The sequence below is a fragment of the Ascidiella aspersa genome, chromosome 5 (assembly GCF_963924565.1).
Source record: "Ascidiella aspersa chromosome 5, kaAscAspe10.2, whole genome shotgun sequence".
NCBI classification, from domain to species: Eukaryota; Metazoa; Chordata; class Ascidiacea; order Phlebobranchia; family Ascidiidae; genus Ascidiella; species Ascidiella aspersa.
The window spans coordinates 1633880-1750461 of NC_139451.1; the positions used below are offsets into that span (position 1 = coordinate 1633880).

Here is a 116582-nt window from a genome sequence, read left to right on the forward strand (position 1 = left end):
TCAAAACTAGATTGTATAATATCGATACTTGTCCGATACTAGATTGTATAATATCGATACTTGTCCGATACCAGATTGTATAATATCGATACTAGATTGTATAATATCGATACTTGTCCGATACTAGATTGTATTATATCGATACTTGTCCGATACCAGATTGTATAATATCGATACTAGATTGTATAATATCGATACTAGATTGTATAATATCGATACCAGATTGTAGAATATCGATACTCGTCCGATACTAGATTGTATTATATCGATACTTGTCCGATACCAGATTGTAGAATATCGATACTCGTCCGATACTAGATTGTATAATATCGATACTTGTCCGATACTAGATTGTATAATATCGATACTTGTCCGATACTAGATTGTATTATATCGATACTTGTCCGATACTAGATTGTATAATATCGATACTTGTCCGATACCAGATTGTATAATATCGATACTAGATTGTATAATATCGATACTTGTCCGATACCAGATTGTAGAATATCGATACTCGTCCGATACTAGATTGTATTATATCGATACTTGTCCGATACCAGATTGTATAATATCGATACTAGATTGTATAATATCGATACTAGATTGTATAATATCGATACCAGATTGTAGAATATCGATACTCGTCCGATACTAGATTGTATTATATCGATACTTGTCCGATACCAGATTGTAGAATATCGATACTCGTCCGATACTAGATTGTATAATATCGATACTTGTCCGATACTAGATTGTATAATATCGATACTTGTCCGATACTAGATTGTATTATATCGATACTTGTCCGATACTAGATTGTATAATATCGATACTTGTCCGATACCAGATTGTATAATATCGATACTAGATTGTATAATATCGATACTTGTCCGATACCAGATTGTATAATATCGATACTTGTCCGATACTAGATTGTATAATATCGATACTTGTCCGATACTAGATTGTATAATATCGATACTTGTCCGATACCAGATTGTATAATATCGATACTAGATTGTATAATATCGATACTTGTCCGATACCAGATTGTAGAATATCGATACTCGTCCGATACTAGATTGTATTATATCGATACTTGTCCGATACCAGATTGTATAATATCGATACTAGATTGTATAATATCGATACTAGATTGTATAATATCGATACCAGATTGTAGAATATCGATACTCGTCCGATACTAGATTGTATTATATCGATACTTGTCCGATACCAGATTGTAGAATATCGATACTCGTCCGATACTAGATTGTATTATATCGATACTTGTCCGATACCAGATTGTAGAATATCGATACTTGTCCGATACTAGATTGTATTATATCGATACTCGTCCGATACTAGATAGTTATCGGTGCCGATCCGATACCAAATTAAGCTAAAAGTTTTAGCAATGTGTTTGTGAATTTACCAAGCAATATTTGCAAAATGGTAGGTTAACAATTAAAGGCAACTAAACTTGAACTTACCAAATTAGGGCAAAATAAACTGAAAAAAAGACTTTGAACGTTTTTATTTCACCTTATTGCTTGTTTGACCATAGTAATGACGTCATTTGGTATCGGGTCGGATCGGCGATATTTATATCGGAATAAAAGAAGTATCTGACACCCCTGGTTAGGTCATGACGTCATAACGTTTTTATGACATCATCACGTTAATCGTGACGTTTCAAACATTGCCACAGTACGCAAAGTAATAGTGACGACACAATAATAACACTACGTCATATAGTTTGACGACGTCATCGCGCTTGGTCACGACATTTCGATGACGTCATATGTGACGTGGTTTTATTGGAAGGAGTCCTCGATTGAAAGAGGAGTTGTGTTTATCTCGGCTTCTCTGGCGAGACCTGAAAAATAAAATTGCGAGAAAAAAAATAAATTTGGCAAGAGTCATTTATTTATTGCAGTGTTTTATGTATATTTTCTTTTATTTGTTTTAATTTTATTAATTTTTTTAATTTTCCTCTTTTTTTCATTGTTTTTTTCATGCTGACAGTTACCTGCAAGAAATCAAATTGCAATGTTTTTGTTGTAGTTTGACTAAATATATAGTTTTCGCTAATTTGATTTCCCTGATGAAGATTTCCTGAATAGGTCATCGAAACGTCGGTGCATTTTAAGAAACATATTTGTCGAATAAACAGTTCAATAATACAAAAAAGAGTCCTTTAGTCGTAAAAAAAATGTAAAACATTATGTTCGCTTCTTTCGTCAAAATTGACTGATTGAAAACTATAAAATTAAAAAAAAAATTGCACTGTTAAAATCAAAATAAACGTTTCTTATAGCATCCTCAAATTCATATTGAACATCTTTTTAAAATTGACTTTACTACTTTCAAACGTAAAAAATTCCGTTTAAATTTTTTTCACATAATTTTTTTGAGGTTCTGGCATCATGTTAACAGATTCTTGAGATGTAAGTTTATTGCCATGATTTGCTGAATAGATTATTGAAAAGTTGACTCATAAAATACGCACAGACGGACAATTTTATAATTGATGCTAGGAAGTGTCCGATAATATCGGATCGGAGCCGATACACGATGCCAATCCTGGCTCACCGGTTTAATCGCAAATGGTCATAAAATACACATTTTGTTGGTTTTGCATCACAAACGGAAAACTTACTTTTATTAAGTGATAGTTTGACGACAACTCAATTTAGTCTGTTTTACTTAGCATTGCCTAACAATGAGGTATTAAAATTTTAAACTTACTTTCATTGGTTTTACCATTCCGGTTAATGAAGTGCAAAAATCCGTATATTTTATTTTGTACCTGTACTATGTTTAGTATTTAATATTTAGTTTAGTATTTAAGTATTAACTATTTTATTTAGTATTTTATTTAGTATTTCATTTAGTATTTTATTTAGTATTTTATTTAGCATTTTATTTAGCATTTTATTTAGTATTTTATTTAGTATTTTATTTAGTATTTTATTTAGCATTTTATTTAGTATTTTATTTAGTATTTTATTTAGTTTTTATTTAGTTTTTATTTAGTATTTTATTTAGTATTTTATTTAGTATTTTGTTTAGTATTTAAATATTTTGCATTCAGTATTTACTTTTTAGTATCTATGTGTTTTATTGGTTTTACTCCGAACAACCAGTTATTGAACTTACTTTTATTAAGTGATTGCTTAACCCTCCACTTCTTGCAGTGGATGGAATGCTTCACTTTCACCAGGAGGCTCCTCCTCACGGTTGGGTCGTTAATGGAAGCTCGTAAACAATCAAAGTGGTCCATTATCTAACACCAGAGGGAAGCAAAGAGAGATTAGCATTAAGCGACAAAGCGCTCTATGAGGAAAAAAACATTTCACAAGCACAACACTAGAATGTAATACCCTTGTCACACTTTTTAAAAACACTTTGTTTTTTTAAAGACTTTAAAACAACCAAAATTGGATAGCTTGTCGTTTTGAGAATAATTAAACACAAAACACTATAAATGACGTCAACACCTAACTTAAGGTGAGCGTGAAATAAATTTAAAGACTATTTAAAGATTTTGGAAAGTCATAAGAATTTTTAAGGATTTTTCAATAAGTAACTCAATTTAGAGACTTTAGAAAATCATAGAGCTTTTCTTTTCAATACGAAATTCAGTGTTTCTCAACCTATGGGCCGCGACCCTAATTGTGTCGCTGTTTGATTTGGTTGGGTCGCAAACTGCAGTAATTCGCATAGGTTAGATTTATTAAGATAAGTCTTCTTGAAAATTTATGAAAACTATAAGATAAACACGAAGACATATGGCTGACAACTATTAAATTCGAACTGTTTTAGGCTTATGCCCCTTCTGTTTTGTTTACCATAAAACGTATACTGACGAAATCGCGTCACCACTGTTGTACAAAGTTTTAGTAATTGGCAAAAAAAAGATGGAGAAATTTTGGCCTAAATCAATTCAAACACATTCAAAAACTTTAGGACATCCCTGTATGATGCGCAGAAAAGGTAAAGCACAACTTTTTAATTTTATACTCACGAGGAAAAGAGCGTCTTCAACTCTTGGGTCGGTCGAGTCGACGATCTTTATCGTGTCGAGGATCATACGGACAACATTCTGGGGTAAAAGTGGGGTTAGCGGGGTTTATAACTTGGTGGCGCATCGGGCAAAAAAACGAGAAAATTTTTTTCGATTTTTGAATTTTTTTAGGTCACAAATTTTTCGGCCACAAAATTGAAAAACACAAATTTGGGGGATAAACCACTAGTTTTTATTGATTTTTTTGTTTGCGTAAAGATGTTCAATCGCACATTATTAAGAAATATATTCAAAGACAAAACTTCTAAGGCTTAAAATTGGATCACCATGTTTAAGATAATACAAAATTAAAACAGTATAAATGCCATGGTTAGCACAAGCACAAATAGTTTTGGTTTATCGTCGCACTTTTCAAACACACTTTTAGTTGCACGTGGATTTCAAAATAAATCAAAGACCTTGCAAAATTTTCGAAAAAACATTTGGCAGTTCAAAGACTTTTTAATATAAGTAATAAGTATTTTTTCATTAGTTTTAGTTAATTTCTATATAAATATTGCTCTAAAGAAGAAAGGTGCCAAATGCAACAACTTTTAGTTAAATTTTATTAAAATTTGGGATAAATTACTTACAATTAAGAAGTTTTTTTAAATTACTTACATTAAGGTTTTTTTTGAGATCAATTACTTACACTTAGGGAAGTTTTAAGATAAATTACTTACATTTAAGGTGTTTTGTTCAACAGATTTCCTCTTTCTTGCTTTTGACTTGTCGAGTAAGTCAAGGGCGCTGCAATTCGTGATTTCAACCGCTTCCTAAAAACAAAAAAATAGTAATTGTAGCAGACTAGCAGTGTTTCGCATACTGTCTTGACGCGAAACCGTTAAGATTATAAATAGGGCACCCTTGCTCGTATTTTTGATAAGTGATCAACTGTAACGTTACAACAAACGAGATTGAAGCAGCGCATAAACTGTGCAACAAGGTTGAAAAAAATCATTTTAATTATTGGCACTTTTATCATGCACAAAAAATTGTACCAAGAAGCTTACCAATAGAGCAAAAATTGAAATCCTAAAAAATTTAACATATCTCCTGGTACCCTTAAGCGTTAACATGGTACATAGAGCGCCGCGGTACCCCGGTTGAGAAATCATTACCTAAAGTAAGACTTAAATCTACACTATCAGTTATATAACTGGTATCTAACTGAAAACGTACCATTAAGTTTGGGTGATTTTTAAGTTATAACTAGAAGGTTTTTTTGAGTTTTTAATAGAAGGTTTGTAAAAGGAGAATTTTTAATGTTGTTTATCTCACGTAGAATAAAAGACTACCCAGGAAAACCACGTTAAAAAGAAAAATACATTAGAAGGATGCTGAGCACAGCAGTGGAGTGTTTGACAGTAGAACGGTATCATGAAACCCAAATGATTTTGTGGAAAACGTATTTGTTTTAAATTTGTTTAGAATAAATTTTTTAAACACTAACTACAAACTTGTCATTAAGTGTGATTTTTAAGTTATTAATTGAAGGTTTTGTTGAGTGATTTTTTTTATTTATTACATTTTATTCCCACTTGATTTTCAAACATATTAAAGTGCTGTATAACCAACCTTTTTGACGTGAGGGTATTTTGTGTAGAGCGACTGGCAATATTCGGTGTCAATCAATCGAAAGTCCGGTGGCAACCTATTCCCGGTGTAATCTGGAACCGGGGAAACCTGACAAAAACAAATGTGGTAACCGGTCAAGTAAAATTATGGAAAAAAAAGAAAAGTAAAACTTTGTTGAAAAAATATACAAAACAATTTAAATTTAATTTGCGTGCAAAATAAAAAGGATTTGAAATACAACTAGTAAGGTAAAATTATGAAAAAAGAGAAAAGTAAAACTTTTTAAGACAAATATACAAAAAAAATTTTTACTTTAATTTGCGTGCAAAATATAGGAAAATTTACAAACAACTGTTCAGTTAAGATTATAAAGAAAAAAGAAAAGTCAAACATTGTAGAAAGAAATACGAAAAAAAAAATTATTTAATTGCATGCAAACTAAAAGCCCTTTACAACACACGATTAATTAAAAAAGTAAAAAAATGTTTTTTAAAATTGTCAGAACTGGGTGAACGTGGTAAAGATGTTGTTTAATCGAAAAAATCTGCTTCGAAACTTGTTACGTCCTCGATCCATATTCGCTGAATTTATTTAAAATTCGATTCAAGTCACTTGTTTTATGGCGATTTTCCAGCATTATATTTTAAATTGTTATTCCGCGTCCGAATGTAAAATTTTTTTAAAACCAATCCCCGGGTTTGTTGTACAATGAGGGTGTTTAAAGAATCTGTCGAGTAAAAGCAGGCGCTAGTACAGTAAAGGTTGGGAAAACATTGGCGTAAAGCGAAAAATATCTGGTTTAAGTTTGAAAAAAAAAAGATTTTTTAAAAAATCATTTTAAAAAAAACAAAAAAAATATTTTTGGAAACATATTCTAGAAAGAAAACCTAGATTCCGCGACTCAAACTCAATGGTCTCGCAACCCACTATTTGCCGACCACGAAAATAATTAATTAACTTCGATATTTTTTTACCTGTGGGGGAGTTTGGATCACAGGGGTATTGGAAGTGACTTGAACCGTTATCGTTTCGTCCTCGTGCGATGAGTAAGCCTTCTTTCTTCGACTGTAACGAAAAAAATGGTTGAATTTACCAATCTTTAAATATTTTTTTGGTTGTACATTTGTTACTCAATATTCTCAGTATTACTCAATTTTCCTTTTTGTGTTTTTGAGCGAAAAAATCAAGATAAAAAATCACAGGGGACGCGACTAATTTAGCGATTGAATGATACACACAAATATGTGTTGTAACAAATGTGCAGGATGCAATAGGCATGGGTGCTATCGTTGTTTCTCGGCTTGCTCCCATCTGAGCCTGTATACCTCAGATGGTAGAGCGACGGTCCCGGTATGGCCGGAGGTCGTGAGTTCGCACCTCACCACATACTAGTTTTACGAACAGGATGCAGCAGGCAACAATGCTATGGTTGTTTCTAGGCTTGCTCCCCTCTGAGCCTGTGTAGCTCAGTTGGTAGAGCAACGGTCCCGGTATGACCGAGGTAGTGAGTTCGAACCTCACTGCAGGCAAGTTGTTTTTCTAGCCTGTCCTGCTTTGTACATAGAGTTACAGATTTGGAAGTGCCATGGCTTTTGGTGAACTAAATCAGCGATTATGATATATTTCTATCTATCTATCTTTACAACGAAATGGCTAAGGTTTTTAATAATTGGAAAACTAAAAAAAATACTTTTTAGTTAAATACACAGAAAACCTAAATCTAAGGTTTGATTTAATGAGACCGAAATTTGACAAAATTTTACAGTTAATGAATTTAAAATGTTTTATGAAATCGTTTATTGAGTTATTTGCTGAAAACTTTGCGTTTCCTTGACTAAAGGTTTTGCGAAAACTACTTTTTGAAATAGACGTAAGTTATCCAGCAAATTACTCCACTTAGACTTAGTTATCCCACATATATTTTGAGTTACATTGGGTTGTTAAGCAAATAATTTGACTTAGACTTAAGTTATCCAGCAAATGACTTAACTTAGAGTTATAATCAGCATTGGACTTCTAAATTATTTATTACTTAACTTTGCATATCTTTATAGTTTTGGAAAAACCAGCTTTTTTAGAAGTTTTCCCTTACCTGCGTTTAACTTCGGGTTGTTCATTCTTTATCGTTGTGTTCTGCTGCGGTCGTTTCCTGACCTCTCCCCCGTGTATTCGCGCTTGTTCTTGTTGTAAGCGTTGAAGTTGCTGGTGCTGTTGACGCAACTGAACCACCTAAAGAAAAATGACTTTCAAATAAGTGCAATGCTGGTGTCAATTTGTTGATCTGCAAGAAATTTTATGGAATGCTAAAGACAAATATCGCGAAAAGTTTGTGGTGGAGTTAGGTTTGGTTTTCCAAGGATTTAGAAAACTAGCAGGAATTATACACTCTTGCAGGTATTTTGCCGTCTACCTTTTTGTGTTGTTTCACAACAAAAATAAACTTTTAACAAGTGCAGGCTTGGTTAAATTTCTTGTTAGCACAATTTAGTAGAAATTGAAAATTCGCAGTCCGGTGGCTTTAGACTGGGGTTGTTTAATTTCACTTTTTTATGGTAATGTTAATATTCACATGTTACGCTTGGTGTTAATTCTGCCTTTATGCTGTCCTATGCTTTAAATTAAAATACTAACTGCGAAATATGGTTCATTATTTTGCGATTTACATGTTTTTTAGCTACTGATTTTTGAAGTTAAATTACATTGTAAAGAATTTAAAAAATAAAAATGCAAAACTTTTTTTGTGTGCTTAAAGTGTCTAGTGTCCCTCGCAAATAAGCAATCGGACCTGCAAATATGTTGCCGTCTACTTTTGAAGTGTTGTTCCACAATAAAAATAAACTTTAAACACAATTTATCGAAATTCGATTGCTTATACTTTAGACTGCGGTTGTTTTATTTCACTTTTGTTGTGGTAATGGTAATTTAGTCTGTGTCAACTTTCCAGTCGGTCCGCCAAATATAGTTTAATTTTATATCTTAATTGCAAATGCAAGCTGTTAAAGGATTTTCCATTAAATTTAGAACTTCGTCAGTTAAACATTTCGCTGCATTGTGACGTAACATAGACTTAATGGCCTACTATGTTCAGTACTGTATCGTACGTCACAATGCGGCAAATGTTGTGCCCAATTGATTAAAAATAGGCTACAACTCGTTTAAGTCTTAAACTTTAAGACCAGTTGTATGTGAAAAACTTCAATAGAACCGCATATAACACGTAATTGCTCATTAAATTGCAGTTTCCATTCTTTGCTTTTGATTTGCATACTTTTGTCGTAATTACATTTTGGGTTGACACGGGTCCGCAAAATTTGTTTTGAAATTTTACCGTTCCGTAAGCTCAAAGGGTTGACAACCACTGCTTTACAGTGAAATACTAACCGCGAAATATGGTTGATTATTTTGCGATTTGCAAGTTTTTGAGCTACTGATTTTTAAAGTTCTATGTTGTGGCTCTCAAGAAAATTACATTTTATAGAATTTAAAAAATATAAATGCAAAAGTTTTTTGTGTTTTCAAAGCATCATGTGTCCTTAATTTTTTCCTTTTGTAATGTTTTGTGCGTTCTGCGTAAAAAGCTTTATTTGGGTATTTTGCATTGGAGAAAATGACATAAAACAATTTTTAGACTGGTGCTTGTTTCAGTTACAATAACTACTAATTTGTATATTCTGCTTTGTTTTTCTTAGTCAATGAAACATATGTACACAAATATTTGTGTTAACAACTGAAATCTAGCCCCTTCTGCTTTTTGACCAACGATTACGGCTTACATATCATTAGTAAACTGAAAACCAATGCAGACTCACTAAACCTGTCGATCAGTGATGCAAGCAGAGCAAGCCAGAAAAACAACTAGCCTGCAGTGAGGTTCGAACTCACGACCTCTGGTCAAGCCGGGACCGTCGCTCTACCAACTGAGCTATGCAGGCTCAGAGAGGAGCGAGTCGAGAAACCACGTTACGGACTCCAGGTTTGGAAGATTCAAAGAAAACTTTTTTCAAGCATTTTTACTTTACGCAGCAAAGCAATACGCTTGGCGCTATCATAAAAATTATTTTTTTTATTTATTTAAGTTGTATTTCAAAAATTAAAAAAATCTGTACATATTTTAACATCTTCTAAAAAAAGACATAACTAGCAAAATTGTAACACATTATACACATATTATCAAATATAGTTGCAAAATACAAAAAAATGTGCAAATTTTAGATCTTACCTCGGCCATTATGGATTCACATTCTATCTTTTCATCCTGTGAAAAACCTTGGCCGACTCTGAAAGTAAACACAATGATTTAAACTTATTGATTGTTTAAAGTGTTATTATGAGTCACGCAATAAATTATTAAATCAGCCATATCACAGCTCACAAAAAATACAACAAACTATTTTGACCATTGAAATAACCATGCTAAAAATGAATAAAGAATTATCCTTTAAAGCAGTGGTTCTCAACCTTTATGTACCGGTGACCCCTTTTTGATGCTTTCAAACGGTCGCGGAAAACCCCTAACATATTTCTGGTGTGATATCTGCGTTTAGTTCTTTTTAGTAAATCAGTATGTCTGTCTAGTGCACCTTGTGTTGAGTAAAGTAACACACAACACCAATTTACTTTGTGACAGGTTTAAGTGATTTCTGCTGCTGCATCGCCAAAGCAAGTCTTAAAATGCGTGGTAGTGTTTTTGACAATGCTAGACGTTATCTTTGAGAATGATAGCATAAATCAAAATGCAGTACATATGAACTGTTGTAATTCCTCTGCCTCCCATTTTACAATCTACTGTGTTACATCACAATGGAAGTGTTCTGTCACACTAAGAATTCGATTTACAACATGTTACAATATGATTTTATCACTTACCAAGATTGTGATTAGCATGTTATCAAGCGTTAGTTATTTCCTAGCGTTAATTGAATTAATAATGGTATATTTATAAGTTTTCTGGACCCCCTGAAAACGTTTTGCGGACCCCCGGTTGAGAACCACTGCTTTAAACTATTCTGTATGAATCCGAAAAGCCCATGGAGAAGTAGGGAGCATTTTAAAAGTTTAAATCTTTAAAATAAATCTTAAAATATGAGCTGAAGATTGTAGTTAGACATAGAATAAATATCAATGCCCATACAGAAGTAGGAAGCATTTTGTAACTGTTTTGAATTTATTTTTAACCTTCTTTATATATCCACAAAAAAGTCTTACCTGTGGGCTGGGATTGACTTGTTGTTCTGAAATTAAAATAAAAAAAAAATAAAATTAAAAAAAGGTATTTTATTTTTGATGTCACTTTTAAAATATAAGTTAAGAAAGCTTAAATATCAAGCTAATAATAAAAGCTTTAATTACCAATTTCAATTTAAAAAAACTTAGTAATTTAGTATTTTTAACGATGATCACCTGGTTTTTGTTGCCATCTTCAAAATCAGTTCTACAAAAGAAAAAAAAAACAGATAAGATTAATCAAAAAATGCCAGAAATAATAATAATTCAAATAATTTACACAAGACCTTACAAGCAAAAAAGATGAAATTTATTGTACAAAACCCTTTTTTTTTTAAATTATTAGGCTAAAATTTGTTTTAGCATTAGGAAGTTTAGTTACCTCCTGTTGTTAACCTACAATTTTTGCTAAAATTACCATTCAAAAAATAATCGCTGCTTTGGATTGCAATTCATGGCTTAAATTTCTATATTATTTAGGTATCGGGTCAGCACTGATATCGCCCTAGTATCGAACGAGTAGCGATGCTAGCACTTGACATTGGGTATAGGCTGTGATTCCATATTATCGGACATGCTAATTTAAATCATTATATAGACAATGTGATAATATTTTTACCGAATATAGAATTTTACACAAAAAGTGATATTATTAAACAGTTTTTGGAACTCACGCATATTCTTGCATCCCATTCATATCTTCGGTCCAGGCGAGCGAGTTCTAGAGATTCAAAAGTAACTTTAAAACACAATACACAGTTTTTTAGTAATATCAATAAAATACTATTTAAAGCCATTATATTCAATAAAATTGACATTTTGTTTTGTTTACAAACGTTTCAACAATACTTCATGCCATCCTAGTATAACAATACTTTTTTATCTTCACTTTAATTTTTACACTAATGATAACGATTTGTAAAAAACAAAACAATATTTTGAATATAATAGCTTTAGTATTTTTATTTAAAGTAACTTTAGTTTGCAATCTTCAGTAATAGAATAATCAAGTGGCACTTTATAAGACATACTGTAAGGATTTCTTTGACCTGATAAAGCAGAGTTGTGCAGAAGCTTGTAAAAAATTCAAAAACGGCCATTTTCAAATATCTTGAGTTAATATGCGACCTTAAAATGACATTATAACAGCATATTGTTAACTTTATTTTTATTGAAACGTCAGTCTTGATTTTGACATTGCTAAAATATACAAATAAAAAATGAACATCTCGTGTTTGTAAAAAAATACTACGTTAAACATACCTCATGTTTTTTGCCGGAGTATGAATCTAAAAAAATATGAAAATTATGTTACTGTGATTTGTAAAATTTAGGACTAATATTTGATGCAAAATCATAATTTATCACAAAATTACTAATATTTCAAATATTTAACATCTCAATAAAAAAATAAACAGAAAAATTTTACCACTAAAACCTTTATCAAATTATCATCGCATAATAATTATCACTATTTGTGTAAAGGTTTTGTGTTGGAATTTATTTAAAGAAAATAAATCTAAAAAAACTTCATTTATTTCACTCTACTTGGAATATGTTCTCATTAAAATGCAAAGGTAAGAATATTTAGGTATAATATCATGATCTATATGGAAAGGTTAGGTAGTCAAAAATAAATTAATACCAAAATAAAATCAATAAAGTTCAATTAACTTCCCTTGAAATATCTTTTTAATGATTTTTAAAAAGAATGACTTACTGTGGCTCATTGATCTTGCATTCTGTAATAAATAATAAAATATTTTTATTTGGCAGTAAGCTTTGCAAGTGATATTTAACATTATTTATTTTAGAAATATGTTTTTCAAGTTACAAGACTTTTTAAATGTGGCAGTAAAAATAATTGGTGGGCAGAATTTTTTAAGTTACACAAAAGTTTTTCAGTTTGGTTTCTTTAAAACATTTAACCGGCAAAATTTTTAAATCACCAGCTAATTTTCAATTAAGTGGTAAAATGCTGTCTAGATATTGTAATTTTTTTTCACTACAGGCTATTTGTTGACATTGTGACAAATACCTTAAAGTAATTATTTACAAAGCAAATGGAAAGAGCTAGTAAAAAAACACAAATTTCATCAAATTTTTACTTTTTTTTTTTTTACCGCTCTAAAAAATTGGATTTTTTAAACATATGTCATTAAATGGTTTTATTTAAAATTTTTTATTTCAAAAAAGCAAATCTCAAATAAACCATTTGTATGCCAACCGGTGTGAACTATCGAAAACCATAGGCATCAACTGTTAGCAATTATCTTTAAATTATTTTCCAACAAAACTTGCAAAAAATTGGTTTAAATAGGACTAGCGGTTTCTCACAGACTTTTTAGTATGCAAATCAATTAAAAGACATTGTGGCAACCCTGTGTGAGATATCGCGTCTAATTTAAGCATTTTAATTAAAATGGAATTAGAATTAAATCATTTTGAGTTTTCTCAAATCAGATTAGAATGATTAGAATGAGAATTACAGAATTCTTAAAAAAGCATTTAATTATTCACAATGAAATTAGTTTAATCTCAGTTGATCTCAAAATAATGTGAATGGTAAATATTTGTGTGTTAATATTGGTGCTGCTTTTTAGCGTAGCATGTATGCTTCTCAGACTGTAAAAATCATATACAGGTTTCAAACAAAGAGTTTTAGTTTAAATTCTTTGTTTTGACTGAGCAACTTTAAATTGTCGTTCTACAAAGAAGCATTTTTGGTAAAATCCAAATTAGATTAGAATTAGAGCGCACAAGCAATCCACACATTAGATGAATATTAGAATTAGTAGCCGCATTGCTCTACATTTATTGAGTTAAAAAACTATAACTTCTAGTTGTCCAAGTCTGCTCCACGGTTTTAACTTATTCTCACACATACCTTGGTGTCTTCTATCATGTGTTGGCTTGCGATGGGTGACACAGATTGCTGACAGAACTCGTTGCACATCGTAACAACCTCGGTAAGCTCAAGGTAAGCTGCCGTCATCCACACCGGCATCACCGTGTGTTGCTCCACACACAACTTGCCAAGATAGAAGTAGTCCAACAGTTTCTAAAAGTTATTCAATTTTAGGTAGAAATTGAGTTATTTTTAGACTATTTTCTTAGCATGTGTTTATAAATTAGTTGGAATAAGAAACCAAAACGCTTTAAACTAGCGATTCCGACATCCAAACGTTAAAGTCATACTTTTCAATGAGGGATAAGAATCTTATTAAACACCTTTGTCATTTTCGCTTTCCTGTAGTTGTAACAAATAGGGCTGTGTCCCTTCAAACCTTGACATTGCTTGGTAATTTGCATGAACCAGTGACCGAGAGGCCTATTGCTGTCATCAGAATTTCTCACACAATTGTGTTGATAAGAACTCGACATTGAGTTTCAATGACGTCTTGTATTTTGAAATACTCAAAGCGACAAAATGCGTACTTTTGACCCTAAGAAATTTTAGGAGGGCGTTACGATTAAAGTCTCAGTACTAATTTGTTCTTTGCTGTAGTTACACAAGTAGGCTATATTTTGTGCAACTGTTTAAAAAATGAAATAGAAATGCTAGGAGACTGTTTTGCCCAACAAAGCCCGTCAAAAAGAGTATTGCACATTTCCTTGATTTGCATTTCATAGCTCAAATTGCTAAAATCCTTCCCAGTGGAATATCTAATGAAAAACAACTACACATCCATGTTTAACCACTGTGCTCTAACTCTTTCTGAAGTTGTTTTTTTGACTACCAATAATATAGTACACCCGTAGCCCTCTATAGACTTACTGAATCAAACGATCAAGTAAGGATTTTAATGCAAGCAATTCCAAGCCGAAAAATAGGTTTGTGAAAGTAGTGCAAGTACAAAAACATTTCTGAGCACAGCTTTAAGGCGCTTCACACTTTCAAGGAAGATATTTAAGACCCAATTTTTGTAACTTACAAAAAAATTGCATATAACAACTACCAGTGTTGTAATGACTTAAATTAATGACTTGACTTAAGTGCACTTAAGTCACTGTTTTTAAATGACTTGACTTAAGTCATTTGGATAAATGACTTGGGTTAAAATAAAATGTTTTAATTAAGCAATTATTTATAAAATTGCGTTATTTAGCCCAATCTTTGCACATAAAAGAATTTGCTTGTTACATGCTGCTTTTATGTTATTTTTGACTTGAGTTGCTCATAATAATCGAAGGAGTTTGCCAGTTTTCATAATTTCAAGTTTTATTTTTTTGACAAGGGCTGGACTTGAAGTTGACTCTAACTATGACTTGGGCAAATCAATGACTTGGACTTGACTTGTTATTTATTCAAAAAGACTTGACTTAGACTTAAGTCATTTCAAAATGACTTGTTTACAACACTGACAACTACTTTTGTATGTATTCGGTTCTACATCCAGTTTACTGAGCTACAAAAGCTCAGTGGGAAGCAAGCCAAGAAACAACCATGACACTGTTGTCTACTACATCATAAATACTTGAATATCTTACCTCAAAACCGACAGGACTAACTCCTTGAATCTCGATCTCAATATCTTGGCTGCTGCTGTTGTGGCCGATTGCATCCTGTAAATAAAAAACACCTTGTTTTTCATAAACACCAAAATTGAATAAGGTAAAAATCATAACAAATATGGTAAACAATTACCAGGGACCCAGGGTTATTGTCTTGCAAGGCGTCTTTGCATGATATAAAACATTTTAGGAAATTTAGAAGTTGAACTTTGAAGAAAAGAGTTTGTCAGAAGTTCATGATTTTTCTTTCAGTTATAGTGACAAACCATGTGAGTTAAACGTGCATTAAAGCAACAAGTCATCATTTTTTAGATTACAACTGTTATATGTTTGTTAAATAATTTTAAGCTGCACATAATTCATAATAAATTACTAATATCAATATTTTGCTCATATCAGCGAGTATTCTGATTCAAAAACTGTTTTTGACAAACTCTTTTGTATTGAAAGGTTTAAATTTCACCTAGATAGGATTTCACAATTTTTTTACTTACTTTATTAAAGAAATAGTGTAAAGTTTTAGAGGTTTTTATTTTGAGTATGACAATACAATACACACATTAAAACTAAGAAAGCATTTTTTATTTTGAAAAAATATATATAATATTGTTTTTTTGTTTGTTACATTATAAAGTTACGTTAACCAAATATGCTTTTTGTTAGATTTTTTATTTAAAAGTTTTTTCGAACTCTTTGTTTAATTTTTTTCTAGACATTTTTATTTACTCATTACTGCAGTTTTCTAGCCACCATATCCATTTTACACTGGCAGTTAAATAAAATATTTTGAACAGAATTCTGTTTATACAGTGATTAATTGTCAAATAAAAGGCTGCATAAACTAGAACACTTAAATGTGTTAATTTATTCAAATAAATATTTTCCTAATATTTCAATTTGTTGAATTTTTTACATTACAAAGTTATATTAACCACAAGGTTTTTTATAAAACTTTTATTTAATATATTTTTATTTCAAAGACATTTTTCGCAACATTCTGTCAACTTACAAGTATTAGAGCGTCGAGTTTTGCGCTGCTCGCCGACAATACGCACTTGTGCGCAAGAAACCTCTTATCAGAGACGCACACGCAAACGTCGCAATGTTTTCCCGACTCGCGCTGTAGGTTCAGGTTGGTTGCCTGGAAAGTTTACAAAAAAAAAAAATATAGTACTTTAAGGCAGGGCTGCAGAGTGAAAGAAGGGAAAGTCTGTTTAGTAAAAGTCTGAAACGGTATTTAATTTTATACGCGGGCCATTAATTTTAAAAGGACACTAAAGTGGTTGACTTCGGCCAACCAGGCTTCATGATTCGGCTCGAGACTAATTTTTCAAGTAACTTTTTAATTAAAACAACTAAACCGTTGCCTACTTTACTGATTTTAGAATATTTCTCTGAATAAGGTAATCAGGTGGTACTATACGACAGCAAAACTTGTATTGAAATCTCGACAATCTTTCACCCTTTGGAAAAGCTACACTTACACAGAAATTTTATTATGTTACTTAATTTTAAGGTTTGTCCTCTTTTGAGTGATGAAAATATGGTAGACCTAAATAACTAACAAGTAGTAACTGAAGACTTGGGGTTTTACACCTTTACAAAACTATAAATAAGCTGCATTTTAGTAGAGTGCATCGCTTAAATAGGGTGGGGCTTATATGAATCAACCATTGGTAATAATTCAACATAAATAATGCTGCGTTTTACTCACAAGTCTTGTCGCATGTTGAGAATCCATTTTTTCCGCAGGCATTTTAAAATATCCTTGTAGTTTGTTAAATTTAACAGTGAAACTGCCGTAGCCGGCCTTTGACTGATCCTAAAACACTAAAGAGATTATATAAGTGACAAAGTCACAATGTACAACTGAATAAACCATAAAAACGAACAAAAATAACTATAAAATTTGCACGACTGTAACTGGATCTGCCCAATTACCATAAGATTTTTTGCTAAAGTTATTTACAGTACTTAAAAAACTAAATGTCGGTAAACGGCTTTAACAATTATAGTATTGTAATTTTGCAATTTTGAAATACGGCGCTGGTCTGCTAATCCTACCATGCAACAAACTTTATTTGGGTTAGCGTTTGGGAAGCACAAGAAATAACAAAAAATAAAAAATACCTGAACCACCCTCAACCAAACACTAACTGACACCCCGACTCAAATAAAATTCGCAGAAGAAGGTACTTCTTAGTTAAATCTAATCCTTAAGCCATTTACCGAAGTTTAATATATGAAAAATGGCTTGATTACTATACTTTTGAATTGAGTTGCCAGGAAATAGGCTCTTTCATATATTTTAACTCAAATCAAGCCTGATTGCATTTTATTCATTTTTTCAGTGTTTTAATGACTAACAAATTACAATGACTTGGTTTAAGTGCACTTAAGTCACAGTTTTTAAATGACTTTAAGTCTTTTGAACAAATTACTTGAATTCGACTAATGAAAATTAATTGCTTTAAGTTAAAATGTTATTATAAAATTGAACAAAGTTTCTGAAATTTTTTAAGTAAATGATTACCTTTTTTGTTTATAATCGGACGAGCTTACCAATTTTAATGTTTTATAATTATTTTAAAATTAGTGATTTGAATTGGAGCTCTAATAACGACTTGACTTGAGAAACTAATCAAATAAACTGGGACTTAGCTTGTCATTTTAACAAAAACTAATACTTGAATAGGACTTAAGTTGTTCTAAAATGACTTGTTTACAACACATATTATGTAATTTAATGTGTTTTACTGCTTATATGCTATCGTTTAGTAATGACTGACTAAAGGTATTTTTTTTTAAATATACTTGACCTCGACTCAGGTTATTTCAAAATGACTTGTTTACAACAAAATCATTAAAAAGCGGCGAACGGCCGTATTACTTAAACCCTAAAAATGTTGCATTTTTACCTGAACAAAACCAGAAGTTTAAAACCTTTGGCTACTATTATCTTTTTCAAGACAACTTAAAAATGTTTCGCGCAAAAAAATAACAAAAGCGAGAGAAGAGAGAAGAGAGGGAACAATGACACACAACTAGAAGTGGGTACTTTGACATCTAAAAATTAATTGCGAATAAAAAAAACGGTTTTCTGAACAAGGATTAGTTGATACCAGGGAGTCGAACTGGAACCAAACCGGAACTTTATGAACCGGTTTTGGGTCAATGTTTAACTGTTTTTTTCAATACGTCACGTAATGATTATGCTCTACATTTCTTGACGCATATTTTTAGATTTAACGCAACTTATATTGTATCCGAACCGGAACTTTATGAACCGGTTTTGAAATAACGATGTTCGAACCGGAGCTGAACCGGAACTTTTAAATTACTCCGAACCGAAACCGGAACTGAACCGGATTCCGAAAAAATCCTGAACCGAACCTGAACAAGAAAAGTCAAACGGTTCGACTCCCTGATTTGAAACGACATAAGTCCCAGTCAATTAATTTCTAAAATAATTTTTTTTTAATTAATGAAATTTACATATCCCAGTTCAAGTAATAATTAGAGTCATCTCCAAGTCAAATAACTGTTATAATAGAAAAGCGATGAACCATTAAAATTGGTAAACTCGCGTGGTTGAAAAAAACAACTGAAGTAAAAAAAACACATGCAGATATCAAATCGCTTCAAGTGCTAAAACTTGAGTTAGATAGTTTAATTTCATAATAAAATGTTAAATGAAAACACTTAATTTCAACTTAAGACATTTAACTCAATGAGTTAAGTCCAAGTCAAGTTTTTTTTTATTTTTTTTCCTTTTCGATGTTCATGGCCAATAACTTTAAATTAAAGTTATTTCCTTCTTAATTTATAGAGTCATGAGGAATATGGAATTCGCTGTGGTCACAAGTGTTAAGTAGAAAAAATAGTGTATTTGCAATTCGTTAAATCTCTTTTTCAAACCTAAACTGAGTTTTTGTCATAGACTAGGCTAGGGCAATTTATTGTTTTTTAAGTTCCTTATACTTTCGAATGTGACGTAACACACCTTGTGCACTTTTAAATCAATTTTCACCTTTATATGTTAAGCTTAAGCAGTCTATTCATTATTTCATATTAATTCCCAAAATACAACATATTCATTTATATATTTTATTGCGAACAAAAATACCGCAATTATGAATTAAAGCTGCAAACAGCGACATCATAACTTATACAACACACAGATTTGAAGCATATTGGTTGGAGATTTAGGCCCTTACAGAAGTAGGGAGCATTCTGTTAACGTTTCAAATAATTTGTCTGTTAATGGATGAAGGTTGTAGTTAAATGCAGTAGAAATATCCAAGCCGATACAGAAGTAGGTGGCATTTTGTGAACGTTTTGAATAAATCTTAAGATAGTGGTTTGAGGTTGTAGTTAACACTAGAATGACTATCAAAGCCCATACAGAAGTAGGTGGCATTTTGTGAATGTTTCGAATAAATCTTAAGATAGTGGTTTGAGGTTGTAGTTAACACTAGAATGACTATCAAAGCCCATACAGAAGTAGGTGGCATTTTGTGAATGTTTCGAATAAATTTTTATCAAGAGAAACTATTCGACAAGTTTGAAACGTTACCTACTTCTATATATGGGCTTTGATATTGCTGATGCATAGCTGATCTCTGTAAATTGCACTTGATCAAACACACGAAAAAAGCCAACATGAATTAGTCTAGAAAAAGGAAACTTTAAATCACTTCCATTATGGATTGCGTGCCATAAGTTTAACATTGATGGCACTTAATTAAAATTAAATTAGCTAATAAGCAAGATATAGTACACAGAGTTTTGAAATAAACACGACTGTAAAAATAGATTTGCGCAAATAGTACTTTCAATTGCATTTGTACGCAGCATTTTGTTAAACAACAACAAAATGATTGGCACATGGTAATTGAGAAAAAGTAGAACTACCCTAACAACGAGGTATACAGAAAACAACAAGGTATTGCAGATAATTAAGTATTAGCAGTATTTTTCGACGTCCGATAATACAGTATCGTGCCCGATACCCGATACTAGGGTGACACCGATCGATACCAAATTGAGGAGCATTTTGGCCATAGTTTGCAATTAATAACCGAAAAACACCAACTTTGAACCAATTTTCTAAATTTACATATTTAAAAGTAGTAATGACATCATTTGGTCGCTTGTTTTTTCCTCAAAATATCGGGTATCGCAACACAATTTAAAGTAACGGACATAGGTTGCTACGATTTTCACAGAAAATAACATTTTTACTCCAAACAAAAAAGAAAAACTTCACCTCAGTAAATTAAGCCCAACATCCGATAAAAATTGAATTGATCGAATGCAGAAAACATATACACTTTGAAGTGCAAACAAGGGCTGTGGAGCCGGAGTTTCTTTATGTAAAGTTCTAGAATAGGGTAATATTACCACAATCCGACGTGCGCAGTACAATTTCGAAACTGAAAAAGGTCGCGCACTGTAAATTGTAACGATGGAATAGCAAATGGTTGAAATATTTTGGAACTATGCATTGTTGGTGGATAAATTAACTGACACCCCTATTAGTAGATTGCTGACAATCCACCTTATTTTAGTCACATAAATGGATGAAATACAGGAGCCGGATTTGGGACTAGGTAAAATCGACTTTTTTCGAACTTGTCGAACCTGGTGTTTTCGATTGACTACGAAGACCTGTTTAAAACACTTTTACATAAAACGTTATTACGCGGATATACTTGGTAAATCATCAGCAATCAGCATAAATCGATTGCAAACGGTTGAGAAATTCTGCTTGACACACATATCGATTTGACCCTCATTTCGCCCAATTTTTAGTTCAACAATTTTGAAATAAGGCTACAACTATTACTTCCTGAAAATAAACTAAAATTCCCATAAATTAGGCATTACAATAGAATTTACAACAAAAGCATGAAGTACAATTGCTTGGTACTTGGAGCGTGTTCTTATGTGCAAAGTAGAGATGCCCAATAATAACAGATCGTAACCCAATTTCGAGTAGTAGTATTGGTAATTGTCGAATACAATGGTAGTAATGTACTTGTTATCAATATAAGTGTTATCACTAGGAAGAATATTTTTGGACTTGTCAAAAAAAGTCAAAATTTACACGTTAGGTCAAAATTTGTAAAGTCAAAATCAAATAAAAATGCACATAAATCGTTACGAAATTTAAAAAAAAACTATAGTTAGTTTTTGAAATTTATCATTCAGTTGTTTTAAAATTTGTCGTTAAATTCTATCAAAAAAATTTAGTTTTGATATATTTTAAAGCCGTTTTAACCGTATTATATCTTTATTAGAGCAATATACGGTATAAAAAACGCGTGATTAACGACGCCTAGGTTATTTAACTCAATGTATTTCTAACAGGTTAAAATTTTGTCAAAATAAATTATTTTCAGGTAAAAATTTGTCAAAATTTTAATTTTTCAGGTCAAAATTTCCTATTTTTAGGTCAAAAAATATTCGCCCTAGTTATCACCAAAGGAAGAAAACTTATAAAGTTTACCTGTATTTAGAGAAGTCTGATACCTGAAAATGTTATTCACCTTTCAATGCAGAAACTGATGGACCACAAATCATAGATAAAATATCTATATTAATTTGGTATCAGATCGGCACCGATATCACCCAAGGCTGGACGAGTATCGATAGTACAGGGGGGTTCTTAAACTTTTTTTACCGCGGACCCCTAAAATTTTCTTTCATCTCGCGTGGACCACTATAGGCAAAAAAAAATGACGTCATAAATTGACGTCACAGTACAAATGGACTTCATAAATTTGCTGATTTTGGTTCAAAATTGTGAAAGTGAAATGGAGTCTAAATACATTCAGTGCAATACCGTTTTATTTTTAATTAAATTGATTTCTTTAATAAATTGATTACTTCTTAAATAAACACTAATATTTCAATTAGACCTTCGTGGACCCCCTAAAACTAGTTCACGGACCTCCAAAGTGTCCATGGACCCCAGTTTAAGAACCCCTGCGATAGTACCAGCCACTGAGCATCGACTCCGATCCAATATTATTGGACATCCCTAATCAGAATTATAGTGCTACCGCAGAAAATCATTAAAGAAACACACAGTTTAAAAAAAGATTAATTATAATAACTAGTTTACAGATTTTAACTTAAATTAAACTAAAAAATCGCGTTACAAATTGGTAAAAAAACACAATTGAAAAAAGGGTATTGTCTTGATAAAAGATGGAATTATTGCTATTTAAAGAAATTTTTTAGACTTCTGTTTTCAAATTTGCAAATTAGTTAAATTATGGTATAAGCATAGAATGTTCAGGCAGCGTAGACATCATCTCCGACATTAATTTGACCACTTTTCACAACTCCCAAGTGGATTCCAAGCAAAGGGGCGTCCTTATAAATACTCCGCAAACTTTCTTCGCTCAATCGGTAACTGAAAAAAATTAAGCAAACTCTTATTTTATTTGTTTTTTAATTTGCAAAAAAGTCAAAGTTTTGTAAAAATTTTAATTTTATTTTTGTAATTTTTTTCAAACAGGTTTTTATGAATTTTAAGGAAAATAATTCTACTAAGCAAAAAACTTTTGACAACTTAATGTAAAAGAAAGTTTCTTGCTTCAAAATGGTAATATTTAGAATGTTTTAATGAAAGTGGATGAAAAAATATGAATCGTTCCTTAAAATTAAGATAAAAATATATTTTGCGTTTTTTCGTACAAAAATACCTCTATTTTTATTTAAACTAAAAATATTTTTTATGTTCATGGTAAAAATTTAAACATAAATTCACCAATTGGTTGTAACTAGAGACAAACAAGTTTTTGTTTTGTCTTTTAAGTTATTTCATATAGAATAATTATCTAATTGTTCCAAAAACAGAAAAAAGAACATTTTGAAATACATAATTTTTTTAGATTAAGAAAATAAACCCTTGTTTTGAAAAAATAATATTTTTTTTAAGGTTTTGTAAAAGAATACAACGAATTGGTAAAATTTTGTTACAATTTGAAAACAACAACATGTAATTGGAACTAAAAAAATTTATAAGGTAAAACTAAAAGTTAAATATTTACGTTTTCAGAGTTTTCAAGGGGTAACCTCTCTTGTCTTTCACACCAGTTTGTGGGTTTACAGTTGTCAGAATACATCTGCAAAACTCAAATAAATAAATGTTGACAATCTAAAATTTTTTATAAAATAATTATTTGTGAAAAAATACATTAAAGAAAATTAAAATAGACTTTGCAAGGATCTGTTGTGTAGCTTGAAAATAAATGATAAAGTCAAAGAGTTAAAGGACATAAAGACCTTTCAATAAACACTTGTATTATCCATTAAAATATGCCTTCATACATTGATACAAATATACTAAAAAGGAAATTAAGTTTAGTACACTATGCATGGATCTGTCAAATGGATGTCAAAGCCAAAAAAGGTCGAGTCGATGTGATCGGGTTTCTAGCTAATTATTGTGACGATACAAGTGCGTATAAAAACGTCTTCATTAAAATGATGTGGATCGACTTTTCCTATTTGGTTTTGACATTCAATTTCAAGCTACAGTAACATATGCCCTAGTTTTATTTTTTGAATTACCACCAATATATATCAGTGGTTCTCTAAGTGATTATGGCACAGTTTTGGTGGGGTATGGATGTTCCTGTAGTAAAAGGGCAAGGTTATATTCCTACACTGTTACTGTTAGTAAATCTTTTTGGGCCTATAAAAAAAAAGTGGATCCAGTTTGATAAAGTTTGTGAAACCACTGTTTTAGAGTAAGAGCCATTGTTTTAAGCAACTACCAATGATGCAACATTTGAACACTGTACTTGTACTTTGCATATTTTAATTTCTTTCATTTCTACTTTACCCCGATAAATCACGGTTGTGCGATAGCTTGTCAAGATTTTAATACAAATTTGCTGTTAAACAGTGCCCACCTGATTTTTACAAAAATATACAATAGTAAATGTAGATTTTCAACCTAATTTTCAAAGGTTACCTGCCACAATATTTCGCAAATTGCATTTCTGTATTTCCGATTTTTAAGTTCTTCCATTCATCCTAAAGAACAATAAGAGGTTTAAAACTAATATATATATATATATATATATATATATATATATATATTTATGGTCCAACCACCAAGGCAACTCACTACTGATAATGTCACATGAATTATCTAGTGCACATGTACTTTTAAATATCTTTAGCAAAATCAGTCAACATATTTAATAGTGATGTTCAATACTTCATTTTATATAGATACCCGACATTTTTGGACAAAATTTTTGTTATCTGATACCAATGACGTCATTACTATGCTTTAAAAGCAAAATAAACAAAATGGACGTTAAAACTAAATTTTTTTCAGGTTATAACGCCATAAATTGCTTAAGCGTTAAGAAGTTTAGTTACCTCCAGTTATTAACCTAATATTTTTATTAAAATTACTTTTCAAAGTAAAATCTATGCGTTAAATTACAAATCATAACTAAAATGTCGATTTAAAAAAAAATAATTTGCTTTAAATAGGACTTTTTCAGACTTTGATCCAAAATTTGCTTTTCCGTTAAGAAGATTAGTTACCTTTATCGAATAATTTCCTATTTTCAAAAAACCTAAACGCAAAAGTGCTGCATTGGATTCCATTGTATTTCTAATTAATGTATCTGATTGGCACCGATACCACCCTATTATCTGACAAGTACCAATACTACCACTTGGCTAAGGATAAGTTTATTTTTACAATTTATTTATAAATTACCTCTTTATAGGAAGAACAGTTCTTGACCACGATAGTCGGGCGAAAGTTTCGAATTATTACTTTTTCGTCAAGTCTTGTGTTCAAATCTTGAACTGAGGCTTCTGAAAGAACGTTGATCGGGGCGCAATCGTGGTAAACCGCCTGAAAATAATGTTTAAAAAAACAAAATATTAAAAAAATATATTCTTTTACATTTGCCTGTTTAATTTTTATACTTTAGTTTTTTACACAAACCATAACAAACTGACGATTTCGTTTAGTAGCTAAATTTTATTTAATTTTTTTTAACACAAACCATACCTTTTTTTTCAACACAAACCAACTAAGGATTTTGTATAAAAGCTAACTTTCATTTAATTCTAAAGAACTAAAAAGAAATAATGTAAAAGGAAAAAAGATTGCTTCCTTATATATGATGTGTTTTGAGAAAAGTTACCAACAGATTCAGTCAGCCTAAACAGGACTCTAATGTAAGTAAGCCAGGCCAAAAAAACTACTAGGCTGTGGTGAGGTTTGAACACACAACCTCGGTCATACAGAACCATCACTCTACCAACTGAGCTACACAGGCTCAGAGGGGAGCAAGTCAAGAAACAACCATAGCACCGTTGGCTAATTGCATCCTGTTTGTAAAACTAGCCTGTGGTGAGATTTGAACTCACGACCTCGGTTATGTCGGGTCTGAGCTCACAATTTTAAAAAATTAAAAAAAAGATTCTAGCTTTGAATCAGTTGAATTTTCAGACTGGTTAATAAAATATTTTTTTTAATTAAACACTGTAAATTTTTATCAAACATATTAATTAAACTTATATATGAATTCTTACTTTGCCGATGTCCAAACATTTTGGAAAAATTTCCTTGTCGTTTTTGCAAATGTCCCTTGGCTTTTGATCACGAGGAAAATTGACCAATCGGTAATCAGCCTCCAGAAACTTCTTCAACCAATCAGCAACTTCATTCCCACAATCGGCACCATCTATATCCTGACCCCAAACTCTAAAAATATTTTCAAATTGCTTTAAAATCAAATATCTATGTTTTAATTTTTTTTTCAGAAAGGTTAAAGTTGAATTGCTAAAATAAAAAAATTTAGTTTTTAAATTTGAATTTAACTTTATTTTTGAAATATGTGAACATTCCCTATAGTTTTGAAAACTTATACCTAACTTTATTTTTTTAACAGAACACTGAAATGTAATGCTTGTCTACCAAATTTAAATATTTTAGCAACTATTTTTATTTTATTGTTATTCTTTTCAGAAAAAGGAAAAGATAAATTCCGTGAAACTAAAATAAAAAATAGAAATCTTAAGGTACATCTCATTTTACTATGAAAAACTATCAGCAAAATTTGAACTATTTAACGCTAAAAATCTAATAGATCTTATCTCTACCTTGTTTTTAATGTTAATAGAAAACTCAAATATTTTCAAATTGATTTTGATTTTAGCTAGTATTTTTGACTTTTAATAAAAATATGTTATTATTTTTTGTTGAAATTAATAATGGTGTATCATTATTTTACAAACCTGCAGCCCAAAGTTTTGAAATTATTTTTAGGAATCGCAACGATGATATCTGGCATTTGTGGTGCCGACAATGTAATCGTTTCTTCAGTAACTTTAGTCGAGATGAGAACTAATCTTGGTTCTTGTCGTGCAGTCAACATTTGCCCGTTTTCAAAAACAACCATAAAGCATCTGAAACAATAACAAAGCATTTCTTCAGCAAAAAGTGCCTTAACACTTGTTGCACGTTGGATTGTGATTTTACAATATTGCACAATTTGCTGTACATTTAAAAGGGTACTTTTGAGTTATGGAATGTTCCAAATGTCCAATTAAACCATGTGGCTTTATAACATACATAAACATGGTCAACCTATTTTTAAAATGTATTTAAAAGCAATATTTTATTTTTAGGTGAATTGGTGAGATTTGTTGTGTGTTCTTTTTTACTTTGCGTTAGGTCAGTTGACTACAGTCATTTCAAATTGTGTCATACCCTTGTTAAAAAACATAACTTTTGGATTGTTAATTTGTGGGACAAATTTTTTGTCTGGAAATTAAATTTTATGCTTAAGCATTACTACTTATGTAAATAATTATCATGCTTGCATTTTATTAGTGCAACATTTTATTAAATACATATATATGAACATTTTTAAATTGAATATATTTCTACCTATCACTTTTGATGTATTGATTTTTCTCTTACAGTTCAAATTTTGTTTAAATATTGCAAAATTTTGGATAAAGCAGGTGGTTTTAAAGATTAGCAAATATCTATCTGTGTTGATAGCTGGGGTACAATTACATCAAATAGTGAATATTCATTAATTTGGTATTAGTTGGGGTTGGGTTTTTTTTTTTTTTTGGGGGGGGGGGGGCATTATTTACATAAAAAATTCCCTAATTCATTTAAATTAGTTTGTTATTTCGGTAAATAGCCTCAGGAGGTGCCAATAGGCTATTTGACCGTATCCCACTCATACGCTTGAACCCTTCAGTAATTATATGTTGATTCGAACTACTCTGGAGTCCGAGTACATAGTCCCTTCCAAGTTTATATTTATCAGGTAAAAATAAATTCAAGCCGCACATCAATTTCTAACAATTATTCTAAAAAATGTATAATTACAAGTAACTATACCTGTCTACAGAATGCTTGGAATTAATGAATCCAACACCATAAGGAGAAACCTGGACAGCATCTACAGAAATTCCTCTCGTCGATTTGATTGGGTACAAAAAGAGTTCTGAAACCGTTGCTACTTTTGTCCATTTCTTGCGTTTCGTGAAATAAAGATATGCTAGAGTGGTTGCCAAGCCCAAACCAATGCTACTTGCAAGCAATATTTGCTTGTTTGAGAAATCCATTTTGTAACAAAATCTGCTTTTATAAAATTTTTTCGACACTGTAAACAAAGTAAAATTAAAAAATGTATAATAGGTGGCTAGGTGCTTCTTTGGCAACATGGTCATTACTAAAAAAATGAAATATACGCAGTAAAAAACGTTGAATCGATTAGTCAGTGTTGTAAACAAGAAGTTTCATTTTACCAAAACGACACAGGTCAAGTCAAATCATTTAAAAGCAGTAACTTAAGTGCAATAGGTTGAATTAAGTCAATTACCACAGCGAATAATTACGCTTAAAAAACATTTTTCAAAATCGCAAATCATTTTGACAATGAACTTCTAAATGTAAAAAAACAAACACGAAATGCCTAATCGGGAAATCCCCTTTTAAGTAATCAGCCAAGTGAAACAGCTACAGCGAAATAAGAAAATTTTCCATGTGGAAAAAATCAAAACAAACTTACTTAATTACGTTGAAAAATGACGTTTTATTTGTATTGCTTAAATAAGTAGACGCAATATACACTTTTTTCTTGAGCTTAATTTTGCTCAAAGGTCAAGTTAATTAACTGCAAATAGGCATTGTTCATTTTTTTGTTGACTTTAGATAAGAAATTTGATTTAGTGGTATATATAAAAAAAACACAGATACTATGTATTTATTGCAATCAAACTTATTGCGAACAAACAATTTCTAAAAGCGGAATGAAGTTTTTTTTTTTTTCTTGTACTGTTATAAATAATATATATTTTGATGTATGAAATAGATTTTAGATCTTAATCCACCTATCTATCATATTTCGGGGTAAACTCTAAAACACCCATTAAGTCATAAGGTTAAATGCTTTAAACAATAAACCAATCTTAGTTAACAATTTAACCAAGTCTAACACATAAAATTTTGTTTCGAGATCAATTATTATAAAATTTTAGTAAGATTACAATTGACTGCTTTTTATAAGTATGTCGGGAACCCCACAAAATGTGAGTTTATTTAATCCTCTTTCCGGGGAAGATGACGGTGTTACAGAAATGGAAAGTGTTTGCATGAATTGCAACGAAAACGTGAGTTTAATTATGTTTGTAGATAAAATTTTGAATGATAAGAACCAAGGCAAGTATAGCAAGTGGGGCAAGTTTTTTCAACTAACCAAAAGAGGAGTCACTAGTCTCCACAATGTCTCCACAATATTTATCAGCTGTGCACCATCCTGACTGCATTCTACAATTTGTGGCCGCCAAAGATTTACGCAAAAAAATTTTTCGGTTGAAATCCTACGCCAAAATAGAGCAATATATATGCCAAACACGACAATTAGGTAAATTCACTTTTGTAAATTCACTAGTTGTTCCACGTCAAAATGTTTATTCCTCGCCAAATGACGTCACTGGGGTGGTTTTTGGCTAGCATTCCACGCCAAATATCTCCAGCTGGGAAGGTAGTGGAATGCAATCGGGTGCACCATTAGGTTGAAAAGTTAGGCCAGTTGGACTCTCAGCCGAAGCCATGCATTTTATTGGAAATTGCCATGAAATGTCACATTTTATTGGAATTTGCCATGAAATGTCAAAAGTCACGATTAAGGTTTCTGGGACTTGTTACCGTCACAGGAAAATTTAGAAATACTTTAATTTAGAGCCACACAATTTTATGCTACATAAAAATCGCAAGGTGTCCAATCTGGTGCATTTAAAAGATCTCATTAACACCTACCATACTTTTAAGGTTCATGGGTAAAGTTTAAATCACTATTATACATATTTAAATGATGTTGTTTAAACATATCGTTTTAAATTACAATTGCTAAACAAATTGCAAGGCCTGACTAACTCCTTAACCAACTTATTTGATTTAAGAATGAATAAATGTTTTACAATCACTGAATATCTAGCCCTCATTTTCTTACAGTATTTAAAGTTTTAGCGTTACTTAGAATTTTGTATTTTACATTTTAGACATTATGGGCAATTTAGAATTGGGAAAAAATAGGAAGTATGGCCATCTAGACTTTTATTAATTTTTTGCAGGGTGTCACCAAACTTCTTTTTATCACCATTCCATTCTACAAAGAAGTCTTAATCAGTTCGTTTTCATGTCCTCATTGCCATCTCCAAAATAGCGAGATTCAGTCTGCAGGAACTATACAAGAAAAAGGAGCCACGTTAACATTAAAAGTTACTCGAAAGGAGGTGACATTTGCTTGATACAAGAATCTGTAATGTAGCTTGAAAGTTAATATCAATGTCAGAGAGTAGATCGACATAATCTTAATAAAGATGTTTCAATACGCACTTGTATTATCATCAGTTAAAAAAATAGTCTTCATAAATTAACTGATACAAATTTACTAAAAAGCATTTTAGTACACTATGCACGGATCTGTAATAAAGCTTGAAAATGAATGCCCAAGCTAATTAGGCCGAGTAAATCAACACAATCTTAATAAAAACGTTTTGATACAGAATTTTATCGTCATAAGTTAATGTGTTCATTTATTAAGAGCTGTACGTAGAAGTAAATGGATACAAATAATTGTATTTGTAAATAAATAAATTATTTTTCCGTTCAAGTCACATTTTTTTAGTCTAGTAGTGTTTTTCTTGTTTTGAATTTGTTGTTTTTTGAGTGTGTCTTTTTTCACTAGGTAGATGTAGAGTAGTATTGTAGTGTAAGATCACTGTACACACTGTAGGCAGAAGCATAGATTTATTTTAATGCATATCGGTACAGTTTATTCCCGCGTGCTTGAGCTTGACACATGTGCATTTATAGAGAGAAATGAAGGTAAAAAGATCGCTTTTCGTTTTTTCCTAAAATTTATCAAGGTAATCACGAACCCCCAAATGCTTTTTCACCCCAGGTTGGGAACCACTGCTCTAGGGTTTGGCATTTATTTTTAAGCCACATTACAGATCTGCGCATAATGAACCTAACTTTCGTAAAAAATGTGAAAAAATGTTAAGAGATAATTAGATTTAAACAAATCAAAATGTTGTTTTCCAGGTCATGTTATAGCTGTCCCGTAAACTGGGGATGGAATTTGAGATGTTAAAAACTAATTAGTCAGCTTTGTTATCTGAAAATGATGGTGTTTACCAACTTTTCTTTGTTTATAAATAGGACATGAACCGAGAAATTGTGCGGTCCGATAGCGCTTCCGTAAAAATTCCCGAACTTTCCTTTGAAATCCCGTCCTCGTCACAAAAAGGAACGTTGTCAACGATTGAGGGAATCATAACTAGAGCTATTGACGGCCTACTGCAAGAACAACCACTAAGGAAAGTTAGTTGTAAATCAGATATCTCTTAACTTAATCTATATTTTATTGACACTAGTCTAATTAGTAGATTAATAATTGTGTTTCTTGAGAAACACGATCGATTCAAAATCACCAAAACAATATTTTTAGTGTTTTTTTCAGGTAACAGCTACTTTTGCATTAAAAAATATCTTTTAACTTAATCTATATTTTATTGACACTAGTCTAATTAGTAATTTAATAATTGTGTTTCTTGAGAAACACAATCGATTCAAAATCACCAAAACCACTTTTTTCAGTGTTTTTTTTTAGGTAACAGTTACTTTTGCGTTAAACAATATCTCTTAACTTAATCTAAATTTTATTGACACTAGTCTAATTAGTAATTTAATAATTGTGTTTCTTGAGAAACACAATCGATTCAAAATCACCAAAACCACTTTTTTCAGTGTTTTTTTTTAGGTAACAGTTACTTTTGCGTTAAACAACATCTCTTAACTTAATCTAAATTTGATTGACACTAGTCTAATTGGTAAATCAATAAATGCGTTTCTGGAGAAACATGGCGATTGATTCAAAATAACACAAAAATATTTTAGTGTTTTTATGTATGTAAGTGTTACATTTGCTATGCAAAAATGCTTACCCAATAAACAAACAATATTTATCTGAAACCTGTACACATTTTGTAGTCTGTAATAACGCCTTTAAATTTACAAATTGAACTGTGGATTTCAGTGACAGTGTAAAAGTATTATCTGAGTGTATGTTTCATTGTGATAAATGATATAGAAGGAAGTGTAAATACTGGTCAACGATTGTTTAAATCAGTCGACGACTTTTGCTCATGTTCGTTGTGCAAGGCAGATTATAATTTAATACTAATATTGTCAATTATGAATGTATATAAACACTGGAATAACTGGTCACAATACTTTTTTTTAAGCATGACTTCTTTATTTTAAGGCATTGCATCCGGAGACAGCGGAAAAGATCGAAGCATTTGTTGAGAAGTTAAAGGCTTTGCTTACAGGAACGGAAACATTTTCAATTGTAAGTCCATGTATATTAATTTAACCATTTCATGTTTTGTCTAAATAATAACTAAAAGACAACTTTTTTTTATATAATTAATTAAGCTTTATGAAGTACAGAAGTTTTTTTTTGTTGTATTTACCCTGAATACTGCAATAAAGTTTTAGAAAAATCTAGAGACTTATTTGTGATTGGTGTCATAACTGATTGTTGTTTTTATTTGTAATTAGAGATAGACCGATAATATCGGTCGATATTTGGCTTCTACCGATATATCGGATATATCGGTATCAGTAAATGTAGGCCGATACTTTTGCCGATATTTTAGTATGAAAATATGATACAATTTTTTCTGTACAACAAACAACTTTGCATTTTTTGATCAAAATATTTTGGTTTTAGCATCATGCCAAGTTAATTATGATAAATAATTATAGTTTATTGATCAATAGAGGTTTAATATAATCTACGCGGTTATTTGGATTTTATTTTAAATTAATCCAAGCTTTGAACATTTTCCAGGTATATAAAAAAAATTGGTATCGGTCTATCTCTATTTATGATAGCCTTGTGGATTACTCTTTAGACAAGTTTACCCATATACTCTGGCCCTAAATGCGGAGAACTATATGTAATAAAAGTTAATTATGTTTAAGTGTGATTGGAAAACCGATAAGGTCGCAAACGGTAATTGCAAAGGTGGAATAGAATATAATGGTCAAGTATGTTTAAACCATGTATTGCGAGTGGATGAATGATATATTACACCCCTATGAGTTAATTGCTAACTATCCACCTTAGTTTAGTTACGTAAAATGTGGAATGTAGATTCGGAGCCCGACTCTAGACTCGAGTAAGACTCGTGCGCAATGCACAGCACCAAATTCAAAACCGGTTGGGCCGCAAACTTTACATTGTAAATGTGGAATATTTTTTAATCACGTATTGTGGGTGGATGAGTTATGTGACACCACTGTGAGCGGATTGCTGTATATCCACCCTGTTTTAGTAGTATGGTTATAATGCAGACTGTAGACATAGCTGGACGGGGACATGAAATCGACAAAAGTTATACTTTTTTTTTTTTTTTTTTTTTTTTTCAGCCAGAGTCGAACTCGGGTTGTTTTAGCCCGACTGTGCAGCCCTGGTTGTTATTTTTTTTACCAAAAAACATGGTTTCAGGTGATTGACGACCCTTCTGGGAACAGCTTTATTGAAAACCCGTTTGCTCCCAAAAACGACCCGAACCTGAGCGGCAAATATTACACCAGGACTCTAGACCAGGACAAGGCTCTTGGGATAAAGGTAAATCTTTTATAAATAACTTTTAGAAAAACTTTTTAAAAAATACAAATAGCTTTAAAAAAATATATTAGAAAAATTGTAGTGTTTTGAGACGCTGGTGAGAATATCAATAGTTGAAGCAGCCTTACAACTGTAGTTTATGTAAAAAATATTCTGAAATAAAAATAAAATGTAAATGCTTTTGTTTGCTAAATAAAGTTTATAAAAAATGAACAAGGGCAAGATTTTGATTTTTTATTTATATTGATGAATGGTATTTTTACTTTAAGAAAGGTGGTAAAGTATTTGCGCGAAGCCAAAAGAAGGGTTTTCTATGTTTAACCACTTTTTAATTAAAGATTTACTGTTCATTTTAGGTTTGTGTGTTAAGTTGAGTTTAAGTTGAGAATATGCCTTTTGTTTATGTAAGTAACTTTAAGTAACAATTGTGTTGTTAAAATGCTGAGTTGTTAAATATTCTCTAATTACAAGTGTAAATCAAGGGCTAGCCTTTGATTTAAAAAAATGGAAAAATGGCCTTCTTACATTTAGGAGAAAAACGTATTGTTTAATTTTCTAGGCTGACGATTTCGTTGAGGAAGAGAAATCGTTGGAACTTCCGACCAAATCTGGTGGTCTGGATTTAACAGATGAGGTCGTGACCTTTGGGACGGTCTGCTCTAATTGTAACGCGTCCAGCGAAACACGCATGAAGGTCAAATGTTTTCAACATTGAAAAATAGATTGCTGTTAAAAATAAATGTACGACGGCTTACAATCCCGGCACATTCAGTGATAAATATTAATTGACAATATGTCGGTGTATTTCGCCACTAGTTGTGTTCACCGCTGTATGATGAAGAAAATATAAAACAAACCAGCAGAAACGAAATATTTATTGCAATGAAAAGATTAACGACAGTTTCTTCATAATTCCACTAATTTCTCTTTACACATTTCGTCTCTTATGTAATCCCAGGTTTGAAATGGGCAGACATTTTAACGATAAAAAAGATTAGTTAAAGAAAAATTGTAGTTTATTTATTTGTAAAGTACAAGGCTGTAGACCAGTGGTTCTCAACCGCCGGTCCTCAACTTTCCCGCCGGTCCTCCAAATATATTACAATTTTATATCTCAATTGCAAAATTCAAGATGTCAAAGGCTTGTCCATCAAATTTAGAACTTCGCCAGCTACGTAATTTGCGGCATTGTCACGTAACATAGAGTTAATGGTCTATTTGGGACTTCATTGTACGTCACAAAGCTGAAAAAGTGTTTGTTGGCTACAACTCGTTGTTTCAGTTGCATACTGTTGCGTAATTAAATTTTGGGTTGATTTTAATTTTTGAAGGTCCACCGGTCCGCAAAACTTGTTTTAAAATTTTACCGGTCCGTAAGCTATAAAGTTTGAGAACCACTGTTGTAGACAACCTTAATCAGTGTTTCTCAACCCGTGACAGTGAAGCTTTTGTGACACAATTGTCTTTACTGAACACAACACAAAAAGACAATAGCATTAATAAATTAGAATTTAAATAATATGAACCATATCTCCATATTGCTACCGGCAATTTTGTTTATATCCTTAACAGGGCTGCGGAGTCGGACTCGGGACTCGAGTAAGACCTCGTAAAACTACCCGAGTCCCGAGTCCGCCATGCGCATGCGTAGTAGCAAAATTTTAAAACTGATATGGCCGCCAAATGGAAATTGTAAAGGTGGAATATTATATTGTGGAATATTTTCAAATCATGTATTGTGAGTGAATGAATTCCACGACACCCCTATAAGTGGATTGCTGAATATCCACGTTATTTTAGTTACGTAAATTGGTGAAATACAGGCTGTAGAGTCCGGGCCGGATCGCACATTTGACCGGAGTCGGACTCGGGTTATTTTTAACCGACTCCGCAGCCCTGATTCTTAATAAATATAAGCATGTGACAAAACCAAATCAACTGGTCCCACAATTTTTAGTCGGACCCATTGGTTGAGAAATACTTTAAAAAAACTGACTTATCAGATGCCATTGTCCTTTTCCTTCTGTCTGTATATTTTTAGATGACAGCAGAATATTCCAGCAACGCTAAAAGATCTATTATTAAGATATTTTAATAGTGTCTAAACCCGAATTACTAGCTTGGCGAGAATATTCAGTTGTTACTGATCAGGAATTAATTTCGACATTTATCTTGTAATGGTCAAGGTGATTTCCATTTTCACACCTTTAGTGTAACATTGTATAAAAAGTGTCTGACCTTAATTGTTAGCATTGCTATATTATTCTGCTATTGCTGATCAGAAATTAAGGTCGACATTTATCTTGCAAGGGTCATGGTGATTTCCATTTTCACATATTCAGTTCAACCATAATCTCATATTCAGTGTAACATTAGTAGTTAAAAAAACGGATTTTTAGATTTTAGATTTTCAATTTTTAGTATTTAAGGGGGGTCAAGGTGATTTACATTTTCACATGTTCAGTGCTACATTGTTAAAATGCTATCGTCGTATTGCAACTGTCTACATTTTTCAGATGGTGAAAATCCCACACTTTAAAGAAGTGATTATAATGGCGACCGATTGTGAGAATTGTGGAAACAAAACGAACGAGGTGAAATCAGGGGGAGGTTTTGAGGGAAAAGGAAAAAAGACCACGTGAGTATATTTTGTTTAATTTTTGTTTTGAAATGACCTAAGTCACAAATGTTACGGGGTTTCGTTACTTGAAAGATGTATTGCATGCTTAGCCAAATGTTGTGCGCTAAGTCGATTATTTAGTCGTACCATTTCAAAAACATCACACAGCATTGTATTTTGTTTGCATGTTAAATACAAAGGGCGCGCGTGCAACTTCTCACAAAACCTCTTGACGTATAAGGGTAAAACGTTTTCAAACATTTATAGAGCAATAACCTGCGGAATAATTAAAATCCAAATAAAGTCATTTACAAAATTAGTGAAGTCCAAGTCAAGTATTTTTGAATAAAAAAACGTCAACTCCCAATTTAGTCACAATTAAAACAAGTCCTTGTCATACAAAATTAAACTCTAAACTATTAAAATTGGTAAACTTGCCAGACTATGAGCAAAATAACAAACACAACGTTTAGCAAGAAAATTGTTTTATGTGCAAAAATAAAATAAATAACCTAATTTATGCTTTATGAAAACATTTCATTTCAACCCATGAGTCAAGTCATTTCGCCCAAATCTCAAGCCATTTAAAAACAGAGACTTAAGTGCACTGCAAGGTCATTATAACACGGGTATTTGGGGCGCCACTGACAAAAGTTGAGAAACATTGATTTATTATTTTTGTGTCTCATTAGAATCATTTTTTTTTTCAGGTTAAAAATCACATGTAAAGAAGATTTGTCGAGGGATGTCTTGAAATCGGAGACTTGTCACATCGAAATCCCCGAACTGGAATTGGAAACCGGATCGTTGGCAATAAGCGGCAAATTCACAACCGTTGAGGGACTATTAAGGGACTTAAAGAAAATGGTGTGTTTTTAAACTCCTAACTGTTAACTTTATTTCTTCTTCACTTTGTTGCTTTTAAAACCGGGGCCACCAAACATTTTTAACTGGGCCGGATAACTGTTAGGATTTACTATCACAGGCCGGATATAAATGTTTTTGTCAAACTTTATCCCAGTGGTTCTCAACCTTTTATGCTTCGAGGCCCCCTTTTATAGGCTCCTAACCCTCGTGGCCTCCATGCTTATAAAAAAAATACATCAACTAATGATAAGGCGAAAGTAATTGGCCTTCCGAAAAGGCGCTAACACAACATATATGGCTACATTTGAAAATGCAGCACATTAATTGTTTTTCGCCACAGCGACAGGCGGTGTAAATCCAAACTTTACGCGATAAAACGAATAAATTATATCGTTTCCTATTACCCGACATAAACAAAAGAACTTTTGTAATACCATGACCTTGCTGGAGAGGTATGCCCGTGGCCCCCCAATCACCGCTCCGTTGCCCCCCAGGGGGGCCGAGGGCCACGGTTGAGAAACCCTGCTTTATCACCGATCGTTGTACAAAGAAAATAAAAATAAGTAACAAATAAAAGCTACAGAGCCTTAATAAATTGTCGAACAGTTAAACATTCAACTGTACTTTGTCTTTATAAAGAAAATATTTCGTTACTTAAGAGTTGATATCTGCATAGAATTTAAGTGATGAAAGAATTTGTTTTCAGCTTTTGATATCGTCATTATTTTTCTATAACAAAAATTCGACAACAAAATTTTGCCAGAAAAAAATGAGCTTGACTTTGTGCTGCTTACAAATTATACAGGAGATATTAAATTTTTTTCTTCTCAACATTTTGTATTTAAATTTAGGCCTCCGTTGAAAACTATTGCCTGTCCCCGATCGTTAATCTATGTTTGTCATTGTTATGTTAAAAACGCCTCTTCGAGATAAATATATAAAAAAAACTTGAATAAGTTAAAGCACAATCATTCTTTGTTTTATTACTTTAACCATCTTCAATATCGATGCAACTTATTATTTTGATAATTTAAAACAAAAACATAACATTAGATTCCAGTTGTTAACACACATATGTGTGTACATATGTTTCATTGAAACATAACGTTTTGACTTTATATGAAAGATTCAAAAGAGAATTGATCTTTAACATTTAAACAAACTGATTTTCAATATTTAAACTTTTCTTTTTTTTCGCTTATTTTCTTTTTTTTTCACTTATCTTCATTGTAGTGACAATAACATGGTCCAGATATATTTTTATTAAATTAATGGCAAAGCCTTGTGAATTTTAGTTTTTTATACAAGAAACAAAGTAAAAATTCAGTTATTTTTGTTTTAACTGTACAAACCTGGGCAGAATTTTAAAAACAACTTTAAAACTTAAAGCCATCTGAATGTCACAACAATGTCGGCCTAGTTTTTGCAAGCAAAGCAGACAACAATTTCCTGTTATGGCTTGCTATTTGGCAATTTGTTATCACAACTTTTTAGTTTACATAAAATACTTGAGCATTTTTGTCCTGCGTTGCACACTAACACTAGTCTATAAATTTTCAATTTTTTTATTAAAAATACGAATATTTAGATTTAGATTTTCATAAAAAGGCCCTCAAAAGGTAACCTTTAAAGCAGGGGTGTTCAACTCAAACATGTCGACGTGCCAATTTGTATCTTTTAACTTCTTCCCGTGCCAAAGTTTAGCAACTATTGTTTTTGTAATATTAAAAGCGCTTTTTATACAAAAAATAAAAACAATATAATGTTATAATATCAGAAGTAATGGTTTGTTGTCGTAATTGCTGGGATTGTTTTGTATTGTGACTCAACAATGACAATTTGCTGTATAACAAATTTAGCTTCTTTGGCAATTGGTTGTATTTTTTGGGGGCTTGCGTGCCATTTTTTATTAGGTTTTTTATTTAGGCCTCATGTTGAACACCCCTGCTTTAAAGGTAACTGTATTTCATTTACCTTACATAATATACTTCAGCATTTTTGGCCTGCGTTGCACACTAACACTAGTCTATAAATTTTCTATTATTTTTTATTAAAAATACGAATATTTAGATTTAAATTTTCAAAAAAAGGCACTTAAAAGTGATTAAGCTTTAACGTGGCTGACCTTTAAAGGCAATTGTATTGGATTTACAAGCTTTTGTGGCCAGTTATTTTATTTTCTGTTTTTTATTTAGATGGTCGAGTCGAACCCTTTTGTTGGAGGTGACAGCGCAACTTCAACCAAACTAATCGCAGTTGGGCAAAAGCTCGAAGCTATCGCAAATGGGGAACAAATGTGCACGTTAATACTTGGTAAGCACAAGAACTGTTCTATGTCTAATCAAACTCCAGTAAACATGTAAAATGTTAAAAATCTGGTAAAAGTCTGTTCCAGAAGAAAAATTTAACTCTGTTTGTGCAAAAATCAGGTATAACCTCATTTAACTAAAAATTCCTTCATTTAACCCAAATTTCCTTTAAGTGCTGGTCAAGTCAAGTTTTGTTTTTTTAATTTATCAAATTTTAAACAAAATTTTGTTATTTTTAGACGACCCGACGAACAACAGCTTCGTGCAGAACATTTACGAACCTGAACCGGATCCAAATTTGACGAGCTACGAGTACGAGCGAACTTTTGAACAGAATGAAGAGCTTGGAATAAACGACATGAAAGTGGACGAATACTGATATTTTTCCATCCTTTCTTGTAGTGCTTGGTTTAAGTATCATGTCAATATTAGTTCCAACATTAAATTGTGTTTTCGTCTGCCCAATGTGGTTTCTTAGTAGTTTTTTTGGTTTCAACGATTTGTGCTTTTTTTGTGTCCCCTGCTACTTTACAAAACAACAAATTTAATGTAAAATACTTTGGTTCAATTTTCAGATAAAAGCAGTTAGTTGTATTTTTTAGAAAGGATCATTTGAGTGACAGGCAGGACTGCGGAGTCTGTTAAAAATAATTCGGCCAAAAAATTGATTTCGCTTCGGGCTATCCCTCTACAGCAGGGGTTCCTAACCTGTCGTACGCGTACCACTAGTGGTACCGGTACGCGAAGGTTTTTAAGGTAGTACGCAAGTAGCTTTCGATTTTTTCACAAAAACCTGGATTTAAAACTTTATATTTTGTTTATCTGGTTTTGTTTACATAACAAAAATCCATGAAGCCCATTCTTGTTGTTACGTAACTATTCATGTTGTTTCGAAACAATGCGATCTTCAAGATACAGGCCATGTCAATTGTCGACAAGGAGCACAGTTGCTTAGTAAAGCGTACAACGCTATGGGACAGTCGGCGTTAATTATGTCAAATGATTGCTCTTGATGATATAATCTACTGTTTTATAGCTTACTCTACAAATAGCATTGAATAATGCAAGTTGTAAGCTAAAAATAGATAAAATTATGATTCGATCAAATTAGTTGTTCTGCAAGAAGTGGTACGCGTGACACTACAGAGCGTTCAAGTGGTACGAGATCGTAAAAAGGTTGGGAATCCCTGCTCTACAGTGTAGAGAAGCGACACATGTCTGTTTGTGCTTGTAATTATAGCGTGTTCGCCTGGTAAAGTGTTAAATATTTCACCTCGATACTCATTTCCTTTCCTGGCCGTTCTGGCAAATCCAGCCGGCATTTCGACTCAATTAATCCCCATCGCAGTCGCTCTTGTGCTATATAGTGTCACGCTACTGCTGGATAAAACACAACAGTCAAAAATGCACGCCTTACTGGCAACACGTGTTTTTACTGCGCTGTAAGCCATTTCATTAAAAGCGAACTATGCCGAATTGTGTGAATGTACGATAAATCTATAAGCGACCTGACAGTATGCTCCTTAAAATGCTATGACAGTTTGTTTAGTTTCGATTTAGTGGAGTTCAGCAGACAGTACGGTGGTCATGTCTCCCCTGTTGAAATATACAACAGTCACCAATTTACAGAACTATAATAAGGCGGATACATAATAATCCACTCACAGGGTCGGCATATACCAGGGGTGGGCAATTATTTTTAGTCGCAAGCCGTATGAGAAACCTAAAATATTGTGGTGAGCCGGGTCTAAAATTGGATCTCAAGTACACGTAACATAACGCCATACTTTGACCCCACTCTAGATTAAAACCTCTGTTTTCATCTTCACATTTTCGTTTTTGCTAGCTTTAGATAAATGTATTTAAGCAGACTAAGCTGAGCTAAAGCTTACTGTCTTGGCAATGAAGTTGCGTTGACTTGTTGTTAACTAACTCTTAGGATTCTATGTTCATAAACGGTACTCTTGGTAGCCTTTACGTGTGTGGCTCGCTAGCCGCAGTTTGCCCACCCCTGGTATATACAATACATTCAAAAATATTCACATATGCTGTTACACCTTTACTGTTTGCGAGTGTATAGATTTTGAACTTGCTATTGCGCTTGCCGGACTCGGCACTCACATAGTCTTTCTTATGGCCATCAGTCTTTGTGCCGAGCGTTTAATGGGAGCTTCCTATGCCAAGTCCGACTACAGAACCTACTCCGCAATGGCAGTTATATTACGTTACTACAAATTATAAGGTACATTTAAGGCTGGATAAGCCTTACTACTGGAAATCGTAATTAGTTTTTTAACGTCGGATATGGCAACAACTTGTAAACTAGGATAAAAAAATCAGTTTTCATATATCTATATTTGTTTAACTAAAGGGAATACCAAGATGTACCACTCTGTCAGATATAAAAAAAATGTTTATGTACTCTGTTACATATAAATTAGGCGAAAATTTCCGGTTGCCTAATTTACAAACAAATAACCAATAAGATTAGTATTTAGGCTTGTAACATTAAAAATGCTACAGGATATGTTTTACTAATTTTTAAATGATCGAACTTTCACAGTTTAAATATGTACTAAAAAAAACTTTGTGTATAGGAGTGGTTTATAGCAGTGGTTCTCAACCTTTTTAGCATACGGACCGGTAAAATTTAAAAACAAATTTTGCGGACCGGTTGACCTTTAAAAACCAAAATCAACCCAAAATATAATTACGACAAAAGTATGCAACTTAAAAGCAAAGAATGTTTAATTTAATAAACAATTTGCTGCCGTCTCTTTGATATTATACGTGTTATAACCAGAGCTGGGGAGCCACCGTAAAATAGCATTAGCTCCGGCTCCAGCTCTGGAGCCATCGGGCAATTATTAAATGGCTCCGGCTCCGGAGTCGTAAAACTCAATCCTTTGGCTCCGGAGTAGTAAAACTCAAATCCTTTGGCTCCGGAGCCATCAAACACACACCAATGACTCCGGCTCCAGTTCCGGTGCCACCAGTCAATTATTCAATGGCCAGTTTTAAAAATTGCTTTTGGCTAACTAACGTTGGAGATGGAACAAAATATAATTTCTTAGCTTTAGCACCACAAACTGAAAAATGACCACAGCTCCACAAAAATAATAAAAATGGCTCCGGCTCCAGCTCCAGAAAAATAGTAACAATGGCTCCGGCTCCAGAGAAAATGCTTAGCTCCGGGCTCCGGCTCCCCAGCTCTGGTTATACGTGGATCTAAGTTTTTCACACACAACTGGTCTTAAAGTTTAACGAGTTGTAGCCTACTTTTAAACAGAAGGGTAAGACACTTGCAGCATTGTGACGTATAGCACGATAAAGTCAAAAGTAGACCATTAACTCTATATGACGTCACAATGCTGCAAATTGCGGAACTGGCGAAGTTTCAAATTTGCCTTCAACATGTTGCTTTTGCTATTGAGATATATAATTGTAATATATTTGGCGGACCGGCGGTTGAGAACCACTTGTTTATAATATGTTCTAGCTTTACACGGTCATTTTGTTAATTACATATTTTCTTTAAAATAACAAATATAATCTGATAGCAATTAACAAAAAGCATAAGAACGATAAAAAAGGGAACTTAATTTCACATTAAAACTAATAAGGCTCCTAAAATATTTTGCTATTAAAGCAATAATAAAAAAATATTTCATGCAAATGTCAAATATTTAACCAATCAAAATACCTTTAAGGATGATTTTCACCGTTTAAAAGACCTGCTCTGAAAAGCTTCATGTTTGTTCAGAAAAAAAAAGAACTTATAGAACAAAACTTTCGTTTTTGTCCGGTTTATTGCACAAGTAATGACAGAAAGCAAAAAGTTTATGGACAAGGCACTCTACAAAAATATTTGAGCTAAATTTCTAGAGTAGTTGATATACTGTACAGAATGAAATAAATAAATACAACAAGTCTTGCAACGAAATGGTATTAGATAAAACAGTTGCTATTTTTTATGCAGTAGCACCAATAAACCACATTTTCCTTTTGATAATATTGTTGTTCTTTATAATATTGTTATGCCTTAGCATAAATTTTCACTCAATTGTAAAAGTAGATAATCCATCACTTAACAATAGCAGGCATTTGCAATAAAAATGTTGCAAATAATCAAAATGAGTATAAATAGCTCTGAAGCTACGCAGGTTAAACTAACATTCAAGAAACAGCTACATAGAATTGGCAAAATATACTTAAAATAAAAGCAAACTAGGTTTAGTTTTAGTCGTTTTAAATAGAATTTGACAAAGCTTAATGAGCTAATTTATAGTGTTGAATACTTCTGTATGGACACAGCTAATACAAAATACACCCTAATAGCATGGTAAATATAAACATATTGGTAACTTAAAACTGCTGTTTTTCATAGGTTTCAGAACATTTTGCGTGGCCTTAAACCAGAGATTCTTAAAATGTGCTTCTGGCATTGCTTTAATTTTTCAAAAGTAAAATGATTCTGTTTCGTATCTTTGGGGCAATAAAATGCTTACACTATTATCCCATGGGTCAACTCATGACATATATATTTAAACTTATTCCCACAAAAAACTGCACCAATTGGTTATGATTTTCTAAAACAACATAGAAATAAAATAATAAGCAAAAATTCTTGTGCTGAGTTGGTTGTTGGTCCAACAAACTTTTCCAAAATGTGGTGTTCCAGAACTACCGACTTCAACTCAGTCATTTTGCTATTAATTCTAGTTCCAGAACATATGAATTCAATCAGATAAGATTTGAACATTGTAAAAACACAACAAACCTTATTGCTTTTACATTGGAAGATATATTTTTAATGGGGTTGCAAGGGGGTAAAATGGGGTTGGGCAAAAATGTTCCATTGATATTTACCGACAGAGTAATAAACGCTTTCTTTGAGGGGTGAAATAAGTTCTAAACATTTTTTTTTCTAACTGCTACGTTGTCAAAGCTGTGCAAAATTTGCATACAGAGCTATTCCTAACTTTAGCGCATCGCAGAGCTCGAGGCAAAGTTTATTTTTGCTGAAAGTTAGTAATACGAAAATAGTTGCCTCAACACAGGGTTGAGGGTGGGAGGGGTCAAGCATTCTGGCATTCATCCTAATACCAGAATATAATATTAAGCAGTAAAAAGTGAAAATTGATCGAAACCGACTAATGTATTTACATCGATCCCGAAGTCATTGTCGTTTGTGTAGGTTCTTCGTTTTGCATCGTTTTAAACAACTGCGTTCCGATGTACTGCGTCGCCAAACTTCCTAATTGTTTGCGGCTCGTAAATTTGCATCTTACGTAGCCAAAAAGGTTCGCTCCGTTAAGTACAAGGGCAATAACGACCACGGCAAGCCAACGAAGGTTCAGACCAAAGATGGAGGCAAAAAGAAGGAAAACCCAAATGGTAGGACAAACTATGAGTCCGAGCCAGAAGATTCTAGAAACAGAACAAATAAAAAACATTGGCAAATTGGTAATAATGTAACACATATACAGGTAAAAGCTAGGGGTGTTCAATTATATACGGTCGGAGCCAATACCCGATATTAGGTGGCAGTTATCGGTATTTCAATAATAGGGAGGTTTCGATGCTAATCAGATACCAAATTAAGATAAAAATTTCAACCATATGTAAATTTATTAAACATATAGAAGGTTTGTAACAAGAAACTTTTTAAGGCTAAGAAAATTTTAATGCAATAGCCTAAAAAAAGAAATAAAGCCTTTGAACGTTACCATTTCACTCATATAGCTTGTTTGGGCATAATAATGACATCATCGGTATCAGAACTATTTTTACAACTGAGTTTGTCATTTGCTTTTATTTTCATGGGTTAGTGATTTAACAGAGAGCTTGCTTCAAGTCAATATGCAAATTGAAGATTATATAATAATTAAATAGGTTTATAAACTAAAAGGTATTTCGTTTTATGTTAAAAATTTATTTAAATTATTACCATAACCCAGGTGTGTAACAAACTCGGTATCATATATCGGTTGGCCAAAACATACAAAATCATCTATCTGTTCAAAAAAGTGATATTGGTCGATCAGTTAAAGACGCGTAGCAACAAGAGTATTTGCACTCAGCTTAAAAAAGCGCTTTATTTAAAGAAAGTAGCAGCAAATTGTTTTTGTAGGGTTTAATGGCCATTCAATAAAAAAAATTTAAATCTGTAATATTTAAAATTTGGTGACAATATCTAGTGTACAGAAGCTTTTATATAAATGCAAAAGAATGCATTCCACTGAATTCGGTGTACAAGGGATTTTTTTTGGTAACTGGCATTTTTATGGGTGGTAAAATTTGGTCATTTTTTTATAAAATTATTTCGCTTTTTCTTCACTGAAAATTTCAGTCCAGCTTTGTTTACAAAAAAATAATTGTTAATTGTGAATAAAGAAGATTTTTGTTTTAAATTAGATGGTTTTACGAAACAAAGAGTAAAATTGATTAAAAGTTAAAAAAAGACAATATGTTACGTAGGATCGAAAAGTTATCAAATCTACAAGCCTATGCCAAATTTGCAATAAAATCTATATCACTGATTATTAGAAAATAATTCCACACTCTCCAACAAACCTTGATTCTGCCGCTAGCACTGGGTGGCGCTTTAGAGCAGCTCCTTTCCTTGCTTCGTAAATCCATGAACTTTTCCCTTCTTCGTCCACTTTATTCCACCATCGTAAACCTACCAACAACCGTCCCGTAACGTTCTTAATCGTCCAAAAATCGGCGGAAAGAAGAAGCAAAATTACGATGAAACTCCAAACGAATCCCTGGTTCAGAATCCCACAGATTAAATAAACCGCTATCGCTCCGAGACGAAAGAAAACATGGAAAAAACAAGCGACCGGATGCTGGATTCGCTTTTTCGGGATGTTTTCTTCGCCGAAATCAAGAACAGTGCTGTCATTGTTCATTTTTAGTTTTTAAAATTAGTTTTATTAATTTCTAATAGTTTTTGCCTATACCTTTTTGAAAAGCGAAAAAAACATACAATTTCCTGCTTAAGTATAAGCTATGAGTTTTTACACACAATATAAATAAAACCGCAAAAGGACAATAAAGTGTTTCGGTTAGCGAACAATGTACAGTAAGTACAATAATAACACAAAAAGGAAAACAGTTAAGTGTAGAGATGTCAATAACGATAGTACACAACCTGTTACAATTATTATTGCAATTTAGCTCTATTTAAAACTGTTTAAAATAAGTTATTAAACATAGTTAAACAAAACAGTTTTGATTTCATTTTAAATTTTACTCTAAATTATTTTCCGTTTTATAATAATTCTCCACTATAAAAATGATTAATGTAGGTAGATGGATTAAAATTACAATATGTATTGCAGTTAATATAGTTATGTTTGCAAAGGTCTTATAAAGGTGCTAAATTACAGTGCAAAGAGATGAACACTACAATTAAAATGCTAATAATTGTTTGTGATTATTTTTCTTCACAATTCTTTCAAGAACAAATGTTTTTAAACTAACTACTTTATGTTTACAGTATTAAATTACAACCAATTGAATTTCAGCTATCAGAAAAACATGTTATAACATACAATACATAAAACGACGAAGATTGAACGTTTTTTTCTTTAGAATTACACAAATGTGACTTTTACAAATTGTATGAATTAGATACACAAGAAAAATACCCTTTTGGTGAAAATTAGGCGCTATTTTAAAATTTAATTTTATTATATAGGCCCTAATTTCACTACATAATATTTTATGAATCTAATTATGAGGTACTGCATAATATTGTGTTTCTGTTTGTTCAATATTTTGCACATGTTACCAGGCAACATAAAATATATATGCAAGTTACTTATTTGTCTAAAATCTATATAGGGTGAGAAAATACTGCCAGATGGTATTCAGATCCATTGTCCAGCAAGAGTGGCATTTGGTTTTAGGATAAAAATGCCAAGTATTAATCATTTCCAGTAAACACTAAATTTTTTGTTAGGCCTTCATGGACCCTCTAAAAGTCTAAAAGTAGGCTCCGAAACCCCAAGGGCCAATAGACCCCAGTTAAAGAACCCCTGCGCTAGATTAATTGTGTTGTGTCCATTTCACAAAAGATTTACAAGATCAACAAAGTCTGGTTTAAAGATAGATATTGCAAGCATCGCATTCACCGTAATCTTGCAGCAGAGATTTTGTGCAATGTCCATTTACTAAAGCTTAACAATAGAAATTTTAAGCATTGTTTTCATCAGACGGTGACGAAGTTTCAACGTCAATCCGAATAATATCGGACGAGGGAGTGGAACCAGAAGAAGAGTTTGAAACTTGGTCTTCGAGAGCAGATTTTTCGACGAGCGGTTTGCTTTCTATGTCGTCCATATCCAAATCCGGCCAATCTGCGTTCGCTTCTTGTGCTGACTCAGCTTTCTGTAATCTCTCGTCGAGCGCTTTTATCGCCTTATTCCTAAAAAAATAGTGGAAAAAACATAATTAAAAAAACAGTTAAAAAAAACATTTTTTCGTTACTTTGACAACTAGATATTTCGCTTTGATCGCTTTATTCCTAAAAATATTCGGTTTAACAGGAATGATGCAGAATTTTATTCGGAGTCATTCAAAAGACTTGTCACGGCATAATTATAGCAAGACAAATTCAAGTTTAGTAATTATCATAAAAGTTAAACGTTAAACTAATAAAATTAGTAACTTATGAGCAATAACTTCTAAAAAACAACCAAATATGTAGCGAGCAATTTTTTTAAATGAAAAACTAAATATATTATCAATTTAATAAAACAAAAATGGTTCCTACACAATTTTGTTAGAAAAAATCAGCACATTGAAAGGCTTTTAAAATAAACTTGTAGGTTTTTGAAAGACCAAATATTGGATTGTTATCCCTTTTTTATTATAATTCAAAGCTATTATAATTACACAAGTTTAATATTACTGCTGCTGTCAAAAGTTGTGTTCTCTGTTTATAACATTAAATCAATACATTTTGCAAACTCGTGCCAAGCACTTGGGGTTAAGTGTTTTCTTCATCATTTGTTTAAATAAGCATGAATAAATTTAAGCGAAATGGTTTGGTTTGACAGGAAGAAAATTGGACATTAAACAATAAAATTGATTTTTTTTTAAGATTTTTTAAATTTCTTTTTAATATACATAAAAGAAAACGGTTAACTGCTAAAAATGTATAAAAAATATCGGTTGACAAATGGGTATCGGTCCACAAAATTGTTACCGGTTGATTTCTAATGTTTACAATAAGGGCTGAAAACATGAATCAAAATACACAAATGAGGAAAACTGGCCAACTTTTAGCCAATATAACAAAATAAAAACTTTTTAAACCTAAAAACATTATAAAAAAAGAGTCAGTTTACAAATAATAACACTAACAAACCTTCTCCGTTCTGCATCTAAAGCATCCACGCCAGACAGAGTTATTGTGATTTTGCTCGGAGCTCCTACGTCATATCGGTACGTTGTTTTCCGACAGATCTTCAACTTGAGCAGAACGTTAAACACAAGGTTGCTAAGTACCCCGATGGGGGCTTCAATTGGTGGAGGAAAGAACGATTTAAACGAGAATTTATCTGCGTTATCTCCCCTTCCACGACTGTGGCTTTGATAAAATCTTAAATAAGTCCACGAAACTAGGGTTCCGAAGCAGATTAGCACCACGTTCGAGCCGGGAATGATTCCTATAATCCTGCAGAGTATCGCCAGTGCGATGTAGCAGACCGGTAAATGTCTGATGTGTAATCCAACCGTTCCGATTAACATTTGGTCACCTCGTGATTGTTTGAGTGCGACGAGAACACCGGCTGCGTAGCCGCTCAGTCCATAAATGCTAACGTCGAATAAGTACTCTATGTTGAATGTGAGCATATACACAAACAGGTAAAAAGCACCGGTTAGAAGCCCAGATATGACAGTCACAACGGCGAAAAAAGTAAGGTAACCCACAACGTTCCAAGTGGCTTCAAAATTTCTTGAAGCGAAAATAAGAAGCACGCAGTTTCCCACCAAAAGAAACGTGTTGATCTCAACGAACTGGTGCGTGATTATTGTCCATATCCAGAAATTGGGTGGAATAAGGTTCCCAGGTAAGATTCCAAATGGTTTAAGGACGTCGAATATAAACGACATGACGTAGAAGAAGAACAAGACGGCACATCCAAGCTTGGCAACAAGACTCGTCTCGTGAAGAAACGACACAGCTGACATCCTGGCGTTTATGAGCAGTCCGGATGTCATAGTGGCAGCACACATTACAACACAACCCTAATGCTGAAACAGAAGGCAGCTGTTGTCAGTGGGGTGTCCAATAATCTAGGAGCCAACACCTGACACAAAGTGGTAGTATCTGTACTGTTTCGATACAAAGTAGCATTTTTTATGAAATAATAATAGGTAAATCCAGCGATTCTTAACCTTTTATGGCTTACGGCACCCCTCAAAAAAATACATAGATTTGCGGCACCCCGACTGAAATTTTCGTAACATATTTTTTTCACTATAAATGAAACTGAAACAATACAATCAGCTTAAAACATGTATAGGAAAATGTCATTTGATTTCTAATCGTACCAAAATAGTTGTATTAAGAAGCTTATCAATGGAACAAAATATTTAAACCAGATTTTAATAAATTCTCAAATATCTTAATAATAAATTTCAAAGCTAAAAAGGTCGAGTAGATCAGCAGCATCTTGATTAAGACGTTTCGATACAAACTTGTATCATCTTCAGTTAGTGTGACTGAAAAGCAAATCAAAGCTTCACTTATAAAAGGTAGGACGCAATTGTTATCATTAGAGTTTTTACAGTTGGAGCTTTTAGGTGTTGGATATCCCTTGGAATTTCTCGACAAATGCATCGAGCAGTTCTTTTACAATAAACACCGAGTTGAAAAAACACCTTCAGTACCATGCAAACAAAGAAAAGCAATTACGTTATATATTGATGCGACTACCATACATAGGCCCAGCTTCACACCATATACGCCGTGAAATTCACAGGTTTGTACTTCGTGCTACTGGTGGCAAAATTGGATTTTGATTGATCCACGACACAACCAAAATGACGAAATCGTTTCGAATAAAGGATCGACAGGAATATTTGCAGCGATCTAGTGTCGTGTATAAATTAACGTGTTCATGTGGTGCTTCCTACATTGGTCAAACTCGACGAAATCTTTTAACGAGGGTCAAAGAACACAGAGTGGACGAGAAATCAGAGGTTTGCAGACATCTTCTGCAGCACTTGGACCATAAGGTTGATTTTTGCAAACCCGAAGTGCTTGGAGGGGTTTCAGACATCTTTAGATTGCGGCTACTCGAGTTGCTATCTATTCAAGACGACAGCCCTGAACTGAACTTCGACACCTTATCTACACCGCTCTACCCATTCAACACCTAAAGGCTCCAACTGTAAAAACTCTGATGATAACAATTGCATTCTGCCTTTTATAAGTGAAGCTTTGATTTGCTTTTCAGTCACACTAACTGAAGATGATACAAGTTCGTATCGAAACGTCTTAATCAAGATGATGTCGATCTACTCGACCTTTTTGGCTTTGAAATTTAATATTAAGCTACATTACAGATCGTACATAGTGTTCTCAAATATCTATTGGCACCTTTAAGTATTAGAAATGGCACACCAGGGCGCCCTGGTTATGAATCCCTGGGTTAACCACTTGAGGCTTTGTTTAATGCTAAGGAAAATTTTGGACTAATACTTAAAAAATGACCTATAAAACATTTCACTCGGACCTAATTCACTTATAAAATAGATTTAGCAATTTTTTAAGTTTTTTTTTCTATAAATCAAATCACATTCTTTGGTAAATAATTGCTGGAGGTTGTAGTTAGTCATAGAATGAAATATGCGTTGTGGCATGCAGTATTATTTTGTTTTGTGCATAACTTTTCACGTACATCAGTGAAAGAGCGCTCAAAATTTTAGAGGAGCAATTTATTTTCAATTTTATAACTTTCTGCAATTTACTGAAAGCTGGCGTTTATAGTACTGTGAAATTAGTTACGCTGGTGACGAGTTTTGAACTAATGCACTAAAAAACGACATTTCTTTAGTTTCAATTTCAATTAAAATACATTGAACTGTTTAACTCTTATGAAACGAGTGACAGCGTTAAAATGCAACTTGGGTCTTCTAAAAAAAGCAAACAAAATGTAATTTAAACGTTTTATAAAAAAAAACGTTTGTGTTAATATATTGAAGTTTCACTAAACTCGTTTGTTTTTATTTCGTCACTTTTCATCAAAATGAACTACGTCAGTGTGGCAACCGACGGTTGTCACAAAAACCTGTCAACTGCCAGTTACCACTAATATTTAATCTCATATCTCGCTGCATTTTTAACATTAAATACCTTTAATATGTACTGTATTGATTTGTGCGACTGTTATACCTTGTGTGACTCCAATAAGTTGATTAAAATTTCGGGGTTAGAGATAAACCTTAACTGCCAATTGCCACAAATATTCCATAGGTTTCATGTTTTTAACTATAAATGACTTTAAATTTTTTTGGTTTTAAGTCTGTAACATATTAGGTGCCTTTAGGAAGCCCAAGAAGACATTGCGATTTGATAAATAAAAATAAGCTAAGTGACGAGAAATAAACTGACAAATGCCACGGAAAACAATGTATTTGGATACATTGTTATTGTAACTTGGTAAGATATTTCCGGTTGCATATATACAGTAATCGTTTCACGAATGTAACGCCGGCATACATTTTTCATGCAGTTTTTATTACGAAAACTTTAAAATGTTTGCTGCATCACTGGCGTATCTTATTTTAGAGCAGTTATTTTTAAAACTTTGGAACCAGGTCCCGTACGATAGTAAGTCCAAAGCAAACCATTAACTTTATATGTCATTATTTTCATCATCCTATGCTACACAACATCAGCCGACACCCAGGTAAACAAAACAGGGGGTTATTTGTTGTCGGTGGGGGTGGAAGCAGAATATATTTCAGGTGAACAGTTGAACAGTTGAATTTTTTTATAAGGCATAACCGGGTCCATAATGACACTGAAACATTTATACACCAGTGCAAATTAAGGAACTGGCCTAGATATAAAATTGTAATGTATTTGGCGGACCGGCGGTTAAGAACTACTGCTCTAAATCAGTGTTTCCCATCCAGTACGGTCACACAGCATTTCTAAAAGTTACATTTTTTATTAGATCGGGAAATTATGACATTATCATTACGTAATATTAACGCAACAATTAGCTGTGTTGTGTCGCATTAACTATTTCAGTACGTACGCCAGTAGTAAAGATGCAGGTTTTATGAACCTGTTACTCCCATTTCCAATTAGTTTTATTTTAAATTATCGCTAAACAAGGATTGGTGTAACCCATTTGAACTCCTAAATTTTCTTTTTATAGCCACATATCTCATTGCGACATATCGTTTGGTCATACCTCATTGTGGGTCGCGAACTGAAAAATGTTGGGAAACACTACTCTAAATGACCTAGTTAGACAAATAATGGACTGAGTGCCGTATTTTAAGACCACAGGTTTAAATAATTACCTCAAAATGGACCATACTTCAGGACTACTGGTCTAAATAAATACTCGCGCCTAAGTGGTTGCAATTATTTTTAAATTTAAAAACTGTTGAAAAACGGAACTGAAAGAATTTATATAAAAAAGTTACTTTTTCTTTTGCCAACTTCAGCCACACTACATTGATGATTAATCGAATATTCTACTTTGATATTTCTTTTAACAATTGTAGTGTTTTTCGTTTTTGGTAGAAAAACAAAAACAGCAGCCACAACCATCATAGAAAAACACTCAAATTGTTTCAAGATCATCTTTCTAAAATAGAAAACACATTTGATAAATGGTTAGTAAGAATAGTTCAATAGATGTTAACAACAGCGCATAGAAAAACAATTGTTTGGTTAACACAAAATAGTATTTGATAAACTTTGGAGCATAATGATTAGAGGTTTAATAAGAATATCAAAGCCCACACAGAAGTACGCAGAACTTTGTTAATGTTTCGAATAAATCTTAAGATAATGTCTGGAGGTTGTAGTTAGACGTTAAATTAATATCAAAGCCAATACGGAACTAGGCCTTCTCACTATGTTGAAAATAAATGAAGAGTTAATCGAAATGTTCAAAATGCTTCCTACTTCTGTATGGGCTTTGATATTCTTATGAAGTTGATAAAATTATAGGCAATCCGTCTCTAGATTCGCAATAGATAAAAACGAATAGATATAGTTTTACAAGGATGATAGATAACAACCACGCTTCTTTATAAAAACACCACACAAACAAATTAAAACAATATCGCCAACTAGGGATGTGTAATAATATCACACCAGTTCTGACACCAAGCGATAATATCTGAATTTGCCCGATACTAGGGTGGTTTCGGTGCCGTTCTGATTTCAAATTAATATGACAATTTTAGCCAGGATATGCGATCCAGCGCAAAAAATTCTACCCTGTAATGTAAATTTATCTAAAAAAGCGTAACTAAAGTAAAAAACTTATGTACTTTAGTTACGCTTTTTTAGATAAATTTACATAACAGGGTAGAATTTTTTGCGTAAAGAGCCTAACTAAAGTACATAACGCTAAAGCAATTTTTGACTAAAAACCTTGGAAAATTGCCTTTTAGCCATTTTTTTGTCACATATTTTGCTGGTTCGAGGTTGAAAATAACGCCATTTGTTTAGAATCATATAGCAATGATTTATTATCCAAAATGTCAGTCATTGGAATAAAATTTCAAGTATCAGACATCCTTATTGGAGACAGTTCACAAAGGCGCAGGTCTCTTTTTAGTGATCGGTAAATACGTATTGGTCACTTGATTCATGACAATAAAGCCGCACCAAAGCGGGCAAACAAAGCAAATAAACCAAGCGATATCTTTCACGTTTGCGACGACAAAATTAGAGTAGAGCGACAAAACAATTGTAACAACAGCTAGCGTGAAACCCAGTAAGCCAAAAGTGGCGTGGTAGACTTTAAGCTGCATTAACTTCCAATTCCATCTTTTTGCCACTTGAGGATAGAGTAATAAGACACCAAATGAGGCTTGAACAATGCAATATATAATGGTGATAAGGCCGAATATTCCATGCCAAGACTTGAAATGATCTTTTCCGTTTATAGTCTTGTTGATTACTATGATGGCAAATCCTATTGCCCCACAAAGGACGGCACTTGTTTGCAAAATCCAATGGATTCGAACCTAAGAGATATATAAATACATTAGGGCAGTGTTTCTTAACTTATAGTTGTGACAAAAAGTGGGCAACAGTTGGATTTACTTGTGTAACACAGTGCACTTAAGTCACTGTTTTTAAATGACTTAACATAAGCGTTTTGAACGAAAGTGTTGACTTGGACTAAGTCATTGATTTAAATGACTTTTGAGTTGTATTTTTGATTTTTCTAGTTGACTGATTGCTCTGATTGGACAGGTTAGGCTTTAATAGTTTACAGTTCTATTTTGATTTCTATGACTTGAAATGCTTTAATAATAACTTGACCTGACAAACTGATAACTGGGACTAGATAAGCACTTGACAACACTGCTCTAGCATTTACGTTTCAATTGTAATAAAAATATTTGCTGGAAAAACAATTTTATAATTGATACCATGTCTGGTGTTAACGGCATATTCATTTACATTTTACTTTGGATCAACATAAAATCAATTCACAATTATCAGTATTGGAAATTCAGGAGTAACAAGTAAACAGAAATTACTTGAAAACAAGTGACTAAAAAGTTTTCAAGAACATATTGTACCAAATTTTAAAATTTTACTAAAACGCAGTTTTTAACTTGACTGTTTTCAAATGTCTTGAGTGAAGTTATTTGGACAAATGACTGGGTTGAAATTAGGTGTTTTCATTAAGCATATTTTACAAAATTGGGTTATTTATCTAAGTTTCGTACATAAATCTACATACATAAATGTTGTTTGCTATGTATTGCCGCCTATTTTTTACTTGAGTTACTGCAGATAATCGGACGAATTTACCAATAGTACTACTTAAACAGTCAATTTTTCGGACAAGGACTTGACTTGTGATATATTAAAAAAGACTTAGATTTAAGTTATTTTACAAATGACTTGACTGGGACTTGTTTACAAGACTGCTAAAAAAAGTTTTAGTCTACCTTAGTTTTTCGCGATGAACTTAGGAAAAGGCTGCTATCGGGAGAAAACACAAATATTGCTTCGACCATCAGACAAGTAAATGCAATCGACATCAACGTGGGATGCCATGAGAAAAAACCTGAAAAATGTAAAACTTAAAAGTTAGTCTTCTGCTTGTTTTAAATTAAAACAAGAATATGGGTTATCCAACATTCGTAATAATCAGGTCTGTGGAGTCGGTTAATAATTATCGGAGACTGAATCAGGCCAAATATGCGATTTCTTCAAGTCGGAAGCCCGACTCTGACTGAACAATCTGTATTCCACCAATTTATGTAACTAAATCTCTAAAATATATTTTTTTTGGTCTTATTAATTGTTGCGGTGGTCTTTTTTTGTGGTGGGCCTGGGGCTGCGGCCCCCGCCTTAATCCGCCCCTGGTCATTGTCATAAAATTAAACTAATAAAATAGGCTTATATTTAGACCACTTATCATAAGGGTGTCATATAAGTCATCCACTCACAATACATGGTTGAAAAATATCCACCATATGCTATTCCACCATTACAATTTACAGTTTGCAGCCATATCAGTTTTAAAATTTGGCACTGCACATGCGCACAGTGGACTCATTAGAGTCCCAAGTTTGACTCCAGCAAAACAAACTGACTCCAAGATTATGAAACATGAATTTCTTTAACAGTGCAATTTTTCATTATATAAGCATAATGCTTCCATTCCATAAATATTACCATTTTAAATTACACCAAGCACAACTTATAAAAAAAAGTTTGCTACTTCCTAAGAAAGTTGTCTACCAAACAACAAAAACAACATTTAAGCAATTTTTGATATAAAATAAATCTTTTTGGAAATGTATTTAGTGATCTTTTTAGTACTACAGGGTAGCCACACAATTTTATAAAAAAAAACAATTTTTAATATGTAAATCAAGTCTACACCAATTCATGAATATCTATTGATTTAAATTACATTGCCAGGTATCATGCCCTCTTTCTAAATACACTTTTGAGATAACCTAAAATCAATCCAACTAAATTTTTGTTGGGGGTTTATATTTGTTGATAAGGGTGCGAGTTAGCATTTGGGTTTGGGTGGGTGAAGTTTTACTGTTGTATTTATTCTCTGCTATTTATTTATTTCTTGCAATTTTAATTATGTCAACTTTTTTAATATTGTAAAAAAGTGGTGGGATTCTTTACCAGCACAAAAAATCTTAAAAAAAATGCAAGAAATAAATAAATATGGGAGAATAATTATAATAATAATTGACCCAACCAAACCCAAATACTAACTGGCACCCTTATCCAAATATTGTTAGTAATATAAACCCCTGAGACGAAATTGTGGTAGGACCAGATTGGAAACTTTGAATTTTGCGATGGGGAGACGATTTTGCAATTTGAAATTGCGCGGCTGTTAATAACATTTCCGCCTAAATTTGCGCAGCTGTAATAACATTGCTTACCAAATTTGGACAGCTAAAAATGGAGTACTATACTGAAAATTATTAGCGCGACAAAAATTTTGTGCGATTGAGCGATTTTACGTGGATTTTACATGAAATGCGCGGCTGACTGGGAAACTGCGCGAGGGATCAATCCGGGGCCTTACCTTCCAACCTGGTGGTAGGATACCAGCTATTTAAAAAAAAGGCGCGTTGGTCTACAATCCTACCACAGTTATTAAATCAACACACATTATTTGGGTGTGGGTGGGTCAAGTGTTACTATATTCAATATTGCCTACTCATATAGACCCTAACCCAAAAAATGTTTGTTGTGGTTGGATTCTAGCTATTTAAACAAAAGGCGCGTTGGTCTAAAATCCTACCACAGTTATTAAATCAACACACATTATTTCAAGTGTTACTATATTCAATATTGCATACTCTTATAGACCCTAACCCAAAATATGTGTGTTGTGGTTGGATTCTAGACAAGCGCCAAAAAATCTTAAATAAATTGAACAATCAAAAACATGAGCCTGTAAAAATAAAAGTATATAAAATAGTAAGTCCATTAAATGAAGTAAATACAAAATACGAGCTATTGAAAAACACAAGCAGTTGTAATCTTACTTGAGCCCGGCTTCGAAATGTAGATGATATAAGCCGTGAATAAAATTGCGGCAAGATGTCCAATTAAACCGCTAACAGTGCGCAGTCCAGAGAGGACATTATCGCTTTTTGGAGGCGGATTTTTCATCTTTTCCGCAGCTATTTCGCTCCTTTCGTTCAAACTAACAGCGTGAAAAGTTTCTTTCATAATTTTCTTTCTGTTTGCCGAGAAGCGTTCATGCGTTCACTTGAAACGTTTTTATTAAACTCGGATTTTTTCGAGTTTACGAACTATTGATAACGTATAAATTTGTCGTTTTGTTGCTGCTATATCGCACTTAGTTTGGATTTTAAAGTTATAATAAAGTTTCAGTGGTGTATTGCAACTTCCTTTTTGAATGTTTTTGATTAATTACGCTTTGCGCAATTAAGGAAGTATTGTCTGCCGTCTTCCACAGCAATAGTACTGCAGCCGATATCTTAAAAATCCAAACTAACTCTGGTTATGTCTGTTAACCACTGTAATTTGTTAATAATATATTTGTTCTTTAACGGGCTAAATTATTCAGTTCTTTCGATATCCTGTTTTTTTTTTATCAGTTCAAGCTGTATACCACTTAATATTTTACTTTTTATTCCGATTTTTTGTACAAAGAATATCGCGATTCCAAATGACGTTATAAGCATGCTTAAAAAAAGCAAAATAAAAAATTAACTGATAAAACTACAATGTTCCCGGCTAAAAACTAAATATGATGAGTGTGTAGATATCAAAGTAGGAATGTAGCAGAATATGATTTAAATACACACAAACCACCAACTTTTTTTCTGAGTTTTGTATTTCTTGAAGAAACGAAATGTATCATTTACCAACACACCCACAAAACGTCAATAAAATCGCTTTCCAGGTATGTGTAAAAGCGTCCAGCAAAACGCGATAACACACCAACACTGCAGCAACAAATAGTGGCAGTTCGTAGTATAGAAAAGCAACACACCCTACATACAAAGCATGCCAAAAAAACAAACAAATTCCATCAAATAGCGGACAAAAACAGAAAATGACGAAAATTTGAAATGAGACACTGTCAACGAATTACAAACATAATCGAATTGGACGTTTTTAAATATCTTTTAAGTACATTGGTGTACAGTGGCAACTGAATAAGATGTACAACAGTTATATAAACACATAAAATTTCGTTGTTAAATTTTTTTTTTTAATTTATATATTTACTGAAAAATTGATCATATTTGGCGAACATTTGTGTGGGCTTTAATGTGTGTTGATATAATGAACTGCAATTTATTCCATGTCCATGAAACAAATTGTTTAATACACAAGTTAAAATGTACTTAATCGTCAAGTAGTGCCACACATAAAACATAAATTACGCCGGCAAAGTTTTGAGGTATTCGCTAGAGTGGGTGATTTTTTCAACAAACCGATCTAAAATTAGATCACCATTAAGTACTCAGCCAATTGAGAGTTATCTTTTATGACAAATGGTATGTTGGTATAGAACTGCAAGCAACACATATAGCACAAATTTTTGTTTCACAGACAAAAATGTAATTTTAATTCTGTTTTAAATCCTGTGTAGTTTTTACCAATATTGTAAGATGGTAAGAATGTTTTACAAAAATGACTCACATTGGCTAATTGACAGTAATTGGAAATACTTGTAGCAACTCTAGTAAGTACAGAAGACCCTAATTTACAATTGGGCACATGTCGCCGTTTAAGATAAACGTTATAACCAGGGATGCGGAGTCGGTTAAAAATAACCCGAGTCCGCCTCCCCCCTAGTCCCGAGTCCGACTCCAGTCAAATGTCCGACTCCTCGAGTCCGGAGTCCCGACTCCGACTCCGCAGCCCTGGTTATAACCAATGCGAAATAAATTAAACGTTTGTCAGGTTGTTTGTTAATTTGTAGGCACACTTTAAATTTTTTTAGAATTTATAAAACTCCTATTTTCTATGAATACAGTACAAGCCAATAGCAATCAAATGTTGTGTTTTACACTGATTATGGCATGAGGTATTGCCGAAACGTTTGTAAACAGCGAAATTATGATTTTACCGAATTTTATGACGTTAGCGTTTTTATTAAAATTACTCAGAAAACCTGTTTAATGTGTTTAGTTTCAACTCTTTAAAACCGCCATTGCACCGACACAAACATGCAGCAACGAACATCTGTCACAAGGTCAACAGCCCGCTATTCCTCGACCGTTGGCAACCAAAACGCCATGTTTGTGCAGGAAGAGGCAAGCATCATATAGCGCGGGTTGAACTTTACGCACTGCAACGGACCCGGGTGCTTTCCGTCTAAAACTGCCGTTTTGCTGCCGTTTTCAGAGTTCCAAATGTGGATTTTGCCATCCTGCGAACCTAGCAATGCAAAGTTGTTTGGTTTACTAAACTTTTATGCACAAAATAACGTATAATATAATACACAAATTGACGTCAGAACATAAATATGCGATAGATAGATAGAAAAATAACTAAGAAACCTGCTGGTATGAGATCTTAGGTTTAAAACCTGCAGCCTGAGTCCCTATACCAGTAGTGTTACGCATTTTACTTTAAAAAAGCAAACTTAGTGCCACCTTATCAGGTGTACGCTTGCGGTGAATCTACGGGTGGGAGACTGGGGCTTGGACCGTAAACCGATAATATAAAATAACCAGAAAAAAGGGACAAGTGGCCGATTGAAATACCTTAATTTAGGACATCGTGAATGTAAGACAAACTATTTTTTAAAAGACTTTTAATGTGCAGTTCTATTCAAACACATTTAAAGTTTAAATTAGGGTTGGGCATTTGACCAGTCAAATAAAATCCAGTCAATTGACCGGTCAAATACTCGTCAAATAGGTCAAATATTGGTCAAATACTATAAACACTATCATAATGCAATTGAAGTTAAAAATAAACCTTGATTTTTAAATAAATATATGAACGTTTTGGCTCAGATACAATGGTTTGTAAAACAAAAACAATTTATTTTTGACTATCAATAATAATTTTTGCAAAACCATGCCCATCTTATAGCAATACTGTAGCAGTTACTGTAGCAATTTTTACCACTACTAGAACCACCAAGTTTATTAACGAAATTTAACAACAAGTAAATGCATCAGGTAAAAAAGTATTATTACTCCTAGTCACAACTTTTGTCACTATCTGATTTTTTTAAATCAACACCAGGATTCACTAAAGACAAGGTATTTGGTTCTTCTAAATTTCTAAGTAGCTTCAGATTGTGGTATACCCCAACTAGTGTTTCCTTTTATGACAAACGTGATTCATCATATACGTGCATTTATTCTAAAGTTCTAAACAAAATAAATCTACTTTACTTTTAGAAACACTTTGTTATTACCACAGAATATGTGTTTGCATCAGGTAAACCCTACAATTTTATATTTGAATTCTTTAAAAAAGTTACAATCAAGATTATTAACAACTCAAATCACAAAACAACCCTTAAAAAATGTACACTATTTGAATCGAATATTAGTATTTGACCGGTTAAATAAACTGCGGTCAATTGTCCGGTCAATTGACCGTATTTGACCGGTCAATTGACAGGCTTGCCAACCCTAGTTTAAATACATTTTAAAGATTTAAAACTTTGTGACAACCCTGTAAACATGGTAAGATGAATGTGTACAATTATCTGACAAACCGGATAATACAAAAAGAACATCATAAGTTAATCATATGTAATTAATTTACAAACCTGATAATACGTATTGCGCATCAGGACTGAAGCTGGCTTCTAGGGGAAGTCCCTTAGTGTTAAGGTGACCCATGAAAGTTTGTAAAGGTTGTCCGTGGAAAGCGTCTATTAACCTAAAATAAAACAAGGAAATTTTAACATTCATGCTTGTATTTATGTTACCTGGATTAAGAGATTGACCCATGTAACTTTTTTGGACCAATACCGATACTATTTTACAGTGTTTTTTTTATATACCTGGGAAATGTTTAAAACTTGAATTAATTAAAAATGAAATCCAAATAACGTTTTTGCTTATATACCTTCATTTATTATTAAACTATTATTTTGCATATTAACGTGGTGTGATGCTAAAACCTATTTTTTTTTTATAGGCTGAGTTGTTTGTTGTACAGAAAAAATTATATCATATTTTCATACTAAAATATCGGCCAAAGCATTTTCTGATACCAATATATCGGTAGTCTAAGCCAAATATCGGCTGATATTATCGGTAATCCGATATATCGGTCTATCTCTACTAGGATTAATGTACAAAACATGCATATTGCATGAAACCAAAAATAAGGTTAAAAAAAACATTTAAAGGCATTAATTAAAGTGCACAGCTAATAAAACACTTCAGTTTTTATTTTTTCTAGCTGTGTTTTAGCAAAAAACAACAACTTATACTTGACTTTTTGGCAATATATTTATTTTAACCATGTTTTTTAACTACAAAACTGTCAAAATATGTGTATATTTTAAAAATCAGTGACTTTTGGTAAAATACAAATGTTTTTTTTTTGAGGTATACAAATTACCCTTAAACAATTTGTTGGCATATTAACTGAAATATATATTTCATTTTGAATCAAACAAATTTCAACAACTGGTAGCAGTGTACCATCAAAGAAAGATTGTATTGCAAAACACTAAACAGCCGACCCAAAGCATCAAATACAAAACAGGTAATTAATATATTTTTTTTACCTTACAACAGTTCCATTGGTTGAGATTAAAATGAGTTTACCATCGGAGCTAAACTTTAAACCCGTCCAATCGCAATCCTTGTCTTGTTGCAATCGGAAAGTTGTGAACGGACCCTAATAAATATACATTTAAAATGAAAAACTTTTTAAGTGAAAACAATTACAGAAAAATAACATTTTGTGACAAAAAACCAGAAAGTTTTTGACGAATATTTTGAACTTTTCGGAATAGAAACTTGTGAAAAGCATTTTCGTTAAAGAGGTTTGTTATGCATATGTCACGAAAAAATGCATTTAAAGACTTCTTAAAGACAATTTAGATCTTTTCAACGACCTAAACTGAATTGTTCATCATCTTTTTAATATAATTCGAACAGAAAACAGTATAAAATGCCAACATAAGTTTGAAAAATTGTTTTTACAATGGCACTCTCAAAACACACAACTTAAGCTACACATACAATAATTTCAAAGACTATATATTCATAAACTTAGTTAGAACCAAAGGGTTTTTTCAAAAACTTTCTAAAATACAAATCAATACAAAGACAATGTGGTAACCTTGTTTTCAAGTGTTACTAAAAAAAATTCTACAAACCTTATCAAACGATCTCAGATCGTAGAGCTTTATCATTTCAGAGTTTATTCCAGCCGCGAAAATAAGACCTTCGGGGTCGAAAGAAGCCACCGGTCGTCCTGGCATCTGCATTAAGCCCTGGCAACTCTGCGATCGCAAATCCCACAAGCGGATCGTTTTGTCGAGCGATCCAGAGAGAAAGGAGTCATCGACGGGCGACATGCACAAGCAGACGACACGCTTTGTGTGCCCGGCGAAGTAGCGCAGGTATTTGTTGTCATGGAGCGACTGGTAACGTATTGCATCTGAATAAAATGAAAATCTTTTATTTGTTTAACAAAAACATTGTACATTTGTGTTTCAGTGCGAGCAACATATTGTTTGTGATTAAAAATTGAAAAGATATTTCAACAAAATCATAAATGAAAAAGTGTCTCGGGCCTTGTCCAGTAAACAAATAAAACTTTGCTTTCAATTTTTTTTACTTTGTAAATCAACATCATTGTTCTTTAAATTTAATTATGCACAGTAGGGATGTTTGAGACTCTACCCTTTTGTTTAGAGAGAGATATCCCATGTTAATGGCAATGCGATACCAAATGAAGTCATTAATATAATACCAAATGAAGTCATTAATACTAAGAAACGTTTAAATTTTTTTCCAGGTTATGAGGCTAAAATTTGCCTTAAGAGTTAAGAAGTTCAGTTACCTCCAGCTGTTAACAGTGTTAACTTACTATTTTTTTAGATAGATTAATCTTTTAACAAGTCACTAGGTTGGATCGCAAACCATGGATAAAATTCTCATATATTAATTTAATGTACTACCTTGGTATTAACAACTTGGTACTGGTAATGGCTCCAATTCAATATTTCTAAGACATTCTTGAACAAATATGAGGTTTTGGAAATTTTAAACCAAAAAAATTTTTACAAGGTGATAAAGAATGCACCCACCATCGACTTTATTCGAACTGTAGATGACAGTGTTGCCTGCGTGAGTGTAGTTTATGTTGTCCACTCCATATTTCTTGCTGTACAGATTGCGTTTCTGCCTAAATATTGAAGAAAGAAAAAATTTAGTTGGTTAATTGTAATCAACATAAATTTTAAATTTAATTTGACCAGTTGTATTTTTCAATCTTTATAAAGCAATTTCATTTATAGAGGACTAATTGTTTTTTTTTAAATGTAATTTAAACTGATCTTTTTTTAAGACTTTTTGAAGAGTTTAAAGGTTAAAACAATTGAAATTAAGTAAAAACATTTTGTATGCACATCTGCATTCTTAATTTCACTCATGAAATTTGGAAAATTTATACCTAGTTAGTATCTTTTGTTTAATTGTGGTAGGGTTTTAGTGTTTTAGTGTACTTGAAAACATGTTTTCACACACGCATATCTTAAAATTTGATGCTGCACACCTGAGATTTTGGCACTAAATGCCATGAAATACAGACTGGAAACATGGTTGGTTCTGGTCTAGAATCCTACCACATTTTCGTTGTTTTCTATTGCTAACATTATTTGGGTTCACGTACTAGTTAGTGTTTGGGTGAGTCAAGTATTATTATTATACATTTATTATCCCATATTCTTTTCTTTCCTGCAATTTCAATTTTGACAACCTGTTTCTGTAATTTAAATAAAAGCGGTAGGATTCTGGACCTGCGCCATATGGTCAATTGAAACAACAACGTAAAAAATTCAACTTACTTTCCCTCATTTGCACAATCATAAATTACTATCGAGTCATCGTCACTTCCAGAAATAATAGTTTCACCATTTGGAGCAAAATCAATGCTGTTTATTCTGTCCGAGTTGTCTTTAAAAACTTTAGCCACTCGAAAGCTTCTAACAACGGAATCTCCTAGCTTCATTATTGAAAAATTTGACAGCAACTTTTATAGGAAACTGTTACATCTAAACAAAGTAAAAGAATATACTAATTGAACAACAAATATTATAGAAGTTTTGTTTGTTTAATGATTCGGAAATTCAATAGCAACAATAAAATTGTAAATTAAAACAAAAAGTTGTATGCCATATACAAAAATTAATAAACCAAGCTGAATTTTAACATATTTTGCTGTTTTATAAATGAAGCCCCTTGTTATACAAAAACACTAATTACCGAATCATTTGGCAAAATTATTATTAATAAATGTTTTAATAAATTTAAATTAAGCTAAATTTCAAAAGCGATTCTGGTAACGACTACACAAATGTGCATTTCACTTTTAAATTTAATCCAAGATAATTTAAGACCAAACAAAACAGCTTGTACCAATCATCAGTTAATGTCATCTTAAGTTCCACATTAACTAATGATAATATAAGTTCGTATCGAAACGTAAATAGCAGGATAATGTCAATCTACTCGACCTTTTTGAAGTGAAATTTATTATTAAGGTACATCAAAGACCCGATCATAGTGTACCCGAGCATATTGTTGTTTATATACTGAAATATTAAATCTAATTTCCTACAATAAATATATCTTTGTTACACTTTTTTAGTTATTTGCTTAAAGTCTCATTGAAAAATTTAATTAACAAATTAAATTGTTGTCATTCTACATCCAAGAAAGTTTGTGGCCCTATACAAAAACTACTAAACCGAATCATACTTAAGCAAAGGTTTAATAATTAATTTAACATATTTTGCAACAATATTTTACAAATGAAGCCTCTTTGGGTTACGTGTTAGCGTTTGGGTTAGGGTGGGTCAAGTAATATTATATTTACTATTTAATTATAATACTTGACCCACCCTAACCCAAATATTGTGCGTTGTGGTAGGATTCTAGACCAGCGCCCAAATATTACAGAAACTTTGTTTGAAATAATTCGGTAAAGCAATAACAACAACAAAAAATTGTAAATGAAAACAAGAAGTTCCCTTTTTATCTTAAATTCCACAAAGTATGTGGTCCTATACAAAAATTACTAACCAATATTTTAGCAGAAAATCTCATAATTTAACATAACTTGCAACAAAATTTGCTGTTTTACGAATGAAGCCTCTTGTTAATGCTGTTTTACAAAAACACTAATTACCGAATCATTTGGCAGAATAATTATTAATAAATGTTTTAATAAATTTAAATCAAGCTAAATTTCAGAATAATCTTAATAACGAATACACACTTGTGTTTATTAGTTTTAAATATAATCTAAGGTAATCTAAAACCAAACAAAACATTCCTTAAATTTACAAGTTCATTTGTTGTGATTCTAAAAACGAAATACACGCTTCACGTTCACAACCGAATTAACGATTTAAAAAAACATCAACTTAAACAAAATTTTTGGCCGGTTTCAAATATCATAGAATAGTTATGTTTAATTCTGTAAGGATATAAAGAAACGCATACTTGTTCATATTACAATTTACTTAGCGTATTGCTTAACTTTTATTAGTTGTTGGTAATTTTAGATTTATTTTTTTACTTTTATGTCTCTAATATTGTAGCGAGCAAGCATCGGTATTTCTATGAGTAATTATCAGTTTTAAAATTTGGTACTGCGCATGCGCATGTTGGACTCGGGACTCGTGTTTTGCAAGGTCTTACTCAAGTCCCGAGTCCGACTCCGACTCCGCAGCCTTGGTGTCAGGAATATAAATATACGGCCATTATTTTCAACATCTACACCAAAGTGTAAAGGGGATTATATGTACGCTATTATTGGCATTTTGTGTTTAGTAAAATAAATCTTGGTTGCTGCTAGGAAAATATAGGCAAAAACGTACGAAGTACAACTGTGAAGTCATTTTTAGGATATGCTAGTAAAAGCCCTCAATATCACCTGTCCAAGATTACAAGGCGGTGCAATTTGCAGGACTTTGGCCGGGAACACACACTAGGACCTAAGAAGCAACAATACCTAAAGCAGAATAATAAAATACCAAAGTATTACAACCAAACGACATATTAAAGCCCAATACGCAGTAATATCAGCGACAGAATAAGATCTAAATTCGTCTCGAAAAGACATAAACCCGACGGAATATGTAATAAATCCATCGAAATGTGGTCTAAACGGGCAAAATGACGCCTGAAAGTGCAGGGAGAGGGTAGATCGGGAGTCATCGGTCTGGCATTGGGTGTTTTGGTGTTGATGTTTCGGCGCTCTAATTTGGACGCCGTTGGGGGAAGCCGCTGTTTTGGCATTGGATTGTGTTTAGGGTTACTGTTGGATTATGTGTGGGGTTAGTAGTTAAGTTAGGGTTCGCATATTAGGGAAGTTGGTGATTTAGGACCTAGTCCGATTTAAACATTATTACGATTACCCGTATTAGGTATGAGCCCTATTTTGGCCTTATTCCGAACTGTGTTTTATTCTGCCGTTAATGTAGTTCTAATTTTTGGGAAGCCTAGGATATTTGTTTTTTTTTGTCTATTGTCGTTCGTCATATATAGGTATGCGGCCGATTTTTTTTTAGCTTTATTGGTTCGCCGCAAGCGAAAAAAGTTGTTTCGCTTTTGTACTAGAAAAGTATGTTTAATAACTGACCAGTTAATTCCTAACGCATTCGCCTTTCCTGTGATGTTAAGTTTTCCAATTCTACTACAACTGGACACCACGATGTGAGCGCGCATACTTGCGAGACGTGTATTTCTATGGTGTAAGTTGTTTTATTGAAAACAGAACCATGCTGAATTTTTCGGTTGTGCAATAAATCTATAAGCGACCTGAAAGTATGCACTTTTGAAATTCAATGGCAGTTTGTTGTTTCGTTTCAGATTGTACGGTGGCGTGGTAAAAATATAGAAAATAAGTATTCTATGACAACGGTACCTCTCGCAAACCATTGGGTTTAAAATCCTTGTTTTGAACCGAGGACTTACTAATCCAATGAGAGAAAAATTGATACATGCAGAAATTATTTGGCCAAGATGTCGAACTTAAGGGTCAATATTAAAGCGTTTATTGCAATGCAAGATTTTTTTCACGTTATATAAGCCATAATGAACAGGCAGATTTGATTATAAACTTAAACACAGCATTTTCTGCATTCCAGTCTTGCAATATTTTGCAGCAAAACACGTGTTGCTATTCTAGGTTGTTTACAATAAAAGCATGGAAGCCGCGTGGAAAGAAAACGAGCTTAATGAAGTGGAATGTTGTCCAAAGTACCAGGCTAAAGTGTCCTATGGAGACTTGCAAATCAAAACTTTGGGTCAAGTTGTTACACCAACTCAGGTAGATTGATTTTTACGTTTTAATGTAATTAAAATTAGGCTAGTAGACCATGTAAATATATTGCGAATGTAGGTTTTAAAAGATACGTACCTTGCATTACGGAAAACGTTCACATAAGGCTAATGTGTAGAGGTGACAATTCAATGTGTTTTTAACCATATTATTATTTTTTATTACCAGTTTAGCAATTACTTTACTGTTGTAGTGCTGATTTAGTTCTACATTTAAATTATTTATATGTAATCAAAGGCTTTATACCTTTTTTAGCAATGCCATTGTTTTCACAACTTTAGCCACTTTTATTTTTTGTCCAGCACACCTAGGTCTCTTATATTTTGCTTTAAGAAATTGTGGTTAGTTTATGTAAATAAAACTCCAATGCTGTGACAGTTAATAACCAGAACTTAAACGTTTGTTGCAGGTTTCAAAAAATCATTACCCCAAAATAACTGTGTGGAACATAGTTAGATCATTATTAACTATCAAACAACTACAATGTAAATGATAATTTGATTTATTAGAATTTGAAGGACCCCTTGTCAAGTTTACCCACAATTTTTTTAACAAACCCAACAAGCACCATCAAAAATTGAATTTTTGGATTATTCTGGCAGGAGTGCACTTTTGGCGCTCAATTTAATTAATAACCCTGATTTTTTGGGCCGTGCACACCAAGATCTCTGCTCCTTAAAAGTGTGAAGAAACAAAATTAAACATATACTGATACATATACTGACTATATTACAGGTAGCCTATATAAAAAATCTGTATCGAAATTGGTCCGAAAAACTGATATCACTCGATCTTTTAGCACCTCCACTTGAACTTGACGTTTTGTGATACAATTTTAAAAATTGCTAAAAGCCTGTTAAAGGTGTTAAACAATCCTAAAAAAGATTCATGAACCACTAAAATAAATGGCAAACTAAATGTCTTGAAACCAGTATTTCCTTGCCCTACCAGGAAAACGAGATGAAAGGTCAAGTCAGCAGCAGAAAATTTGATAAAAGTAATTTGGTTTCGCCAAAGTTTTTTCATTTGCCCTTGCTATCTCACTGTGATGGCTTGCCAGGGGGTTTTGATCAGCAGATATAATTGCAAGTTGTTATTTGGATCAATCAGAGCTGCTGCTGCTGCTGTCTATTAAAACTTTGGGTAAACTTATACAATGACTCCAAGTAAAAGCAAATACATCTTTATTTTTTAATCAAAGTCAGTCATTTATAAGTTCTGAAATATATTTCGCCTCAAAAAGAGCTATTCTGTCTCAAAATAGTACTGGAAGTATATTTTTTAACGCATTCACTATTACAACTAGGGAAAATAAACATGTTGACCACAACTTATACTTGAAATAAGCTCTAAAGACTTCGCAAAAAATACAATGAGTTTAAGTTGCTTCAGTTTTGGACGAGTAATGATTATACAACTTAGCATCGGGTATCGGCCGTGATCCGATATTATCGGACATCCTTCCACTAACTAATTAAATTTGTACCTATGCTTTTTCGATTTTTTTGTACCTATGGCTTACATGTTTTACCAGTCTCTAGAAATCAACAAAAAAACATTTAAGCTGGTTGGTAGCTATTAAAACTACTGAAATAAACTTGTTTTGTATCAGGTACAAGACCAACCTACTGTGTCTTGGGAGTCATGCGATCCTTCAAAACTTTACGCTGTGTTTATGACGGACCCGGACGCCCCAAGCAGAAAAACCCCAACTTTTAGGGAGTGGTATCACTGGGGGGTCGTAAATATCCCCGGGGATAAGATTTCTGAGGGGGATGTTGTTGCTCAATATGTCGGATCTGGCCCACCAGAAAAAACAGGTGATGTTTAACTTTTCTATAACTTTAACACGCATTTGCTGGATATTAAAGTCTAGTTTACTATGTAATAATTAATGAATATAATTTTATTAATATTTAATTTAGTTTTTAAAATTCCCAACATCACAATACATTAAGCTAGAGATAAAAAAAATATATTTTTTTACAGCATTGCAACAATATCTTAAACATTTTTTAAGTTATTTTATTAAAAAGTAACACACTATTACCTATTTATCGTTGTGTTGACCATGGTTTAAGCAATATATTTAGACATTTTTATTAAAAAGTGTATATTTTTTCACACCAGTGTCTGCCAAACCTGATATTGCTGTCATTTAAGTGTAATACCTTTTCATGTCATTTATTTTACCTTTTTATTTTTTAAAACTAAAAAACAAAAAACTATGTTTAGTTAAAGTATGAACGTGTTCATTGTTTAGGTCTACATCGTTACGTGTTCCTTATTTACGAGCAAAAATCGAAAGTTGACACCCCAAGCAAGCTTGGTATGTCTACGAACAATCGCGGGGGACGTAAGATCAGAGACATCGTTGCATCGTACAACTTCACTACCCCAATTGCGGGATCATGCTACCAAGCTGAATATGATGATTATGTGCCTAAACTCATGAAAAAGCTAACATCCTAATCGCTGGGTCTAAGGTTAAAATTTGTGTACCAAAAATAGCGTTCAAGTTTGTAAAAGTGCACATTTTTAACATCTGGACAATGTGGTGATTATGTACCTAAAATCATGCAAAAACTAACCTAATTGGTAAAAAAAAACTCATGCTGGTCTAAGATTTTAAATCGTGTTTGAAAAAGCTTCAGAATAAATGCATATTTTGATTGGTGCATAATTTAAAAATTACATTGTGTGATTGTGTATATAAAATTTGGCAAAAATGGCTTTCTATTTGGTGAGAAATTCATCCTGTTGCATATATCTATTCAACATTTACCTGAATTATTAGATTTAATTAAATGATAAAAACTTGTTTTTTTATAAACCTGGCACAGCAAAATAAAAAATTATTTAAATTTTTCTGTATTAACAAAGCTACAAAAGCATATTGGCAGAGTAAAAAAGTAAGTAACAAATGAAATAATAAAAATGCAATTTGATTAGTAAATATAAACGACTTATTACAAGATGTACAACTTTGATTGTCCTTTACTGCACCACATTTTGTATAGGACACGCTAGTAATTCAATACAAGCAAATAAAAAATATATGAATACTGCAAAACTCTATAAAAGCATCCTGGTTTAAACGTAGTCGCCCAATTCAGCATTGAATTCATTCAGCAATTGCAAAAGTTGTGTGAAGGAAGGTCTTTGATCTGGCGAATAATGCCAACAGCCGGCCATTATGCTGTACCTTAAAAAATAAAATTCATATACTTGATTTAATTGTGCCTATTATTTTAAACCCAATTTTTTTGTTTGTTTTTGTAATGGTATATTGTTGCAACAAGTTCAAAAATGTTTTTTCTTTTCATACAATTCTGTTTTCGTTCGTTGTAATCTTTAATTCGTTTCTTTGTGTAGCAATATAATTCAACTTTTGTACAATTGAGTTTTAAATTACAGCTCAAACTTCCTTATGCCTTATAAATACTTATACAGTACTACGTTGACAGGGCTGATAACAGTTTACATGCCAGGGCGAATATTTAGGCTCAGTTGGTAGAGAGACGTTCCCGGTTTGGCCGAGGCTAGTTTTCTGAACAGGATGCAGCAGGCAACAGTGCAATAGTTATTTCTCGACTTGTTCCTCTCTGAGCCTGTGTAGCTCAGTTGGTAGAGCGACGGACCCGGTATGACCGAAGGTATTTTTTAATTTCATTCCTTCACCATCAAGGTAACCCAGATTTACAGTCTTGTACAGGATACAACAAATAAATTATTACCATGATAAAATTTAAACTTTGAAAAGGTGATTTTTCCAGAGTTTTGCGAAACGTTAGCTACCTTCAAATACTTGGATGGTTTATTAGCGATTAAACTTAAAAAACAGACCCTATACCAGTGGTCCTCAACCTTTTTTCGAGGCGACCCAAATATTAAGACTAAGTATGACGACTAAGCTTTGGCGACCCAATTTTTTTTTCTTGTAAGCAAAATAATAACTAGCTTCTTGAAGGCGAACAAGAAATAGGCATTAGCATAAAGAATTTCCAATTTTAAAAATTATCATAAGACATTATTTGTATTGCTTCCTTAAATTTTCTTAATTGAGAAATATTTCTCAGAACCAATCTCAATAAACTTAAACTACTGCGGTCGGCGACCAAATCAAACGGCGACCCAATTTAGGGTCGCGACCCATAGGTTGAGAAGCACTGCCCTATACCACTCCAATATCAGACAAATAGCGATAACTAGCAATTGCCTCCGCATTTTTGTTAAATATATATTTCTAGTATCTCCTAGCTCAGTGGTTCTCAACCGGGTGCCATTTCTAATGCTCAGGAGTGCCGTGAGATATGTGAATATGATTTTTACTCAACTCTTACAACTTTTTTTGTAAGATTAGAGTGGAATAAATCCAATTATAACATCCTACTCTTGTGCAGAGTTGATTTGTGTTGTTCCAGTTCCGCTTATTGTCACATTTTAGTGATTTACCTACGGAAAAATCTTCTAGGGGTACCGCAATATATTTATTATTTCTGAGGGGTGCCGCAAGCCTTTAAGGTTGAGAACCACTGTCCTAGCCCATGAAAAAACTTTTAATAAAAGCGTTGTGCGGCTCATCGCCCCTCGAAATAAAAGTTTGGAAAAAGGGCGTTTTATTTGCTTTGTGTGAACCGTTAACAACATTATAATGCAGCTTTTCTTTAAGCAGTTGCTCCGTTCCAACGTTACACTTTACCAAAATAAACTAACTGTGTATAGCAGAAGCGCACTTAAGGTTATTTCTTACTAAATTCACACTCAAATAGAAATTTATGACATCATATCGCAAAATTTGTTAACTCCCCCGAACAAAAACCCTGCTTTAATAGAAAGTGCAATACAATTGTGAAGTGAAATAAATATACATGGCAAATTAATAAAAAAAATAAATTAAACTTTTGATATGGTTCTAACATTTTGTTAATATTTTTATTACTACTTAAATTTTGTTATAATTTAATGTTTAATTTGTATGACAAGGACTTGACTTGTAGTTGAGTTATATTACAAATAACTGGACTGGGTAAATGTTTACAACGTTGTACGTGAAACTTACAAGTTATCCGGGCAGTTTTGTGGCTGACTGAGTCTGTATCCTTCGCTGAGGTAAGTTTCCATTTCGAAATCATCAATGTCGGAGTAAGGTTGGTCAGCAAGAGATTGAAGCTCCCATAGTAGGACACCAAAAGACCACTACAGTATATTAAGTATTTGTTAAGATTGCAACTAATATAACCTTAGTGGTTAGTAAATTGCAGTGTCGCAAACAAGTGATTTTGAAATAAAATCCCAGTCATTGTAAGATAGTGACTTAAGTGCGCAATACTGGTATATTGCAAACTAATCTAGGCTTTTTTCATGAAACCTAAATCCTTGTTTAAACACATTTTACATACGAAATAGCAAAAAAAAAAAAAAACAAGGAAATTCGTTTGCCAAATTCACATTATGAATATTCATGATTAGAGCTCATATGCTGTCTCTGAAAAGTCATATATATTTTTTCCTTAGAAAAGAGGACATATGGTTGCCATTAACCAGGGTTCAACAAACTTAAAACAAAGTGCTGAAATGCTGCAAGGATTACAGGTCGCGGGCCAGATATAATTTTAGGGCTAACTTTATTATTTGATTATTATTTAACAGAGCAAATATTACTAATTATGCAACAAAAACTGTAGTTAACATAACATAAATTGTTGTTTAGTTTGAAAATTTTAACAAAATTTAGTTTGAATTACTTTAGACAATTAAATCAAACTGTGCTTTATCTCTCATTAATGAAATATAGAAATTTCTTTCCAAAAATATAGAAAATGCTTAGTTATCTGAAATGCCTGCTTGTAGAGAAATACATTTTTTTGGAAAAGTGCATAATTAAAAAAAAACATTTTTAGCTTGGATATGGCATCAACAGCATGTTAAAAAAATATATTGAAACAATTATTGTGCTAAACTTTCTAATTAAACAATGAAAACAACAATATCCCACCCTAGCAATACCCAAGCTAGTAATGTAGGTCAAACACTATTAAAAAATATATATATACATTGCCAGCAAAGGCATCATCAGTATTTCTTATTTAAATAGAACCCTTAGCAGTTAACATACCACGTCACTTGCAGATGAATAAACTTTATGTATCAGACTCTCCAGAGCCAGCCATCGCACAGGTCTGTTCTCGTTATCACAAAGACAACAGTAATCTCCGGGGAAAGCGTCGCGCGAAAGTGCGTTGTCGGTTATCTTTATACGAAGATCGGCGTCAATCCTAGAAAAGGATAAAAAAATAGATCAATAAAAAAAATTATTTAAAAAAAAAAAATTTTTTTTAAAAGTTAATTTTTTTTTTTAATTGTAAAATTGTTTTACCAGCAAAATTTGATTAAATTAAAAGTTTTAACGTTTCTAAGTTTAATAGCAAAGTTTCGACCGCCTATTCGGGCAACCTCCTTCAGGGCAATATAATATATAGACGTTTTTTCGCTTATAGTTGCAATTATATTGCCCTGAATAAGATTTCCCGAATAGGTGGTCGAAACGTTGCTACTTAATTAAAATTTTGCCGGAAGAACAATTAAGTAAAAAATGCCTGGCAGCAACAGCACGTACTTCATTAAGGACCGGATTATTGTTAAAAAATGTGATTGCGGGTTGGAATATTACAACAATTCAGATGAGGACAAGATTATTTTTTTTGTTTCGAATCTAACTGACTCCAATATTATTATTCAAAGAAAACTCAAAAAAGTATTTTCCAAAATATTAAATCAGCTTTATAAAATTGCCGTTTAGATAAAAAATTCTATAAATTTAACCAGAATTTGAATAATTTTTTTCTTTTATAAACAATTAATGACCTAATAAGAATATCAAAGCTCATTCAGAAGTAGGTATCATTTTGAACGTTTCAATAAATATTTATTCATCCAAACGATCAAAATGCTACCTACTTCTGTATGGGCTTGGTATTCTTGTTACGTCTTACTACAACCTCCAACCATTATAGTTTAGTGACCCCTGGTATATAATAAAACTTATAAAAAATAAGGTCGCGTACAAAATTATATATATTTTACATTTTATTAAGCTGTTGATACATGTTTTTTTTTTTTTGTAGAAGGCGAAATATGCATTTCTGTAAAATTTCAAGAAATTCTTTTATATATTATACCGGTTTTTGTAAACAGTCTTATCTGATGCGAAAGCAAGAATCTTTCTTTTATAATTTACTGTTTGTGGGAGATTCCTTAACACCTTGCTTAATAAAATATAAATAACCGCGTTTTAGAATTATTTGTAAAATATAGAGTGGATAGGATCTGGCCTGCGGGCTATAGTTTGGTGGCCTCTAGCTATATTAACTCACATGCAATTTCTTGTGGCCAAGTCTTTGTGAACCAATCCTCTTTTGGATAGATGGGTCATTCCACAAGCAATCTATAAAATATTATTTACTACAAGTTTATGACAAATAGTAACACGTTCACAATTAAGATAAGGGGCACCTCAGGTCAGACACATTAACCAGATCTTAAAAAGATATATATATATTTCGCCAACTAAGGCATCGTCAGTATATCTTAATTCGAATGCTGATCAGGAATTAAGGTCGACATTTATCTTGCAAGGGTCAAGGTGATTTCTATTATTCACATATTCAGTGCAACATTAAGATAAGGGGTTGTGTATTTTTTGACAGGGTCCGCATGAAAAACATAAAATGTCTTGGAAGCTCAAAAAGGGGATCTGGAAAAACACACCACACACCTATAAACAAAGCTGTAAACATTTTAGTTTTGACAAGAGGATGTCTTACAAGTGTAATTTATTCGATAGTTTTTTTTTTAATTAAAAAGAACGTAAACGCCTGTTTTTGATTGAACATGAAATTTTATTCATGTTAGTCGCTCCAAAAATCACTTGATTGACACTTAATTATTAGACGAAGGTCGCAAAGTAATTTTTGTCTCGGAAAAAAGCTGACATCGCACTACACAGTTACATTTAAAGCGAGCATTATAAATTTGTCGCCACAGCGACAGGCCTTTATCTAAACTTGCTATCGCGTTTGTACAATTAGAGGCAACCATCGGCTGTAAAACAAAATCATATCGTTTCCAATTACCCGAAATATTTGGCTACCAATCCTTGTTGGATTTGAATCTAAGGATTCGATGATTTAATTTTAACATCCCTAGTTGACTTTATGGTTTTGTTAATAACCTGAATGGCCATCTCGACTAAATCTTGGGTCGAAGCGTTCTCGAAGTTTCTGTTGACCGCCGAATACATCATTCCCGGTGAATCCATGCGAACCCGTTGTAAGTAGTGCTTCAGATAACCACCTGAAAAAAAACATAAAAAAAAACATTTACATTGTTGCCATCAATTTTAAGAAATAAATTTACATTTCATTGCAATAAATTAACCAATATTTGGGACAAAAAGTCTCGCAATCTGATCCAAAACTAAATGACGTCATTTTGTGCTGAAAGATGCAACACACCACTAAAAAAGCAATTTTACAAAGTTTGGTTTAGTATGTGGAAGGTTAAGTTACTGCCAATTGTTAAAATTAAGTATTATTTTTGACAAATTTAGCTTTCAGAGTACAACCGCTGCGTTTGATTAATGCACATTTTCCGCATTAATATCAGACCGGCGCCGAAAACGTTGGTACTTTGATAAAATTTTGCCGGAAGAGCAATTTAACAATTAAAACAATGCTTGGCAGCAACAATATATTCATTAACAAAATACATATTATATATATAGATTTCAGTTCACATAGAAATGTACCGACATTAACAAGTACCGTGAGTGAAGGGGAATAGCACGAGGGGCGGGGCGGGGGCGGGGCCGATCGTGACGTGTTTGATTGACAGCAGGTATTTGTGGTGCATCCCCTTAAGCAGGGAGCTTTCAAGCAAGAGTAAACGTCGCTGTTCCTCAGTCGCTGCGTCTAAACATAAGAGTTTTGTGTTCTGATCCTATTAATTATTCTACGAAGAAAAAAAATGTTCTTTTACGTACTAATTATTTTTATTTAAAAATACTTGAAAGCAAGCAATAATTGTTTTGGGCGAGATTTATCAGAAATACATGAATGGATGGTGTTGATACAAGACTTGTTACAAAATATATAAGTTTTTTGCTAATGGAAATATTTGTAATGTATTTACCTACAATGATCACAATAACTGTAAAAATAAAAAAAGGTATTTTTTAGAGTCGAAACAGAAATGTTTTAAACTTCTAGCTATGATATTTTTTTACAATAAAAATGTAGATGTGTGAAAATATTTATTTATTTTTTAAATTCTGTGAACTGTATTTTTAAAACGAATTAGTTGGTTAAAGTGCTTTGGTCAAAAAGCTTTAAAATTAAAAATTAAGTAAGTAATTAAAAATACAATAGAAGAGATTTAAGTTTAAAAATACGTTGTAAATTTGGAGTACTTTGCTTAAAAAACTATAAATAAAAATCAATTTAACATGAAATAAGTCATTAGAAATCTGATTTTTTGGTATATATTTTAAGATTTTAAACGATTAAAAAAATTATTATAAATGAGTTTAGTACGTTTGTCATTTTTCTTTAATCGACTGAACTTTACAATAGTCTTAAAATTATCAAAAAACAACTTAAAACTGTAGTAGAAATATTTTTTTCTTATTTTTTTTAAATATTGTTGATATATGCTTGTTTCTGTTTCTCGGTTGGTGCTTCTAAAATAAATGTTTTTGTTTTGGTGTTTAATAGATTGAAAAAACTGATAAATGTTTGACCGTGAGGTAATATTTATCACAAAGATGAGTAATGCTTGCTCTTTAACCTAAATCATATACAAATCATTTTCAAGGGTCTCTCATACAGCAAGACAACCCAAATTGTTCGTATACAACAATTGATTGCACAATGCACATGGATACCTGACACAGTTTTAATAAGCATCGGAGTTCCGTCTTTCAACATTCCTTTGTAAATTCGAGCAAATTGACCTTTGTGAAGAAGGTCACCTAGGTCAACCTGCGACCTAAAAACAAGTGTTTTTTTAATTTTATGAAAAAACAAGAAAACAGGAAATGCATATTATGTAGTTGAGCTTTATTTTCAAACAACATTTTAATTACTTCCAAACTTAGGGTTAAATAATATTTCATTCAGTATTATTTTTTTCTTTTATCTAGTATTTAATTTTTTTCAAATTTACTAAAATAATATTTTAATCCTAAAAAACTTGTACAAAGCCACAAACAAAAAAATTATGTTTAGCATTCTGTGCAAAACTTAGAAATCATCAGTTTATAACAATAGAGCTGTCTAAATACCACCATTTGGACCAAAAACAGCAAGTATTTTAGGTCTTCTTGTTTAGTAACGTTAATTTATGACTTTATCTATAAAAATTCCACACCAACACTCTTCCATGAAATTCAAAAACAACTTTAAGGGAGCCTCATTAAAAAAAGTGAAAAACTGCTATGGTTTTGGGTCTACCACTTGAGATCAGTTTTAACAAATGAGTCGCCAAATGAAATCTAATTTAGGTGCAAATAAAACTTACGCCAAAATTTTCTAAACTTACAAATTGGGCTTTACTGTCGAGTGGTTCATTACACAGTTTAGGGCAGTGTTTCCCAACCTTTTTGACACTAGTGCCCCCTTGGGCTAAATATTATTTCATATCGCCCCCCTCATCTTGCTTTACAGTAAAGTATCATATTAATCGTTGTCTAACATCATATTGTCTGCACTTTTGTTTCGATAAGCTGTCCGTAATATTTAAGGTTGTCTAACATACATTCACTATAGGAATTTATGGATACATTAATTCACCAGGTTATGTCATTACGAGAAAATATTCAACTTTCTGCATCAATACTATCAGGGGTCGGCAACCTTTTTTTGTCACGGGCACCAATCAAACTCAGAAAGGTCTCTGTGGGCCGCACAAAATGTAAACTAAGAATTGTGTTATTAGAATGTTAGAACAACTGTGAATCAGGTGGACCTCGGATTTTTTTCATCCATACTACTAATGAAAAGTGTAATAAAGCTAGTTTGAGGAAACGCGATAACCTTAGTGTTTATAGATAGTGTAATTCAGTGTTTGTTAAGCTCTTTAAGTCCTGGCGCACCTGGCGAGCGAAGCGAGCGCAATATTTTTGGGGTATACCAACATTTCTTTTAAATTTCGTGCTAGTATTTATTACATTGCCGAAAAAAATCAAAAAATGTTAAAAAATATATGTCTAATACTTTTGAATACGTTTTCCTTTTGTCCGCAACCGTAAAAAAGCGCTAATCTATTCCAAAGACAGCATCAAAACGTAAACAAACTGGACGTAGAAAGATCATTGGCGAGAAGCGCGAAAATTTTTTGCCCGTACTAAGTTAAAATCGTCAAAAAGTATTTAACATGGACTCGTGTCAAGTTGTCAAAGAGGTGGCGGGCCGTAAGTTGGCGACCCCTGCTTTAAATATACAAACATTTTGCCGCGTATAAAACTGTGAAACACTACAACAACCAACAACTTTACATAAGAAAGTCAATTATTACGTAACAATGGTCGGAAAACTACCGCAAGTTCGCAGTACGAAAATTGCCATTTAAGGTCAAAAGTTACCTACAGTCCTGTTTGTTACTATTTTTATGTGAACTTTTTATAAAATTTAGCCTATAAGTACTTTTATTTAACGCCCCCTTATGTGCATTCAGCGCCCCCCAAATTAGAAACGGACCCCCTTGTAACTCGCCAACGCCCACAAGGGGGCGGTACCGCCCACGTTGGGAACCTCTGGTTTAGGGTCTACCACTTGAGATCGTGTTTCGGCTCCGATCTGACATTAAACTACTTACCTTGGTATAGCAATGTCGGAAAGTTTGTTTTGAATTTCTGTAATGTCGGCGCCAAGGTCGTTTATGAAGGGCGTGAACTGCATTACTCCAGAATGAGCTGTAAATAAAATTAACATGAAAAAATTGTTTGTCTGGTTTACAGAAAATTTGTAAATTTAATATCTCAAAAAAGAAAATTTTACATTAACAAAACTAAAGTATCGCATATTGAAAAAAATAAAAAATAATATGTTACATTAAAACAAATACATTAGAATCTTATGTTGAGGGGATGCAAAAAAATACACACTACATTAAAGGAAATAAATAATCTTACATTAGGAAAATTAAAAAAAATAAAGAAATTTTACTTTAACCAAAAAAAAATGGTTATTTTGAGAAAATTATTAAAAGAGAGAAAAAACACAATCCATTAAGAAAAGTAGTTATTCTTTTATTAATGAAAATTCAAAAAAGAAAACAATAAAAAATAAATGCTCTTACATTGTGGTTTCTGTGCATTGTTTGGCAAGTCTGGTCGTAAGAACTGAACATAATGTTGGGAATTCCCCTGCATGGAATGCGAATTGTCAGTTCTGCAAAACAAGTTTTAAAGAGTCATTTATTACTTTTTAACAATTAACACTGAATTTTGATTCAACATTACGCAAATTGTTACTAAATATAGTTTGGACTGGTTTAGATTTTTTTGGGGCACATGAATGAAGAAAATTATTTAAAGAAAGTTAATCAATAAAGTGACACTTCGCTGATTTACTATGTCGAATATATGTGTTTAAACCAGGGCTGCGGAGTCGGTTAAAAATAACCCGAGTCCGACTCCGGACAAAAAAAATAAACCCGAGTCCCGGGTCCGGCCTGACTCTACAGCCTGTATTTCACCAATTTACGTAACTAAAATAATGTGGATATTCAGCAATCCACTTATAATGGTGTGGTATAATTCATTCACTCACAATACATGGTTGTTAACATCCACCATATGCTATTCTACCTTTACAATTTCCATTTGGCGGACATATCAGTTTTGAAATTCGTTACTGCTAATGCGCATGTCAAACTCGGGACTCGGTAGTTTTACAAGGTCTTACTCGAGTCCCGAGTACGACTCCGCAGCCCTGGTTTAAACACTAAATTCAATAAAGCCAAGTGGTTTATCACAGTGTTTTTTAATCAGGTGAATGGTTCATCCCAGGGTGAATAAAATATTCGCAGGGGTGAACCACCAAAAGGGGTGAATAAGGGTGAACCGTCAGAAATGAATAATAACAACCTAAGTCATTTCGTGCTGTTATATATAAAGACGAGATAGTTTTATCATACCATGAGACAAGGCTGAATGAAATCTAGAGATAGATGCTAAGGGTGAACAAAACTAAAAAAGTTTAAGAAGCACCGGTTTATCAGCAAATGGTTTTATTAAAAAAAAATGTTTTTTTACTTTATCTATATTCAAAGCAATCATTTTGACTTTTGTGAAATCAACTTACATAATAACAGAAACACAGTTTTCTGAAAGAAACCTAAACTTTTTTCAAGTTATTTAAATAATTTTAAAATAGGGTCTTGGGTCAATTTATTTAGAAGCATAGACATAACTGTTAAGATTAACAGTGATTTGCTAAAGCGCATTGTGATTTAAGTACTTTATGACCCATTTAATTGTGTAATCATTCTATGACTTGCGGTCAAAGGCCACTGAGCACATGGTGCCTTGACATTGTAGTTGTCCTTAAGGCAGTTGGTGTAACTACCTTGTCGCGGTAGCAGCTCAGTGTATTGTTAGTTACTACTAGTAAATGTTTGGCAATGATGTTCAACTTACTGATTCTGTTCCTGTTTCAATAACATTGTTTTGTATTCATTCGAATTAAGATATGAATCCACTTGTGTAAGCCTTTGTGTGATTAATAAATTCCTCTCCACTGATAAAGACTTCAGTATCGGATCGGATCGGAACAGTCATTTTTTGACAAACCTCTTTTTTTTTTAAGCATTAATTAGCATTTCTCCCGTTAACAGAAAAACATTAAGTAATTCTAAAATAGCGATTAGTGTAAATTTATTTTGAACAAGAAAGACATTGGGAGATAGCTAGATTAATAAAGTTTGCTATTTTATAATTATGACGAACCTCACTGCTGATTGTTTCTTGCTGACTCTTAGATGCCAAACTGCAACGGCGACGACGATCATTACGATAACAGCGGACACGACCGAGATAGAAATGTAAAATGCAGCAGTACTCTTTGATGACACCGGGTGGTTCGTACCTGGGTGAAGTTATTATTAGGATATTGGAAAACTACAATTAGCAAATACGACCTTTTTAAAATCTTTAGCAAACTGAAATCAATTGATCAATTAGGGATTAGCAAGCAGGGCAGGCTAAAAAAAACAACTAGCCTGTGTCGAGGTTCGAACTCGCGACCTCCAGCCATACCAGGACCACATACCTACTGAGCTACACAGGCTCAGAGGGGAGCAAATTGAGAAACAAAAAGAGCACCTTTGTATGCTGCATCCTGTTCGTAAAACTAGCCTGTGGTGAGGTTCGAACTCACGACCTCGGCCATAGTGTAAACGTTGGTCTACCAACTGAGGTACACAGGCTCAGAGGAAAACAAGTCGAGATACAACTATAGCACATTGCCTATTGAATCCTGTTTGTAAAACTGGCCTGTGGGGAGGTTTGAACTCACGACCTCGGCCATACTGGTACCGTCGCTCTACCAACTGAAGTACACAGGCTCAGAGAGGAGCAAGTCCTGTTCCTACATTCAACATTAATTAAAGTGAAATGAACAGCCGGTATTTCAGCAGCTGAAACGTACTACACATACACAATTTGTATTCTGTGTACAAGCCCTTCAGGGGCCTTACTATCCACTGATAATGACACATATATATAATACATTTGATTCATTTGAAAAGGCTTTCCAAAATCAGCCGGGCCTAGGTTTTACACAAAATACTATAAGCCTACACAGAATATACAAAATAGGTTTATTCTGTATTTATTTTAAGTCTATGTTCCTTATTTTAGTTTTACCTGGGAGTGGTACTTTCCTACTGGTTTCGGTCGTCGACGGATTCACCGGTTTAGTGTAGAGGCTGTGGTCTAAAAACACAAAACTTTTTGAAACAAAATATTTAAAAAAGCCAGAAGGGTTTAAATGAAAAATCAAAAGAATCACAACAAACATGGATAAAATTGCGGCAACCAATAAAACCAGCTTGAAGTCAAAGTGTAGTTTTTTTCAAACGTATGAACTTGATTTCTGGTAGTTTTAAGTTGTTTGTTTTTGCGAAATTTACACTAAACATTTTTTTTGCGAATTATTGAAAAAAAATTAAAATAGCTTTTTAAACTTCAAAAAAAAAAAAAAAAACATTTCGTAAAACTTCGGCTTGTCAAAGGAATCGTGCAATATAGGTCTACGCTTACTTTTTGGGTGAATGTTTGTGGGCGTTTGTATTTCTTTGTTTGTTATGTGTTTCTGGGAGTTTGTCTTTGATAATAGTTATTTACCAGGATGAAAAATAAAATTTAATTTGCTTACTTTAAGATTTAAATGCAAAACATGTGTTGCTAGAAAAAATCTATTGTTTTGCTGAAGATGTATATATTTTTTAAAGTTACAAAGAAAGGCATTTTGCCCAGCTAATTAGTTTTTTCTTTTAAAGCCAATACATCAATAAAGTACTAACTTTTTTGTAATTTTTCTACCTTTTTTGCACTTCTTGAGTCTTTCAATGTTCAGTTCCACTTTTCTTGCGTCTTCTCCGATCGTGAAAACAAACTTCATCGCGAGCGTCGCGTTGCCGTCGTACTGACGAGAGCAGTCAAGCGTGATAGTGAAGTTCTCGGGAATGTCGGGAAGATTCCCGCTTTTCTCGATTGACAACTTGAAGTTGGAAATTAAAATAATAAAATTAAATATTTAAAACTCATTCAGGATTGCTAAATGTTTCAATGGAAGGGCTGTAGAGTTAATTTTGATATTTCTCCAATGTCAAATTAGACTTGACTGGGAATAAGTAGTTCTAAAATAACTTGCTTAGAGCACCTTTATATAATGTTGTTGATGTGTTTTATTAAAAAATTGTTAATTATTCTTTTCAACAAATAAAAACGACAGTTTTTTGTTTTTGGAGTAAAAAAATTGAAAAGTTCTCATTTTTTGCAAATAACTGGACAACAATGACTGCTAAAAACTATTTCCAAATATTTAAAAAAATTCTGGATTTGATTCATTTACAATTTACTAGAAAATAACTGAAAAATATTACTAAGCATTAATATTCCTTAACCCTTTTAAAAATGAAACTTCAATAAATTTATCAGATAATGAAGGAATAAACTCACGATTGGTTCGTTGACAATATCACAGGAATTTGAATCACCAAAGCACGCTGCATTTCCAGAAGTCTAACAAAAATATAAACTATGTATTTTTTTAGGTACACAAACTTGTAATGTAGTTTGATCATACTATGTTTTATAAGTGGGGTTTTCTACTTTTTTGGCTTTACAACTACTTATCAAAATCTAGTTTTTCTTATCAAAAGGGTTTTAATTGGTAAGAAGACAAAAGAGTTTTAAAACATTCTTGATGAAAGGCTACAAAACTAACCATGTTATTTGATAAGGGGTGGAATCGTTATAAAAACAATAAAAAATACACCTTATAAAATGAACCTACTTTTTTGCTATAATAACAATATTGCCATGAAACAAGAAACATTTAGCAACATATTTTTTGTATTAGTAAATTATCACCCTGTACGCTGAACAGAATAAAGCAGTAAATTTGATATTAATTTTGTTGTTTTATAACAAATTTACTAAGCGTAAATTTGAGTATAAAAAAGTCAACCTGTAATGGAGCAACTGTGATGTCATAGAGAACAGGGAATTCCGAAGAGGTTTTGTGCCAATAATAAGTGAGTTTGTTGTTCAAAGGTCCGACGTGTGCTTTAAACTTCTCAGCGTTTGAGCTTACATCGCCGTCGCGTATGTAGTAAAGCTGGGCTTCGATGCCTGAAGAATTTAAAAGAACATAAAAAACACTAATTACAAGCTATAACATGCTTGTCTTTGTGGTTAGAGATGTCTGATGCTTGACATTCATTCCGATATCAGATATCTGAAAACAAATAAAACGTACCGCGATCTGACACCAATGACATAACAACTGTGCTCAAACAAGCAAAATAGATAAAAGGGTAAATTTTTCAGATTATTATGCTCAAATTTGCCTTAAAATTAAGTTGACTAAACCTTGGGTCATTAGGACACTTTTTTCAGTTATTATTTTCTTAGTAAACCTTTTTGAGTAGATTTGCTGCATTGCATTACAAATCATAGCTCAAATTCCTACATAAATTAGGAACCATATCAACAAGATCTTGTCAAATATATGCCATACTTTACAGATAGGAGAATTACTACACATGTTTAGGTGTAGTTTTTTTATTATGGGTTTCTCACAAACAGTTTTTTAAGGTTTGGCAACAGCCTTAAATACAACAATAATTTTGGGGCTTATCTGGAATTCTACCACATCTTCTTTACAGTAATTAAACAAGTCTAAGTTGCACCTATCCCAAATAGTGTGTGAGCGATACAAACCCTGGAAAAAAATGTCGTACTAGGATTCTAGACCAGTAGCTTAATTTCGTGTATTAACTGCTAATTCTCACTTATAAAGGTAGAAAAGGGCGCTGGTCTAAAATCCTATCACAGCGCACAATATTTGGGTTAGGGTGCGGGTGGGTAACACTAATTTACGGAATGATAAATGGTCGGATCGCTCACTAATTTACGGAATGGTCGGAATGGAATGAATAGGGTCGAAACTAATTTGATGAATGGTCGGAACGGAATAAACTGTCGGAATAGACTGAACTCGGAATGGAATGAATGACGCTGAAGGAGCAGAATGAACTGTCAGAATGAAATGAACAAAGCTGTAAGAACAGAATGAACTGTCCGAATAGAAAACAAAGTTGTTAGGGTTATGGTTGGGGTTACAGTTCATTCCAAAACCTAACCGTAAAAGCTTCGTTTATTTTATTCCGACAGTTCATTCTGTTCCTACAGCTTCGTTCATTTCATTCAGACAGTTCATTCTGTTCCTACAGCTTCGTTCATTTCATTCCGACAGTTCATTCCGTTCCGACCATTCGTCAAATTAGTTTCGGCCCTATTCATTCCATTCCGACAATTCCGACCATTCCGTAAATTAGTGTTACCCGGTGCAGGTTAGCCAAAATGTCAAACATAATGTTGAAAATCACCACACAGGTTTAGGTGTAGTATTTTTAATATAAGTTTCTCACAATCAGTTTTTAAAGGTTTGGCTTTGGCAACTGCCCTAAATACTACAACAATTTCGGCGCTGATCTGAAATTATACTACTTTTTTACAGTAAACGAGTCTAACCAAATATTAGCGCGTTAGCAATATTACAAACCCCAGACGAAAATGCGGTACTCTAAAACTGTGAAAATATCATGTATAACAGCTAATTCTCAGCTGAAAAGGTATAGCAGAAAGCTGTTTCATGGGTAACCGTAAAAAATCGTTCAAGTTGCCTAAAACAACTAAAAGAACACAGGATGCGGCTATTTCAAACCAAAACCAAACGCTCACCAAAAAGTTTGTAAACTTCGTTTTCTGAGAGGAAAAAGTTGATGCTTGCCAGCGACGATTGAATGAAGATCACGAAAAAAATAACAAAAAACTTTGTATTCGTCGCCATGTACACAAATAAACCAAAAAACTACCGTAAAAAACTTTTTTTTATTTTAGACAAAACTTTTTGCAAACCTGCAATTATTTACGTGTTGCTACGTTAAGTACGCAAGTATTATGTGACGCATGACCGACTCGCTAGACAATTTGAAATTTTATAATATATTTTGATGCTGTTTACCATAAATCGAATAACTATTAAAGTTTTAAAACACTTTACCTACCGACAATTTTTTAATTCTCTATCTTACTTACTTGGGGATCATTGAGTAACATAAAGATACTTAAGGTTCGAGCCCTAGTTTTTCGCTGCAGTTGATGAGTTTGACTGGGTTTTCGCCAGGATGTCGAACAGTTTGACATTTCCGGTTCAGGCTCGGTTCGGGTTCAAGGATTTTTGAGGATTACGGCTCACTTCCGGTTTCGGTTCGGAGCAATTTAAAAGTTCCGGTTCAGCTCCAGTTTGACCCTCCTTACAAGTTGCGTAAACCAAAAACTGTGGGTCAATAATGTAGAGAATAATCTTTAAATTGCCAGTCATTCAATCAAACTTACGCGACTTAGGCCTATTAAAAAACAGAAACTTATTATTGAATACTTAAAAAATAGAAAAGTCAACGTTTTTTTAATTAATATTCAAATGTGTTCATGAAATATTGAACAGGGCATAAGTTGCAGTGTTGTAATGACTTAAGTCAATGACTTGACTTAAGTGCACTTAAGTCACTGTTTTTAAATGACTTTACTTTACTTAAGTCTGTAGAGAAACAACGCATGTCTGTTTGTGCTTGTAATTATAGCGTGTTCGCCTGGTAAAGTGTTAAATATTTCACCTAGATACTCATTTCCTTTCGTGGCCGTTCTTGCAAATCTAGCCGACATTCGACTCAGCTAATCTCCATCGCAGTCGCTCTTGTGCTATATAGTGTCACGCTACTGCTGGATAGAACAAAACAGTCAACGATGCGCTCCTTACTGGCAACACGTGTTTTTACTGCGCTGTAAGCTCTTTTATTGAAAGTGAAATATGCTAAATTATGTGAATGTACAATAAATCTATAAGCGACCTGACAGTATGCTCCTTAAATTACAATGGCAGTTTATTTTAGTTTGGATTTAGTGGAGTCAGATAGCACGGTGGTCATGTCTCACCTGTTGAAATATACAAGTCTTTCGGTCAAATGACTTGACTTGACTTAAGTTTTTTGAACAAATGACTTGGTTTGAAATAAAGCATTTTTTTAAGTTCCGGTATGTTTTTTTATAAAATTGAGCTATTCGTCCAATTTTTGCACGAAAAACAAATTGCTTGCTATAGGTTCCGTTTTCCTTATATTTTAGTTCAGTTATTGTTAATAATCATGCGAGTTTAAAAATTCTAATAGTTTAACGTTTTATTTTTATGACAAGGACATTACTTGAAGTTGACTTGCTCTATTTATGACTTGACTGGGACTTGACTTGCGCAACTGATGACTTGGACTGGGACTTGACTTGTTATTTATTCAAAAAGACTTGACTTGGACTTAAGTTATTTTACAAATAACTTGACTGGGACTGAAGTCATTTTGAAATGACTTGTTTACAACACTGATGAGTTGACTCTTTAAACTACAAGTTTTAACGTCATGCTGGGGTTGAACTGCTTTGGATAACACGTTTGAGTTGGGTTAAGGTTCATGTTCTTTTAAATTATTCGGTTCAGTTTTGGTTTGGCTCCCTAAAATCTCACAAAAAACGGGGTTCGTTTGCGATTCGGAAAAAATTGACCCAAAACCTGGTTCGGTTCCGATTCGGCTTCCTGGTTTTCGCCCTACACTAGCCTACGGAAAAGCTATTTACATGGAAAACGGCTAATGAAGCGAAATTTTTACTATCTTTATGTTGTTTCAAATATGCAATGTAGAGATTTAAAAAAGGTCCATAGAGAAAGTGTTTTAAATCGATCCATTGTTCAAATTTTTATCATAATTCGCGCATAAGCGGTCTTGAAAATAGTGGTTTGGCTGAAAAACAGTTGCGATTATGTTAAAGCAATCTAAATTTTATCTATATGTTGCTTTTCAGCAAGGAATTCAGGCTTAAATTTTGTATTTAACTTTTTAACCCGGTATGCTAAACTTATGGTAAACGACATTGAAATATTTCGAAAAAATTATTCCGCCGAAATTGAAACGGTAAAAACATATTTCTGCTCAAAATCCAGACGTATTTTGACAAAATTCGTCAGGCTTCAAATGAGAAAATCCCCCTGAAACGATCTGATAGGATTTTCAAATCACTGCATTTTATTCAACAAAAAGTTCTAATTTGGAAGAAGACTCTGATTTTAATTAATATAGCAAAAACATAAAAGCAGTGTTGTAAATAAGTCATTTTGTCAACTCAGTCAAGTCATTTTTAAAACAAATAAAATCCACGCCAAGGCATTGTCAATAAATATAAAGTCAAGTAAGTGAATAGCTCATTAAATATAAATTTTGAAAAAAAACACGTTGTCTAATAATATCGATGATTCTATCTTGTAAGTTAAACTGAAAAACATATTTCAAACATTTTGAACTAGGGTTAATAGCCCGTGTGGCCCCTTCTTAGCATCGCTACGCCATTAGGTGATATAAGTTATATTTATTAGCTCTTTTTGTTTTTTAGCAATGTTACTGAATGGGTATATAACAAGTTTTGTTGAAAGACTTAATCGTACAATACATTTATTGAAGAGTCCTTTTATTGCTTAAAATCGTGGGCTTACACCCGAATCATGCGAAATAATAAATTGACAAATATTCAAACTTACGGCTGCAAAATTGAAGATTGTCGAATTATGACGTCACTAATAGAGTTTGGCGGGAAATTTAGGAGAAATGTGTAACTTAACGGGGTTTGACTCAGGGTTACCTCCCTAGGAATTTTCTGTCATTTGGAAGCCTAAATATGCTGTTTATACCAGACATGTCGGCTTTATCGCGTCACAACAGGAGATTTTTTGGCGCTGTTCTAGAACTCTACCAGATTTTTTGTCCGGAAGTGGCTATATGACCGGATCGCTCTTTAACACTTGCGCCAATACGTGATTTTATATTGATTGAGGATTTGAGGTTATAGGTTTAGCGTTTGGGAGGTTGTAGTATTGGGTTTAATTTTGGCGCTGGTCTACAATCCAACCACAGCCTTGAAACAATTATTAGAGCAGCGCTCAATATTTAGTTTGGGCGCTGGTCTAGAATCCTACCACAACGAAACACCTTTTGTGTTAGGGTGCGGGTTAGCGTTTGGGTAAAGGTGGGTCAAGTATTATTATTAAATAAAGAATATAATAATACTTGACCCACCCACACCCAAACGCTAACCCGCAACCTAACTCAAATTTTGTGCGTTGATTTTAGAACTGTGGTAGGATTCTAGACCAGCGCCTTAGTTTGTGGTGTAGGTTAGTGTGCGCTGGTCTAGAATCCTACCACAACGAAACACCATTTGGGTTAGGGTGCGGGTTAGCGTTTGGGTTAAGGTGGGTCAAGTATTATTATTAAACAAAGAATATAATAATACTTGACCCACCCACACCCAAACGCTAACCCGCACCCTAACTCAAATTTTGTACGTTGATTTTAGAACTGTGGTAGGATTCTAGACCAGCGCCGGTTAGTGTTTGGGTGAGGGTGGTTCAAGCAGGACTGCGGAGTCGGACTCGGGACCCGAGGAGTCGGTTTATTTTGCTGGAGTCGGACTCGGGACTCGGGTAACACCACGTAAAACTACCAGAGTCCCGAGTACGACGTACCAAATTTTTAAACCGATATGGTCGCCAACTGGAAATTGAAATAGCACAATGTGGAATATTTTCCAACGATGTATTGTGAATGAATGAATTATATGACACCCCTACAAGTGGATTGCTGAATATCCCCGGTGTTTTAATTACTTAAATTACTGGTAGACAGGCTGTAGAGTCCGGGCCGGACTTGGGACTCGGCGAAGTAGCACATTTGACTGGAGTCGGACTCTGGTTATTTTTAACCGACTCCGCAGCCGGGCAGTCCTGGTTCAAGTAATATTATTTGTTTATTAATGTTGCTTAACTAACCTACCCAAACCCAAATGAAGTTTGTTGTGGATTTCTAGATCAGTGGCTTAATTTTTTCTAGTCCCAGTATTAGATTTAATAAGTTTCGCATAATTTTAACATCTTTTAATTCAGGATTTCATTTAAATTACTTTGTTAGCCGAGTAAATAACCTCAGACCGGATTGCCCTTTTAACACGGGCACCCATTAGTGATTATATGTTGATTTTCGTGTCCGGGTAAATAGTCTCTTCCTAATAACAATACTTGCCCCTTCCTAACCCGAACTCGCACCCTCACCCAAATGATATACTAGGTACTAGCAATATGAACCCCAGACGAAAATGTGGTAGGATTGTAGACCAGCGCAAAATAACTTGCTACATGTGCTTGTTTCTAAAATTAAACATGCTTGATTTTGAGTTGTGTGCTTAGTTTGTTTTGTATAATGTTTAGTTATAGTGGCTTTTTGTGTGGATAATTTGATTTTGCCGAGGTAAAGGCATACATACCTTAGTAAATTCTAATGTAGAAAACTTTGCCATACATAAAGAGTTTTTTCTGAATGGATCAGCCTGGAGAAAGAAACAGCTGAAGCACAAAGCCCAAAATTGCCTCATAACACTAACAAGAATTGGTGCCCAGTCAATGGACTTAAAGCGGTTGGTGCTTTATTGCGTAGCTGCGACATGGTTAAGTCAAGGTAAAGGGGTAGCAAAAGCTCAAACATGCGTTTATAAATGTACAATTGCGAAATAGTAAAAAGGCGATCTGCACGCTTCGATGAACGTGGATGCACATCGGTAGGTTCGCTACAGACTACTTAACCTAATTTGTGACAGCAAAATATTCACGCCAAAAAATTTTTTGCTGGTATCTTATGCTAAATTTAAAGAATATATATATACACCCTCAAAAACTTTTTTTTTTAAATTTGATGTTTTACAAAGAATAGCGTCACTGGACGTGGAATTGGGCAAGCATTCCACACCAAAGATCTTTGTCAGGAAGACACTGGAATGCAATTGAGCCTACTTTGTGCTGCTATTATTTAGAAGAACAGATAATAAATAAAAAATTGCAATGTCTGACGACCAATCTCCGAAAAAAGACCTGACTAAAGTCTTCCTAAAGACGCAGCCAAAAAAGACGCAAAAGAGAAGAAATATTTTCAGCAGAATGCCGGAGGCCGAAGGTAAGATTTTTTCTCTCGAAATGAATGAACATTACCATCATGACTTGTATAACTTCCGAAAAAAGTGGAACTTCGACCCAGTTTTAGACACTCCACTTCCAGGAAAGTATGCATGGGACCCTATTAGCTCTGCACAAGAAAGAGACAAAAATTCACCAGCTGGACAAACACTGAGTGAAGATGCGGAAGCCAATACATCAACCAACACTTTTGACAAAGTCACAGATTCAAAGGGGATGATAAAATATGTAATTGACGAGGAAACAAATCGCTTATCAGGGGTGCTGAGTTTTGATACTCCAGGAACAGTTTGTTTAATGGAACCGGATTTTGCTAAACCAAGCCTCGTTCGAGAAGAAATAAAGCGGGACTCACAAAAAAATTTGGAGAAAAAACTGCTCGCTGGTGCACAAGACGATAACTTATCCAGGCTGAGTGATTTCGATGAAGAAATTAAAATCTTTTGGAAGAAATGGAATATTCAACCAGAGACAGAAACTGTTGAACAGAGGCAAACTTCAACAGAGGTTTTAAACTATTCTGGGACTCCTGAAGACAGTAAATCGTCTTTAAGTGGAAACATCTCGTCAGATTTACCCCAATTTTACAAAGAAAGACCAACAAGTTCACTACAGACCAGTACAATATCACCACCTGGTAATATTATTTTTTGTTTAATAGTTATTAGTAACAGATTTTAAAGAATATTGTACTTACTAAATATTTATTTTAAATTTAAAATAAAGTTTAATAATGATTTTTTAAATAAAGTTTATTTTTAAATTTTATCAAAATTTAGCTTGAATTTCAAGCTCATTACGGTTGTTGTATGCTATCACCTGTTGGTGTTATTGTTTGTTTATAGATATATTATTAGCACCAGGTTTTAAATATTGTTTTACTGAAACAATTGTTTATTTGCGCACCTAGAAAAATTATACCAGTGCATTTTTTAGAAAAGTTTACTGTTGCTTGCGCTAACAATTGAGGCCCTCTAAGGACTATGTAATATCACTAAAAGAGGAAAGAGTTTTGCAATGCTTTTAAATTACTGCACATATATGTGTGTGGCAGAGAGAAACACGCCCTAAAATACTTTGAGTTTTTTAGAAGCATCCTCAATTGTGATGACCTCATTTATATAAGTAAAAACATCTTTTGAAAAACAATAATGTATCAGATTCAGTTCAGATCCAGGGGTGGCATGAAGTAATGACAACCCAAAATATTTGTTTTTTCAACTTTAACTATCTAAATGCAAAATTTTTTCTCATTTCCTGCCAATATTTTACCATTTTATATTATGTTTTTGCGTATGTTAATGGAATCATTTCAGACTGAAAGCTCTTATATAAAGTTTGAAAAAATCTTGTGACATGATTTTTGGTCCAAATTTTTTGGGTTTTTTGCTTTTGTCCCTAAAGTTAAATGCTATGTTCGCTAATCAAATGTAGAAACCTTGCTATGTTTAGAAGATAAACAGGAAAAGTAGTAAAGTAAGGGTTGCCCCAAGTGCGCAATTTATTTTGTTACATTAACAACACAAAGTAGTTTGAAAAAGTGCAATCTGCAGTTGCCCAGGAGCCAGGACTGCCTTTTTCCCCAATAAACTTCTTCACAATTTTTTGGAATGGTACAACAAAATCAAATTTTAATGCATAATGTTTCTACCTATTGGTAATTTAAAAATCTATGGGATTAAACATATGTGAAAACAACCACAAGTTTTTTGGAGAATTAAATCTTTAATAAAATAAAAATTAAAAAAAAAAAAAATTAAAAACTTAATTTCTTTTTTTGGCCAATTTCTTCGTTTTTCTGGCTGATTCTTCAGCCGATGTGTTTCTTTTTTTTAAATAGTACAACAAAATCAATTATTAATGCATGATGTTCCTATCTATTCATGCTTCAAAAATTTTAATCAGAATAGATCTTGTTCATAACCAAGTGAACTGTATTTTAAACAGACAATCAAGTTTTTGCGAATGAGACATGTACACAAGAAACAAATGTGAGTGAAACTTAAGTTTGTTTAGCTCAACTTTGATTGTTCATGATTTTGAAAGTTAGCTTTACTTTCTTTTGTATACCCTTGTATATTTTTTTTGTAGTTGGTTGTATAAGTTTGTAAATTTTTTGTGTACTTTGAGAAGCAGGATAATTATCCAGATGCTTCTCAAAGCGCTTTTGCACGTTGCCTTAATAAAGTTTTACTTTAGCGGTTAACAATTATTTTTACCTAAAAAATTTAACGACATTCAATTCCTGACTGAATTTAGATAAAAATGTACCTCAAATACAAATCTATGAAGCTCAATGATTATTATTTTGTTAAATATAAATTTTTAAAATCTTGTTATTTCGTAAAATTTCAGTCTAAAAATCCAGCCGTTGTAATCCTCTAGATTCCGCAGCGGCTAGTTCGTCGCACCTCTTCATCAGTTGGAAGTGGAGGAGCAAGATTGGAGGTTGGAGGATGCGTGGTGGAAATCCCACCAGGTGCTTTGGATCGTCAAGTTCACATTAAACTTACTTCCTACTATGGAAAGAATGAAGGAGGAGACATGGCAAGTGGATCAACTTATATGCAGTTTGTAACATAATGGCTGGAGGTTTAAGTTAGACGTTGAATGGATATAAAAGCCTATACAGAAGTAGGAAGCATTTTGTAAAAGTTTTGAATAACTCTTTATGTTGAAAATGAATAAAGAACATTAAAAAACAGCTACTTCTATATGGGCTTTGTTATTCCTACTACCTAATATGCAGCTGATGTAAACCTAGTCTTTGTGGCGACCAGAATACTAAGTGTAATTATACCAGCAAAGCTTTTGGTAAACTTTTTATATACAAATAGCATAAATAAATTAGTAGCAAATTATATTAATGTGATATTGTCATGTTTGTCAGGGTTTAATTTACCGTCCGAAGCAACAATGTTTTTAATGTACTTGGCTCAAGCGTCTTAAGCTAATGCAAAGACAAAATCAAATGCAAAACAATGCTTTTTGTTTCTTGCGCTTTTTGATTTTCTAGATACGCCCCTGAATTATATGTAGTGGCAATGTTTGGCTCCAGAATTTTTTGTCACGCTACAAACACTAAATTACAAGCAAAAATGCAATTGATTTTAGTAACGTGTTTAAACCCCTTGCAATGGTGCTCCTCGACCGTTTTACGCCGCAACTCAAAAACTAAGTATAACTAACTATAACAGCCCTGGTGATCTAATTAAGAGAAAAGATGTTTTTTAAGGAAAAAACAATGTTCAATAAGAAAAAACATGTAAAACATTAGCTTAAATATATAGAAGGGCGTTATTCATCGCGGCTTGTCCTTATCGAGTGTCACGTCATGTTTTGTCTGTGCGGTGCTGCTTTGCATTAGACAGTTTTCTTCCGACAGCCTGATGTTTTATTTTTAAAGTTTTTACTTAACCTATACTGATTTTGTATGTTTTTGACCGTTTTATTAACTTTATTATTTTGCTTTGTATATTATGTATTATACTTACAGAAACTGACGATGCCAGTATAGGCAAAATATATATTCCTTTTAAAAAATGTCTGATCCTTTTGAGTTTTATTGTTTAGCATAAATAGGTTTGAATTTGAATAATATGAGCCATGTATTTTGTATTTGTTTGACTTAAAATTTGGACAAATCTTGCTCAAAAGTAATCCCAATAAACCTAACCATGTAATCTACTGCAGTTGGCGACTCAACCAAACAAAATGGATCTGTTTTCTTGTTATTTAGATGTCTCTTACACCTACATTGGAATGCCAGCCATCTGGATTAAAATTCTCCAAACCTGTTCGCATGACACTTTCTACCTGTTACATCACAGAGGATAGAAGTCCAGCCTTTGTTGAGGTATGATAAAAATTTCTGCTTTTATCATATCTCTATAAATCTGTAAAGTAGCCTAATAAGAAAGGTCGATTTAATCAACATTAATAAAATTGGAACAATATGTTTTGCCAATATTTGTTATAAAAAGATGATATGGCTTGCCTTGACAAGTTAATATGCAAATAAAGAGTTAAATAAATATTTTTTTTGCAATTTTCACCATATCCTAGGTATATATATAAAAAAACGGTCTCGCTTATCAGTTGTCAAAAAGAGAAAAAATTTGTTTCAGTCCGAAAAACTGATATCAGTTGATCTCTTATTAAAATATTCAACATAATGTAAAATTGTAGCATTTAATTATTTAGGTTCGAACAAGTGAAGATGGAAATGCATGGAGAGAAGTTATGTCTGTTGTGTACAATAATAACTTGCGAATCGAGTTTGCAACACGTCACTTTTCACGGTAAGATACATGTTTTTTTGGTCTGGATAAGATTATATATATTTTTTTCCATAAATTTAGTGTATTTTTTTTTTTTTTCTGACACATACTGTGCGTTTGTCTGAAACATGGTTTTTTTTTTCATAAATTTTCAAAATTTATTCGGTAAAATTTTATTTCTTTATATTTTTTTAGGCACATGAATTTTGTCTGAATTCTTTTTTCATGAATTTAAAATAAAATTGTTTGGTAGAAATTTCATTTTTTTTTTTTCATTTACATGATATTTTTGTCTGAATGATCATTACTTTGTTTTTTTTATAATTTTTTAATCAACTTCAAGTTTGTGTTGAATTTTTGTTACGATTTACAAAAATATTTTTTTTTACCAAAAATTAAAATTTAAGTTTTTGTTCTTTATTTTTTTAAGATTAACAATTTTTTTTTTACCAAAATTTAAAAATCAAGTTTTTGTGTAGTTGGGAAGCAATAGCGTCGATTTTTCCAGTTCTACGTTGGAACAAAATGAAATCGATCGTCTTCAAAAAGCTGCATGTTGTAAAAGTTGGTGAAATTGCGCGCTATTCTTGCATCTTGGGCGACTGCAACGAAGTGGAACAAAGTGTGGCTTACTCTGATCGCGTCGGGATCCCTTTCAAATTTCCCTTAAAGTAATTATAACTAGAGATATACATCAGTGTATCAATTTAACAACTATAACTATATATATACATATCAGTTTCTTATTTATTAATTATAACTAGATATACATACATCATTTTACCGATTTTAGAAAACAGTGTTGAATTATTAGGCCTACTAAGCCAATTTGCAGATTAGTTTGTAGGTGTTGGCTTTTCAAAAGGCTTACAAATGTTCGGCTTTGAAAAACTTACTCTGAAATTATGTTAAATTTTCTATTTACTGAACGTGTATTCGATAATAAAGTCCGCAAAAAATTGCATCACTAAAACTCCATGAAAGTTCTGCGCACTTGTTAATATAACTGCTGTTGCGTTAAAAACAAAACTTCAATATTTTTTTTACAATCTTTGGTTTCTTTTTATGCCATTCTTACAAAAAATAAAAAAAATTGTTTTTTTCTTACAGAAGTTCAAATGCCGATTTAAATGTTGCAATCAAAACCTCTATGATAGACGGCGAATTGGATCTGGGCTACACCGTTACACCGCAGTTGTTTGCCATCAAAGATGCATACAACACACCGATAGTGGAAAATATATTTGATGTCAAAAAAGTCTGTGAACTAGACAATCCTCCATATTTCAATACTCTAATAAAATATTCTGTTTCCAATCTTGGCAAAAAGCTGGAAGGATCAGTTTCAATTAACATAGGTAGGATTGCGATCTAGGTTTAACTTTTGTATTTGTTGTATGCCGGCCTTTGCCTATATGCTAATAACAGTGTTTTTGTTTTTTTAAGTGCACGCTTTCAAATGACTTGACTTGACAGTCTTTTGAGCAAAATGACTCGACTTTTTGACAAATAAGGTTGAAATAAAGTGTTTTCGTGAAGCAATTTTTATAAAATTAGATTGTTTATCTTATTTTTTGCCTCAAAAATTTACTTGCCATATCATGCGTTAATGTTATTTTTTACTGAATTTTTTAATTTTTTTTTTACGGATATATTGCTCACATTTGGATGAGTTTACCAGTTTTAACGTGCTCTTATAATGACTTGACTAAGACTTGTATTTTTGTTTAGTCAAAATGCTTGGCTTGGACTTAAGTTATTTCACGGGACTTAAGTCATTTCAAAATAACACCACTGGCTGAAGATGCGTTCAAACTCTAAAATATATAATTTGTTTGGTTGCTACTTCTACAGAAAGTAACATGGACGGTAATAAATATAAATAAACATATTTAAAACTTTAAAAATGATACCTACTTCTGTTAGTTCTGTATGATTTTATGCAATGTATTAACCACAGTGGTTATTTTAAATCATTGTTTCTGCAGGACACTGATTGCTAGCTAAAATCAGGGCATTTAACAGACTTTAAAATGTTATTATTAAACAGATCCACAAAAAGATTCCATGAAGAAAATACAGAATATATTTCAACCAATCAACTCGATTCCGCCAAGTGAAGGTATTGCTTCATATTCACAGTTGGTTAAAAAATATTGACTTTGAAAATTTTACCTTGAACAGTGAAAAAAATTAAAAATATTTTTTTTAATATTTGTTTCTGCGACTTTATAGATCAATTTACCTGTTTTAATGTTTATAATTAGAGCAAACAAAGGGGTATATGCAGTGTTTTATAACATGAAGTTTTTTCTTTTATTGGTGCAACCTACTTAAAGCAATTTGTTTTAATGCAGGCGAAACAGCAAAATCACCGATAAACACAAATGCACAGAGTAAGTTGAATAAAGTCATGATTTAATTTTGAATAAATTCATGATGACTGATAATATCGGATCGGAGCCGATACCAAATTACTGTAGCATTTCTGCCCATTCCTTGCGATCGAATGCAGTGTTTTTTTATTTTGAAGGTTAAATTTATTAAAAAATTGAAGGTTAACAACTGGAAGTAACTAAACTTTTTAGCACTGAAGCAATAAGGCATAACCACAGGAAAAATATATCTTTTAACATTTTAAATTCACGGTTTTGTTTGCTTCGTAGTGACGTCATTTGTTTACTTTTTGTCTGAAATATCGGTTATCGATTAAATTCATTTTTTTTTAGCTTTTTGCTCTAATTTAATTCAAATATAAATTTGTCAATAACCCATTGTTTTTTATCTTTTTACTCTTCACATACAAAATCACTTACGTTTTTTATTCTTTTTGCTGTTAAACATTCCAAATTTAATAATAAAATATAAACGACTAATGATTTGAACCGCAATCCTGTCTCAAATGTATTCAATCGACTTTCAAAATAAATCCTGTAATTCCTTTGGCAGCTATGGTTATTTTTACTTGTAACTTAATTTTAAATGATTTTGGTCGAAAATTTTATTGTTAGAACATCGCTAGTAATTGTGCATTTGAATAGTTTCAAACTACATGCAATCTTAATCTTGTGTATTGAAACATAATATTATTTTCTTTGCAGATATCATGATTGAAGATTCAAAAGTTTTAGAAAGTACCCTTGGAAAACAGTCCGTAGCTGCTGGTAGGTGATTATAAATGGCCGGGCAGTTAGACAAAAGTGTTCATTTCTATTAATGATGTCTAATAAAAATATATCTGATGCCCCAAGTGGTAGTATCGATTTTGATCCGGTATCAAATCGACCTTAACATTTTTTAGCCAGATGTTACTTTGCAAATTAACTAAGCAATTTCCACCTACGAAGGCATATTTATTAAAAAAATTACCTTATTTGTTATTTGTTTTAAAGCAAATTGTATCTTAATAACCTGGAAAAACCTTTAAATTGTTTAACTTCATCTAGTTGTCTTGTTAGAACAAGTTAAATTTAACTCTAGTCCTTGTTATAAACATTAAACTAATAAAAATTGGTTTACTCGTCCGATCATGGTTTTAAATGACTTCACTTAAGTATTTTAAGCAAATAGCCTGTGTTCAAATGAAGTGTTTATATTAGGCATATTTTATAAAAGTTGATTATTTATCTTAATATTTGCACATAAAGCAATTTACTTGGCATATGTTGTGTTTTTTTAGTTTAGTTATCGCTCATATGATCGTACGAGTTTAAAAATTCTATTGGTTTAACGTTTTGTTTTTATAAGGACGTGACTTAAAGTTGACTTCCTCTACTAATGACTTGACTGGGACTTGAGTCATTTCAAAATTGTAACACTGATTATTATTATTATTATTACTACACTTTTTAAGCGTTTTATATATGTTTTTTTGTACAGAATGCTTACTCATAAGGCGAAAAATATAATTTTAACAAATGATTTTATATTTTAAACCCTTTGTTCCAATAGATTCACAAGAAGCATGTTATTCAGTCAAATCTTCTCCAGAATTAAGCGGCGTTTCGGATCGCAGTCCACCAGCTAAGAAGCGGAACCGGGGTGAAAACGGCGCCGTCAGGACCCTTCAGGGCCACTAATTGTCCCCGGAATTCATGGCTTCCTATTCCGCAAATAACAAATAACAGATGTCCAGGTTTGTGTTATTTTGTAACTTGCCAGTTATAAAATGTGTTAAATTTATTTTGAAAAAAAAAAGTTAAATATTTCTTATATGTAGAAGTTGTCAGTAAGAATTTCCGATATATTGGAAATCTAATATAAAATAATATCGGATCGGAGCCGATTCCAAGTGTGAGCATCAGTACTCGTCCGATACTAGGATGGTATCAGTTCCGATCCAATACCAGATATATATGGGTATTTAGCCATGATTTGTGTTTTGACCCATCGTTAGGATGGCTATTTTACAAGCTTTTGAAAAAAACAAAGCCGAACTATTCTTTTTGTCAAAAAATTAAATAAAATGCCTTGTTTTGGGAAAGTTTTGCACTTTTTATCTCATTTTTTTGTATTTTAGCGAAATAAAATTTTGCAGGTTTTTATCTATTTTGTTTGTTCGAGCATAATAATGACGTCATGTGGTTCAGATCGCGATACTTTTTGTTCCGAATATCGGTTATCGTTATCGGAATAAAATGTAAATTATCGGACATCCCTAGCTGTCAGGCAAAAAAATTCACCGAATAAAATCGCAATTTACGAATGAGAAATTCCTTAAGGATAAACTATGGATGGCTTTATACCAAAATCATGAGATTGTTTCAAATATAAAAGCATTAAAACAAAAAAGCCTAAAACATTTATTTTTATTTTTTCAAGGTGGATGACAACATTGAAGCCCGGAAAAAATGTTAATTGGACAAAGTCTTCATTTCTTTCAGAACCGTGAAAAAACGCCCTGCAAAAAAATTGTGGGCGTGAAAAAATGTGAGTTAAAAAATACATATTTTTTTCCTTTTTTTCAGAACCCTAACTTTGTCTATTAGGACGTAACTCAAAAAGAGTGCACGTGTTTAAGAATATTCAGCTAAGATAATTTATTCGTATTTTGTTTGTGCGACCGGTAACTTGCCCAATACTTATTATACTTGTGTTATGTACTTGTAGATAGCATTGAAAAGGAACAACCCTGATGATCTTAGCGCTGAATTTTAATGTTGGGTGAGGTTTTACTGTTTTTTCTATTTTGCTAATTATGTTATTGATAGGAATGTAGGGTATAGCGACCCATTTTATTGTGTGTTTTGGTTTATTTTTTTTAAATTGTAATCAGCTTTGTCACAAGCCCTTTAAAATTCGCTATAAAAACTGCTAATTTAGGTTGTTTGCTTTACCAAAATCGATCTTCGCGTTAATATTAAAATGAATTTCTTGCATTTGCCTATTTTTTAAACCGCATTTTTGGGATAAGTCATTTTTTGAATGAATTTGAGTAATTAGTCGGTTGAAAATAATTTTACTAATAATTTCGTAATCCGAGTTTAGCAATAGAATGGGTCGCTAGTAAGATATGTTAGATAAATCGCCTTTTTGGGAATTAATTTATAGCTATAGTTTGTTCCATATTAGTGGTCATTTCCTATTTTATATAAACGTTTGCGTTCAATTCTTTTAAATGTTCGATTAGATTATGATAAAATCTTTTACAAAGTTTGTTGATAAGCCTGTCAAAGCCAGGGGATGAGTTGATTATTTTTTTAAATAATTTGCGCTGAGAAGGTGTTTAATTTATTTCGTCGTTAATTAAAAACTTTACCAAGACAAAACATAACTTAGTGTTATAGTAATGAACAAGAGTCTTGTGATTATTCGCTTTTGGAAAACCACAACAGCAGCAAAAAATGAATTAAACGTCGCAGCATTGTCAGATTTAAGTAATTTGTGAAAGCTAAATCCGGTAAACGCAGTGTTTCCTAACCTTTTTGGCTTGCGGCATCACTACTTTTATTTCTTTTTAAAGGGATGGGGATCTATTTTATCGGAATTACTATCACTAGAGAAGCGGAACCTATAGGTAATTACCCACATGTGGGTAATTCCAGGATAGCAGGTGGGTAATCAGCTGAACCAGAATGTTTAGAATTATGGATGTAACAAACAAAGTCACAGCTGTAGGTGGTTGCTTTATTACTTACACCTTTGTTATGTTTTGAGTTCTCTTAAAACAACCAAACAAGCACCAGTTTCGGAATTGTTTGTTATAGTGATAACTCGTTTATATTTAGTACGGTAAAATAGCAAAATAAATAATATTTTGGGTAGTGAGACTTTGATATGGACAGAAATGGGTAATAGTAGGAAAAAGGTTAAGACTAGAGTTTCCCAAATGTCGAAGAACTTCGGTCTGTTTCTGAAGAGCTATTTTATTTTTTTGTCCTAATTTTTATAAAATTTTACGATTGTGTATTCTAAGTCTTTTTGTTTGCGTTTGTCCTTGTTTTTGAATTTCTAGTTTAAAAGCTTGATTTTTTTCGATATTGTAAAATTATTTTGTATGTTTTTCCGAGTCCTCGATGTTTTTAATGCGCAATGTTATTTTTTGTCCTTGTCATTTTTGCCTTTCGATATTTTTTAGTTAAAATAATCTGCGTTAAGGCCCGTTTACACTACAGCTGCACTGAGCTGCGCTGGGCGTAAAAATCGCCCCAAAACGTAACGTGTTTCAATAGCTGCACTGCGGGCTTGAGTTTAGCAAAGCGTGAAAATCGCTCCAATTGCGTAACTTTAAGCTAGCTGCAGCTGCTGCACTGGGCTTGAGTTTAGCAAAGCTTGAAACGCTCGCCACAATAGAATTTAAATGCAAATTACGCTTTGCTCAGCTCAGTGCAGCTGTAGTGTAAACGGGCCTTTATGCTGTAGTTCTGTATGTTAAAAATTTTCTTGTAATTTGTTTTTGAATAATTTTTTTGTTTTTCTTGCAAGAATTTAATTGTTTGTTTTTATGTTTTTTCTTAATGATTCCCACCATATCAGTGCGTCCCAATTGTCCGTTTTTCTAAATTATGTCCCGCAATTATTACTCTTTTTTGTTGTACTTCGGGTCCCGTAGAAGCGATTAATTAATAAAATAATTTTTTATTAAAATTAGACCGAAAATTTTTGTTCGTAACACGCGTATAAAGTTTTTACTCGGATTTAGGTTTTAAAACGTGTCAATGAGATTGTTTTCGTTCTTTTCCAACTATTTTTATCACATTTAGTTTGTATAAGTATTATTATTCCTTCCGTATTATGATTTTGTAATAAACGAGTTCGATTTGTACTTTGGTGTGTTGTGCAAAATTTTAAATTACATGTTAATGTCATTTCGAATTGTTTCACAACGAAAAATTGGGTGGGCAGGAGCACTAAGAATCAATAAACTACAGGAAAAGCCAAGTTTCATTGTTTTCATGGTTGAGTTTCGTAGTTAACCTATGGTATGCTACATAAGATGCTTGTAATTGTGAAAATGTGTTTCAAATCAACTTCAAAAACAAAAAATGTAATTTATGTTTTTGAGTAGTTTGAAACATAAGCAATAAATAAGTCACAAACTTTCTAAACCTGTAAGTTTAAAAGCAACTTCATTATAAACGCTGTCTTACTAAAGTTCATCTTTTATCAGTGAATATTTTATATTACAGTGTAAGATATTAAAAAGCGTATATGGCTGGTAAAGAGCCTAAACTCCACTAGATGGCGCTCTGGCGTCAGACTTGGACAACTATATTTATTTTAGAGTATTTTTAAAATGATAGTATTAAAATTGGCCGCATTTGGCACTAAACATTTAATAAGCCACTAGAATTATCCATTTATCCAAGTTTGTCTGGTGCAACCTCATCATTTTTTAGATGTGATCTTGCAATACGTCATAACGTGGCGTCGTAATTCAAGGAAAATTATGAAGAGTTTTTTTCTAGAATAATCCAGTGTGCAAACTAAAATTAGGCTAATCGTTGGGTTTAAAAATACGAAATGGGTTTAAATTAGCAAAATGTTTATCTTAGACCAGGGGTCGGCAACCTTTCGTATGAAGAGGGGAAGTATATGAATAATTTCAAAATATCAACAACTCGCGTGCCAATGAAAAAATTTCCACGGTTAAAAACAACCCGAGTCCGACTCCGGCTAATTGTGCAATGTAATCGACTCCCGAGTCCGGCTTAGACAACCTGTATTTCAACGATTTACGTATCTAAAATAAGATGGATAACCAGCAATCCACTCATAGGGGTCATGGAAAATATGCTGCCGACTCTGGTAGTTTTACCCTACTCGAGTCCGACTTCGCAGCCCTGCTGTGACCTGACATCTAATTTACGTATCTTGGGAGACCCTGTTAAACCTAATTTCATAAGTTAAATTCTGTAGAGATACCCTAACCCTGCTGAAAAAAAACGTCACAAACACAATACTGTGCCGCTATTTTGGAATATACTTCGACGCTTTTCAGCCGATAGCTAGAAGTGTTAACCATCAGATTCGCTTTTAGCTTGGTTTCTCAGTCGCACAAAACACACACTCATACTTTCAATGTAGAATGCCCTGCATCGGTGGCTTTACCGCAGTAAACATCACGCCAATTTTAAGGCATTGTGACCTAATACGAACAGGTTGGTCGTAAACAACAAGTCCCACAAAAAACAACAACACCCTCAAAAAATAGTGTTAAATACAACAGTTGTTAGTGGTGTAATAATAATGTTAATCATTTGTTAGTGCTGTAATGGTTACACTTGTTCATTAAATCATTTGGCGTGCCCGGGAAAACCATTTTGCGTGCCAGGGGTTGCCGACCCCTGTCTTAGAGACAGACTTGACGCATTTTGCAGCGAAATCAGGTAAAACGTTTGCAAGAAGCGTAAAAAAGAAGAAAACGTGTTTATTTTCTTTTAATAGTTAGGTCTGTGCAACTGAGAATACAAGAAACATATGGTAAAGACGTTCTATATGTGCATACATGGCAAACAACTGCACTTTATCGAGAGTCGAAGTCCACGCAGATCTATGCCGTGGCCACATAGAAAAGGTGAAAATATTGCACGGCGCTTTTGGGCTGGAAATATGCTTTAAAAATGACTAAACATTCCAAAATGGAAGAATCACCATTTTTTTGTTTAGATGGCTAAGTTGGTAGTAAAGGTCCTGGTCTAATATAATGGTTTATTTCTAAATATATTTATTTTTAAAAAGGGCTAAACGTACAGCAGCAGCCAACAACATAGTGTGCGGTTACAGCTGGTGCGTTACCTATTGATGCTTGAACGAAAAAACTGACTCAAATATAATACATGGCTTGTTATTCCGATACTCGATATTTTGGACACAAAGTATCGGGATCCGATACCAAATGACGTCATTCCTCTGTTTAATTAAGCAGAAGACTGACTAGAATCTTTTTAAGTTAGATTTGAGCTATAATTCCAATATTTAAGTTTGCAACCATTCGTTTTCGAACAGGTAGCATTTGTCATTTTTAGCGACACGCGACACTTGTTTGACGTCACGCGACAGACAGTCTTAGCGAGATTGTGCCGACATTGTTTAACTGTATGTAACGGCCACAAAAAGTGGCCAAATGGTGGAGCGAGGGTAGTTTTGTGTCGTGGAGTCTGGAAAGAAAAAAGGAATTTGCGAGAATAAATTCGGCGGATATTCAAGTATTAAACATAGCAATTGTTAGCTGGAGTATTATTCATAGCGTCTTTTTTATGATTCTAGGAAAAACCAGGATGTGTAGGGGAACAAATATGTTGTAGCTTTTCCAGGTATTATTTTCGTTTAATAAAGGTAGCAATATTTAAAAGATGCAGTTGACAATATAATCGTTACTTCTATATATCGCTATTCTATATAAAAATGCTAAAATCGATTAAAAGGTTTTTAGCGTGAAATTGATCAAACAGAAGTAGTGTAAAAATGAAGTTGGACATTACAATGAGTCTTTAGTCATTTCCTTGTATTTGCAGACACGTTCTGCAGTAAAAAAAAAAAAAAAAAAAAAAAAAAACTAAATATTTACATTCAAGTTTGCCACTTTAATATGTTAATAGTTAGGTAAGTTTAGAGTGCACTTTACTCTGCTCAAGTTATTATTCAATATGCGCTTTCACATAATTATTCTAGCGTGGGTCTTTAGTGTGTGAGAATAGTCTGCGCCAAAGTTAAGTCTTACTGAGGGTCGCACGAGATAATTTGAGTGGTTTACAGTGGGACGAAAGTTTTTAGGAGAAAGTTTGGCGTTAATTATTATTTTTTTGTTTTTAAAAATGTTTAACTGAGAAAAAAAAAGTTCTTGCCGGCCGCATAAAATGGTTCTGGGCCGTATGTTTGATAACTTTGTGTTTGAGCGTTGCAGTAAGAGGTGCAAGTATGTTTTAGTTGACTGTACTTGGTATTTAAAAGCGATTATGTAACTTTTTAACGTCGATTTTTCTATTGGATAACGATTTGTGCTTTTATACATTTCTATTTGATGTGTTGTTTTATTTTTGTAAAAAACTCATCAAGGAATGGCTGATACTATCACAATTGAATTAGAAGCTGAAGTTGGACGTTTATTTCCAGTTGATTGCATTATTTCGAATTTTATTTCCGTGTATTTGCTGTTTGTCAAATCCCTTTCATTCGGTATGGAATCGAGATCGCGTGACAGTTGTTAATTACAAACGGCCAGCACAATACCTACGGTGTGTGGCAGTAAGCGCAAGTTTTTTGGCTTCAGTAAAGACTTCATTAAAGTTATATAGGCCCTATTGTTTGCTAGTGCGATTCGTTTGTAAAAATTCACTGCATTATTACTTAATTGTTTTATTGAAAGCCTTATTTGTACACTAAAAATAATTATCGGTTGTAGAGTTGTGTTTTAACGATGCAGTATCAACACAACAATTTGATTTGGCCTGTTGTCTTATAATTGTGTAAATACCTTAATAAAATTATTTTTGCCTCGTTAAACGCATAAGGTATAGAATAGAATATCCAATCAAGTTTTCTTGGTGATTGAGTTATATCACAACCCTATGAGTGTATTGCTCTATATTCAATTCATTTAGTTAGTTCGTTGTGTCGAATATACGCTTTAGCGTCGGAACAGGACTCGCCGGTGTCGGTGAATGTGGGCAGAGTCGTTATAATTGTTTCGCTTAGAGTTTAGTAATGCAAAAAGAAGGTGAACTTTTTTCGTCAAGCTACAGTCTTTCTAACGGCTGAAATCAAAATCCATTATCCAGAGAGGCTTTGATTGTTTTTATCGCCGATCTTTGCCTTTCGTTATCGCATAAAACACGCGCTAAATGAAATGTAAATGGTTAAAATAACTAGAAAATTCAATTGATTTGGCTACAATAGAACAACATGAATCATATCAATTTTTACGGGCTCCACTTGTCACACAAAGCCTTGTATATTAAACTCTAGTTAGACCGTTATGGTATGACGTCATGTAATGTAAAAAAAATGGCTTTACGCAATGACTAAGTTTGGCAACGTGATGTCTGTTCGAAAGGGATCGCTTGGAATCCACTTGTAAGTAAAAAGTGCTTTTGAGCTACAGAAATTCAAAACAGGAACTTGCCACGTCGGTAGAAACCCACTGATGCGTGACGACTTTGCCCTAGACCAGTGTTTCCCAACCTTTTTTACACTAGTGCCCCCTTGGGCTCAATATTATTTCATATCGCCCCCCTCATCTTGTTTTACAGTAAAGTGTTATATTAATCGTTGTGTAACATCATATTGACTTCACTTTCGTTTCGATAAGCTGTCAGTCATATTTTATTTGGTCTAACACACATCACTATAGGAATTTATAGATACATTATTTCACCAGGTTATGTCATTACCAGGAAAATTTGAACTTTCTGCACCAAGAATTTAAATTAGGCCTTTTTTGGCCTTTTTTGGTCGCCAACGAAACTCAGAAAGGTCTCCGCTGGTCGCATTTTTTCATCCATACTACTAATGAAAAGTGTAATAAAACTTCCTTGAGGAAACGCGTTAACCGTAATAGATAGTGTAGTGTTTGTTAATGTTTTTAAGTCCGGGCGCACCTGGCGAGCGAAGCGAGCGCGATTTTTGGGGGGTATACCGGCATTTCTTTTAAATTTCCTGCTAGTTTTTATTATTACATTGCCCAAAAAAATGTTGAAAAATAGATGTGTAATGTTTTTTAAGACATTTTTCGTTTTTCCGTGACGCACTTGTTAGCCTTTCACGGCGCAACGGTAAAGAAGCGCTGATCTTGTCCAGAAACAGCTTCAAAATGTGTAAACAAACTGGGCGCAGAAAAATCATTCGCGCGAAGCGCGAAAAATTTTCGACGTACTAAAGGTAAAATAGTCAAAAAGTATTTTAAATGAACTCATGTCTAGTTGTCAAAAGGGCGCGGCTGGCCGAATCCGGCGATGGCCCCTGCTTTAAATATACAAACATTTTGCCGCGTATAAAACGGTGAAACGCAACAAACAACTTAACATAAGAAAGCCAATTATTACGTAACAATGGTCGGAAAACTACTACAAGTTCGCAGTACGGAAGTTGCCATAAGGTTAAAAGTTACCTACAATGCTGTTTGTCACTATTTTTATGTCAACCTTTTACAAAATATTGCCATCAGTACTTTCATGTAACGCCCCCTTATGTGCGTTCAGCGCCCCCCAAATTAGAATAAGACAAAAAACGCCCCCTTGTAACTCGCCAACGCCCACAGTTGGGAACCTCTGCCCTAGACCCTTCTCACGAACGACCGTGGCCAACAGGAATTTCTCGGGTGAAGCAAACGTGTAGAAAAAATTAAAAATGAAACAGTTTAAAACGTAATTTTTTAAAGGCGCTGAGTAGTTTGTCATGATTTTCTAACATGAAAATTGCATTAGCAGCGATTTTCGTTAATCCAACTAATAGCAACCAACATTGAATTCAATGTTTGAAACCACATAAATATCTAAGGTTTAATTTCGCACACAAACAACGCACTATGAGTCGCTCAATAAAGTTCAGTACACAAGAAAGTCAAGTTACTTTGCTTCCAAATTCCTGCTTTTCGAGCCAGCGTAAACTCTGCGCAATTCAGAGTTTTTGCTCAAGCTTATCCTTGGCCTTTGTGACTTAAACTTCAGCGTCGTGCATGAATGCATATATGCTTTTGTATGGGGAAACAATAAAGAGGGGTTGGTGGATTTTTTGAGGAGAAAAGTGTATACCTCAATTAACTAATTTATGTTCTATTTAAAGTAGAAGGTTGCAATAGTTTCCAATGGCGAGCCAAATTCGATTAAAGCGACCGACAGGAATTTCTCAGGGAAGCGAAAATGTAAACGAAATTAAAATTAAAATAACAAGACCCAATTTAAAATATAATCAAGTGAAACTCCAAGTTTGTCGAAGTTTTGAAAAAGATAGTACAGTTTGTTAAACACAAAAAAATGTATTTTGAAGTTTGTCACTTCCATATTTTAGAGTGCGCTTTACTCGGCTCAAGTTATTATTCAATATGCGCTTTCACATATTCTAGCGTGAGTCTTTAGTGCGTGAAAAAAGTCACTGCTAAGTGATGTCTTACTGAGGGTCACATGAGATAATTGGAGTGCGTCAGGGGCAGCACTAACAACATTAAGACACAAAAATACGTGGTGAGCAAAGTGAGCGCGAAGTTTGATAGTTAGATCCGCATTTTTCCGGACTTTACGCATTTACGAAGCTAAAATAGGCCAAAAAAAAAAGTTTGGGAGCGGGACAGGACCACGTGCAAAATTTGCCGAATCCGACGAGTCCCTAAGCGTAAAATATTTACGTTAGTAAAACACGCATTGACCTAAAATTCAAAACTAAGTGCATATGTCAATTTTCTACCATATATATGCTTTTCACTTTTACAATTTATAGTTTGCGGCCTTATATGTTCCGAATTAAGCACTGCGCATGCCCACGTCGAACTATGACAGATTTACGTAGTCTTTCTCGAGTCCCAAGTCCGACTGCACACTCCACAGACCTGATCAATAGTAATTGACGCAACTTTTATGGTTTGCAAAAAAAAACATATATATCTGTTGCTGTTACAGTTTACGTGTCTCGTTTTTAGAGTACAGTTAAACGATTTAAAATCAGTTCTCTGGCGTTGTTTGCAAGGAAAGAGTTCGTCAACCTCACGTTTTAGAACACTTTAGGCAATGACGTCTAAGTTTGCTTTTCAATTTATATAATCGTCCAATAAATGGCTTCTTCAAGCTAATAAGGGCACTTTGAAAATGTTCCTAACAAATATTGCTTAAACGATACGTGATTTACAAGGGTACTAAGTATAACATTTTTTATTTTTTTTCGTTATATTTTTTTTAAGTTTCACAAATATTATCACTAACACCAAAAGTTCCCCAACTTTTTTCCTTGTTGTACCTTTAACATAATTACACATTGGTCGAATAAAATCCAGGGCAGTTGATAGTCGTGACGGGATATTATGCTGCGTTTAACTTGGGATCCAATAATACCGCAAGAATGGTAATTTAAAGGAGGTAAAGCTTGGCAATATATGTGCAAAGGCTGTGGGCTTGTGTCTCGAGTAAGACAACGTAAGATTGCCGTAGTCCGAATCCGACGTGTGCGGTACTAAATTCGAAACTGATAAGGCGGCAAACTGTAAATTGTAAAGATAAAGCATAATGAAATAAGCTGTTGTTGCCAGGCATAATATATAACGGAGTGTTGCTCTTCCAGCAAAATATATATATAATAAATATATTATATATTTTTTTTTCTGGAAGAGCAACACTCCGTTATATGAAGCATAATGGTGGAAAATTTCCCAGCCACATATTGTGAGTGATTAAGTTGTACGAGACCCCTACTATGAGCGGATTGCTGTAAATCTATCCTACTTTAATTACCTGAATGGGTGAAAGTGGGACTTACCTATATAATGGTTAAATACAAGCTGCGGGAGTCTGAATCGACTTTATTTTTTCGGCCGAAGTTGGACTCAGGATGTTTTACCCGACTCCGCAGCCCTGACGCTTATGCGCAAGTTTTCTTTTACACGCCGACGATTGCAAAGAAACTGTGATCTCTAATCGTTTGTAACAAAGTTTCGTTTTAGATTTGTGCGACTGTCAATACCAGACAAAAACCTCTTGACATTGTAGCTAAGTTAAATACCACTGTATTACAAATGGCTTTATCCAGGAAAAAGATACACTCGTAACGTACGTTTGCGTTTCTAACGGCAAAACCGTTGAAGCTAAAAACAGGCACCGTTGAATAGTTTCGGTTCCAGGGACGGCGAGGAAGCGCGCCGTATATTTGAACCCCAGCAGTGGCGTAGCCAGCCAAAAACATTTTTAAGGGGGGGGGGGGCAAATCTTTTGTTTAGCTTTTGTCATTAAATTAACTGCCGTAACGAACATATATAACAATGCTATATAAACCGTTTCGAGCAGCAACTGACGGAGTGTTAATGCAAAACTAAAAAAACATTCAAAGAGCAAAAACTGTCTAAAAGTAGTAAAACTATACATTAATGTACAGCAAACGTAATATTACTATACATTGTCAGTGGTGTAACAGTAAATGACAATTGAAGGTGTGGTATGCCTGTGATCGACTATTGTGGTACTCCTCATCAATGCTAAAAAATGTTTTATTAAGAGTGCAATATTTATAAAAATTTTTTGGGGGGCATGGCCCCTGTGCTCCCCCTGGTTACGCCTAAGGTCTCCAGTCATTGTGAAGAATCAGGTATCAGTTCTTGTTTGGGGACGCGTTTATAGTGTTGTTTTTACTATTGTTCTCCTGCGTTGAACCATAAGCTTGAGGACCACCAACCTCGAAATCCAGGGCTTTACCAATTCGAGAAAAGTGTAAACACAGTAAATTAAGGTCGACATTTTTAAATGTTTTAAAGGTTCGACATTCTTAAGTGAATTATAAGTTCCTTTAACAAGCTTACATTGGAACCTTCGAAGCGTGGGCAAGGTTTTACCATTTTCTCATTTTGAAATATTTTATTTTGGCGGTATTTTGTATATTACGAATTTGGGTAAATATTATGAAACATATCAAAATCCTATGTGACTTTAGGTATTTGTTGATATGCGAAACTTTTAAACTAGTTTTTTTTTTCGTCTCGAATTGTTTTCACAATGTTCCAGATGTACAGAAAATTCTCCAAGTGCAAAATTGCCCATGCGTTAAGGCTGGTTCGCACTAGACGCGTCTAGCGTTAACGTAAAACGTTTTTGAAAAACGCTTTCGGTTGCGGAAAAGTTGAAATATTTCAACTTTGATGCTTTCGGTTAGAAGCGAGGAAATTTGCCGTTAAAGCTGGCAACGCGTTTTGTGTGAACTGGACGACGTGAGCCGTTAGACGCCGGACGCTAACGCTAGACGTTAACGCGTCTAGTGTGAACCAGCCTTTATCCAAACAAAATTTATTAACTATTGAAACGGTGTTAAATATATTGTAGTTCGGTAGCGTATTTTAAACACTAGCGTTTCTAACGGCAAAAACCGTTGAAGCTAAAAACAGCCACCGTTGAATAGTTTTGGGTTCCAAGGACGGCGAGACAGCGCGTCGTGTATTTGTTCCCAGTCATTGTGAAGAATCACGTTTCAGCTCTTCTTTGTCCAAACCTTCCCGGTGGTCGATGGGACAATTTGTTACAAACCCAGCGTTACCAAGCGTTGAACGATAACTTAGCGCCAACTTGCTCGTATCTCAGCCTCTCAGTTTGCTTCTAACTGGTTTAATTAGGATTCAGTGACGTCTTACGAGCCATACATCGAGCGCAAGTATAACAGCGGATCTTTGGCGAACTAACCCACTACAGAATTTTTGTGAACAAAACATAATAAACATAGGACATTAACACTAATCAGTTCGAATTAAATTAATATTAGTTGTGTCGTATTATTGCTTCTACATTTTTTTCAAATTTTACTTAGAATCAATCTCAATAATCTAACTGTTTGAACTTAACTTAGACTTAATTCATTGAGTCAAGCTTGGGTTAAAATTAAGTGCTCTCATTTTACATTATATTATAAAATTGAGCTATTTATCTCAAGTTTTGCAAGTAAAACGATTAGATTGCTACATGTTTATTTTTTTATTTCTCATATTAATTAAATTTAAACTGGTTTATGCCATTTTTTGAGTCACCAACTATATAGTTCATATGGCTTGGTTAATTGCGACTGTTTGTGAGCAAGATTTCTCGTATTAGCAAAACTAAGACACGGTTCATTCTGCGCGTGTCCAAAATGTATTTATAATTGCTGAAGAAGCCGAGCGCTTTTGTTTCAGCTTTTGTGTCAGAACTGATCTTTTATTGCCGGCTTTTGGAACATTGAAACTAATTAACATCGTTGTTGTTTATGCAAGTTGTTGTTGCCTTTTAGTTTTTCAGTTTCGTTATAAATTAAATGGGATTTGCTTTTTACTATATCATGGATTCAATGGATGAAACAGGTTTCAATCTTACGATGAAAGCACCAGTCATTGGTTTGTACGAAAGAGCAAAACCAGAAGTCATTCTCCAAAACCTTTTGCGGTCTGACATTCTTTGCAATGCTTTCAAGTATCTTATTACATCTCCAGGAAGCATATCTCCAGTCCAAGACAGCAGAGCTGCTTGTCCTCGTGGTAAACTCCGGTCACATCGCAGCACCTCGCCTTTGATTTCGGCACGTCTGTGGTAAACGGGTGATGGTTTTAACATTATTAGAAGAAAAAAATGATGACTGCATACCACGTTTTGTAATGCTGATAAGTAGGGCGAATATTTTTTGACTTGTCAAAAAAAGTCCAAATTTTGTCAAAATTTACACGTTCGGTCAAAAATAAAAGTCAGCTTTTTGAAATTGGTCGTTCGGTTGTTTTGAAATTTATCTTTCATTTTATCAAAAAAAAAAAAAACAGGTAACATTTTTTATTTTTTAGCGACACGCGACATGGATCAAACGTCACGCGACACTTGTATGACGTAAAGCGACAGACAGTCTCAGCGAGAATGTGCCGACGTTGTTTGAATGCGTAACGGCCACAAAAAAGTGGCCAAATGGTGAAGCGAGGGTGGTTTTGTTTTGCTGGAGTCTGGAAAGAAAAAAGGACTTGCCAGAATAAATTCGGCGGATATTCAAGTATTCAACATAAAAATTGTCAGATGCAGTAATATTCATAACGTCTTTTTGTGATTCTAAGCAAAACCAGGATTTGTAGGGAAACAAATATATTGTAGGTTTTTCAGGTAATATTTTCGTTTAATAAAAGTAGCAATATTTAAAAGATGCAGTTGATAATATAATCGTTACTTCTATATATCGCTATTCTATATAAAAATGCTTAAATCGATTAAAAGGTTTTTAGCGTGAAATTGATCAAACAGAAGTATTGTAAAAATGAAATTGGGCATTACAATGAGTCTTTAGTCATTTCCTTGTATTTGCAGACACGTTGCAGTTAAAAACGATAAAACAAAATATTTACATTCTTTAATATCCTGAAGTTTGCCACTTTAATATGTTAATAGTTAGGAAGGTTTAGAGTGCACTTTACTCTGCTCAAGTTATTATTCAATATGCGCTTTCACATAATTATTCTAGCGTGGGTCTTTAGTGTGTGAGAATAGTTTGCGCCAAAGTTAAGTCTTACTGAGTGTTGCACGAGATAATTTGAGTGGTTTACAGTGGGACGAAAGTTTTTAGGAGAAAGTTTGGCGTTAATTATTATTTTTTTGTTTTTAAAAATGTTTAACTGAGAAAAGTTCTTGCCGGCCGCATAAAATGGTCTCGGGCTGTATGTTTGATAACTTTGTGTTTGAACGTTGCAGTAAGAGGTGCAAGTATGTTTTAGTTGACTGTACTTGGTATTTAAAAGCGATTATGTAACTTTTTAACGTCGATTTTTCTATTGGATAACGATTTGTGCTTTTATACATTTCTATTTGATGTGTTGTTTTATTTTGTAAAAAACTCATCAAGGAATGGCTGATACTATCACAATTGAATTAGAAGCTGAAGTTGGACGTTTATTTCCAGTTGATTGCATTTTTTCGAATCTTATTTCTGTGTATTTGCTGTTTGTCAAATCGCTTTCATTCGGTGTGTAATCGAAATCGCGTGACAGTTGTTAATTACAAACGGCCAGCACAATACCTACGGTGTGTGGCAGTAAGCGCAAGTTTTTTGGCTTCAGTAAAGACTTCAGTAAAGTTATATAGGCCCTATTGTTTGCTAGTGCGATTCGTTTATAAGAATTCACTGCATTATTACTTAATTGTTTTATTGGAAGCCTTATTTGTATACTAAAAATAATTATCGGTTGTAGAGTTGTGTTTTAACGATGCAGTATCAACACAACAATTTGATTTGGCCTGTTGTCTTATAATTGTGTAAATACCTTAATAGAATTATTTTTGCCTCGATAAACGCATAAGGTATAGAAAATAATATCCAATCAGGTTTTCTTGGTGATTGAGTTATATCACAACCCTATGAGTGTATTGCTCTATATTCAATTTATTTAGTTAGTTGGTTGTGTCGAATATACGCTTTAGCGTCGGAGCAGGACTCGCCGGTGTCGGTGAATGTGGGCAGAGTCGTTATAATTGTTTCGCTTAGAGTTTAGTAATGCAAAAAGAAGGTGAACTTTTTTCGTCAAGCTACAGTCTTTCTAACGGCTGAAATCAAAATCCATTATCCAGAGAGGCTTTGATTGTTTTTATCGCCGATCTTTGCCTTTCGTTATCGCATAAAACACGCGCTAAATGAAATGTACCTTTACGCAATGCGAATTAAAAGATCGTAATGGTTAAAATAACTAGAAAATTCAATTGATTTGGCTACAATAGTACAACATGAATCATATCAATTTTTACGGGCTCCACTTCTCACACAAAGCCTCTTATATCACACTCTTGTTAATAAGACTGTTATGGTATGACGTCATGTAATGTAAAAAAATGGCTTTACGCAATGACTAAGTTTGGCAACGTGATGTCTGTTCGAAAGGGATCGCTTGGAATCCACTTGTAATTAAAAAGTGCTTTTGAGCTACAGAAATTCAAAACAGGAACTTGCCACGTCGGTAGAAACCCACTGATGCGTGACGACTTTGCCCTTGACTTTTCACGAACGACCGTGGCCAGCAGGAATTTATCGGGTGAAGCGAATGTATAGAACAAATTAAAAATGAAACAGTTTAAAACGTAATTTTCTAAAAGCGCTAGGCAGTTTGTC

The 116582-nt window shown here is 33.1% G+C and overlaps 10 protein-coding genes and 1 non-coding gene across 11 annotated transcripts; 4 read left to right on the top strand and 7 right to left on the bottom strand.

Annotated features, from left to right (window-relative positions):
- Positions 1 to 1365: 1365 nt before the first annotated feature.
- On the bottom strand, positions 1366 to 17219 carry LOC146141435 (uncharacterized). Its single transcript, XM_083390121.1, has 17 exons — positions 17103 to 17219; positions 16398 to 16529; positions 15365 to 15439; positions 13761 to 13934; positions 12594 to 12615; positions 12137 to 12162; positions 11548 to 11594; positions 11051 to 11081; positions 10856 to 10881; positions 9870 to 9927; positions 7743 to 7879; positions 6625 to 6715; positions 5651 to 5758; positions 4756 to 4848; positions 4034 to 4111; positions 3166 to 3292; positions 1366 to 1882 (listed from the first exon to the last, which is right to left on the bottom strand). Exons 1-17 carry the CDS (start codon positions 17142 to 17144, stop codon positions 1821 to 1823), a joined length of 1329 nt encoding a protein of 442 aa, XP_083246247.1. The 5' UTR covers positions 17145 to 17219; the 3' UTR covers positions 1366 to 1820.
- On the top strand, positions 7106 to 7179 carry Trnat-ggu (transfer RNA threonine (anticodon GGU)). The gene has a single exon. It is a non-coding gene; the product is annotated as a tRNA-Thr (tRNA).
- A 5000-nt stretch (positions 17220 to 22219) lies between the features above and the next one.
- LOC146141437 (mitochondrial amidoxime reducing component 2-like) lies at positions 22220 to 28053 on the bottom strand. The gene is made up of 7 exons (XM_083390061.1): positions 27801 to 28053; positions 26678 to 26848; positions 25973 to 26144; positions 25146 to 25286; positions 24381 to 24442; positions 23452 to 23526; positions 22220 to 22811 (listed from the first exon to the last, which is right to left on the bottom strand). Exons 1-7 carry the CDS (start codon positions 28025 to 28027, stop codon positions 22691 to 22693), a joined length of 969 nt encoding a protein of 322 aa, XP_083246187.1. The 5' UTR covers positions 28028 to 28053; the 3' UTR covers positions 22220 to 22690.
- An 872-nt stretch (positions 28054 to 28925) lies between these two features.
- LOC146141438 (zinc finger protein ZPR1-like) lies at positions 28926 to 39939 on the top strand. Its single transcript, XM_083389820.1, has 10 exons — positions 28926 to 29074; positions 30038 to 30199; positions 31131 to 31292; positions 32236 to 32322; positions 33487 to 33609; positions 34169 to 34303; positions 36126 to 36247; positions 36940 to 37096; positions 39292 to 39409; positions 39645 to 39939. The coding sequence occupies exons 1-10, from the start codon at positions 28973 to 28975 to the stop codon at positions 39782 to 39784; spliced, it is 1308 nt and encodes a 435-aa protein (XP_083245946.1). The 5' UTR covers positions 28926 to 28972; the 3' UTR covers positions 39785 to 39939.
- Positions 39940 to 44046: 4107 nt separating this feature from the next.
- LOC146141439 (Golgi apparatus membrane protein TVP23 homolog B-like) lies at positions 44047 to 46380 on the bottom strand. Its single transcript, XM_083389436.1, has 2 exons — positions 45982 to 46380; positions 44047 to 44835 (listed from the first exon to the last, which is right to left on the bottom strand). Exons 1-2 carry the CDS (start codon positions 46320 to 46322, stop codon positions 44568 to 44570), a joined length of 609 nt encoding a protein of 202 aa, XP_083245562.1. The 5' UTR covers positions 46323 to 46380; the 3' UTR covers positions 44047 to 44567.
- A 36-nt stretch (positions 46381 to 46416) lies between these two features.
- LOC146141440 (transmembrane protein 115-like) lies at positions 46417 to 49673 on the bottom strand. The gene is made up of 2 exons (XM_083389435.1): positions 48788 to 49673; positions 46417 to 47842 (listed from the first exon to the last, which is right to left on the bottom strand). The coding sequence occupies exons 1-2, from the start codon at positions 49657 to 49659 to the stop codon at positions 47611 to 47613; spliced, it is 1104 nt and encodes a 367-aa protein (XP_083245561.1). The 5' UTR covers positions 49660 to 49673; the 3' UTR covers positions 46417 to 47610.
- A 3825-nt stretch (positions 49674 to 53498) lies between these two features.
- Positions 53499 to 57885, bottom strand: LOC146141441 (transmembrane reductase CYB561D2-like). Its single transcript, XM_083389916.1, has 3 exons — positions 57673 to 57885; positions 55591 to 55709; positions 53499 to 54651 (listed from the first exon to the last, which is right to left on the bottom strand). The coding sequence occupies exons 1-3, from the start codon at positions 57857 to 57859 to the stop codon at positions 54214 to 54216; spliced, it is 744 nt and encodes a 247-aa protein (XP_083246042.1). The 5' UTR covers positions 57860 to 57885; the 3' UTR covers positions 53499 to 54213.
- A 1620-nt stretch (positions 57886 to 59505) lies between these two features.
- On the bottom strand, positions 59506 to 64865 carry LOC146141442 (WD repeat-containing protein 82-like). The gene is made up of 6 exons (XM_083389639.1): positions 64665 to 64865; positions 63906 to 64003; positions 62970 to 63253; positions 62373 to 62485; positions 61401 to 61513; positions 59506 to 60046 (listed from the first exon to the last, which is right to left on the bottom strand). Exons 1-6 carry the CDS (start codon positions 64826 to 64828, stop codon positions 59874 to 59876), a joined length of 945 nt encoding a protein of 314 aa, XP_083245765.1. The 5' UTR covers positions 64829 to 64865; the 3' UTR covers positions 59506 to 59873.
- A 3099-nt stretch (positions 64866 to 67964) lies between these two features.
- Positions 67965 to 71406, top strand: LOC146141443 (phosphatidylethanolamine-binding protein 1-like). The gene is made up of 3 exons (XM_083389501.1): positions 67965 to 68155; positions 69780 to 69987; positions 70431 to 71406. Exons 1-3 carry the CDS (start codon positions 68033 to 68035, stop codon positions 70637 to 70639), a joined length of 540 nt encoding a protein of 179 aa, XP_083245627.1. The 5' UTR covers positions 67965 to 68032; the 3' UTR covers positions 70640 to 71406.
- On the bottom strand, positions 71009 to 86882 carry LOC146141444 (tyrosine-protein kinase RYK-like). The gene is made up of 15 exons (XM_083389500.1): positions 86700 to 86882; positions 84922 to 85085; positions 84411 to 84473; positions 83772 to 83949; positions 83094 to 83162; positions 82176 to 82314; positions 80525 to 80616; positions 80042 to 80138; positions 78111 to 78214; positions 76993 to 77139; positions 76401 to 76522; positions 75544 to 75614; positions 74286 to 74445; positions 73230 to 73366; positions 71009 to 71372 (listed from the first exon to the last, which is right to left on the bottom strand). Exons 1-15 carry the CDS (start codon positions 86806 to 86808, stop codon positions 71261 to 71263), a joined length of 1764 nt encoding a protein of 587 aa, XP_083245626.1. The 5' UTR covers positions 86809 to 86882; the 3' UTR covers positions 71009 to 71260.
- A 5065-nt stretch (positions 86883 to 91947) lies between these two features.
- LOC146141445 (uncharacterized) lies at positions 91948 to 100451 on the top strand. Its single transcript, XM_083390122.1, has 10 exons — positions 91948 to 92586; positions 94465 to 94653; positions 95819 to 95935; positions 96283 to 96380; positions 96839 to 97030; positions 97470 to 97717; positions 98410 to 98481; positions 98717 to 98755; positions 99461 to 99523; positions 100311 to 100451. Exons 1-10 carry the CDS (start codon positions 91948 to 91950, stop codon positions 100436 to 100438), a joined length of 1785 nt encoding a protein of 594 aa, XP_083246248.1. The 3' UTR covers positions 100439 to 100451.
- The last annotated feature ends 16131 nt before the right edge of the window (positions 100452 to 116582 follow it).

Coding starts and splice junctions, on each gene's coding strand:
- LOC146141435 (XM_083390121.1), bottom strand. CDS start 17,144: ATGCCTGCGGAAAAAATGGATTCTCAACATGCGACAAGACTT. Junction 12,163..12,593: donor TGCAAGATCAATGAGCCACA/GTAAGTCATTCT, acceptor ATATTTTTTTAG/ATTCATACTCCGGCAAAAAA. Junction 4,112..4,755: donor TTGAACAAAACACCTTAAAT/GTAAGTAATTTA, acceptor CTTTTACCCCAG/AATGTTGTCCGTATGATCCT.
- LOC146141437 (XM_083390061.1), bottom strand. CDS start 28,027: ATGGATTTCTCAAACAAGCAAATATTGCTTGCAAGTAGCATTGGTTTG. Junction 26,849..27,800: donor TCCAAGCATTCTGTAGACAG/GTATAGTTACTT, acceptor TTATTGTTTCAG/ATGCTTTATGGTTGTTTTTG. Junction 25,287..25,972: donor AATGTTTGGACATCGGCAAA/GTAAGAATTCAT, acceptor CATTATTTTCAG/GCGGTTTACCACGATTGCGC.
- LOC146141438 (XM_083389820.1), top strand. CDS start 28,973: ATGTCGGGAACCCCACAAAATGTGAGTTTATTTAATCCTCTTTCCGGG. Junction 29,075..30,037: donor GCATGAATTGCAACGAAAAC/GTGAGTTTAATT, acceptor AATTTTTTGCAG/GGTGTCACCAAACTTCTTTT. Junction 37,097..39,291: donor TAAGGGACTTAAAGAAAATG/GTGTGTTTTTAA, acceptor TTTTTTATTTAG/ATGGTCGAGTCGAACCCTTT.
- LOC146141439 (XM_083389436.1), bottom strand. CDS start 46,322: ATGAACAATGACAGCACTGTTCTTGATTTCGGCGAAGAAAACATCCCG. Junction 44,836..45,981: donor GTGCTAGCGGCAGAATCAAG/GTTTGTTGGAGA, acceptor TTCTGTTTCTAG/AATCTTCTGGCTCGGACTCA.
- LOC146141440 (XM_083389435.1), bottom strand. CDS start 49,659: ATGTGTGCTGCCACTATGACATCCGGACTGCTCATAAACGCCAGGATG. Junction 47,843..48,787: donor TTAGATGCAGAACGGAGAAG/GTTTGTTAGTGT, acceptor CTATTTTTTTAG/GAATAAGGCGATAAAAGCGC.
- LOC146141441 (XM_083389916.1), bottom strand. CDS start 57,859: ATGAAAGAAACTTTTCACGCTGTTAGTTTGAACGAAAGGAGCGAAATA. Junction 55,710..57,672: donor CATTTCGAAGCCGGGCTCAA/GTAAGATTACAA, acceptor TACATTTTTCAG/GTTTTTTCTCATGGCATCCC. Junction 54,652..55,590: donor GTTCATCGCGAAAAACTAAG/GTAGACTAAAAC, acceptor TATATCTCTTAG/GTTCGAATCCATTGGATTTT.
- LOC146141442 (XM_083389639.1), bottom strand. CDS start 64,828: ATGAAGCTAGGAGATTCCGTTGTTAGAAGCTTTCGAGTGGCTAAAGTT. Junction 62,486..62,969: donor ATCTGAGATCGTTTGATAAG/GTTTGTAGAATT, acceptor TATATTTATTAG/GGTCCGTTCACAACTTTCCG. Junction 61,514..62,372: donor ACCAATGGAACTGTTGTAAG/GTAAAAAAAATA, acceptor GTTTTATTTTAG/GTTAATAGACGCTTTCCACG.
- LOC146141443 (XM_083389501.1), top strand. CDS start 68,033: ATGGAAGCCGCGTGGAAAGAAAACGAGCTTAATGAAGTGGAATGTTGT. Junction 68,156..69,779: donor AAGTTGTTACACCAACTCAG/GTAGATTGATTT, acceptor GTTTTGTATCAG/GTACAAGACCAACCTACTGT. Junction 69,988..70,430: donor TGGCCCACCAGAAAAAACAG/GTGATGTTTAAC, acceptor TTCATTGTTTAG/GTCTACATCGTTACGTGTTC.
- LOC146141444 (XM_083389500.1), bottom strand. CDS start 86,808: ATGGCGACGAATACAAAGTTTTTTGTTATTTTTTTCGTGATCTTCATT. Junction 80,617..82,175: donor AAGAAACAATCAGCAGTGAG/GTTCGTCATAAT, acceptor CTTGTTTTGCAG/AACTGACAATTCGCATTCCA. Junction 74,446..75,543: donor TTGGCCACAAGAAATTGCAT/GTGAGTTAATAT, acceptor ATCCTTTTCTAG/GATTGACGCCGATCTTCGTA.
- LOC146141445 (XM_083390122.1), top strand. CDS start 91,948: ATGTCTGACGACCAATCTCCGAAAAAAGACCTGACTAAAGTCTTCCTA. Junction 98,482..98,716: donor CTCGATTCCGCCAAGTGAAG/GTATTGCTTCAT, acceptor GTTTTAATGCAG/GCGAAACAGCAAAATCACCG. Junction 98,756..99,460: donor GATAAACACAAATGCACAGA/GTAAGTTGAATA, acceptor TTTTCTTTGCAG/ATATCATGATTGAAGATTCA.